A 144,179-nucleotide genomic window follows, 5' to 3' on the forward strand; every position below is an offset into this window, starting at 1 on the left:
GTGGGAAAACCTGATCACCATGTATCCCCCCCAGTGCTTAGAATAGTGCTTCACACATACCATCGTCATCAACAACGGGCTCACAGTCTAGAAGGGGGGGAAATAAATAGAATGAAAATAGATGCATTTATACACAAGTGCTGTGGGGAGGGGGGTAGAGCTGAGGGAGGGAGTCAGGGCTTTATGATGATGATGGTATTAAGCGCTTACTATGTGCCAAGCCCTGTTCTAAGCACTGGGGTAGATACAAGGTCATCAGGTTGTCCCACGTGGGCCTCACAGTCTTCATCCCCATTTTACAGATGACGGAACTGAGGGATAGAGAAGTGAAGTGACTTGCCCAAAGTCACACAGCTGACATGTTGGAGTCAGGAGTAGAACCCATAATAATAATAATAATAATGATGGCATTTATTAAGCGCTTACTATGTGCAGAGCACTGTTCTAAGCACTGGGGAGGTTACAAGCTGATCAAGTTGTCCCACGGGGGGCTCACAGTCTTAATCCCCATTTTGCAGATGAGGTAACTGAGGCACAGAGAAGTGAAATGACTTGCCCAAAGTCACACAGCTGACAATTGGTGGAGCCGGGATTTGAACCCATGACCTCTGACTCCCAAGCCCGGGCTCTTGCCAGTAAGCCACGCTGCTTATTAAGCACTTACTGTGTGCAGAAAACCATACTAAGCATGAGAGTACAATGCAATAAACAGTCACATTCCCTGCCCACAATGAGCTTGCAGTCTACTGTACCAAGTGCTGGGGCAGATACAAAACAATGAGGTTGGACACGTCCCACGGGAGGATCACAGTCTTCATCCCCATTTTTCAGATAAGGTAACAGCCCCAGAGAAGTGAAGTGACCTGCCCGAGGTCACCCAGTGGACAAGTGGCGGAGCAGGAATTAGAACCCAGGTCTGTGCTCTGTTCACTAGGCCACGCTGTAGCGTAGGGCCCATGTAGTGCCATTCACCTGTTCTTGTCTCATCTGGTCGTGCTTCCCCTGGGGCGCCCAGAGCAAGGGGTGAAGAGATGGGCAGGGGCGCGGCACATTCCTAAGCGCATATGCGCTCTTTGCGAATGCTGAGGTCTAGTTTTCCCGACTCTCACTCCACCCACATTGGGTTGGGCTCTGATGACCACATATTAGAAAGCATCCTGATCTGATTGTAGTGGCTTAATGGATACAGCGCAGGCCTGGGAATCGGAAGGACCTGGGTTCTAATTCCGTCTCCACTACTTGTCTGCTGTGTGACCTTGGGCAAGTCATTTCATTTCTCTGTGACTCAGTTACCTCAACTGGAGAAAGGGGATCGAGTCTGTGAGCCCCACATGGGACAGGGACTGTGTCCAACCTGATTTGTTGTATCACCCCAGAGCTTAGTACAGTGCTTGACACATAAAATAATGATAGCATTTATTAAGCGCTTACTATGTGCAAAGCACTGTTCTAAGCACTGGGGAGGTTAACAAGGTGATCAGGTTGTCCCATGGGGGGCTCACAGTCTTCATCCCCATTTTACAGAGGAGGTAACTGAGGCCCAGAGAAGTTAAGTGGCTTGCCCAAAGTCACACAGCTGATAAGTGGTGGAGCCGGGATTTGAACCCGTGACCTCTGACTCTCAAGCCTGGGCTCTTTCCAGTGAGCCACGCTGCTTCTCCACACTGCTTACATGGTAAGCACTTAACAAATATCACAATGATTATCCACCTCAGTGCTTAGCACAGTGTTTGGTACACATAAAGCAGGGTCATTTAGACAAAACACTCTTTCCCCGCCTTCTCCCCAAGCAGAGCTTTCAGATATGGTCAAAACACACCATAACTGAATTCTGTCAGCACTTAGATCAGTACTAGGGATATAGTAAGTGCTTAACAAATATCATCATCATTATTGTTCTTTTGATCAAATCCTCAGCTTGGATATGACTGTCTTGGACCAGAGTGGCTTTTAATATTACCTTGTAAACTTTGACTTTATTGTTTCCAGTTGTGTTTTTTTTCCAATTTGAGATACTAATTAAATCCCAACTTTGTCTCATTTAGGAATCTGATTCAGCCAGGATCACTGAGGCCGACGGAACTCTTCAACTACATCCTGGTGGAGGTTTTTAATCCCATATCTGGTGATGACTTCGGGCGGCCAGTAATTTGAGCCCTAGTCCCGGATTATGTTACTAAGCCACCCCAACTTGGATCTCCTGAATCAATCAATCCTATTTATTGAGCCCTTTCTGTGTGCAGAGCATTGTACTCAGTGCTTGGGAGAGTACAATGTAACAGAAGAAAAAGCTCTGTTGGAGTGTGGTTCCACACCATTACAGCTGAGCTCTGATTCATTCAATGATCATCCTCACCTCCAGTGACTTTAATTCCCGCAACATTGCAGGTGTTGGGGAAAGATCTGGCCATTTTATATCAGCGACCCACTTCAAACAGTGCAAATGGAGCTATTTGAATTGGTTTGCGTGTTATTACTCGGCTGTCCATGACTCGCAGCCATGTAACTATGTTGGTTGACAACAGCACAGTAGATGTTGATCTGGATGTTTAGAGTGGCTCCGTGGCTCCCTTTGCTTCCCAGAGCTGCTGTTCCAGCCTTCCAAATGCTACCCTGGCCGTGCCATTACATTTTATAATAGTGTTATAAATGACATCTCTCTGTGAGAGCTCGGTGCCTAAGGGGCAGAATTTTTGCCATCAGAGCTCAGCTGCGATGGCTTGGTCAGCTGACCTGAATAAATGATGCATGGATTCTTTCGTGGAGAGCACAACTCTGGAGCATGACCCAAAGGTGGTCCAAGGAGAAGGTACAAAACATACTGTAGAGTCTCAAAATGGGCTCTATTGACACCAATAATAACAATCATTTTGGTGTTAGTGAAGTGCTTATTATGTGCCAAGCATTGCACTAAGCACTCAATCATTCAATCAATCAATTGTATTTATTGAGTGCTTACTTTGCGTAGAGCACTAGACTAAGCACTAGGGAGAGTACAATATAACAGAGTTGGTAGACATGTTCCCTGTCCACAAGGAGCTTACAGTCTAGAGAGGGAGGCAGACATTAATATAAATGGATAAATTAAAGATATGTACATAAGTGCTGCGGGATTGAGGATGGGGTGAATAAAGGGTACAAATCCAAGTGCAAGGATGACACAGAAGGGAGTGGGGGAAGAGAGCATAAGGGCTTAGTCAGGGAAGGCCTCTTTGAGGAGATGTGCTTTTAATAAGGCTTTGAAGCTGGGGAGAGTAATGATCTGTCAGCTATGAATGGGGAAGGCATTTCAGGACAGGCAGGACGTTGGCAAGGGGTCAGCGGTGAGATGGATCAGACCGAGGTACATTAAGTAGGCTGACATTAGAGCAGCAAAGTGTGCGGCCTGAGTTGTAGTAAAAAATCCGGTGGGGAACTTTGGAGGGGCCAAGGTGATTGACTGCTTCAAAGACAGTGGTAAGGCGTTTCTGTCTGATGCAGAGATGGAGCCATTGGAAGTTCTCGAAGAGTGGGGAAACAGGGACCGAACAGGTCTGTAGAAAAATGATCTGGGCAGCAGAGTGAAATATGGACCGAAGTGGGGAGAGAACAGGATGCTGGGAGGCGGAGTAGGATAAGTGCTTAGATTAATATGGTAGCAGTTTGGTTGGAGAGGAACAGGTGATTTTTGATGTTGTGAAGGTTGAACTGACAGGATTTGGCAACAGGTTGAATATGTGGATTGAAAGAGAGAGATGAATCGAGTTTAATGCCAAATTGGACTTGATTGACACCAATAATAATAATAATAATAAAATAGTGATTGTAGTATTTGTTAAGTAAGTACTATATGCAATATACTGTACTGTATATGGGGATAAATGCAAGATCTTCAGGTCGGAAACTGTCCCCATACCTTATGGGGCTCTCAGTCTGAGAGAAAAGGTGTTGAATCCTCATTTTACGGATTAGAAAACTGAAGCACAGAGAAGTTGTGACATGCCCAAGGTCACACAGGAGACAAGTGGCAGGGTCTGGATTAGAACTCAGGTCATCCTAACTCCCTGACCTCCTACTTCTCAAAGTACTTCTCAAGTGCTTGAAAGAGTATAATAATTATGGTATTTGTTAAGCGCTTACTATGTGCCAAGCACTGTTCTAAGCACTGGGACATTCATTCATTCAATCGTATTTATTGAGCGCTTACTTTGTGCAGAGCACTGTACTAAGCACTTGGAAAGTACAATTCGGTAACAGATAGAGACAGTCCGTACCCAATAATGGGTTTACAGTCCAGAAGGGGGAGGTAGGTACAAGGTAATCAGGTTGCCCCACATGGGGCTCACAGAAGCAGCATGGCTCAATGGAAAGAGTATGGGATTTGGAGTCAGAGGTCAAGTGTTCAAATCCCAGCTCTGCCACTTGTCATCTGTGTGACTGTGTGTCACTTAACTTCTCTGTGCCTCAGTTACCTCATCTGTAAAATGGGGATGAAGACTGGAGGCCCTCGTGGGACAACCTGATCACCTTGTAACCTCCCCAGTGCTTAGAACAGTGCTTTGCACATAGTAAGCACTTAATAAATGCCATTATTATTATTATAGAAAGTGCTTAATAAACACCATTATTATTATTATTATTATTATTATTAATCCCCATTTCATAGATGAGGTAAACTGAGGCACAGAGAAGTTACATGCTGCTATAACAAAGTTGGTAGACATGTTCCCTGCCCAAAAGGAGCTTAGAATACTTAAGTGTCTTTCTCCTTGAGGGCAGGGAACATGTCTACTCCGTTATAATAATGATAATAATAGCATTTATTAAGTGCTTACTATGTGCAAAGCACTGTTCTAAGCACTGGGGAGGTTACATGGTGAACAGGTTGTCCCACGGGGGGCTCCCAGTCTTAATCCCCATTTTACAGAGGAGGTAACTGAGGCCCAGAGAAGTTAAGTGACTTGCCCAAAGTCACACAGCTGACAAGTGGCAGAGCTGGGACTTGTACCCATGACCTCTGACTCCAGAGCCTGGGCTCTTTCCACTGAGCCACGCTGCTTCTCTAATATATGACACACTCTCAACTGCTTGGTACATTACTCTGCACGCAATAAGCGCTCAATATATATCATTGACTGATTGATTGATTGATGGGTTTCCCTTAGAGCTTGTTGGCCTGGGGTTGGGGATGCGGGAAGGTGGGGGGAACCAAGGCAGTGCAGCACTTAGCGCTTCCAACCAACAGTTCCAGCTATCTCTGCTGCTTGTCAGTCAAAACCCGCACTTTCCGACTTGAAACAAAAGTGTGGAAATCTTTCACTGTGGAATTTGTTAGAGGCTGTCAAATATTCCCACTGAACGTTAACTGTTCAGTGACCTCCTGTTCCCGGCTTCTACTGAGAGCCTCTCGCTCTGCCTGTGAAACAGACAAGCACATCAATTGGACAGTATTGCAACTGGAGACATGGCAGCAGATAGTCTCAAGCTGAAACAAAGGCATTGAGAAGAAAACCCTCCCCCCGACACCCCCAACCACCCTGAATTTTCAGGAAAATGTCCTCCTGTGGGTTAATACATTCAGTTAAATTTGTTTTATCATATGCCTATCCAGCAGGGCGAAAGGCATTATAATGCAGAAACCAAGAAAGAGAAGCAGCATAATCTAGTGGATAGAGCATGGACCTGGGAATCAGAAGGACCTGGGTTCTAATTCCAGCTCCACTACTTGTCTGCTGTGTGATCTTGGGCAAGCCGTTTAACTTCTCAGTGCCTCAGAAACCTCATCTGTAAAAGGGGGATTAAGATTTTGAGCTCCATGTGGAACATGGACTGTGTCCAACCAGCAGCACATAGTACAGTTCCTGCAACATAGAAAAACACTTAACACCATAATTATTATCTTGTATCTATCCCAGCACTTAGTGCAGAGCCTGACATATAGTAACCATTTAACAAATACGATTAAAAAAAGGAAATAAATAAAAGTTGTGCTGTCTGAGCCAGTTTCAGGGGTACATGAATTGGTTAGCCACCCAGGGCCACCAATGGAAAGGGAAGAACCCTAAAAAGAATAGCCACTGAGTGCAGCATTTTTTACATTGTAAGCGCTCAATAAATGCAATTGAATGAGAGGAGTTTCCTTGCCCCCTCCCCAGCCTGATTGCAAAAGCAGTTTGGTGGCCCTGGATGAGCTGCAAGAAAGGTTAAAAATAGTCACTACCAGTTACCGCAATAGGTTTTGCTCCTTTCGCCTGCTCTCTCCCCAGAGCTAGCCTAGGGCAATAGAGTTCCCCAGAACCAAAGTCCAGGCATTAGCTCCCCACTCTGTATACCCCACTTCTCTCCCACAATGTCTCAGCTTTACGCCTTGCAAGCTACCCTACTCACACTGCCCTAGTTACCATCACTGGCCTCCAAAGCCTGGACAATAATAACAATGACAACGATATTAATAACAATGGAAATAAAAGTAAGCAAAACGATTTAGAAAAATGGGTTGGAAATGGCTTATTTCAAGGAGTTAGGAAGAACTGATTTATCTCAACATGAAACAAGTGTTGCCTAGTGGATAGACCATGGGCCTGGGAGTCAGGAGGACCTGGGTTCTAATTCCTGCTCCGCCACATCTGCTGTGTGACCTTGGGCAAGTCACTTAGCTTCTTTAGGCCTCAGTTATCTGTAAAATGGGGATGAAGACTGTGAGGCCCATGTGGGACATGGACTGTGTCCAACCTGATTATCTTGTTTCTACCCCAGTTTCCACCACATAGAAAGTGCTTAACAAGTACCATAAAATGATCAGACAATAATGTTTGATCTATCTAACCTCCCCATTTCAGGTGAAACAAGCCTCAGGTCCTTGTTTCCCTAGGAATGATTAGTAGGTCTTTCATCCTTTGAATCACTGTATCCAAAAGGCTGGTTGTGGCAAAGTTGCGAAAAGCCTGAAGCTTTGCCTGGCACTGAGCATTTAAACACCAGGGCCCACAGCATCTAGAAAGAAATAACAACTGGAGATTGCTGTTTGTATCAATCATGCCACTTGGAGGACATAATGCAGAATTTCCTTTTCTCTGCCAAATGAAGGTGAAAGGATAGTAATTTCAGGAAAATCTCTTCGCTATTGCGAAAACTCAGGTCTGCCGGGGGTGTCAAATGTTTTTGCGAGATTGATGTAAGCAGTAGAGTGGTCTTGGTGTTTCTCCCTTGATGTCTCCTGTACCTGTTGTGTTGCTGTGATGATGACTGCTGTGTTGTATTGTATTTTGATCTGAAGCCACATTGAGATTCAGGTGTTTTATGGTCAAAGGGCCTCTTCAACAGACTCATATCTTGCCAGCCATGGAGAATAGAGAGTTAAGCCCTCTAGAATGTAAGCTTGTTGTGGGCAGGGAACATGTTCCAGACTAAGCCCCCCTTTTCCTCTGCTCTCCTCCCCTCCCCATCGCCCCAACTCCCTCCCTCTGCTCTACACCCTCCCTCTGCCCCAGAGCACTTGTGTGTATATATAATTATTGTATTTATTTTATTAATGATGTGTTTATATCTATAATTGTATTTATTTATATTGATGCTATTGATGTCTGTTTACTTGTTTTGATCTAGAAGTCTCCCCACTTCTAGATGGTGAGCCCGTTGTGGGCAGGGATTCTCTCTCTTTGTTGCTGAGTTGTACTTTCCAAGTGCTTAGTACAGTGCTGTGCACACAGTAAGCTCTCAATAAATGCAATTGAATGAATTAATGAATGTCTAGCAAGAAGCAGTGTTGCCTAGTGGAAAGAGCAGGGGTCTGGGAGTTAGATGACCTGCATTCTAATCCCAGCTCTGCCATTTGCCTGCTGTGTGATCTTGAGCAAGTCAGTTAACTTCTCAGTACCTCAGTTGCCTTATGTAAAATGGGAATTGGGTTCCTGTTCTCCCTCCTACTTGGCCTGTGAACACCACACAGGGCGGGGACTGTTTTCCACTTGATTGGCTTGTAACTACTCCAGTGCTTAGAGCAGTGCTTGACACATAGTAAGGGCTTAACAAATGCCATTAAAAAACAATAACAAAAAGCTCTGTTGTATTGTACTCTCTCAAGCACTTAGTGCAGTGCTCTGCTCACAGTAAGAGCTCAATAAATACCACTGATTGATAGTCTGGTACCCAATATTCACAATCTATCTCACTTTCTCTTTCTGAAGATACTGGAATACTTTAATAGGGGTATTTCTTCAGTGTTCCTGAAAGCCTACAAATGGTAGAAGCTTGAAGAGACCTTGTAGTGGAAATAAGAACATGTGGCAGAATGGAATCCATCACTTACTGAAAGATTCCTACAGGATCATCATCTCTTCACTTCTGCCATGGCTCAGACTCATGCATGGACAGTTTCCCAGCTGTGAAGACAGGCTGGAATTGTAATATTGAACCTGGGCCCTCCCCTTTACCCCTTCTAGACTGGGAGCCCATTGTGGGCAGGGATTGTCTCTCTTTGTTGCTGAATTGTACTTTCCAAGCACTTAGTAAAGTGCTCTGCACACAGTAAGCGCTCAATAAGTATGACTGAAGGAATGAATGCAATAAATGGGTCCCCAGAGAGGTGGAGTGGCACATAGAAATGTTTTAATGAGATGCACCTAATTTTTCTCCATTTTTTGCCAAAGTATGCGGGAAGGTATTGGATAGGATTTAGAAACTACTGTTCAAGTCCCCTTGGCTAGTTAATAATAATAATAATAATAACAATAATAATAATAATGTTGGTATTTGTTAAATGCTTACTATGTGCCAAGCACTGTTCTAAGTGCTGGGGTAGATACAAAGATAATTAGACAGTCCCAAGTGGGGCTCACAGTCTTAATCCCCATTTTACAGATGAGGGAACTGAGGCACAGAGAAGTTAAGTGGCTTGCCCAAGGTCACAAAGCTGATAAGTAGCTGAGCTGGAATTAGAACCCACAACCTCTAACTCCTAAGCCCGGGCTCTTTCCACTAAGCCACGTAGTTCTCTCTAACTGCCTTTCCCACTTCTCCTATTATGGCTGTCACTACCCATACCACAGCTCCCATCGCTATGACAACTTCCCCATCCCACTGGCCAAATAAATGCCAATGGAAACCCTCTCAATTCTACTCCTTTACTCTTACCCCTACACTCAGGTATCTCTCCTCTTGGACCTACTGTTCCAGGTAACTGGTTCTTTCCCTCTACTGTGAGCCGAAGATTGGGAAAGATGAGTTTCCCTGGCACTTTCAGCACTTCAGAGATTTCCCCGCCTCTGGTTTTGGGTAAGAAATCTCCCAAAAGAGCCTATGGTCAAATTTGGCATTACTTACTATTCATTCATTCAATCATATTTATTGAGCGCTTACTGTGTGCAGAGCACTGTACTAAGCGCTTGGGAAGTTCAAGTTGGCAACATATAGAGATGGTTCCTACCCAACAGTTGGCTCACAGTCTAGAAGGGGGAGACAGAGAACAAAACAAAACATATTAACAAAATAAAATAAATAGAATAAATATGTACAAATAAAATAAACACATAAATAGAATAATAAATACATACAAACATATATACATATATACAGGTGTTGTGGGGAGGGGAAGGAGGTAAGGTGGGGGGGATGGGGGAGAGGAAGGAGGGGGCTTAGTCTGGGAAGGCCTCCTGGAGGAGGTGAGCTCTCAATAGGGCATTGAAGGGAGGAAGAGAGCTACTACCTCACTGCTGGACAAAGAATGAAAAAAAGAGTCTCCAAGTTTGTAACTGAATTGATTGATTGATAAATTGATTGATAAAAGTTTTATCATCTCTTCATTCATTCATTCATTCATTCAATCGTATTTATTGAGCACTTACTGTGTGCAGAGCACTGTACTAAGGGCTTGGGAAGTACAAGTTGGCAACATATAGAGACGGTCCCTACCCAAGTACAGCGGGCTCACAGTCTAATGCATCTATTTATTGGATTTATTAAACTGAACCTTTGTCAGACTAAGAGAATTTTCTCAGGAGACATCAGTGAGGCCTAGTGGAGAGATCTCAGGCCTGGGAGTCCCAGGACCTGGGTTCTAATTCCAGCTCTGCCATTTGCCTGCTGCATGATCTTGGGGAAGTAACAACTTCTCTGGGGCTCAGCTCCCTCATCTGTAAAATGGGTCTTCAATTCCTGTACTCCTGCCTGCTTAGGTTGTGAGCCTCATGTGAGGCAGGAACTGGATCTGGCTCTGTTATCTTGCTTCTACCCCAGTGCTTAGTGCAATCTTTAGCATAGTAAATGCTTAACAAATTCTTCAGTTATCATGATGAATGGCATTTGAAACACCCTGATCCCTCTTGATGATAAAGTTTCCTCAAGCTTTTAGGATATGAGAAGCACGGGCCTGGCAATCCTAAGGAGAGAGGTCAGAAGAACGTCAAGCTGGGAGGTGAATTCCCCGAGAGTCAGGGGAATACCTTTCTCCTGACCAGACATCTGCTTTTCCTGATCTGATGTCTGCTTTTCCTCATCTGTGGTAAAATTTTGCAGAAACGATGATTTCCACTTGGTGGCATCAGTCGTATAGAAAACGGGTGAGCTGTGACACCTGCCTCAACAACAGCTTCCGATTCCAAAGGTTCACTGACAATGTTGCGAGCGGTGGCCTGTTGCTAATGCTTTATCAATTAATAACAAACTCGGAAATGTACTCCCAGGCAGGTTCACACTGACAATTACAAGACAATCTAATGAAGGTGCCGTGGGCAAGCTCAAGTCCCTGACTTTCCTCTCCAAAGAACGGAGAGAAGTTTGAAAGACCATTGCACTTGCCTACCAACCCAGGCTATCTCGCTTCCATCTCTGCAAAGGAAGCACAGAAGGCTGAGCCATGAGGATAGTTTACATCCATGGCCGTAATATGTTCTGGAGATAGGTGTACTAACTTGTTTTTAAAAAGTAATAATCCATATTGTCAGCAAACTGCATCTGCTGGATTTTGATAAGGGCGGAAAATGCAGCATGTCTTGCAGCAATAGATTGTGATTGATATCAGTAACTGGAGCTCATTGCAGTCTATGAAAGAATTGTATTTGAAAAGGTCTCTCAAAGGGCTTGTCGGGGATAAGTGAAGCTAGACTTTTAGGAGGTGAATGGGGGTGGGAGAGATGGCTGAGAGAAGGAAAATCAAGGGGCATATGCCTGGAAGTGCTACATTAGTTAAGGGACTGTCAGCAGTTACAGGATTATCCAAAGCTAATAACTCAGCTCTTGGGCTTTGCTACTGGCTGAATCTTGGCACTGAATTTCTCTGACTACAATTTGCCCTTTCCCTTCTTTCCCTCCTGCTTAATCTGGCCTGGATATGTCTGAAGGTTTTTAATTTTAATTTGCTTGGAACAACATGGAGTCCCAGGTAATTCTGATTTTGCTCTTTCACAATCGAGTCCAATGGAATTTCTCCAGACTAAAGAGCTGTCAGGGCTCTTTAGTCTATGGAGATGTCTAAAAAATATGAGGAAGGAAATAGATCTAGCCATCAGAGGTGAATTCACAGGTTTTGGACTCGCCACTGCCAAACAAGGTGACATTTAACAGCTCATTCGACAAACTAAATTCCAGCTCTAAAAAACTAAAAAGGACCTGGGAAAGACAAAAAGAATGATTTCATCTGCTCTTTTTTTGTGTGTGGTGGGGAGAAATGGATATTGTACTCTTCCAAGCACTTAATATGGTGCTTTTCACACAGTTAGCACTAAATAAATACAATTGAATGAAAGGAGTAGCAAAAATGTCACAACATCACAATAAGAATGGAAAATAAGGAAGGAAAATGCAGTTTTTCATGCTTCTGACTAATTCAGTTCCCGGAGTCTTATCCATATAAGGAGCCTGGAAAGATTCAAGTTATCCCTCTCTGGGAGTGTGTGACAAACTAGAGCCAATCCTCAAAATACTTTGACAGTCACCTACTTAATAAAAATAACTGTGGTATTTGTTAAGAGCTTACGATGCATGAAGTACTAAGTACAGGATAATCAGGTCGAACCCAGTCCCTGTCCCAAATGGGACTCACAGTCTATGTAGGTGGGAGAACAGGTATCTCATCTCTATTTTACAGATGAGGAAACTGAAGAACAAAGAAGTTGTGATTTTTCCAAAGTCACACAGCAGGCAAATGGCAGAAGTGGGACTAGAATTTAGTTCCTCTGTCTCCCAGGTCCCTGCTCTTTCCACAAGGCCAGATTTCTTCCCTAGAGCATCTAGAACTGTAAATTCTTAATGATGCACTAGGGGTGAACTAGGTAGTTTTCCTGCTTGCTCTCTGAGCATTCAAGTGTCAGGGGAAGGGAAGGTTTTGGGAGGTCAAATGGGAGAAGGCAAATGGATGGAAGGTCTTTCATCTTTTACTTTATTTTGTGTCTATCAATCAATCAATCATTCAATTGTATTGAGTGCTTACTGAGTGTAGAGCCCTGTAACAATAATAATTATGGTATTTGTTAAGGACTTACTATGTGCTGACCACTTTTCTAAGTGCTGGGGTAGGTACAAGATAATCAGGTTGTCCCATGGTGGCCGGGGGAGGGGGCGCATCGTTTTAATCCCCATTTTGCAGATGAGATAACTGAGGCACAAATAAGTTAAGTGGCTTGCCCCAGTTGACACAGCAGATGTGGTGGAATCGGAATTAGAACCCATGTCCTCTGACTCCCAAGCTTCTTCCCAGGTTGTACAAAGCACCTGGGAGAGTACAACATAACAGAGTTGGCAGACATATTCTCTTCCCACATGGAGCTTACAGTTTAGAGGGGAAGACAGACGTTAACATTAATAATGGATATATGTATGTGTTGTGGGATTGAGGTAGGGGTGAATAAAAGTTCAATTCCGTGGCAAACTTCACAGAAGTGCTACCACATTATCTTCTCTTCACAAACTCACGTTCTTCTTCAGCCACCAACTGTCTACCCTTCCTCCTTTACCAAATCTTTCTTCTTTCAGAGCTCACCTCAAAATTCAGTGCTTCAGAGGGCCCCCTTTTAACCTCAAAAGCGTTCTTATAGATTATGGTTTGAGTTGATATCAGGTTCGCAAGTTCTCCCCAAGCCACACCCCACAGCCCATACTGTGGGGAGATTTGCAAGATCCATTTGCCTCTCCCTCTGGACACATGCTTCTTTCTCAGTATGAACTTTCCTGACCCTGACATTTCCAGAGCAGTCCTGGTGCGGCTGTGGCAGGCTCAGAGCGGGCAGACTGGAGGGGTGGTGAATGTGGATGTTGGTGAAGTCTCCGGATTCCCAACCTTTACAGCATTCCAGTGGGAATAGACGGTTGCTTGAGGGCCTGGGTTTGAAATTTGCACTCCTGTTTGGGGTCTGCAGCAGATGATTAAAGAAGATGCCAGTTCTTCCGTAGATAGGCTGTCCACTTGCTCTTTCCATTTTTCTGCAATAATAGTGTGAATTCCATGTCTTAGCCTGAGCTCCTTGGCAAAAATTGGATTTTTCTGAGTGCTCTCAGGATAGAACTGACTCAAAGACTGAGTTCCAAAGTGCAGTTGAATTTAGCTGTTCACAGACTGCAATTTTGGCTAGTGTTCCAACCTGACTATAGCTAGACTGTAGTTCAGAAGCTTGATATCCATCTGGACTTCATCTAAAACCAGAGATTACCTAGAGGGTTTCATGTCTAACACACTAAAGTGCATCAGCAGATGTACATGAATAATAATGATGGGTCTAGGTTTCATGCTGAGATGAGAGGAATGCACTCTAAGTTAGGACTCAAGGAATCAAGGTTCTAGTTCATGCATCAGTGCATCACTGTAGCCAGAGCTGGAAAACTCTTTGGAAATAAAATACAATAATTTAGCATCTTGCAACCCTTTAAAAATCTGTTTCATCAAATTCAGAGCAGGAAGCCTTCAGAAGAGGCAAAGGTCTCAAAAATGTAACCCTTCTTGGGTATCCACGAGACACTCCCTTTGGCCAAGCTCCTTGTCAGCCAGGTGCCAGCTGGAGTTGGGTCTTCTGCACTGTGATTGGCTTAGAGCAATTAGTGGTTAGCATTGTTGTGGTGTGTGGATGCTGGGAAGGGCCCAAGGGGCTAGATAAATAATTCAGCAGTTCACTTTGTAGAGCACATGAGAGAAGGAGAAGGAGAAGGGACCTCGCTTTTGATCTTGAGAGGTGCCAACTGAACTTAGACACTGCCACGCAGCCTTGAGAGCCAGGTAAAATTCTATGATTTTTAAGCTCTGTACAATGTGCCTCTTTAGGAAGAGTGTCTGGGGTTTGCTTGGAGCTTTTGAGAAGGGGTTGAAAAGAAATCTGATTTTTCTTTTCAATGCTCTAAGTACTTCAAAGGTAAAACATATATATTAAAGGTTTAAGGAGAAAATATGAAATGCAAAAATTTCCAGGAGTGGAGAAATTACAAGCCTTTATGGGAAGGAAGAGATTTAGGGGGCATGGTGAAGGGATGGGGGTGTCACAGAAAAACACAGACTCTAGTTGATGTTTCCATGAGGTTGTAGGGTATAAAAGTATAGCAACTGTGGTATTTGTTAAGTACTTACTATGTGCCAAGCACTGTACTAAGTACTGGGGTAGAGAGGTAGAGACAAGGTAATCCTGAGCCTTGTTTCCTGGGTGATTCTAAACCAGACAGAACAGCAGAGAATATGCTATGGTGGCTGTGTTGATTTTATAGGTTAAAAAAAGAGAAGAAATTTATTTGGAATGTTTTCCCATCCAAAGGGGAAGAAACGTTTTAAAGATTTCCTCCCAGGAATGCTAAGTTTTGTCCAAACTGAAGAATTCTCTGAAGTTTCTGTGCAAGACTAAGATGCATTAGTAAGCAATTGCTCTGCAAGTACAGAGAATCTTCTATCTTCACCCATCATCTGTGCTTCGGGGCTGCAGGGATTGGGGGTCCTGAGTGAATAAATAATAACTCTAAAAACAACACCCTCACACATCTTCTCATAGGATTCCAAGCCGTTCGTCAAAATGAATTAAGCAGGGAGAGTTGAATTGAGCATCCTTGCAGCTGGTCTCCCAGCTGGGGTAGAGGTGCTGAGGCTGCAGTCATGTGGCAGAAAGATAACGGTTGCCCGGATCAAATCCCCTTGCCTCTCTTTCTGCTTTGGATTGGGGATTTAGCTGGGTATTGTTTCAGGCATTAGAGGTAACTCCAGGACAGCGCTCATCAGAGGCTGTCTGAGTATTAGACCAGATAATGCACACAGATAAAAAAGGCTCTGGAATGAATTTTGGCTTATCAAGAATAAGAACCATACAAAATCGGGGCAAGTCACTTAACTTCTCTGAGCCTCAGTTACCTCATCTGTAAAATGTGGATTAAGACTGTGAGCCCCTGTGGGACAACCTGATCACCTTGTATTCCCCCAGTGCCTAGAACAGTGCTTTGCACATAGTAAGCGCTTAACAAATGCCATCATTACTATTATTAATTGGGGTTCCATTGGCAGACGATACTCAACAATCTTTCCTTATTCTAGCATGCCAACTGAAGGCACATGCCTCAGTTCCCTCTCCCCACCCCCTTACGTTTTCTAAACGAGATGTTATCTAAACAGTAGGTTTTGAATCTGAAATATGTGGTATTCAACCTTAAGTCTTTGGAGGATTGCAAGAATGGAAAGGCATCTAAGATATTGTTGCAAACTTTTAAAATAATAATAATAATAATAATGATGGCATTTATTAAGCGCTGACTCTGTGCAAAGCACTGTTCTAAGAGCTGGGGAGGTTACAAGGTGATCAAGTTGTCCCACGGGGGGCTCACAGTCTTAATCCCCATTTTACAGATGAGGTAACTGAGGCACAGAGAAGTTAAGTGACTTGCCCAAAGTCACACAGCTGACAATTGGCAGAGCGGGATTTGGACCCATTACCTCTGACTCCAAAGCCCATGCTCTTTCCACTGAGCCATGCTGCTTCTCAGTACACAGTAAGCACTCAATAAATATGTTTGGGTATTTAGGAACAATTGAGTACATAGGAATCAATCACTTCTATGAGTGGGCACCCTGAAAGTCAGCAGTAAAAATCATGAAATGAGATCAGGAGGGGTTAATTATTTCACTCAATCACTCAGTCGTATTTATTGAGTGCTAACTGGGCACAGAGCACAGTATTAAGCGCTTGGAGAGTACAATACAACAATAAAAAGACATATTCCCTGCCCACAACGAACTTACAGTTTAGAGTAGAACCCCAATAGCCTTTGATCCCGTACATTTTTTTAAATGGTATTTATTAAGCACCTACTATGTGCCAGGCACTGAGCTAAGGGCTGTGGCAGATGCAAACTAATCAGGTCTGTGTCTCATGTGGCGCTCACAGTTTTAAACCCCGTTTTACCGATGAGGTAACTGAGGCATAGAGAAGTTAGTTGATGTGCTCAAGGTCACACAAGTGTTGGACCTGGGTTTAGAATTCAGGTCCTCTGACTCCCGGGCCTGTGTTCTTTCCACTAGACCACACTGCTTCCCTGTACATCAATTTTGAAGGGAGAGGGTGATGTAGCTGTCCTCAGCTCTGGCATAAACTGTGGGACCCAAGGGAATGGGAACTAAAAGCAGATCGTCAGTCTACATTGGTGGCAGACAGACAGGCCAGGAGGCAGGAAGGATTTCTTTTGCTCGAAGTGTTGGGCAGTTTAAGAGATTGCTCTCTCTGTTTTTCATCAATCAATCAATCATTCAATCAGTGATATTTATTGAGTGCTTACTCTGTGCAGAATAATATATTCCAGGCACTGTACTAAGCACTGGGGTGGATAAAAGCAAATCTAGTTAGACACAGTCCCTGTCCCTCGCTGGGCTCACAGTGCTGTTCTAAGACAGTATTGTTCTAAGCCCTTGGAGAGTACAATGCAACAGTGTTGGTAGACACATTCCCTGCTCAATAGGAATATACAGCCTAGAGGTAGCGTCCCAAAATTATATTTAAGTGGGGGCTGAGAATGCCTGATAACAGAGGCAGAACGACCAACTTGGAAGGGCAAGTAAAATACATTGAACAGTGGACAATCCAGCCAATGGAACACTTTCTAGCAGAACTGAAGAAGTGGCCTGCTTGAGAAGGTCCAAATTAATTAAGGTGTGAATAGATATATGCTTGAATCATTTTGATGTTTAATAAAGCTTTCAAAAATAGTTTGGAACGACAAGAACATCATGCTCTGCATATGGAGCAATCAAATTGGGTGTCCTTTTAACCAACTTTTAGAAAGTTGCTTTTAATTTTTTAATGCATAAAAGCATTAAAAGCATAATGCATGAAAGTTAGATCAAGCTTCAGTAGTTTAAAGGAAAGGCTTGAAAAGAAGAACCTGCTGGAAGGCCTCTGTAATACTGTGTGTCTTTCCAAAGAGGTGGATTTGTCTGAATTGTAGGAATGTGACTGATAGTTTATTTCAAATGCTCAGGAAAAGCATCTGTACAGTTCAGTTGCTTGGGGAGAAAGGGCATGGATTGGCAAAGCTTGTCTAAGTCAGGGTTTCCCAGCTGGTGTGTCAGAACATGTGGTGTCACTTGGAGAGCTCCCAGGTGTGCCCAGCAATTAATCTGATTTTATGGCACGTACACAGGTGTGCTCCTAAATGTGTTCATCCCATGACCTTGTTTGTTCTAATTCATTGTAAAGTCATGAGCAGTCTGGGAGTCCCCCTTTGTTTCTCTGTTGCTTGGCCTTATAACAACCCTAATAATAATTTTTAAAATTATATGTATTTAATGCTTGTACTTCGTGCCAAGAACTGTGCAATGTGCTAGGGTAGATAAAAGAGAATGAGATCAGATGGAGGAGTGTACTCGCAGATTGGTTCTAATCTCTATAAAGTGCCTCAAAACATAGACGGTCCTGCAGGAGACATTAAAACATAGCAATGATGCTACTTATAAATCAATGGTACATATTGAGCACTGTACTGAGCACTTGGGAGAGTATGGTATAAGAATTTAGAACACTCTCCCTGCCCACTTCCTGGGTGTTTCCTACATAAGTGCTGATCATGATAACGATTAATGATCGATTAAAACCTAATAATGAGTCTTTTTGTTCAGGTCACCAGATCAGCGCCATACCAGTTGGACAAAATAATTTAGGAATCTAATAAACAAAGGTTTGGTGGTAGGATCAAGAACCGTCCTCAGTGATCTGGGGAGCATTGTCACACGAAATGGTTCTTCTAGCTTAGACCCGGGAAAACAACAAGCAACTTCCCACTATTCAATTTAGTCGTCCAACAAGGTATACCATTGTGTTTGAAATCATTTTAACCTTTCCCATCAAAATATTTTACAACAGTGGTGCAAATCATACTGCGTTATTTCATAAATTTGAGGAAATGAGGTGGTTCGTCCCGTGTAGGCATGACCTTATAATATAATTAGTTTGCAGTTTTAATTACTGAGGCTCACATCAAAATAATAAGTATAAGTTTGCATTCATAATCATAAAGCACTGTCACTTAAGTTAATTACAATCTTTCAAGTGTTGAATAACGGTTTCTCTAGTCCACTTAATCACTCCTTTATGGCCAGATTGGAAGAAAATAAACAATCAAACTCCTGGTAGTCTTTAAAAAAGGGGGGAGAATCTAAGTTGACTGTTGCCAGTTTAATAACCAGTATTCCCAACATTGCACATAACTTGGGTAGCTCATTTTAATAAATGTATAAACTGTAGACCATAAGCTCCTCCTGAAGACCGTAAGGTCCTTATGGGCAGGAGTTTCATTTGCCAACTTTGTTGTGCTTTCCCAAACACTCTACACACAGTAAGTGCTCAATAATAATAATGGCATTTATTAAGCGTTTACTATGTGCAAAGCACTGTTCTAAGTGCTGGATGAATATTCATTCATTCATTCAATCGTATTTATTGAGCGCTTATTGTGTGCAGGGCACTGTACTAAGCACTTGGGAAGTACAAGTTGGCAACATATAGAGACGGACCCTACCCAACAACGGGCTCACAGTCTAGCACTGATTGATGGATTATATGGGAGCCACCACCAAGGGTTATTCATCATTCACTTGGATCTTCATTAGAAGAATGTTTCCCATTCATTTAGTACAATTTTACTTAAATCATCTTCCTCTTTTCACCATCAGATACAGCATCCTTACTGGCATGGAAGTGCCCATTCCCACCAGCTTGGGCCTCACTCCGGTGACTGGGGACATCCCGTACATCAAATTTTCTGAATGGAAATTCAAGCTATTCAAAGTGAGATCTATTGCAAAACCCTCCTCGGGAGAAGCCCAGCCAAGAAATAAGGAGGACCCACCCCCCGAGAAGTCCATGCTGGGGAACACTTCAGCTGTCTTGGAAGATGCGAGCAGCGCAATAATGGACAAGCCAGCCAAGGCTCAGGCAGAACTCTGTTCTCTTCTGAAGGCCTCAGGAAAACCCACTGAGGATGAGAAGGCAAGAGAAATTGTAAGGCACCAGGCGAAGCTGCAGCAGCTCTGCCGTATCTGCGGAGTTTCCTTTAAAACTGACCTCCACAATAGGAAGCACCCAGTGCATGGACCAGTGGATGGGAAAACGCAAGCCCTCCTGAGAAAGAAGGAAAAGAAAGCTACTTCTTGGCCAGAACTGATCTCCAAGGTCTTCAAGATTGATGTGAGAGGGGACCTGGACACAGTCCATCCCACGCAGTTTTGCCACAACTGCTGGAGCATCATCCACAGGAAGTTTAGTAATGCCCCATGTGAGGTGTATTTCCCAAGGAATGCCACTATGGCATGGCACCCTCACACATCAGCTTGTGACCTCTGCCACCCCACGCACCAGAGACTCAAGAGAAAATGCTGCCAGGTGAACCAGCAGCTCAGCAAAAAACTCAAGACTGGGCCAACTCAGCCTAAGAAATCCAGATGGACAAAAGGCCAAGCTCGGAATCCAAGTGGGCACCAGAGTCTGATGAAGAAGATTACCAACTGTAGTAACATCCACCTGAGCACCAAGTGTCTGGCGGTGGACTATCCAGCAGACTTTGTGAAGTCCATTTCTTGCCAGATTTGCAAGCACATTCTGGCGGACCCGGTGGAAACCACTTGCAAGCATTTATTTTGCAGAACTTGCATTTTTAAGTGCCTCAAAATTATAGGCAGCCACTGCCCCTCTTGCCAGTATCCTTGCTTTCCTACTGACCTGGAAAGCCCAGTGAAATCCTTTCTGAATATTTTGAACTCCCTGGTGGTGAGATGTCCAGCTGAAGAATGTGACGAGGAGGTGAGCCTGGAAAAATACAACCATCACGTTTCCAGCCATAAAGAAACCAAAGAGACTTATGTGCACATCAACAAAGGTGGCCGGCCCCGCCAGCATCTCCTGTCATTGACCCGACGAGCTCAGAAGCACCGCCTGAGAGAGCTCAAGCTTCAGGTCAAAGCTTTTGCGGACAAAGAAGAGGGAGGAGACGTGAAGGCTGTGTGCCTGACCTTGTTCCTGTTGGCGCTGAGAGCTAGGAATGAGCACAGGCAAGCCGATGAATTGGAAGCAATTATGCAAGGAAGGGGGTCAGGGCTTCAGCCAGCTGTTTGCCTCGCCATACGTGTTAACACCTTCCTCAGCTGCAGCCAATACCACAAGATGTACAGGACTGTGAAAGCTATTACTGGCAGGCAGATCTTTCAGCCCTTACACTCCCTCCGCAGTGCCGAGAAGGTCCTCTTGCCAGGCTACCATCCATTCGAGTGGGATCCACCCTTAAAAAATGTCTCGGCTAACACCGAGGTGGGGATCATGGATGGGCTCTCTGGACTGCCAGTCTCAGTGGACGACTATCCCGTAGACACCATTGCCAAAAGGTTCCGCTACGACACGGCCCTAGTCTCTGCCTTGATGGATATGGAGGAAGATATCCTGGAGGGCATGAAATCCCAAGACCTCGATGACTACCTAAGCGGCCCCTTCACCGTGGTGATCAAAGAGTCTTGTGACGGGATGGGAGATGTGAGTGAGAAGCACGGGAGTGGGCCGGCAGTCCCTGAAAAAGCGGTTCGCTTTTCTTTCACCATCATGAATATCACTCTGGCTTACGAGCAAGAGAATGTAAAGATCTTTGAAGAGGCCAAGCCCAACTCAGAGCTGTGCTGTAAACCACTCTGTCTGATGTTGGCTGACGAATCGGATCATGAGACCCTGACAGCCATCTTGAGCCCACTCATAGCGGAGAGAGAGGCCATGAAGGACAGCGAATTGAAGCTGGAGATGGGAGGCATCCTGAGGACCTTCAGATTCATCTTTAGGGGCACCGGCTATGATGAGAAACTTGTCCGGGAAGTGGAAGGTCTTGAGGCTTCTGGCTCAGTCTACATTTGCACTCTCTGTGATGCCACCCGCCTGGAAGCATCTCAGAATCTCGTCCTTCACTCCATAACCCGGAGCCACGCTGAGAACCTGGAGCGCTATGAAGTCTGGCGGTCCAATCCCTTCCACGAGTCTGTGGAAGAACTGCGGGACAGGGTGAAAGGGGTTTCGGCAAAGCCGTTCATTGAGACCGTTCCTTCCATAGATGCGCTCCACTGTGATATCGGCAATGCGGCCGAGTTCTATAAGATTTTCCAGCTGGAGATTGGGGAGGCATATAAGAACCCCAATGCGTCCAAAGAGGAAAGGAAAAGATGGCAGGCCACCCTAGACAAACACCTCCGGAAGAAGATGAAGCTGAAGCCGATCATGAGGATGAACGGCAATTTTGCTAGGAAGCTTATGTCCAAAGAGACGGTTGAAGCAGTCTGTGAATTGGTTCACTGTGAAGAGAGGCATGAAGCCCTGAGGGAGCTGATGGACCTTTATCTGAAGATGAAACCAGTGTGGCGCTCATCCTGCCCCGCCAAGGAGTGCCCAGAGTCTCTGTGCCAGTACAGTTTCAACTCACAGCGCTTTGCCGAGCTCCTGTCTACCAAGTTTAAGTACAGATATGAGGGCAAAATCACTAATTACTTTCACAAAACTCTGGCTCACGTTCCTGAGATCATAGAGCGGGATGGTTCCATTGGGGCCTGGGCTAGTGAGGGGAATGAGTCAGGGAACAAACTGTTCAGGCGTTTCCGAAAAATGAATGCCAGGCAGTCTAAGTGCTACGAGATGGAGGATGTTTTGAAGCATCACTGGTTATATACTTCTAAATACCTGCAAAAGTTCATGAATGCCCATAATGCCTTGAAAAGCCAAGGCTTCACTATCAACCCAGAATCAGGTTTCGAGGGCTCCCTTGTCTTGGAGGATTCTCTGGAACCCCTAGATTCAATGGAACTCTAAATGGAGAAACCTGCTGAGAGGTGATTTTGCAAATCAATCTCCCTGTGGGTTGCAGTGAGGTTTAGCACAGTCTGGGGAGCTTTGACCTTTGGGTGTCAGAGGTAATCCCCACCCAGGAGAAGGGCTTGGTAGGTACTGGAAGCATGGATGGTGGAGGCCAAGGAACCATTAAGTATTGTTGGTTCTAATTGGCAGACCACTAGAGAGCTCAGAAAAGGAAAGGAGGGAATTGCTTTTTGAGGACTCGGTAGTTCAAGATTCAAACTACAGGGAGTCAAGGTAATAGACAAGACGTATGTATGCATGGCATGAGGGTGAAACCTAGAGGTTGTGAGAAAGCTTCCTAAGCAGATTATCTTGATTTGCATCATTATGATTTATTAACCATTCTAAAAATGATATTATATGCTGTTTTTAACCATCTATTTTTCTTACATTTCCTTTTTTGATTTCACCATTTTAGTTTTATTTTGTTTTCCTTTTTATTCCAAATCCTTCCAAATTATTTTCAAGTATCCTGGATGCAGAAGTGCTGAGGCCACCAGCTCTGGGTTTATAAGGCAGCAGACCATTTTCAATGCTCATTGTCATAAATCCTGAATTTTAGAAAAACCATTTGAAGATGGAAATTATAAATAGAAGAATTCCACATATTAGACCCAGATATTCATTCTATTCCTTTGGCTACAGATGTTTAGTAAAACTGACTATAAAAGAAAGTACCGATCAAAAAAAAACAAGCTAATTGAGCAATGCTATTCTGACTGGAGCCAGAGTGATCAACTTTTGAAATGCACAATTTTGCTCGCGTAGATATAAAATAAATGCTTTACTGCAAGCTTGCTACTAAATTTCATTTACAGGAAACTTGGATCATTTCACTAAATTCGGTTTTAAATATAGAGCTTCCTCTTCCGCAGTGAATTGCTGTTTCTATTATCTTTTCCCACTTTCCCTGTGGTTAAATTGGATAGAAAACTGTAACCTTGTACTTTTTCCTCCCTGGCTTATAGGCGGAGCTCATCAAAACCCGTTTGACCTCTGTATTTCTTCCGTGAGGCATTTCAGACTCATGAGTCCAGTTAAGAGATAGGTATGAATGCACAAATAACTACTACAGCTCATAACCTCTGGATTAATTTTTATTGTTTTATTTACAGGTTTTGTGTACATTTTTCCTTTTGGTAGAAAGTGGAAATAAAGCTCCAAAGAGCCTGAAAAGCTTTTAGTATCCCCATGCTCATTTTAGACTGTGGGATTTGCTGCTTGCCACCAGTTTATGGCAAGGATGAAATTTTATGTGGTAGTGCTTCATAATGATATGTTAGTGTTAATTAGACTTTTTTCTTTCGATTTTATTGGCTATAATTACCACTTTTTATATACAATATATCTAAGGGCTTTGTAATTTAGTTGTCAAAAATGTATCATTGACATTTTCTCCCTGATTGGTGGGTGAATTTAACACTGATGCAGGAATAAACCCTGTATTTTTAACATTATCTTTTGGGAAGCCAGCTGTTTGCATTGCTCTTTTGTATTCACTCCATCAAATGGCTTTATAATTTAGTTGTCAAAAATATATATTTTTAACATTATCTTCTTGATTCAAGCTGTTAATATTATTTTTTGGAAACTATTGGGCTTCTTAAACATTTGTCACCATAAAAAAAAATCCTTACAGTGTGCCCTGAAACTGAAGAGCAATCAAAATACATGGGCTAAATGCATACAGTGGAATATACTGTATGTCTGTAGACCCTTTCTTTTTATAGCACACTGCTGATTTTGTTGTACGTTTTCCCAGCATTAAATTCTCCTTTTTTGAACTATTGTAGGAACTATGCTGAATTCATGTGACTAAGAGCATGATTTATAGCTTTGCTCATCCCACAATTCCCTAATCACATCACATTCTGAAAAAAACTATTTGGCTGCAGGTATATTTCAATATGCACAAATACAGTGGATTTTTCCTTGCTGTTGAGATTGCAATGTCCCATGCACTTGTTTTATACTTGAATTTTATTTTTAACAATGACTACTGTAAATGCAATAACATACTCCAGGGAAATTCACCACACAGAACGAAGCTGCTTTCTGAAGCATGGACTGGGACTATGAAAGTGCAATGCATTATTCTCCTGTGAAACCTTATTCTAGACATTACACCTCCAACCCACCAAGGTACACTGGAAAGTCTAGGAGAGTCTAGTGATAATGCTTGATGAAAATTGATGAATGGTGAGTTTGAGGTCAAGCAGGCTTTTGGGATTAATAGACATGTACATAGAAGCTAAAGCAGGAGGGAAATACAGCATTTTCTTCCAGGTGAACTGGAATTTAGTCTTGCCTCAATTTGCTTTTGCAAGATTTAGTTTGTGATAGAAATTTCAGGTTGAAAGTTCTGAACTCTCATTATGTCAAAGAGAATTCAAACTCCAAATATTGGCCAAGAAAGATTTTGTCAGTTGCAGCTGCACAGCACTCAAAGTGACATTTGATAGGATACACATATTGTGTATTCACTTACTGCCTGAAAGATCTATTCCGTTGATAGCATACTTTAAATAAGGGAGGATGCTTGAATTCATCATACCTATCAAAAATTCAATTTTCTCTCAGCTACATTAATCAGTTTAACTATTTCAGCTGATCATTTTATAAGGAGTGAAATGGCAGCAAATTCTCCTTTGTGAAATCATTTCAGTGTGTATTTGCTAATAGCTTCCTTAAGCATTTTAAAATTAAGCTTGTGTTTGGTCAGTTACTGAGTGTTGAAAACTAGATATGCTCTGAAAACTATATTTACAACTTAATATTTCTGACTTCAACAAAATGTTTTGCAGCATTACTTCTCTTGATTCTTGCGATTATCAGTGTTGTTACTTATTGTTTTCCATTTAAAGTATTTACAATAAAAGTTTAAAGTTTGAAAAAAAGTGTCTCTTCAATATGGTCATTAATCTTAATAATAATTGTAGTATTTGTTGGGAGAGGGAGAATCCTTCTTTTACAGATGAGGAAACTGAGGCATGGAGAAGTGAAGTGAATTGCCCATGGTCACAAAGAAGGCAATTAAAAGAGCAGTGCTTAGAGCTTCCGTCACCTGACTCCCAGTTCTGTGTCTTTCCTCTAAAACACAAAGCCTGATATATTTTCTTCAGCACTATGTTTTAGAGAACAGGGCCCTGGGGAAAGCAGGGGTGAAAGCCTTAGAGATGAACACTGTTGTTTTAAATTCAGCAAGCGGCATCAATTTTAACTCTCATTTTAAAAAATATGGAAGGTTACTATGGATTACAGTATCGCTTGAAAACTTGGTCATATTTTCAACTTCATGCCTAGGTGTTTGCAATGCAGAGGGGTCAATTCCAGAAGAATAAGAATCTCTTTTAGATGGAAGAAGCCTGGTTGGTGGAATAGGAGATAAGCCCCCTTGTTCCATGGGATTTTATGTGAGCTTCTGAGCTGTCTGTTATTTACTCTATTACATTTAGCTTATTGGAGTTTGAGAAGTATCAGTCAGAAAATACTTGATACAGCCCAGGGGGTGGTGGTTAAAGTTATAGATAGTAAGCTCCTTGTGGGCAGGAGCTCACTTTCCCAAGCACTTGGTACAATGCTCTGCACACAGTGAGCTCTTGGTAAATACGATTGATTGATTGACTCTGGGAGCAGCATAAGAACTCTGAGCAAGCAATAGAGAAGAGTGCTCCTGGGGGTGATGACTAGTCCTTGCCCTCTCCTACTCAGCTGCCCCTGAAAAAAATCAAAATTGATTTCATTTCCATCAATCCACCCTAAATGATTGGTAAGAGGAGGAGAGGGAGGGGGACGTGTGAAATTCGATTGTATCATCAGGTAGAGATTCAGTGTGGCTCAGTGCCAAGAGCCCAGGCTTGGGAGTAATAGGTCATGGGTTCTAATCCTGGCTCCACCACTTATCAGCTGTGTGACTTTGGGCAAGGCACTTAACTTCTCTGTGCCTCAGTTCCCTCATCTGTAAAATGGGGGTGAAGACTGTGAGCCCCATGTGGGACAACCTAATCAACTTATATCCCCCCAGCGCTTAGAACAGTGCTTTGCACATAGTAAGCGCTTAACAATTTCCATTAATAATAATAGTAATAATAATAATAAATAATAGGAAGCTGGAAACCTCTCTAAGAACCCCACTTTGACTTCAGAAGTACCTTATAATCCTCCAAAGTCATAATATAATGTCCTAGCCCTGGCCACTAACCACTGTGTATAGGTGGAGGGAAAAGTCTTCTGTTCATGAGCCAATTTATCTTGATTAGATTAACTGGCTAATTAATTATCTGGTCCAGAAACATCATCACAACATGACAGGCTGCATGAATTTGAAATAAATATTTTGATGAAAGGATTGATTGGTGAGTTCAGTTTAGTTGTTAAAAACATCACACCTTATGACATTAGCACTTATTTATGCCTTCCCCAGGTTATAAATTGCCACTATGGGCTTTCCTCTTACCTGTTTGGCTAATTTCTCACTGGAGTCAGAGTGGTCCTCCTTAAGCACCCTAAGCAGTCCTGAAAATCATGGACCTTATTTGAATGCTATTAATGACTTGGAATTCTCTATGCTTTGAGCTGAATTGGCTGACTACTTCAAACCCATTCACCCAGCAATTGTTCAGCCATCTACTTTCCTTTGGTTGCATCAATATGACCTTGAAATAATTTTCATCAGGAAGGCGGTAGCAGTCAACCCTCTCCTTCAAAATCGTTTCCATTTCATCCTCAGTTTTGAAGGTCTGGGGAATATTCAAATTAGTCCATATTTGAAACATGGGATGTTTGATTCTCCCGTTTCTGGAGAGGCTTCTAGCACTGTGCTTCCCCATGAGTAATAATAATAATGGTATTTGTTAAGCACTTACTACGTGGTAAGCATGCAGTCTATACAGGATAATTAGGTCCCACATGGGGCTCACAGTCTAAGGTAGAGGGAGAACAGGCAATGAATTCCCATTTTGCAGATGAGGAAACTGAGGCCAAGAGAAGTGAAGTGACTTGACCAGGTGATACAACAGGTGAGTGACTAAGTGCTTAGTACTAAGCACTTGGTACAGTGCTCTGCACACAGTAAGCACTCTATAAATATGATTGAATGAATGAATGAGTGACAGAGCCAAAATTAGAACTCAGGTCTTTAGACTCCCGAGCCTGTGCTCTTGCAACTAGGCCATGCTGCTTCTCTAGAAAGTAGACTTGAGAGGATGCTCTGTTCAGCTTTTTTTGGATATGCTAATATAACCGGATCTGATTGCATGGGGGAGTCTCATGGATGCTTTTGCAGCTCCTTTCCCTGTATTCCTGCAAGTATGTAAATATGAGTATATGACAGAGTAAGTGCTCACTAAATATTCATTGATTTAGTACCCTAAACCATTCAATAAGTTCACCTTCTCCTATCTTACATTGATGAGTTCCTACTATAACACAGCCCACATGCTTCACTCCTTGAATGCCAACCTACTCACTGTACCTTGATCTCATCTCTCTTGCCCCCGAGCCCTTGTCTTCATCCTCCCTCTGGCCTTGTAACTCCTTCTCCCTTAATATATGACAGATCACCACTCTCCTCACCTTCAAAGCCTTATAAAAGTCACATCTCTTCCAAGAAGCCTCCTCCAACTAAGCCCTCATTTCCCTACTCCTTAATAGTAGTGGTACTTGTTAAGCACTTACTATGTGCCAAACACTGTACTGAGTGCTGGGGTAGATACAAGATAATCAGGTCACACATAGGGTTCACAGTCTAAGTGGAAGGGAGAACAGGTGTTGAATCCCCAATTTGCAGATGAGGGAACTGAGATGTAGAGAAGTTAAGTGACTTGCACTGCAGCTAAGTAGCGGAGTCAGGATTAGAACCCAGGTCATCTGACTCCCAGACTTGTGCTCCTTCCACTGGGCCATGCTTCTTCATTCTGTGTCACCTAGGCACTAGGATCTGTATCCTTCAACCACTTGATGGTCACCCCTCCCTCAGCTGTATGCATACTCATAATTTATTTTAATGTCCGCCTCCCCTTCTAGTCTGAGGAGAGGGAATACGCCTACCAACTCTGTTGTACTGTACTCTTCCAAGGGCTTAGTACAGTGCTCTGGATACAGTAAGTGCTCCATTGATTGATTGACTGACAAGAAGGTGAGCAACATGATATACTGAATAGATCACGGGCCTGGGAATCAGAAGGTCATGGGTTCCATTTCCGGCTTCACTGTTGTCTGATGTGTGGCCTTGGGCAAGTCACTTTACTTCTCTGTGCCTCAGCTAACTCTACTGCAAAGTGGGGATTAAGACTGTGAACCCTGTGAGAGATGGGGACTGATTCCAACCCAATCCTCTTTTATCCAACCAGGCCTAGTACAGCACCTGGCACATAGTAAGTGCTTTAACAAATACCATATTAATAACGTCTCTCATCACTGTGGAATATGCCCGTGGAATCTTAGCACAGTCCCCAATAATCAGAGTTGGAAAACAACCCTCATCCTTCGTGTGATTTTACCACATCAGCATCTTGGCACAACAAGGGAAGTGCAGATGGCACGTGTGCATGCCCCTGAGTACTGATTATTTAGATCAGATGTAAGAAGAGAAAGAGGAAATCTCTGATTTATAAACTGAACTTGCTCTGCCTTTTTATACTCCTAAACTACTTCCTTCAAGAAGGAGTGGTTTCTGACTGAGTATTCCTCAGAGCAAATCAAGGATTTCTTGTGTCACAGGACTGTTTCCCAGTCAGATCCAGCTTCTACAGAATCCTTTATATTTTATAAACCTGACTGTTTTACTGCAAATCCTAACGATAATGGTTCATCACCATTATCATCCCTTTGGAAATTTTATATTTTATTTTGTCCAATTTTTTTCTTTTTGCCTTTGGTGTAAACAGTCTGTCACCCCATACTCAGGTCTGTACTGGGTTACATATGTTCAAACTCTTGATTGGAGAGCTCTAGGTGCTGGAGACTTGCACTTCAGGAAACCCTCTTCTACTCAGTGAAATTTTTCATTTGAGACTCTTGGAGAGTAAGACTAACACTTCCCATAATATCCCAAAGTAGTATCCCTAAATCCTTGTTAGCTAAACCCTTGCAAGAGATTCAAGAAGTGTTTGGATACATTCATGGATGACTGCTCTGTCATTGCCAGAAACAAAATACTGGGAGAACTGGACCATTGTTCTAATCCAGTAATGGCATTTCTTATGTTCTTAGCCTCCCCTTCCCCAGAGCACACTAAGGTGCTCTAATAACAATGCATAACCTAGTGGATAGAGAGTCTGGGAGTCAGAAGGACCTGGGTTCTAATCATGAGTCTGCCACTTGTCTGCTGTGTGATCTTGGCTAAGTCACTTCACTTCTCTGTGCTTCAGTTACCTCATCTGTAAAAAGTGGATTAAGACAGTGAGCCCTGTGTCCAACCCAATTACCTTGTATTTACTCCAGTGCTTAGTATAGTGCCTGGCACATAATAAGTGCTTAACAAATACCTCAATTATTATTAAACCCCTCTCAAATCATAATGGCCCAACTTTGGCCAAATAATGAAGAGGTACAAAAATACGCTTCTTATTTTAATGTATCTGGTATTTTGTTTGTTTGATGGGAAACAATTCAATTGGAAATTTCCTTTAGCCTCTTCTAGATATGAACTAAATCTAAAGTGGATCAAAATATTGATTTGGGAAAGTTTCTCCTCTTGTGTTTTCACGGAAAACATCAAAATAGTTTTGCTCTGCCACTATTAGTCAATGAATCAATTATATTTATTGAGTACTTACTGCAGGAAGAGCACTGTACTAAGTGCCTGGGAGAGTACAATGTAACACAGTTGGTAGACAAGTTTTCTGCCCACAGTACAGTCTAGAGGATACTTTCAAACTGTGGGAATAGACAGGAATGAAAAAAAAAACAAGCACTGAGAGCATCTGAGAGTCATGGCAGACATTCTAATCATCCAGACAACTTTGGACACAAACAGACGGAACATCTTTTCACACTTTTATTAGATCCTCATTAATTTACAATTCCAAATAGAGATCTCAAAAGTGAGCATGACAATATAGAGTACCTCACAAAAGCATTCTTCAAGCAACACTATGGTTATAAAAAGCATTTAGGAATGAATAATTATATTCCATTAATCAATATGGCCCGTCCCTTATAATGCAGGTACTACCTTCTTAGAAAACCCCACATTAAGGCAAACTCATGTTATGTTTGGATATCTTGACACCGTGACATTAGATCACATCACATTCTGTCCAGAGAAATATCAATCAATCAGTGGTATTTATTGAGCACTTACACTGTGCAGAGCTCTGTACTAAGTGCTTGGAAAAGTATGGTATTCTTAGGTTGGTAGATGTAATCTCTGCCCTCAAGGAGCTTATAGTTACAGGGTAGCCAGTAGTCTACTAGTAGCTACAGTAGCCAGTTATTGGGGACAGGAAAGATAGTGAATCATTCAAAGAAATTTGCTGTTTAAGTTAGCCTTCTGGGAAAAATCTAAGCAGAGGGTTTAAAAATCTTTCTCTTCCAGCTTGCATTGTCAGAAGAGTGTTCCCTAATTCTCCGGCAGTGTCCTATCCAAAATGTATAGTGAAAGCATATTATATGAGAACTGTAAGTATGGGACCTGAGCAGGCTAAATAGAGAACTTTTCAAGAACCCTGGGAAGCTGAACTTCTGGGTTGGGGCCTTCTAGAGGTGAGGCTCTAAAAAAGCCCATGCCACCAAAAATACGAAGTTGAAGAGCCGTGAGGTTCCCTCAAACCCACTGTAAAATCCAAAATGATAACTAGAAGTAGAGCAGTGTGGCCCAGTGGAAAGAGCATGGGCTTGGAAGTTAGAGGACCTGGGTTCTGATCCCAGCTCTGCCACTTGCCTGCCGTGTGACCTTGGTTAGGCCACTTAATGCCTCAGTTATCTCCTTTGTAAAATGGGGTTAAGACTGTGAGCCCCAAGGGGGACATTGACCATGTCCAACCTGATTATCTTGTATTTATCCCAGACCTTAGTACAGTGCTTGGGACATAGGAAGCACTTAACAAATACCATTTTTTTTTAAAGTAGACTTTTGGCTTCTTGGTGGCCACAAACAGAAAGTGAGAGGCAGATGTGTTGAGGGGAAAGACAGTTCATCATGCTACTGGAGACCAAACAAATCTGCATAGCAGGTGGTATGCTGCCCAAGGAGTTGGATAAGATTGATACCAAACATATTAACCAGCTAAGTAATTAATTCTGGAATATTTGTAGACATTTTCTAAAACTGGCTTAGCTTCAAGCAAGCTTATAAAGTTAGGACTGTCCAAGCTAACAGAAGACAGGCCCGTGGGCGGTCTAAGCATAAAAGATGCAGCAGCAGAAGAACCCAGTGCTTTATTTTTCTGTTGTCCAAGGGGCTGTCATCCCTATGTTCAGAAAGAGTGTCTTGTATATTGCCTTCCCCGCTAAGGGCACTTAATGAAGATTAGCTGATGTTGCTGCTGCTGCTAGTCGATGCTGCAGTTTATAGGGGAAGTATAATGCAAAGCTCTCCTAGCGGGGACATTTTTCTGATCCCATCTAGTGATCAATTAATGCTCCAAAGCCTCAAAATTAATAGGCCTTGTAGCCTTCTATCTAGCTAGTGTAACTGTTATTCCAATTCATGTAAGTATCTAATTGAACTTTACTAAGCTCACTGATTTTACAATATCCTTTGGCAGCAAATCCCATGGGTTAAGTAGTCGCTATAAAAAGGATTCTCTTTTATCGTTTTTAAATCTCATGCCTTTTAATTTGATCGAGTGCTTTCTGATTCTTTTGTTATGGGATGGGATCAATAAGAGCACCTGACTGACCTCTTCATTATTTATTTTGTAACCCTCTAGTCTCTATTTTCCATATTACTAAATAGTTCTAGAAGCCTTTCTTTTTCCTGGAAACCTTCAAATATATTGAGGCAGAAGAGCTTTGTTCTCACCATGAATGTATCTGTATGGGTGGATTTGATGAGAAACAGCCTGGCCTTGTAGATAGAACAGCATGGCTCAGTGGAAAGAGCACGGGCTTTGGAGTCAGAGGTCAGGGGTTCTAATCCCGGCTCTGCCACTTGTCAGCTGTGTGACTTTGGGCAAGTCACTTAACTTTTCTGTGCCTCAGTTACCTCATCTGTAAAATGGGGATTAAGACTGTGAGCTCCACGTGGGACAACCTGATCACCTTGTATCCCCCTAGCGCTTAGAACAGTGCTTTGCACATAGTAAGCACTTAGCAAATACCATCATTGTTATTATTATAGAATGCGGGCCTGGCAGTCAAAAGGAACCGAGTTCTACTCCTGGCTCTGCTACTTGTCTGCTGTGTGACCTTGGGCAAGTCACTTAACCTCTCTGTGCTTCATTGGCATCATTTGTAAAATGGGGATTGAGAGTGTGAGCCCCATGTAGGACAGGGACTGTGTCCAGCCTGCTTAGTTTGTACCAGGACTTAGTACAGTGCCTGGTGCATAGTAAGCCATAATAAATATCATAAAATGAAGTGCGTGGGAGAGTCACCCTCCCCTGCCCCTTTTGCTATTAGCCTGCCCGGCTTCTGAGGATTTCTCTTAGAAGTCTCTTAGGGGCTTGGGGGTGGGAGTCGGGGGTGGTGCAAAAACCTTAAAATGTTTAACTTTGCCAATCAGGAAGATGTACTGGCCTCAGGGCATCCAGGACCAGAGGAAGATTAGAAGTCTGGGGTTCCATAATGTTTGTTTTGTCTACAGTGGATAAATAACCACAAAGGTGTCTAGGTTACTTGCCCAGCCTAATAAATTCTTGTCACATCATTCCCAAGATAACTGTTTACCAGGTGGTTTACTATTTTTACTGGCATTATTGTCCCAGTCTTTGGCATATATTTTGCAACCCCTGAACAGCGGAGGGGCTATTATGTGGGGAATTAAATTTAGAAATAAGGACAGCAGGAGAGAAAAGAAAAATGAAAGGAAGGAGAAGGAAGGGAGAGGTAAGGGGCTATTTGAAACTGTGCTTCTATTACACTCTCCCCAAGTCCTGCCTACAATTGGTAATCAATGAATTAACTCACACTCACTTTTCCTTTCCCAACCTAGAATTCATACATTTCAGTGAAGAAGCTCCTGTTTAGCCAGTCTGTATATTAGTGTTCTCTGACCCTACTCCTCTTCCTTCCCCTGTGTGTGCTTGCTTTTTCTGAAGAAAGAAATCCTGTAGCAGAGTAAGTCTACACAGCATTTTCACACTCTGACTCTTCTTCCTCTATTTTCTAGTGTGCATTGCTGTCACTGCTTGCAAAAATAATCTTTTATTCCCTCCTCAAAATTTGTATGTGGGAGATAATTATGAAATAGAGACAATAATGAAGGTAAATATGGTCTTCAAATACAATGAAAATTTCCTTGAAAAACTGATCAATTCAATATTCCTTCTTTCATTTACAATTAAACTGTAACCTCTCCTTTCTAGCACTAAGTCCTTACTATCAAAAAGAATTAGAAGACATTTCAATAACAGAATTCAGTGCGCTAATTTTGAAGACTCAAAAACTCCTTTCAAATTAGTCAAATAACCGTCTAAGGAAGGATTTCTTCATTGGTGTCATAATCTTCACTGGAGCTTTTTTACGGAGGGATTTCATTGTTAGCTTTTTAACAGGCAGCATCTTCTTGGGAGTTTGCAGACCCCTAGCTATCTCTATGTGCTCATTGCAAAAATACTTGGTGCTTCCTTCTGAAAGTTGAATGAGCATTCTCTCTGACAGGTCCATACACTGGGCATGGACCCAGTGACCCTCGCCATTGGAACAATAAATCATAGCGGGTTTGTTGAGTTCAGTTGAATAGAATGGCTCCCAAGTGTTAATGTCAAGATCACAAGTGGGACAGCATGTGATCCAGTACCCTGTTTCGGATTCATCCTCTTCGTCATCTTCATTATAGGTGTCAATATCATCAACATCAAAAGAGTTAGCTTCTGTACTGAAGCAAAATTCTTCCGAGTCTTCGAAGGGAGTGGAGTCCCCTGGATCTTCTGTCGATGCTTGGCTACAGGTGTATGTTACCTGATCATCTTCTTCTTTCGTGTCTTGACCACATTTCAAAATATAGAAATAGTTTGCATCTGAAATAGCCTGCTTGTTGTCCCCTGGAATACCCAGAAAAATCGCTCCGTTTCCCATACTGCTTCCAAACCAAACCTTGCTATGCTTAATGTCTGGGGTCCAATCTGGGGTCTCCATTTCTTGAATCTCGAACTTGTTATCTTCTAATGTGATGACATGGCAGGCCATCCTTTTCAGATTGTCAGATTGATAGCCACCAACGATGACAAACTCACTGCTGCTCGTCTGAGTCACGATGGCACTAGAAACCGAGAGTCCTCCAGACAAGACAGTGCAACTCACAGCGGGGCTGCCTAACGGGAGATCAACTTTCAACCTGAACAGGTTTGGAGGCCTGCTGTTGTTGGTGAGTGTATGACCCCCTAAAATATAGACAGTATCATTTCTGGCAATGGAAACATGGAAAGACAGCCCATCCTGTAGCTCTGGAAAGACATACGATGTAGAGCAACCAAATTCAAAGTCCAGCAAGTAAACATGGGGCATGCAGTCAATCACACTATTCCATTTTTCTGTGGTTCTCTGAGCAGGAGGCATGTATGACCGTCCTCCAAAGATTACAGTCATGCTTTTCCCTCTGCTGTACACCACATCAATGGTGTGGCCATATCTTGCTTCAGGAATGTCTCCTACTAACTCTTTCTCTGTGCAGCAAAAAGTAATTTTTTTATTACTTTTGCAAGCAGCAGCCATCACATAAATCTTATTGGAAAGTTCATTGTTAGGAGTTTTCCCACCATGAATGATGTACTGGATCTTTTCAGGCTCGAGGCTATTTTTCAAAGTGCAGGTAGCTGGATATCGAAGAGGAGGAAGGTAGCAGGACTCTTTTGAGAAGGTTGCAGGCTTCAGTTTGAGCTGGTTGCGTTTTATGTCAAGGAGGAAAACTCCTGTAGGGCAGGATCTTTTGGGCCATCCCTTCTGGCCAAAGAAAAAAACCTGGCCATCAAAATTCATTAGAGAGAAGCCAGGCTGAATAAGAGATGAGTTGTTACTCACTGATAACATCTGCAACACCATTGTTTCTGTCGACTCCAGCTTGATGTTTTATCTGAAAAGAATCCCAACAAACAACATAAAATAAATGTTTGTCTGCTTAACCCCCATCCATCTGCTCCATGCTCTCACCTTCAAACACTGTCACTCTTGATCAATCAATTAATCACTTATGTTTATTTAGAACTTACTGTGTGCAGAGCATTGCACTAAGTGCTTGGGAGAGAACAATAGACTATTCCTGATCCCTACCTTCAAGGAGTTTACAATCTAGTTAGGGAGACAGACATTAAAATAAATTACAGATAGTAGAATCAATCAATAGTAATCCAGAACAAAGATCTGAACATAAATGCTGTGGGGTTTGAGGGTGAAGTGAGCACTTAAGAACACTTAAATGAACATTCAGAGAAGCAGCATGGCATAGTAGCAAGAGCCCAGGCTTGGGAGTCAGAGGAGGTGGGTTATTTGGATGTCTCTAAGTACAAGTGATTGTCACATGGAGGCAGAGGTGAGAGGAATCCTGGGTATATCATTCCCATACTGGTCATTACCTTTTTATTTAAAATACAGGTACATGAAGGCCAGGTTATCTTGTTACTGAGAATGTTTTTTACAAACTTAATTTTTCATGATTTCAACAGAATGCTTCCATCTGAACAGCTTTCACCCCCATCTGACTCTAAGGAACACTTACTCTTGGTTGCTTTTGACGTCAACTACTAATTTTGAACATGAGTAATGTTTAATTGAAAACCTTTGTAAAAATCCAACTAGTTGGAAACTCTGGTTCCTGGGCTAATTACTGTCCTTCTATTGGCCAACTACAAAATCAGACTTTTTCTGCAAAGAAATAGGGAGAGACATCTCATAACTGATGACTTCCACACACGGACTTTGCGATTAATCAGATAAGATTCCATAGTATTTTGGTCTTAGAAACAAAAGCTGCATGGAGAAGGGGAGAAGAGGAAAGGAGAGTGGAAAACAGAGAGAGAAGCAGATGATGATGTTGATGATGATGGTATCTGTTAACTGCTTACTATGTGTGCCAAGCATTGTTCCAAGTGCTGGGATTGATACAAGGTAATGAGGTTGTCCCAAGTGGGGCTCACAGTCTTAATCCCCATTTTACAGATGAGGTAACAGGCACAGGGAAGTCAAGTGACTTGCCCAAAGTCACACAGCTGACAAGTGGTGGAGCTGGGATTAGAACCCATGACCTCTGACTCCCAAGTCCCTGCTCTTTCTGCTAAGCTATGCTGCTTCTCAGTTGAGGGAAGTAGGTACCTAAACAGCTTTGTAATGACTAGGGCAGGGCAGATAGTTTAAAAGAGAGCAATTAGGCACCTATTCAGTGTTTTTCTCCTTCTTCATTCATGGGATGGCCCCGTGTTCCTTCTGGGAATGAAGTTCATGACAAGATGGTCATTAAATAATTTACCCTGAATGAGTTTGTATTTCTCATATGCAAAACATTATACTTGTGGTAAAATCTCTCATTTCCCCACCTTATTTTCCTTCACTTTTGCATCACCTATGACACTTACATGCATATTTCCTCGGCACTTTTCTATGTAACCTTATACTGGATTGCTTCCCCTACGGTCAGTCAGTCAGTCAGTCATATTTATTGAGTGCATTCTGTGTGCAGAGCACTGCAGCATCGCATAGTGGATAGAGTACGAGCCTGGGAGTCAGAAGGTCATGGGTTCTAATCCCGGATCCACCACTTGTCTGCTGTGTGACCTTGGGCAAGTCACTTCTCTTCTCTGTGTCTCAGTTACCTTATCTGGAAAATGGGGATGAAGACTGTGAGCCCTATGAGGGACAGAGACTATGTCCAACCCAATTTGTTTGTGTTCACCCCCATGCTTAGTACACTACTTGGCACATAATAAGTGCTTAAAAATATCATTATTATTATTATTTATTAATATAAATACATAAAATTACAGATATGTACATAAGTGCTCTGGGGCTGGGAGGGGGGATGAACAAAGGGAGCAAGTCAAGGAGACGCAGAAGGGGGTGGGAGAAGAGGAAAGGAGGGTTTAAGTCAGGGAAGGCCTCTTGGAGGAGATGTGCCTTCAATAAGGCTTTGAAGGAGGGGGCAGTAATTGTTGTAGGTGAAGAGGGAGGGAGTTACAGGCCAAAGGCAGGACATGGGTGAGAAGTCAGCGGTGAGATAGACGAGATCATGGTACAGTGAGAAGGTTGGCATGAGAGGAGCGAAGTATGTGCTCTAGGTTGTAGTAGGAGAGTAGCTAAGCGAGGTAGCAGTAGGCAAGGTGATTGAGTGCATTAAAGGTGATGGTAAGGAGTTTCTGTTTAATGCAAAGGTGAATGTGCAACCATTGGAGGTTTTGGAGGAGTGGGGAAATGTGAGCTCAGCAATTTTGTGGAAAAATGATCTGGGGAACAGAGTGAAGTATATACTGGAGTGGGGAAAGACAGGAGGCAGGAGGTCAACAAGGAGGCTGATCAAGACAGAATAGGATAGTATTAGGATTAACATGGTAGCAGTTTGGATGGAGAGGAAAGGGCGGACTTTAGCGATGTTGTGAAGGTCCAACCTACAGAATTTAGTGATGGTTTAAATATGTGGGATGATTGACAGAGAGTAATCAAGGTTAACTGCAAAGTTAGGGCCTGTGAGACAGGAAGGATGGTGGTGCTGTCTACAGTGATCGGAGAGTCAGGAAGGACAGGGTTAGGTAGGAAGATGAGTTCTGTTTTAGACATGTGATGTATTTTGTGATGTATTTTGTTTGTCTCTCCCTCTATCAATTTGTCAATCAATGGTATTTTTTGACCGCGAACTGTGTGCGGAGCACTATACTAAACGGTTGGGGAAGTACACTACAATTGAATTGGTAGACACAATCCCTGCCTAAAAAGTGTTTACCGAGGATTTAAAAATCATTGCGGATAGACTGTAAGCTCGATGTGGGCATTTAATGTGACTGATTATTGTTGTGTTTTACTTTCCCAAGCGCTTAGTACAGTGCTGTGCACACAGTAAGCGCTCAATAAATGCAATTGAATGAATGACAGGGTTTATGTCTGCTTGCTTAGTAGAGTGCTCTGCATACAGTACTAGCTCAATAAATACCGTCGTCAATTGACTGGTTTAACTAAATAATAGATGTTAAAAAGCGCCTAACATGCGCAGTTACTCAGAGAAGGGACATAATTGCCCCCGTCTCAGCTATTCATGATAGTTGGGACAGAATTTTAGGGACGGACAGGGTCTTTCTGGGATTCTGGGACTTGTAGTTTTTTCACTCTTTCAGGCCTAGTCCCAGGCCTAGGAAAGAACTACACTTCCCAGGAAACTGAGGTCTGACGAAGGCTGGGAAGGGGGCGGGGGAGGAGAGCCATTGCCGTTGGTTACGAGATTCAGGCTTTATTTTAGGTAAGGAGGGTTTACGGTAGAAGGGCTTGGCTGTGAGCAGAGAGCATTAAGCAGGGTAAGGGGTGAGAGTGGTTGGCAATGCTGGAGGGTGTGTGTGTATAGGGGAAGGGCTCGTGGCACATTTAGGATAAAAATAATAATGGTATTAAGTGCTTACTATGTGCTAGGCACCGTACTGAGCAATCAATCAATCAATCAATCAATCAATCAGTCGTATTTATTGAGCGCTTACTATGTGCAGAGCACTGTACTAAGCGCTTGGGAAGTACAAATTGGCATCACATAGAGACAGTCCCTACCCAACAGTGGGCTCACAGTCTAAAAGGGGGAGACAGAGAACAGAACCAAACATACCAACAAAATAAAATAAGTAGGATAGAAATGTACAAGTAAAATAAATAAATAAATAAATAGAGTAATAAATATGTACAACCATATATACATATATACAGGTGCTGTGGGGAAGGGAAGGAGGTAAGACGGGGGGATGGAGAGGGGGACGAGGGGGAGAGGAAAGAAGGGGCTCAGTCTGGGAAGGCCTCCTGGAGGAGGTGAGCTCTCAGCAGGGCCTTGAAGGGAGGAAGAGAGCTAGCTTGGCGGATGGGCAGAGGGAGGGCATTCCAGGCCCGGGGGATGACGTGGGCCGGGGGTCGATGGCGGGGCAGGCGAGAGCGAGGTACAGTGAGGAGATTAGTGGTGGAGGAGCGGAGGGTGCGGGCTGGGCAGTAGAAGGAGAGAAGGGAGGTGAGGTAGGAGGGGGCGAGGTGATGGAGAGCCTTGAAGCCCAGGGCGAGGAGTTTCTGCCTGATGCGCAGATTGATCGGTAGCCATTGGAGGTTTTTGAGGAGGGGAGTAATATGTCCAGAGCGTTTCTGGACAAAGACAATCCTGGCAGCAGCATGAAGTATGGATTGAAGTGGAGAGAGACACGAGGATGGGAGATCAGAGAGAAGGCTAGTGCAGTAGTCCAGACGGGATAGGATGAGAGCTTGAATTAGCAGGGTAGCGGTTTGGATGGAGAGGAAAGGGCGGATCTTGGCAATGTTGCAGAGCTGAGACCGGCAGGTTTTGGTGACGGCTTGGATGTGAGGGGTGAATGAGAGAGCGGAGTCGAGGATGACACCAAGGTTGAGCACTGGGGTGGATACAAGTAAACTGGTTGCACACAGTCCCCGTCCCACATGGGGCTCACAGTCTCAATCCCCATTTTCCAGTGAGGTAACTGAGGCCCAGAGAAGTGAAACGACTTGCCCAAGGTCACACAGCAGACAAGTGGCAGAGCCGGGATTAGAACCCCTGAGCTGACCCCCAGGCCCAGGCTCTACCCACGAGACCATGCTGCTTCTCCATGCTCTTTTAGGAGCCGGTGATGCCAGGCAGGTTGGCCAGTATCCTGGCAACACCATAGCGAACCCTTAGCAACTCCCGATCCCTCCTGACAGGGCTTCAATCGGTGGAATTAGGAACCGCAGCTACATCACAAGAGCCACACCAGCTTTCCCAGTATCATTTTTTAATTTTTAGATAGCTGAATAATTGTGGTACTTGTAAAGTGCTTACTATGCCTATACTTAACTCTGCTGCCCAGATTATCTTTCTACAAAAACGCTCGGGGCATGTCACTCCCCTCCTCAAAAATTTCCAGTGGTTGCCTATCAACCTTTGTATCAAATAAAAACTCCACACTGTGGGCTTCAAAGCTCTCCATCCCCTTGCCCCCTCCTACTTCACCTCCCTTCTCTCCTTCTCCAGCCCAGCTCTCTCATTCTGCTCCTGTGCTGTTATCCTTCTCACTGGGCCTCGTTCTTGCCTGTCGTTATCCCCCCATCCCCACCCCGTCGACCCCTGGCCCAAGTCCTATCTCTGACCTCCCTCCTCACATCTGCCAAACTAGCACACTTCCCCCCTTCAAAGCCCTACTGAAAGCTCACCTCCTCCTGGAGGCCTTCCCAGACTGAACCCCCGTTTTCCTCCCCTCCCCATCGCTCTGACTCCCTCCCTCTGCTCTAGCGCCCTCCCTGCCCCACAGCACTTGTGTATGTATGTACATATTTATTATTCAATTTATTTTGTTATTGATGTGTATATATCTATACTTCTATTTAATTATATTGATGCTATTGATGCCTGTTTACTTGCTTTGTTTTGTTGTCTATCTCCCCCCTTCTAGACTTTGAGCCCTTTGTTGGGTAGGGATTGTCTCTGTTGCTGAATTGTACATTCCAAGAGCTTAGTACAGTGCTCTGCAGACAATAAGCTCTCAATAAATATGATTGAATGAATGAATATGTGCCAGGCACTGTACTAAGCACTGGGGTCAATACAAGCAAATCAGGTCGGACACAGTCCATGTCCCAAATGAGATGCACAGTCTTTATTCCCATTTTACAGATGAGGTAACCGAGGCACAGAGATAATAATAATGATGTTTGTTAAGTGCTTACTACGTGCCAGGCACTGTTCTAAGCAGTGGGGTGGATACAAGCAAATCAGGTTGGACACAGTCCCTGTCCCACATAGGGCTCACAGTCTCGATCCCCATTCCACAGATGAGGTCACTGAGGCCCAGAGAAGTTAAGTGACTTGCCCAGGGCCACACAGCAGACAAGTGGCAGAGCTGGAATTAGAACCCAGGCCCATGCCTTAGCCACTAGGCCAGGCTTGGGGCTCATCCGTGCCTGATGGCATTGCCTAGACACAATAGCCTCTCATATGGCTACATAACGCCTTTTTCCTCCACCCACTTGATATTCCAAATTGCCGACAGCCGAATTGCACAGAAATGACTTACCGTGTGAATTCTGGGCCTTTCATTTAATTTCGGTTAGCTCCTAACCATCGGTAAGGTAACTAAGGCTAAAGTTTCATACCCCTTTTAGAATTAAAACTTGAAGGTAATTTTACTTACAGTAATTTAATTTCAGATTAATCATTTTTCATTTCAACTCACCTTCTGAAAATGCCTTTAAATGTAAGCTTTTGGCCGGCTTGAGTCTTGGGATTCTTTTACAAGCTCTTCTCTCAAGTTTTTTAAAAAATTTTCATCTGTCCTAGAACTCCCTCCCCCTTCATATAACTAGGCATTACTAAGGTCACATCTCCTCCAAGAGGCCTTCCCTGATGAAGCCCTCTTCCCTGACTCTCTCTCCTTTTTGTATTCTCTATGCATTTCAATCTGTGACCTTTGGACACTTGATATTGCTGTATTGTACTTTCCGAGAGCTTAGTATAGCTCTGCACACAGTAAGTGCTCAATAAATATGATTAAATGATATTCTCCCCACCCCAAATAATAACAATAATAATAATGGCATTTGTTAAGCGCTTATTATGTGCAAGGCATTGTTCTAAGCGCTGGGGAGGATACAAGGTGATCAGGTTGTCCCATGTGGGGCTCACAGTCTTTATCCCCATTTTACAGATGAGGTAACTGAGGCACAGAGAAGTTAAGTGACATGCCCAAAGTCACACAGCTGACAAGCGGTGGATCTGGGATTAGAACGCACGACCTCTGACTCCCAAGCCTGGGCTCTTTCCACTGAGCCATGCTGCTTCTCTGCCCAAATGCATGGCTCAGTGGAAAGAGTACTGGTTTTGGAGTCAGAGGTCATGGGTTCAAATCCCGGCTCCATCAAATGTCAACTGTGTGACTTTGGGCAAGTCACTTCACTTCTCTGTGCCTCAGTTCCCTCATCTGTAATATGGGGATTAAGACTGTGAGCCCCACATGGGACAATCTGATCACCTTTATCCCCCCAGCGCTTAGAACAGTGCTTTGCACATAGTAAGCGCTTAACAAATACCATTATTATTATATATAAATGTCCTTAATATTTCAAATTATTTATTCATATTAATATCTGTCTCAGGCAGGGATTGTGTATGCTAATTCTGTTGTACTGTACTCTCCCTAATGTAAACATTGCTCTGCACATAAGTTCTCAATAAATATGATTGATTAATTGATTGATTTGACAGACCAGTCATCCCATCTTCAAAACCCTACAAAAATCCTATCTCCTCCTAGACCTTTCCTGACAAACCCATTTCCATTCTCTTTGCCCACCTTTTCTTACACCTGAAGCACTTTGATTCTCACCCCAATCCCCGCCCCATAGCACTTATATATGCAGCAATCAATCATTTGTATTTATTGCACACTTACTGTGTGCATAGCACTATGCTAAGCACCTGCAAGAGTACATTATAACAATCCCTGCCCACAGTGAGCTTACAGACTAGAGGGAGTTTACATGATTATACTCTCTCTCTTTCCCTAGCTATATTTCAGTGTCTGTCTCATGTTTTTTTTAATGCAGTCACCACTGTTTTGTAACGAGGGTGGGGATTGTGTCTCCCAACTCTATTGTATTTTACTCTCCTAAGTGCTCAGTAGAGTGCTTTGCATGCAGTAAGTGCTCAGGTAATTCCAGTGATCCACCAAAAGGGTGGAAAAAGAGAGGGGTCCGCTAAAATTCCTCTCCCTTCAGCATGTCCAGTCTTTCTGCTTTCTATGCTAGATTTCCCTTGCTTTTGTCATTTCAGATTCTTCTCATAAAATTTGGCAGCTTTATCTACCCTTTCTTCATGTAGTGATAAACCCTGCCAACAAAGAGGTAGTGAGGTCTTTTTCTTTTCATGTTTCTTTAATTCAGCCATCACATATAGTGCTTAACCTCACTTCATTTCTCTGTGCCTCAGTGGGCTCAGATGGGGATTGAGACTGTGAGGCCCATGTGAGACAGGGACTGTGTCCATCCTGATTTGCTTGTAACACCTCTGTGCTTAGTACAGTGCCTGGCACATAGTAAGCACTTAACAAATACCAGTTTTGTATTATAAATAATAATAACCTAGTGGTGTTTTGGAGAATATTGAGTTTCCAGGGGTGATGGACAAATGTTAAGAAACAATGTGGCTTAGTGGAAAGGGTATGGGACTGGGAGTTAGAGGACTTGTAATCCAATCCTGCTCCACAATGTCTCTGGGCCTCAGTTTCCTCATCTCTCAAAAGGGGATTCAGTGCGTACTCTCCCTTCCCCTTAGACAGTGAACTTCTGTGGAACAGGGACTGAGTCTGATCTGATTATCTTGTATCTACTCCAGGGCTTAGTACAGTGTTTAGCACGTAGTAAGCACTTAGCAGATTCTTCAATTACAATCAACCCTGTTTTAAAGACAGAGAAGTCGAGGCTCAGCGATATAAATATAAAGATACTTTTCCCAGATGTAGAATATTTCAGTAGTTGAGAAGCCAGGGGTGAATTTCTTGCCAAAATAAGATATTTCTTATTAATTTGCTGCTAAGGCTTTACATTTGAACTTGCCATAAGTGACATTGTTATACATAAAAACCTGTCATTCGTGGGAAAGAATGGAGAAATGTGGTTATGATGAGGATCAGAATGGACTAATCAATACAGATTTCAACTTGTTGGATGAAAAGAAATTGGATAGAGTACTTGTTTTGATGGAGGTGGGATTGTTTGGGCAGAAAACTTAAAGCAGCTCCTTTCCATTTCAATTATTTCATTAATTTCCTGTCCATAGCCAATAATGAGATGATCAGTTGTTTGAAAATCACCTTGAGCCTTAAGATCCTGCTGAAAAACAGGAAACATTTACAAAAACCCGTTTCCCTGCTTAATAAATCACAGTTTATTAATCCTCTGTTTCACTGGTCTTTGCCTTTTGAAAGACCTTCAGTCACCCACAGTGGCGGATTCCGGGATTATGGGAACAAGCCATAGGGAAGCAAGTGAGGGCTGACTATAAAGATTATTACCAAAATGAAAAAAAAAGTTAAAAAAAATCCAGGTTTGTAAACTCAACATGCCTTTTTGTAGTTGTTAGTTTCTCCAGACATAAGAAGGAGTTGCTAGTCACATAATGTATTAGCTAAGAATTTATTACAAAATTAATTACTGGTGGCTCTTAATTTAATGGACTAGAATATCTAATTGTTTTCACTCAGTATTCTTTAAAAGACTTGTTCAGAGACAAAAAAACCCACCCGAAAACTCATCTCTAATACTTGGAAACACTGCTATTAACATTTAAAATTAGCCTTGTAGTTTATCATCACTCCAAGATGCCTAAAACACCATTACTTTAATGCAGTAGGTCCTTTATGCTTTTATTTTTACAGTGTCACAGTGATCTTGGACTTTTATTGGAAAGACAATCATTTTGAAGTAAATAGTGTGTGTGTGTGTTGTTGACAAGACACAAGAAAGGCTTTGCCCAGTATTCCTAACTGAGCTTAAGTTACTCAATACTCCCTTAGCAGTTTTGGAAATTAATGCTTGATACTATTGCATTTGTGACCTGCCTCCCCTCTATTTCTCTGCTGTTTACACCTCTGCATTGCTTTTTCAGGGGCCTCAGAATAGTGGTTGATCTTACAAATCCCAAGTGCCAGTGTATCTAGGTACTTTCTAGGTGAATTTATCTCACAATTTATAGCAGTAATGATGGATTTCAGTATTAAATTTCACCTCTAGACCATAAGCTCCTCGTGGGCAGTGAATATGACTGCCAGCTCTGTTGTACTCTCCCAAGCATCTATGATAGTGCTCTCTGTGCACAGTAAGCACTTAATCAATACTCATCCCCCACTCCCTTCTGTGTCCCTGACTTGCTCCCTTTGCTTTTCCCCCCCTTTCTGCCTCACAGCACTTATGTATATATCTGTAATTTTATTTATTTTTATTGATGTCTGTTTACTTGTATTGATAGCTGTCTCCCCCCCTCTAGACTGTGAGCTCGTTGTGGGCAGGTATTGTCTCTATTGCTCTCTGGTACTTTCCCAAGCACTTATTGCAATGCTCTGCACACAGTAAGCGCACAATAAATACAATTGAATGAATGAATGAATACCACTGATCCACTGATTGTCTATGTGCAGTCGGACAGAAAAGCGTTTTGTCTAATATGCTTAGTTAAGAGAGGGCAAGATCTTATAGTGCATAATGTATTTTCACTGAACCTGGCAGATGTCTATTTTCTTAGGTTTATTTTAGTTCTTTTGTAATCATGGCAATGCAGTGCATTGCTTTAGAAGAACAGATCGAGTGCATCTCACAAAGAAAGATGTTTAAAAGAAAAAAGAACAAAACATTATACCATGAGACTTCTAAGCTGTTTCTAAACCAAAGGACCTCTTCCTCAGCAGGAGGGTCATAGTTCCTCATTTTGAAGCCACGTTGTGATTTAGAATCAAGGATTGAAAGATCTTATTGTTTGGGTTTGCCATTTCCTACATCAGACTTCTATCTTTTTTCTTTGGGTAGAGCCTCTGGAGTAAGATTGCACTTTACTAATCAATACTACTGTGTTTTCTAATTGCTCCATAGTAATAGGTAACTTTGCTTAACTGCAGATGATTAGCACATGAATTAACAGCACCTTGCAAGGTTAATTAGTTTAGAGGCATGTATGATTTGATTCCCACTAGCAGTAAAACTGGGATTAGGTTTTCTTTATGACAGTTCTGCCAGGGTAGCATTTGTGCACAAAGATTAATACACAGTCCACTGAGGGCACCAGGATTGACTTCCTGCAGTGTGTAGAGACAAAATAATAATAATAATAATAATAATAATGATGATGGCATTTATTAAGCACTTACTATGTGCAAAGCACTGTTCTAAGTGCTGGGTAGGTTACAAGATGATCAGGTGTTCATCCCCATTTTACAGATGAGGTAACTGAGGCCCAGAGAAGTGAAGTGACTTGCCCAAAGTCACACAGCTGACAAGTGGCGGAACCAAGATTTGAACCCATGACCTCTGACTCCAAAGCCCGTTCCCTTTCCACTGAGCCATGCTGCTTCTCTACAAAAGTACCACAGCTTCCAAATTCTCCATTATCCCTTCTTTATCTGGACACCCAACCCACTAGAAATGGTTAAGCCCCTGTGAAGAACCGCAAAAACATTTTTTCAAAGTTTCTGAATTTGGCGCCAAACGCTAGTTTTGGTAGAAATGAAGGCATTGGACCTACCTGAATAATGGAGGGACAGCTCACCCCTCCCTGAACTCTTTGCGCCTAAACCAGGATTAAATGTCAGCAATGTGGGGAAGAGTCTCTCTGACTGCAGTGTGGAACCGTGGCAAGCAGAAAGCCGACAGCAAAGAGTGTGTGTGTGTACATCTGTATGCACATGCACAGATGTCCTAATGAACACTGATCGCATGTGGGTAACTGGCTGTGACCGTTTTTTCTTTAGATGGTGCAGGAAGAAACCAGCAGTGTGTACTCTTCAGATTTAACCCTTCCCGGACTAGACTAATCCAGGAGGTGGGGGAGAAAATTAACTACTCTTTAAAAAAAAAAAGGTTTAGCATTTGAAACTTTCCAGAAGAAATGGCATGCTCCGATTGTGTGAATGATCCAGCCAACCTCATGTTCATCCTCTGACAGTGCACCCGAAGGACACTTGGAGGAAGAGTGCAGTTATTGTTCTTGAATTCCAATTGCATAGGTGGAAAGGTACTTTCTGATCCTCTTCACTTTTCCATCTGATAACTCATTAAGAAAACATCATCAGTCATGGTTTTAGAAGCCCAGATTGGAACCATCTCCCAGAGCATGCTGAAAAGCAGCATGGCCTAGTGAAAAGAGCATAGTTCTGGGAATCAGGACCTGGGTTTTAATCCAGGCTCTGCCAATTGCTTACTGGGTGACCTTGGGTAAGTCACTTACCTTCTGTGCTCAGTTGCCTCATCTTTAAAATGGGGATTAAATCCTCCCTCCAATTTAGACTGAGTACCCCATGTGGGTACCATAAAAAAAATCAACCGTTATCCTGTACATTTCCAGAATGCTCTTACGAAATCAAATATAAGATCATTAGAGCTGAGGCCATTTCCTCCAGTTCCACCCACCCCAATTATGTTCTAACTAGTCAAAATATTTTGTGAATCAGTCTCAGTACTGAATCTTGGAACATAACCCAGAGCACTTGCATATATTTGTAAAGCTTAATTAGTCTATTTATTTTACTTGTACATATTTACTATTCTATTTATTTTGTTAATGATGTGCATATAGCTATAATTCTATTTGTTCTGACAATTTTAACACCTGTCTATATGTTTTGTTTTGTTGTCAGTCTCCCCCTTCTAGACTGTGAGCCCGTTGTTGGGTAGGGACCGTCTCTATATATTGCCGACTTGTACTTCCCAAGCGCTTAGTACAGTGCTCTGCACACAGTAAGTGCTCAATAAATATGATTGAATGAATGAATGAACCAAAGGCAGCTCCAGCGAGTCAGTTCCCACTGCTGGGAACATGTTACTGCTTGAGAAATCAATTGGAATTCTTCAGGCCCTTCTTGCCAAATTCATTTGCCCTCCCCATGGTTGCTTGTGGGCATATTTAACAATTTGGGGATATTTATAACAGAGAAAAAAGGTGACTATGTGTGACTAATTTTGGAATATGTACTTTGATATTCTTTTGGTTTGATGCAGTCACCTGTTAAGTGAGATGAGAAATAGAGTGTTAGAGGTTGGTACAGTGTCACTCACACTCTTTTACCCCTGACAGTCCTGTTTTTGTAGGCTGTAAGCTCATTATGGGTAGTGAACTCCGTTGTAGTGCACACTTCCAAGCGCTTAGTACACACACATAGTAAGGGCCCAATAAATACCATTGATGATGATGTTGATGATGTTCCATCCTGGGGCGTGGATGACAAAGTAGGCAGACAGGAGTCCAGCACAATGTGAAATGAATAAAAAGATTATTTTTTTCATGAGCTGGACCCATTTACGGTTGAAAACTATCATGACATCGGCTGTCATGGTGCACTATTGCATCTTGACCCGAGAGGTGGTTGTCTTGGTTTCTGATGTATTCTTCACTGCCCATGTTAGCCGATTATTTTTTGGGATTTTTGCTGAGCCTGTTCACGTTATGGGATGCCCTAGGTGGTTCTCCTGTCAGAAAGCTTCACCCCTGATAGTCAGAGTCAGTAGACAAAGTCACAACAAGAGTCCAAGCCTTCCTGATTGATTCTCAGAGTGGTGAGCTTTCCGCTGGACCAGCGTCATGGCTGTTTGATTTGGGGCATCGCTGGCAAGCCTGGAAAAATTGTTTTTGAGAAAAACCCATCTTCATTCATTATAACCAAAATGATGTTCACTACACTACCCATTTAATAGAGCTTGTTTGCTTTTCAGTACTTACAATGTTCAGGGAATTGTACCCACTAAGCTCTGGGCAAAAATGAAAGGCTAAATGATTCACATGCAGTCTCTAGCCTGTCTGGCACATAGTAAGTGCTTAAAAAATACCATAATTATTTTTATTATTAATCCAGAGGGCGTAGGAGGAAGACAGACCTCCAGAGTGGAATAATGGATTAAAGTCAATAAGTAAAATAATAATTTAACAAAAAGAAAATCAACAGATAGAGAAGCAGTACATCTCTGCTTGGCAGGAATTGCCCTGAGGCTCCTTACTGCTCCAACCAATTAATGATATTCATTGAGCACTTACTTTATTACTTTGTACACTTAATTAATTTATATTGATGTCTGCCTCCCCTTCTAGACTTTAAACTCACTGTGAGTAGGGAATGTGTCTGTATATTGTTATATTGTTATACTCCCAAGTGCTTAGTACAGTGCTCTGCACAAAGTAAGCACTCAGTATGTCAGTGCTTAGAACAGTGCTTGGCACCTTGGGCGAGTCACTTAACTTTCATAGGCCTCAGTTACCTTATCTATGAAATGGGGATTAAGACTGTGAGCCCCACATGGGACAACCTGATTACTTTGCATGTACTCCAGCGCTTAGAACAGTGCTTGGCATATAGTAAATGCTTAACAAACACCATCATCACATAGTAAACACTTAACAAATACCATTATTATTATTATTATTGTTATTATTAAATATGATCAATTGATTTACTGACTATGTGCAGAGCACTGTACTCCAAGCTCATAGTTCCAAACTGCCACAGCCTTCCCGGTGTTCTCAGATTGGGAAGGTAAACTTATTTTCTTCACCTGCTCCGCATTCCAGCACCAGGCAAGATTCTGAGCCATGAGAGCCATAAGTGAGGAGGTAGTGGTCAAAGCCTAAGAGCTCAGCACACTTGGGCCTGAACAGACTGGTCTCTGTGGAGTTAAGAACAGTATCCTATTTGACGTCACCCAGTGAGTTAGGAGCACTGGTAATCTTCTAATCCCTGTTCTGCCACTTGTCTGCTGTGTGACCTTTGGCAAGTCACTTAATTTCTCTGTGCCTCAGTTACCTCATCTGTAAAGTGGGGATTCAGACTGTGAGCCCCATGTGGAACAAGGACTGTGTCCAACCTGATTTGCTTGTATCCACCCCAGTTCTTAGTACAGTTTCTGGCACATAGTAAGTGCTTAACAAATAGCATATTATTATTGTTATTCCATAATATTTTAGGAGGAGCATCAAAAACAGAATGCTTATTCTATTTTGACAACTGTTGTCAGGAAATAAAGTTATTGCTGTTAGGAATGAAATAGATTGGGTTTTGAATGAATTATTAGTATTTGAATACCTACTGAACTGGTCTGGAAGAAGGAGGAAATGAAGGAACCTGACAGGGGAAAGAAATATTATTTGGTAAGCATGATTGATTGGTTACGAGGAGAAAGTATGACAGTTGCCAATTTTATTTAACATGATTAATAAAATACAGAAGCCTGCAGAATGACCAATATGATTTCTCTCTGAAAATGCAAATTTCAATGCTTGGACAAAAAATAGAGAAAAGTATTCTTGAACAAGGAAGTGCATCATATAATGAGCTATATTTTACAAAATGAAGTCAACAGAAAAAAATATGCAACTCTCCTTTTGATTCTGAGTATTTCAGAAATTTCCATAGAAATTTGCTCAGAATTCATTCACACTCAAAAGTACCTGTTTTTTCTGTTCTTTGAACATTGAGAAAATGATGAGGGAAATTACATTAAAAAAATCAAAGGGCACATTTAGTTCTGTCTTTATAAACCACCTAATCCTAAAGTAGTTTTTAAACCATGGACACTAGATTAGTACCAATCTTCTTTAAAATTTTTGAAAATTTCTCAACAAATATGGGGTCCTCATGGTTTTTCTTGTCCCATTTTATTTGTTAGTTTTAGAGGCACACGCTCATGAATGATGTAAATTGCCCTGCAGATTCAGCACAGCTACAAGCTGACAGTAAATCCGAGAAAGAAATGTGGAAGTATGTACCATTCTGCAACCAGTCTACACCAAGGAAACCCCCACTATACTAGAGCTTTGGATGAATCAATCAATCTATCAATCTACTGAGTGCTTACTATGTACAGAGCACTATACTAAGTGCTTGGGAGAGTACAGTATAACAGAGTTGATAGACAAGTTCACTTCCCACAGCGAGTTTATAGTCTAGAAGGGGAGACAGACAATATTAATCAACTGATTATGGGTACGTACATAAGTTAGAGAAGCAGCGTTGCTCAGTGGAAATAGCCCTGGCTTTGGAGTCAGAGGTCATGGGTTCAAATTCCGGCTCCGCCACTTGTCAGCTGTGTGACTTTGGGCAAGTCACTTAACTTCTCTGTGCCTCAGTTACCTCATCTGGAAAATGGGGATTAAGTCTGTGAGCCCCGGGGACAACTTGATTACCTTGTATTACCCCAGTGCTTAGAACAGTGTACATAGTAAGCACATAGTAAGCGCTTAATAAATACCATTATTATTATTATTATTATTATTGTTAAGTGCTGCAGGACTTAGGGAGGGATGAATAAAGCATGCAAATCCAAGTTCAAAGGTGATGCAGAAGGGAGTGAAAGAAGAGGAAATGAGGGCTTAAACAGGGAAAGCCTCTTGGAGGAGATGCCCTTTTAATAAATTTTTGAAGATGGGGAGAATCTGTTGGATATGTGTTATTGGATCAACAACACAGAATTTAGAACTGTCACCAAATTTTGTTACCTAGTCAATGTACTGTTCAGCAATGCACAGCCAGGCAAAGCGATCCAATCCAATCAAAGAGGCCAGACTGAATTCAGCAAACTGCTAAACAATGTGGCAGCAACAGGAATTCAACTTCAAAGCAAGCTGAAGGTATACAAGGTTGTTTTGGTGTCAGTGCTCCTAAGGGCTGTGAGGTCTTGATTTACTAGAGAAGACACGTTCATCTCCTGTAGAAGTTCACCACTGCTACTTATGAACCATATTCTCACCAAATAGTGGGACAAGAATGCAAACAAGAGGGCTATAATGTTGTCAGTTCACCAGCATTGAAACAATGCTCACAGCAGCATGTTCTCTGAGCAAGACATTTGAGAAGAAAGGACAACAGCAGCATGTATTAGCAACTGCTGTCTAATGAATGGAGTGGTAGAACACAGAACCCAGGAAGGGCAGATTGCAGTTTGTTAAAGACATAGTGAAGGACAGTCTCAGGTGGTGCAGAATAGCAGTGTATTGCTGGGAGACCATAGCCTTAACTGCCACTTTCTCATTTGCAGTCATCACAGTGTGCAGGGGCCTTGTGCTGATTAAGCCCTGGTGAAAAATGAAAAGGCTAGATGATTCACATGCCATCTCTAGTCCACTGGGGCTTATAATCCAGCAGGCATGGGAGGAAGACAGACCTTCAGGGAAAAGTAATGGGGTAAAAATAAAGTAATAATAATAAGAGTAAAATCAAGAAATAGGGAAGCAGTACATCTCTGCTTGGTAGGAATTGCCTTGAGGCTCCTTACTGCTGCAACTGATTGATGATTGATGGGCCAAAATTGGAAGAGAGATCATTCTCCTTGAGCAAAGCCTCCCAAAGATCAGGGAACCAAAAGGCAAGGTGAGATGCAGAAACAGATCTTACACGGGACCAAAACCATTAGGGAGGCAAGGATCTTTTAGACTGTGAGCCCACTGTTGGGTAGGGACTGTCTCTATATGTTGCCAATTTGTACTTCCCAAGTGCTTAGTACAGTGCTCTGCACATAGTAAGCGCTCAATAAATACGATTGATGATGATGATGATGATGATGATCTACACCTGCACACTGGCTAGGGTCATAACATCCGTAAATTCATCTATGAATGACAGCTATAGCTATAAGTACAGCAATAATTTACCTTTCAAAATATTGGTGAACTTCACTGTACAGTCTTTTAGATAGCATATATTTAGTTCATGATAAAATGTTTAAAATGCATCTTTTTTTCTTTTCCCAGACCTTTAAATTTTCTCTCCTGGAAAGTAAGGAAAGTGAACACAGTTCTCTTTCTGGGATGAAGCAGCGTGATCTAGTCGAAAGAACAAGAACCTGGGAGTCAGACTATGTGGGTTCTACTTCTGGCATTGCCACATATTTGCCCTGTCCTGTTGGGCAAGTCACATAACTTTTCTATGACTCAGCTGCCTCACCTGTAAAATAGGACTTGTGAATCCCACAGGGACAGGGACTGTGCCCAACCTGATTACCTTGTATCTACCCCAGTGCTTAGAACAGTGATTGGCACAAACTAAGCACTTTGATACCACAATTACCACAATTATGGTTGGGGTGGAATTTAAGTTTGTGTCAGAGAATGGACAAAAGTACCCATCAAGATTGCTTCTAAAGCAATGCATCTATGTATATTTGGAAGTCTTAAAAATTGACTAGCCATGAATATTGGTTGTTGGCCAGCATTCCCTGTGAATGTGGGATAATGAGATTATATTTTTCCTGTGGTTAAACATCTCAGTCCAAGAAATGCACATCTTAACATCTTAAAAAACTTCTCAGTCTTGTTATTAATGAAATGGCTAGTTTGATTTGAAGGACCCTGTGTCGTAGCATGCTCTACGAGTTGCTTTCTAAGCTGAGTTGATTTAGTTCAGTTGATCTGCACCTGTTCCCAGCCTGTTTTGCTGTTTTTACTTTAACATGTACTTTTACTAAGTTCTGCCTGCTTGCAGGTGGCTGATGCTAGGGGACAAAAGATAATGGGGGTAGAATCTGAATTAACAGGGCAGTTTCCTTGTACAGCGGGTTTTCTGCAGAGATACACTAAGCATGGACTGAGTTGACTCTGTAGCTTATTGTTTTCAACCTGAACATGAAATTTAATTTGATCCAATAAAGCTCTTTTTATAACTGACTCATCAGCAAATGCATGACAGTAGTGAAGACGAATCTTGGGGATATTTTGTAAAGTCCCTGTTTGGCAGGAGCACTGGCGGAGGTGACAGCTGTTAAATGCTCAGCACTGTAGTTCATGCTATCACTGAAGACATAAAAATCTGATTTTCTTGGCTGGAGTTTGAATATTCTAAAATTGAAACCATTCTGGGAGGATCAGAGTTCACCTACAAATTGATGTTACAAGACAAAATGCTTATTTTTGAACCCGTGAAAGGTGCTTTTTTGTGGTTTTGTGAAGACTAGTGTATGCATTATTATTATTGTTATTGTACTTGTTAAGTGCTTACTATGTGCCAAACGCTGGTTTAAGTCCTGGGGTATATACAAGTTAATAAAATTGGACACATGGGGCTCACACTCTTAATCCACCTGTAAAAACAGGTGCAGTAACTGAAGCCCAAAGAAGTTAAGTGACTTGTGCAAAGTCAGACAGCTAAGACATGGCAGATCCCGAAGTAGAACCCTGGTCCTTCTGACTCCTAGGCCTGTGCTCTATCCACTAAGCCACGGTACTTCTCTACTTCTGCATGATTTTGCCCAAATGTGGTGATTTCAAAAAGTAGTGACTTTCCAAGATGTTATTTAAAAAAAAATCCAAATCTATGTGCTCAGGAAAGTCTATGAGACCCTGGAAGCCCAAGTGCCTAGTGTTTTGCATTTTTCATTGTTTAATGGAATTAATAACTGTGTAATTGAAATCATGGTAATACTCAGCTGACCTGCCTCAGTGATTCAGTGCAGGCACTTCTGGTTTGTCTTAAACAACTGGGTGGAAGACTATTTTGGGAAATAAAATTGACTTCAAGCAATCTGATGATCAGCAAACCTTAATGAATGATAGCCTCAAGAAACCTCATTATGAGAACTTGGATGGCTGAACAGGAAAGGAATGCACATTTTTCAACAGGAAAGAAAGTTTCTTCTTAAACTTATAATTTTATAGCAGCATGGCACAGTGGATAGAGCATGGGTAGGGGAGTCAGAAGGTTATGGGTTCTAATCCTGTCTTCACCACTTGTCTGCTGTGTGACCTTGGGCAAGTCACTTCACTTCTCGGTGCCTCAGTTATATCATCTGTAAAATGGGGATTGAGATTGTGAGCCCCATGTCGGACAGGGACTGTGTCCAACCAATTTGCTTGTATCCACCCCAGTGCTTAGTACAGTGCCTGGCATATAGTAAGCTATGTAACAAATACCAAAATTGTTATTATTATTAGAATTCCCCATACTCAAAACCTTATCCAAAGTGGAAAAAAATGATAGTACTGGATTCTGCCACTGCAGATGAAGATTTTTGTAGTATGATGCCATCCTTGATCTTAAGCTTAACTCACCTAAATAACTTATTAATCTTCTGTCTTGCCTCTGTGCTTCCTGTTCATCTGCCTTATTTAATAATGCTTATTTTATTTTTCTCCTCCATGCCCATATTGATTTTTTCCCCCCAATATCTGATTCAATATTGTTTTGATTTGGAAGAAATTGCCAAGGTGAGAACCAAGAAATCTTGCTTCATTCTTTTCCCTTAGGACTGGTAGAGTGTAAGCCAACTGAGTGCAGGGACTATATCTTCCATGTTCTTGATATCCGTAATAGTCCTATGGAGGCAGTAGGCACTCAATTTAAAAAAATATTTTGTGTTATAATCGTGTTCTTAGTTCCTCCCATCTCTGCATTAAATTGAAATCATTTCCAGAGTAATCATTTGCATTATTGCACGCAGATTGTGTGCAGAGCACTTTTCTAAAACCTTGGGACAGTATATGTTGGTTGACATGTTCCCTGCTCACAAGGGACTTCTAGTTTAGCAGGAGAGACAGACATTAGAATAAATAAATTACGGACATGAAATAAATGCTGTGGGGCTGAGGGTGGGTGAATATTAAGTGTGGATGAATATCAAGTGCTTAAGGGGCAAGAGGTACTAGGCTTCGTTTCCATCTTTAAAATTCTTATAGAATACTTGTGTGATTTTAATGATGAGACCATGTGCAGTGAGCCTGAGACTCAGATCATCATTCATTGTACAGGGGTGTCCATTTTCAAGACCCGCTTCTGAAAATCCTTCTAATAGGTTTTAGCAGAGTATTTTCTCCAACCCAGCTAGGCCTATGAGGAGTACAGCAGAGCAGGCAGGGAACGTGGTGAGGCAGCCTGGGACAAATTGACTAATTTGGGGGACATTTTGTAAACCACCTCTTCTCCACCTTATTCCGGATCGAGCCTGTGAAACATTGTTTTTGGAAGTTCTGTACTAGCTAGTTTCTGGTAAATTAATACCTGTGTAATTGAAATCATGATAATACAGCTTACTCAGCGATTCAGCGCAAACACTTCTGGTTTGTCTTAATCAGCTGGGGTATCTACTCTGATTCTCACTATCTTAGTGTTGGCTCTGGTGGATGGAATGGAGCTAGGAATAGAGACACTAATCCTATCATTGGTAAGGGCTGAGGTACGAAGAGACTGGAGGTGGTGGGAGAAGCTGGCGAAAGGGAAGTAGAGTAAGACCAAGACCCGATTAGACAAGGTTATCTGGAATTGAGGGGGTCAGGTGCTGGCTAGGACCATCAGTGTGTGGCATCAGAAAATTTACCATGTCTCATCCTGCATTTCATTTCCCAGACCCATGTGCCAAAGTGTTTTCTGGTCTAGAGGAATGTGGAAAGGCTAGGGCCATCGGTGGAAGCTCAGTGCACACCTAATTTAAATCCCACAACATGGAAATCTCTTGCGTGGCTCAGTGGAAAGAGCCTGGGCTTTGGAGTCAGAGGTCATGGGTTCAAATCCTGGCTCTGCCAGTTGTCAGCCGTGTGACCTTGGGCAGGTCATTTAACTTCTCTGTGCCTCAGTTACCTCATCTGTAAAATGGGGATTAAGACTGTGAGCGCGCTGTGGGGCAACCTGATCTCCTTGTAACCTCCCCAGCGCTTAGAACAGTGCTTTGCACATAGTAAGAACTTAATAAATGTCATTATTATTATTATTATAAAGACCCTGCTGCTGATCTTTTCCCGTAAAATATTACTTTTGCTCCCCATTTTCTTCCTTCCTGCCCCACCAAACCCTCTACCAATATTAAAAAAAACCCTAACCCCTTCTGCAAAATAGCAAAAGATGCAATCGTTTCAACTCTAAATCAAGAAGGAAGTCATTTTTTCATGGGGACCATTGTTACCTTTTTAATCAATCAATTAGTATTCAGTTGTTTACTGGGATTTTGTGTTGTGTAAAAGTATCATGGGAAATCTACTCTATTGATAAAATTGCCCATTTCATTTCCTTGGACAAAATGAATTGTTTTTGTAGAATGCTATTTCACCATTAATGCAGATATAGGTTTTCATGTTGTGTTTAGCTTTTACAATTTGAGAAGATTATTTTTCATCACCCCCTTTTAGGGCCTCTGGAAAATTTCTTTGTTTTTAAAAGAAGCAGAGAATCCTGGTTTTCCCTTTTTCTACAGACACATGTTGAGAGAATACCTGCCCTCAAGTTGTTTAGAATCATAAGGTCCTTGCTTTTGAAAATATGGCCATGTGGTAAGTTGTGTTTTTGAAGGTGTGAATATTGAGTAGAAAGTGATGGATAGGCAGATATGACATATCGAGTGATATTATTCATAGCATTCGATTTTCTCTCACAGTTTTCACTATTAAGAAGAATATGGTTCTTAGCATCTTATCCAACTGGTCAAGATCTTTGCGAAATAGGTCATTATTAATTTTTGGCTCCACTCTGGCCCAGAATGACCACTCTGCTGTAAGTAGGGTGTCCTCATATTAATAATAATAATTAATAATTATGGTATTCATTCAGCATTTACTGTTGTGCCAGGTACTGTTCTAAGCGCTGGTGTAGATACAGAATAATTGGTTTGGACACAGTCCCTGTCCCATGTGGGGCTTGCTTTCTTAATCCCCATTTTACAGATGAGGGAACTGAAGCCCAGAGAAGTTAAGTGATTTGCCCAAGGTCACACAGCGGACAAGTGGCAGAGCCGGGATTAGAACCTATGACCTTCTGACTTCCAGGCTCATGCTGTATCCACTAGGCCATGCTGCTTCTTGAGAGGGCACTCTGTGGCAGCTTGTAATGTGCTGCAAACTGCCTTCCTACTTGCTTGTTGCATTTTGTGTTCCAGTGAGAACATGACTATCAGGGACGAGAGGGTGTGAATGTGAGTGACTCAGGACAAACACCATCAATATAATCAATTCCTTTGTTACTGGTTCTTGTACCTGAAGTCTCAGGCCGAGGCTTGTCCATCATTTGCAACAGGAGATTCCATCACCATCCTTATTGATTGAGAAAAAAATAGAGTCACTTCTGGCCACTCACTGAGTTAGTATAGCCGTCTCTGGTCCAGAACCATCTACTTAATCCTCTTGTCTCAAACAGTGAATTAATCCAAATCCATAGATTCTTTCTGTCAGGGAGGAAAGTAGGGGGATGCAACCAATAAGTTAGTGCTGCTGAAGTGGAATTTTTCATTGTTGTCATTTTAGAGTATTTTAATCATCCAGAGTGTGATAGAGACTAAGCAGTTAATATGAGGCATAGTCTTCTCTCATGGAGTCTTCCTACAGTTGGTTTTGGGGGATCAGATAGATTCAAACAAATCAAATAATCAAATCAAATAATTCATATAAGTCATCCTAGAGTAAGTACTTTTCTCAGAAACAATAACTTAAAGAAATAACCCTAATAAATGAATGGTAGCTGAAAGCATTGCTTCCTCTAGAAACCACCACAATTTGCATAAACCACTTTGTCTGGTAAGAGATTATCTGCTCCGTCAGTCCCTAGAGAGTTTAATATTGGGTTGTTTTTGTAGAGTAAAAAAAAATCAGAATGTCAAGACACATGTGTTTGATTCATATTTGAAATGATGATGACTTGTGAAATTAAATATTTCAGAGCCCTTAGAAGTTAATGAAAATATAGTACTGATTTAAATCCATGAGTCTTCTACTGCTATAGAGTTGAAGTAATTTTAGATATGGCACAAAAGACCACTCTTAATACTTCAATGGAATTAAAAATTTTGAAATACTTGTGTGTATTTATGCTTATTAGTTTCAGGAGTTAGATGAGGTGTTTGCATTTAGAATTCACCAGCGGGATATTGGGGAGATGTTACTTTTAAATAAATTCCCAGGGAATATTTGCTCGTGATTAAAGTTATCCTGTGATTTCTATAAAGTGATCATATATCCCTACATTAGGCTGGGATATCACACATTTCAGGGGCAACTTCTGGCAACCAAAAAGTCTCTAGTGAGACTCCAATAAGGCCCTATTTTTGGCCAGGATGACAGGAGGAAATTATCAGCTTCAGTGGCCACATGACAGCAGGAAAGTGGAGGAGAGACTGGCCATTCCTAGACATTTTCTAGTGGCATCTGTGTTAACTCTGATATGTTTCTGTGACTACCAGAAACCTCCAGAACACAGCTTGTAGTGTAGGTGAAAAAGAAAAAATAAAGTTGAAAGAAGCTGTAGCACCAGGATTCAGTGCTGTTTCTCTCAATTCCCTCTGTTGGTCCCCCAATTCCTTAATTGATCAGATTTCTAGTGTAATCAAAAAACCTACCCAAGGATGTAATATCAAGCTAAACTCATCCTGCTTGGTGTTTTTTTTTCTAATGGCACCTATGAAGCAATTATTAGCCAGGCACTTTACTAAGCACTGGGGTAGGTACAAGCTAATCAGGTCAGACACAGACCATGTCCCATGTGGGGCTCACAGTCTTAATCCCCATTTTACAGATGAGGTAACTGAGGCACAGATAAGTTAAGTGACTTGCCTAGGGTCACATAGCAGACAAGTGGCAGAGTCTGGATTAGAACCCAGTTCCTTCTGACTCTCAAGTCAGTGCTCTATACACTAGGTCATGCTGCTTCTCCAGCTGCTTGGTCCAGCCTAGCTATCATTTTTTAACCTTTTAGGGCTGAATTGTAACAAAGTACTAGTTGCCAATCCCTCTTTAATGACCTGTTTTATTTAATCAAGTGATTTTAGAATTAGGTGGGTTCTTTGGGGTTTCTTTACCTGGGGCCAGGTTTATCTTGTGCAAAAACTTATATTTCTGTACTTTACCTCAGGAAGCATAGCTTCAGAACAAATCCTTAAGCACGGGAAGAGTGTTAAGTGACAGAATTCCAGGCCTAATTCAATGAAATAGAAGTTACCTCTGAATTCATAATGATTTAAAGGCAAAAATGAGGGAAGGCAGCAGATGAATTGTCTATATTTAGGCTCAGAATGACAAACCAAAGAGATTGAAAAGAGTAGAAGAAGCTAAGTCCCAACAATTGCCAAAATGTGGAAGGCAAGGTTATAGAGAAAATAATCTGGCCCACACATAAGAAACATTCTGTCTCTTCAGTTTTTTTCCTTCTACTTTCCAAATACTCTTCAAACACAGAGTTAGGATGATGACAGGTGGAGAGAATGGAGTAGGTTAAGTGACTTGCCCAGTGCTGCCAGAAAATCAGCATTGAGGAAGGGAGAATAAAGGCAGTTTCCTGTTTTATCAATTATTTCTGTGTTCTTCCCAAAGTTGAAGGAATCTTAGAATTTTCCTTGTACAGTGACTCGAGAATTGACAGAGGGACTTTACACAATTCACTCTTAAAATGAATTCCTTTCTTTATATTGCAGGTGAAAAGGCTGCTCAAATAGACCTACCTCCTCTAAGGTCAGGGTCAGGAATCATGACTGAAGACCATTTGATCGAGGCTGTCCTTGGTCAGTTTATCAATTGCCATGAGCAGACATATGAAGAATTTCTGAGCACTTTCTCTCATCTTTCAAAAGGTAACATTGAAGGGAAAACCTGCAGTCACACAACATGGCATAGAGACATGGAAAGATAGAATTTTCAAATAATTCTGTACATTCCATATAGGCTTTGAATAGTGGATCGATCTCAGAGGACTTTTTACTCTGACATCTAGCTTCCTCCCCAGTTATGATGATCTCTCAAACACCACAGCCAGTAGTAACAAACACGTAAATGGCACATTTTCTCATAAACCAGGAGAGAGCTGGTCATCATACCTCACAAGCAATAAGTTCCCCCTCAAGCATTATGCAGCATTGAGTTGTGTCAGCTGTAGTCAAAGATAAATTCATGGAATCACAGCAGGATGCTTGAAATAATGTATTTGAATAAAGCAATCACAAAACTATATGTTGGTCCAAGTGTCCGGGAATAAAAGAAATCAGAGGTGTTAAAAATTAGGCAGAGGGCTTAAAAATATTTTATAGTGTATCTTTGTCCACTGGGTTATGTTTAGGCATGCATACATACACTTTAAACATGTGTTGCATCTATGTTGGCTTGATTCTTACTTTAAAATTTGGCCTCAAATTGCTGTTATAATTTACCTGATAAATGATTATTTGTCACATCAGCTGCATTTTGAAACAGGCTTTAGGAGGGTTTCTCCCCTACCCTTTTCAAAATACCCCAAGGTACTGGTTCATGTTATAAAGTAATGACCTGGGAAAACGCCATTTACAAGCACAAAGGATTTCTGATTTGTGAGTACAAAATCTGTTTTTAAACAAGCAGATTCCCATTTTCTTATCTTAAACACATAAGTAACTTCATTATAGCTAAACTGGTCTTCTGATAAAACAACTTAAGTGGGTGGCTTGGAGCTGGAGCAGTAGATAGCCCTAAGCATATTCCCCTGAGAAGGTGGCTAGCTTAAATTACAAGTAGGTCAGTAGAGCACGAAATCCGTAGCCACAATGACCTTATTTATTTTATTTTATTTTTATTTTAAGAATCTAGTTCCCTCAAGCGTTTAACTTGCTTTTACTATGTTCAGTTGCTTCACTAATGTGAGATATATTTTATCCTTACTGATAGTGAGATTTGTATATGGGAGTGTAGCTCATGTAAGCACTTCGTGACAAATATGCTTTGTGTGTGTGTGTGTGTTTTAAAGAGAGCAAGCAAGAGAGTGAGAGAGTTATTTGTATTTTGATAATGATACTGCTAACAGTTGAGATTTTTGTCATTGTGAATTAGTGTGCTAAGATTGTTTGACTAACAATCCCTTCCATATCACATGCATGTTTGGTATCATTTTCATTTTTGCCTCAGTGTCCTGATCTGAAATTGTCTGCTCATCAACGAGTTTGCTTCTGCTTTCTTCCAGGTTTCCACATATGTGTTATATTTGGATTTTACTCTAGGGTGTCTTAAACATTTCTTTTGCCCTCTTGGTTTGCCTTCTCTCTCTTCTCCTTCCCATCCCCCTTCTTCAGCTTATCACAGAGTAGCTGTTTGGTTCCCTGCTGACCTCTAATTTCCCCCCAAGTCATTCCCAGAAAAGGTCTTATCTGTGGAAATTTTTGGTTATTTTTAGGGCTTGTCAGGTATAATCAGGTAATAATAATAATAATGACATTTATTAAGCACTTACTATGTGCAAAGCGCTGTTCTAAGCACTGGGGGGATACAAGGTGATCAGGTTGTCCCACGGGGGGCTCACAGTCAATCCCCATTTTGCAGATGAGGTAAGGTAACTGAGGCTCAGAGAAGTTAAGTGACTTGCCCAAAGTCATACAACTGACAATTGGCGGAGTCAGGATTTGAACCCACTGACTCCAAAGCCCATGCTCTTTCCACTGAGCCATACTGCTTCTCTACAGTCTTTTTCTGGTTAATTATTGGTTTGTAGTGCTTTGTTGATTCTGAAAAGTGATTTATAATTATCTGCCTCTGCATATTTTCTTGTGTATGTTCCTTGAGATCATAGTCATTAACAAAAGGGAGCTCCTGTGTACTGAATTCAAGTACTATTGATAATGCTCTTAGCACATGGAGTGGGACGAGTTTTGTAGAGTATCCAAGTCCTGTTGGGTCTTCCAGCTTCCAGACAGGACCCTTGGTATCCTGTACTGGCCAAGACTGAGCTTAATTTACAACTTGTGTTTTAACTGATTAGAGTTGAGGAAAAGGATCAATGAAAGCCCCACCAGTTCTAATGTTGCCAATAAGTGTCATCATGGAGTCATCTTAGGATCTTGGAGGATATATCAGTGCAGTCAAACTTCCTTAGTAATTTACAGAGTTTCAATCTCCTGAGATGACTATGTATCCATCTGAATGCCGTTCCCTGGTTTCTCTTAAATCGTTTAAGTAACAGAGCACTTGTCATGCATATCCTGCTGTGGAGTAAATCCGCACTGAGAGTCTGGAAGCACATGATGTACTCCAATTAAGTTCAAGAGAATTTCAGGTAGAATCTATGAACATTTTTCCATATTTCTTTAGTAGACTTAGGTTACCAAGTCCTTTACCATTTCAATTTTCATTTGATTCATTTGTCCCCTTCATTAACTTCTCCCTCAGCCTAACAGTACTTATGTACATTCCTGTAACGTTTATTTATAGTCATGTCTGTATCCCCTTCTAGACTGTGAGCTTGTTGTGGGCAGGGAACGTTTCTGCTAACTCTGTTATATTGTACTCTGCCAAGCACTTAATACAGAGCTCTGAACACAGTAAGCACTCAATAAATACAATTGATTTATATATTGATGGATTTATTATTGTACCATGTACAAACCAGCATGCTCATGAAATTCATTTTCTTTACAGTACTGTTAAAGGGTCAGCTTTTCTATTTAAAATAAATTTCCAGGGGAAACAAAAATTAATCGTAGTCTTATGCAAGAAATTCAGTTTTGAGTCAGGATGTGGAAAGTCATTCTGATTTATTACTGTGCTGTAATTCTCACTTGAGATAGGTTTATGTAAATTGGGTTTCACAGCTTTTAATAGCTATCAACCAATCAGTGGTATTTACTGAGTGCTGACTGTGCAGAACACCGTACTAGGTGCTTGGGAGAATGTGGTACAACAGAATTGATAGGCACATTCTCATTCCACAAGGAGATCACAGTTTGTAGAGGGAGACAGACGAAATATAAATAAATTATGTAAGTAGTGTGAAGCTGGGGAGAAGCTATTGGACAGCTGAATGGTTGAATATGGTAGTCAGGGAGCAAAGAAGGAAAGGGGGGAGTGTTTTGATAAGGAATAGAAGCACAGTAGGAGAGAAGGACTGGAAAGGAGCAGGAGAGTTTAGATAGATCATGCCTGATGCTTTCAATTTTATCAATAAAGTATGTGCCCAGGTCATTAAAGAAAAGAGATGATGAGGAAGCAGGGACAGGAGGTTGATGGAGAAGTTAAATGTCTGGGACAGCTGATGTGGGCATTGGATGTTTTGTTTTGTTGTATGTCCCCCCCTTCTAGACTGTGAGCCTGTTGTTGGGTAAGGACCGTCTCTATATGTTGCCAACTTGTACTTCCCAAGTGCTTAGTACAGTGCTCTGCACACAGTAAGTGCTCAATAAATACGATTGAATGAATGAATGAATGAATGGTGGAGAATTATTGTTGTTGGAGAAAGGACCTGCTGTCACCCCTTGTACGCTATATTATGCCATGTATGTGACAGTAAAAACCATTTACCAGACAGTTGATTAGACATTTTAAAATTTGGAAACATTGAGTGAAGCGCTGAAAATATGTTATGGCATCATTGTGCCCAGATCTATTTTTGGTCTTTAATACTTTAAAATACTTTAAAACTTTAATAATGTTATTCTCATTATCTTGGCTAGAGAGTCTGTGACTAAGCACCAGTCCTTTCTTGTAATCTTTCTTGTAAACTTGATTAATTAAATTGATCTTTCTAGCATGCCCATCTATGGGAAGAAAAAGACTCTCACATTTCTCTTCATATCACCTTTCACATATCCAACTTGTTTTTTTAAGGCTTGTCCTTAAATACATAGTCTCAACTTCTAAAGCCAGACATGTGGAACACCTCTAGACATCAGATGGAATAGTTGACCTCTGTGTAGATTTGACAGATACATGGCTAAGGTGGCTAAAGCTCAAAAAGGCCTTCATTGGTAATGAACACCCTTATCCCCCAGTGCTGCTTCACAACTCTTTGCTGAAGAAAGAGACTTAATCTTGTTTTCCTTTGGCCAAAAATGTGTTCTTCACCAAAGACAGACTTAGAGAATCTCTTCAAACTTCAATCCATACAAATATATCACACAGACCAATTTGTAAAGCCCTCTTTTCAGCTCCCAAAGAGCCATAATTATTGGTTATATATCTCACACAGAAATTGTATATTGCAAGGAAAACTGACTTTAAACTTCTTCAACTCATCCAGGAAGGGTTATATAAATGATTATGTCTGAGGTATCCCTTAATTCATTTCTCACAGAGAAAACTAGTTGCTCTGATTTGATTTTATGCTTCAGGCTAGTATTAGCTTCTGGGAAGGTTGTTTATTTTTATCAAATAATTATCAGTGCTAAGGGACTTTAGATGAATCTTCACTTCCCATCTTTTTAGCTCTTATAATCTCTGCCCTTTCTTGTCTTTGTTATAGCATTACATTACCTCTTCAATCCCTAATTTTAAGCATTCCCCTTTCCAATTAATTTTGTGAGTTCTATTTGACTAAAATATGCAGTTCATTCATTTATTTTGTAATGAACACCACTGTCCTCATGTTCAGTTACTATCCTTTAGGTCAAATCATTTTATTTCCATTTCAAAATCCTTTTTTGTGGTTTCATTTATTTTATATATGTCCTCAATTTGATTGTAAAGCACTTTCATTCAGAATTACACATTTCCTTCAGATATGCTTTAAAAAACATAATCTGTCCTTCCATAACCTTCCCATTGCCTATTTTTAATGATAGAAGGCAATTTATTTGGGTCTAAATATTCCATTTGGAGCACATGCTTGTCTGGATTATTGACTTTGGAGAAATCACATCTCTAAACTTTCCCAAGGAGCAGAGAGAGGCTTTTCTCAACCTGAATGATGAATCTGAAAAGCACAGAAGAAAAATACCACAGAGAATAGTACAAAGGCAACTGGGCCTCTTACCAGCTTCAAGGAATTTCAACAGAGCGGAAAAACAGCTTTCCCTTATAAAAACAAACAGAAAAATAATGCTTTCTGTGTACCCAGTTTGTTTTTTATAGATGGCTAGAAATACAGTATCAACTTTGACATTGTTTTGATGCTTTTGCAACTGGCAGATTGCCAGTGAGAGGAAGTTGGAAACTAACTGACCAGCTTGGTGCTTCCAGGTGGCACTCAAGCCACATTTTTGTGCTGTTGTTATCAGAATTATTTAATTCCCTACTGAATATTGAGTGGTGTTTTTAGTTCACAGTCCATTTGGCAATATCTGTCTGCTTCCTTTTTTTTGTTGTTAGCCACGTTAAAAAAAAGACAGCTTTGGAAGGACTTTTACAAATATGAGCTGAGCAGTAAAAAGCACAGCTGAAAATATCACAGAGAATCCTAGTAAATTCACTCCAACTTAAAAAAAAAATAGGCCCATGGGATGGGGGTTAACCTCAAGAGAAATTTCTAGAAGGTATCATATGAGTGACCTTGCCAATAAAATCGTCTAGGCCGTTCAATAAAACTAATTATATTAATATGCCATTTTGAGGGAATTTGAGCAAAACTTCAAATAGGGAACAATGTCATTTCAAAGCTTTCTATTGATGCATTTTGCAGTATTGCTAAAAATAATCAAATGGTAGAAAAGAGATTTGCATTTTTCTATTGAACGCAAATCCATTGGCTATCTGAATGTAACCTCTTTATCATAATAAAGTCAAATATGAGGAACATTAAAGGGAAAGAGGCAGAGTAATTGACAAATATGTAACAAGAGTCTTAAAATACAACTTCAGCAACTTTAAACTATCCATTCATTTTAGGGAAACATCTGCAAGTTGTAATAAAACAATTTTCTTTTGCTTTATTTCTTATTTCATCACTCAACCACTGTGGTTAGGGAACAAATCAAGTACATTATGAAAGAGAAAACTGCTGGTTCAGTAAGAGAAGAACATTTTTTCCATTTCAATTATCATAGGTTTTTGGGCTGACAAAGGTGCTCAATTCAGGATATTTTGGCATAAATCTTCAACCAAAAGTTGTTGTTTGAGATTCCCTGTATATACACATCTGTGGTTTTTCTGTTAGTGCTCACCTGTTCCCTAGGTCTGCTCTAGGTTAACTGAAATAGGGTATAGGGCAATGAAAATATATTTTCAGTTTTTCCAGATTTTCCATTATTGCATTTTTTTGTTGGCAGTAAATTTTTGATACATAGTACCTTATTAGACTGTAGACTTTTTGAATACCCTAGTTGCCAAAGTAAAATGCTGTATCGTAAAACTTTTAAATTAAAGCTGCCACATTAGCAGTGCATTGGCTTCTAAGCCTGTCTTAAAACATTGGCGTTACTTCTCATCATAGTGAGCTATTTCCACTGCACTTTTCAACCAGAACATCTCTGTAATATCGTTTTGAACCTTTTCAGGCCAATTGAATTCTAAAAATTTGACAATTCACTCCCAAGAATTGATTTCTGGTGTTTTTAAATAACCCCATCTATTGTTTTCTCAACAACGCACGTAAGAAGACACATGCACTGTTTCTGTCCCTCAATTTACTCGTTCATGTGAGCATTATTTTTAATCTTGGCTCTAAAGCACTTTTTTTTTGCCTCGTGGAAAAATAGAGGATTGCTCATACAGGCAGACACCTGAGGTAGGCAGAAGCGCATGTTTTGTTATGCAGCCAAATGGGCATGTATTCAAATCTGGCTTGTTTTAGCAAAATTCTTCAACCATAGAAGAATAATATTTCCTATGAAATGGTCAGCTGAGCAAAAGGGGTCGCAAACAGGAAACTTTATTTTGGCAAAGGCCATATGCTTACATGAGAAGCAAACTGCAGGATATCTAGTATTTGGGTTTTAAGGCATTTGCCAATGAAATGTGTTATTGTCTAGTTGACATAGATTCTGGTTAAATGACATGACTCAAAAGAGATTCAAATCTTTCCAATTACAATACTCTGTTATTATTATCATTATTATTATTATTATTAGTTGTGGCATTATCAATCCTCCTGTAGACTGTAAACTCATTATAGGCAGGGAACAAGTCCACTAATTCTGTTGTATTGCAATCTCTCAAGCGCTTAGTAACGTACTGTGCACATAGTAAGTGCTCAGTAAATACCATTAATTGATTATTATTATATTTATCAAGTGCTTACTATGTGTCATGGACTGTTCCAAGTTCTGGGGTAGATACAGGTTAATCAGTTTGGACACAGTCCCTGTCCCTCATGGGGCTCACAGTGTAAGGTTTGGGAGAACAGGCATGGAAACACCATTTTACTGAGGAGGAATCTGAGGCACAGAGAAGTTAAGTGATTTGCCCAAGTTCACACAGTAGGCAATTGGCAGAACTGGGATTAGAATCATGGTCCTCTGGCTCATGCTCTTTCCACTAGGCAACACCGCTCCTCTACTCTTGTGGCATTTTGTTCCTTTCATGGAATCCATAGTATGTGGAGTCATACACATAACATGTTTATTGATCTCTTTATAGTATTTTTTAGCTTGGATTATATATGGTTAAAAAAATGGGGATTTGGATTGGAGGCGGGGGGACTGTTATTTTCTGTTTCCTAGACTACCAGAGATGTTCTGTGTACCCAGAGTAGAGTCTTGAGTGACTCTCTGGGGCTTCTCCATTTCACAGATCAGGACAGCAAAGAGCTGAAACCAGTTGCCTTTGAGTGAAGTTGGACTATCTCCTTCTCCTCAGTTGTGCGTCGCTGAAAGCGCATGCTGCAAGAGGGAGGGACAAGAAAATAAGTAAATCCAAAACAAGGAGACATTTCATTCCTCATTGTTCTTCCCATGCCGACTGATGCTGAGGTTGCCCGGCATGCTGCACAGGCCAACTGAGCCACATGGGGATAAATAGCTCAACCACACTCCCAAAATTTAAAACAGATGGAGATTTGGATAGGCAGATCTCTTATTTTGTCCTGCTGGTCAGGCTTGGTCTGGGAAAGGTCTGAGTTGAGTTTGGCCCACAAAATTCACCCAAAGAAGGTCTCCAAGGCAACTCTCTCTGGTGGGTTTAATTTGTTTTCCATTTATAGACTGAGGCAGGTTCTACTTTGGTGCCCCTCAGGGTGAATTGACATTGTCCGAAATGCCATCATTCTAGATGAAGTAAAATAACAGTTTTAATCTTGACTCTAAAATTGTTTTAGAGACCAGATTTGATAAGCAGCCGTGGCTTAGTGGAAAGAGCATGGGCCTGCGAGTCAGAGGATCTCAGTTCTAATTCTGACTCTGCCACTTATCTGCTGCATGGCTTTGGACAAGTCACTTACATTCTCTGTGCCTTAGTTACCTCATCTATAAAATGGGGATTAAGACTGTGAATCACTCTGATTATTTTATATCTACCTCAGCGCTTAACACAGTGCCTGAAACAAAGTAAGCACTTAACAAATACCATCAAAAACATATAAAAAAAGCTATTTTTCAATGATATTTGTTAAGCATATGCTGTGTGTCAGGTACTGTGCTAAATGCTGGAATAGATTCAAGATAATCAGGTTGGACACAGTCCATGTCCCACATCATCATCATCATCATCATCAATCGTATTTATTGAGCGCTTACTACGTGCAGAGCACTGTACTAAGCGCTTGGGAAGTACAAATTGGCAACATATAGAGACAGTCCCTACCCAACAGTGAGCTCACAGTCTAAAAGGGGGAGACAGAGAACAAAACCAAACATACTAACAAAATAAAATAAATAGAATAGATAGAATAAACATGGGGCTCAGAGCTTCAATCCCCATTTTACAGATGAGGTAACTATGGCATCAGGTCATACAGAAGCAAGTGGTGGTGCCAGGATTAGAACCCAGGTCCTTTGACTCCCTGGTCTATGCTCTTTCCACTAGGCCACACTGCTTCTCCAATTTATTACTTAAAGAGTTGCACAAGTAGCAAATTTGGATTATTAGGTAGTATATAATAAGACTATATATCCATTTTAAGCATTTTAGTCTTAAAGTTTTAGACTCAGCTAAGAGCAATTAGAATGATTAACAGATGAGAGGAATTGATTCATAACAGAAAGAAATAATTCATCCCCATCCCCTTTCCAACCCTCAGTATTCAAAGAAATAGGCAGTTGTAAGGTCCTCTGAGAATGCCCAAGAAAGGATACAGACAAGCTACATTGAGGACCGAGATATTTTTCCTTCAATCATAAGTCTGTCTGAAGGGGAGAAAATACTAGAAAGAATTGGGAATAATCATAGTAATCAAATTTATTAAGTACCCAATGTTGGTAAAGCAATGTAGGAAGCACTGAGAAAAAAATACAGTTTAAGAATGAAACACAGTCTCCTGGCCTCATAATCTAAGACTTAAGGGAAGGGTGTGGGAAGAGGGGACTGGTGCAGGTAAGTAAGTAAAATTAAAGCAATGGAACACAAAACCAACATAAAGGCAGTGATATATTAAAAAAATAAGAAATCAATCAATCAATCGTATTTATTGAGCGCTTACTGTGTGCAGAGCACTATACTAAGCTCTTGGGAAGTACAAGTTGGCAACATATAGAGACGGTCCCTACCCAACAGCGGGCTCACAGTCTAGAAGGGGGAGACAGAGAACAAAACAAAACATATTAACAAAATAAAATAAGTAGAATAGCTATGTACAAGTAAAATAAATAGAGTAATAAATATGTACAAACATATATACATATATATAGGTGCTGTGGGGAAGGGAAGGAGGTAAGGCGGGGGGGATGGAGAGGGGGAGGAGGGGGAGAGGAAGGAAGGGGCTCAGTCTGGGAAGGCCTCCTGGAGGAGGTGAGCTCTCAGTAGGGCCTTGAAGGGAGGAAGAGAGCTAGCTTGGCGGATGTGGGGAGGGAGGGCATTCCAGGCCAGGGGGATGACATGGGCCGGGGGTCGATGGCGGGACAGGCAAGAACGAGGCACGGTGAGGAGAATAGCGGCAGAAGAGCGGAGGGTGTGAGCTGGGCTGTAGAAGGAGAGAAGGGAGGTGAGGTAGGAGGGGGCAAGGTGAAGGAGAGCCTTGAAGCCGAGGGTGAGGAGTTTCTGCCTGATGTGTAGGTTGATTGGTAGCCACTGGAGATTTTTGAGGAGGGGAGTAACATGCCCAGATGAAATGAACATAATGGATGTATTCTGGCAAAATATTGAGCGTCTTCAGGACTGTAAACTCTTAAGTGTAGAGTTATTTTGAGAAGAAACTATTAGAAATAGTTAAAACTCATAATTATGGTATTTGTTAAGGACTTACTATGTGTCAGGCACTGTACTAAGCACTGGGTAGATACAAGCAAATTAGGTTGGATACAGACCTTGTCCCAAGTGGGTCCCACAGTCTCAATCCCTATTTGACAGATGAGAGAACAGAGGAACAGAGAAGTGAAGTGACTTGGCCGAGGTCACACAACAGAGAAGTGGCAGAGCCAGAATTAGAACCCATGACCATCTGACTCCCAGGTCTGTGCCCTGTCCACTAAGCCATGCAACTCCTAGGTTGGACAGAACCCAGGGATTTAAGGGAACTTTCCTACACTGTTTTTTTTCTAGTTCCATCTTCCCATGATTGTAGCAGCCAGGGAGGGAGAAGGGTGTAGGGCTTCGGTCTCAGCTCCGCAACATTGCCAAGATCTGCCCTTTCCTCTCCATCCAAACCGCTACCCTGCTTGTTCAAGCTCTCATCTTATCCCGTCTGGACTACTGCATCAGCCTTCTCTCTGATCTCCCATCCTCGTGTCTCTCCCCACTTCAATCCATACTTCATGCTGCTGCCTGGATTGTCTTTGTCCAGAAACGCTCTGGGCATGTTACTCCCCTCCTCAAAAATCTCCAGTGGCTACTAATCAATCTGCACATCAGGCAGAAACTCCTCACCCTTGGCTTCAAGGCTCTCCATCACCTCACCCCCTCCTACCTCACCTCCCTTCTCTCCTTCTACAGCCCACCCTGCACCCTCCGCTCCTCTGCTGCTAATCTCCTCGCCGTCCCTCGTTCTCACCTGTCCCGCCGTCGACCCCCGGCCCACGTCATCCCCCTGGCCTCCCTATACCCATCCGCCAAGCTAGTTCTCTTCCTCCCTTCAAGGCCCTACTGAGAGCTCACCTCTTCCAGGAGGCCTTCCCAAACTGAGCCCCCTCCTTCCTCTCCCCCTTGCCCCCCTCTCCATCCCCCGTCTTACCTCCTTCCCTTCCCCACAGCACCTGTATATATGTATATATGTTTGTACATATTTATTACTCTATTTATTTATTCATTTATTTTACTTGTACATATCTATTCTATTTATTTTATTTTGTTAATATGTTTGATTTTGTTCTCTGTCTCCCCCTTCTAGACTGTGAGCCCACTGTTGGGTAGGGACTGTCTCTATATGTTGCCAACTTGTACTTCCCAAGCACTTAGTACAGTGCTCTGCACACAGTAAGTGCTCAATAAATGATTGATTGATTGATTGATTTGGCTATGACCAAATATCTGTAGGTCCAATCAGACATCAGGGTTTCCATTCCCAGGATACAGAAAAGCAGCATGGCTTAGTGGATAGAGGCTAGGCCTGGAAGTCAGAAGGGCATGGGTTATAATCCCGGCTCCACTACTTGTCCGCTGTGTGACCTTGGGCAAGTCACTTAAGTTCTCTGTCCTTCAGTTACCTCATCTGTAAAATGGGGATTGAGACTATGAGCCCCATGTGGGACAAGGGACTATATCCAACCCAAATTACCTTTATCCACCCCAGCGCTTTGTACAATATCTGAAATATAGTAACTGCTTAACAAATACCCTACTTCTTACTATTATTACTGTGAGATGTGATCAGTGTTTGGTGACTCTTTGTGATTACTGATGGAGATGCAAACTTCCCTAGGACCGTCCTCATGGAAAAAACCCATAGTGGAGGAAGGATAAAATAAGAATTCTCAACTGTCCAGAGAATAGAGGAGAAAAAATGGTTGGAAAATAGAACAGTTTCGTTTAGAATCAATCAATCAATCGTATTTATTGAGCGCTTACTATGTGCAGAGCACTGTACTAAGCGCTTGGGAAGTACAAATTGACAACACATAGAGACAGTCCCTACCCAACAGTGGGCTCACAGTCTAAAAGGGGGAGACAGAGAACAAAACCAAACATACCAACAAAATAAAATAAATAGGATAGAAATGTACAAGTAAAATAAATAAATAAATAAATAAATAAATAGAGTAATAAATATGTACAACCATATATACATACATACAGGTGCTGTGGGGAAGGGAAGGAGGTAAGATGGGGGGATGGAGAGGGGGACGAGGGGGAGAGGAAGGAAGAGGCTCAGTCTGGGAAGGCCTCCTGGAGGAGGTGAGCTCTCAGCAGGGCCTTGAAGGGAGGAAGAGAGCTAGCTTGGCGGAGGGGCAGAGGGAGGGCATTCCAGGCCCGGGGGATGACGTGGGCCGGGGGTCGATGGCGGGACAGGCGAGAACGAGGTACAGTGAGGAGATTAGCGGTGGAGGAGCGGAGGGTGCGGGCTCTGGGCATATTACTCCCCTCCTCAAAAACCTCCAATGGCTACCAATCAATCTGCGCATCAGGCAGAAACTCCTCACCCTGGGCTTCAAGGCTGTCCATCACCTCGCCCCCTCCTACCTCACCTCCCTTCTCTCCTTCTACTGCCCAGCCCGCACCCTCCGCTCCTCCACCGCTAATCTCCTCACTGTACCTCGTTCTCGCCATGTTCTACTGTTGGGACTCCCAAAACTGACCTCTTTATATGTCATCTGGTTATGAAGCCCTTCAGTTCCGTCATGCTCAAATTAGTTTCCAACCTTCCAAAACTTTATGTGCTTCCACGCTCCTCAATGCAAATGACTAACAGTAGAAATTTCAGATTTCATCCTCCTCTCAACTTGCTGCTATTGTGTCCCATATTTAGGGCCTTTGACACACTTTTCGTCAGGGCTGTGCATTTGGGCCTTGGCAAGTTGAGAACTATGGCTGTGAATAATGAGTCAATTATCACCTAGCCAGGGGGAGAGCACAATTATTCCAGGCTGGCCAGAGGGAGATAATCCTTTCCTCCCCATGCCCTTTTCAAGCACAGATCATAAAACAGTTGGAATTCAAAACACTGAAAAGAGAATTTAGACCAAACATTTGTCTCCCCAGTTTAGCTTCTTTGGGCTTATTCTGATTTATGATTGATTGTTTTTTAAATTGCTTATTTAATCTCAGCCACAGTGTCTGTGGGAGAGGCCAGCTAACTGGGGTGCTTGTGATCAAGAAGCAGTGGAATAAACTGTTTTGGCGGGACAAATCAAGGGTGAATATCAGAGTCCAGAAGGACTTAGCTCTAGGGTAGGTATGTGATGCTGAAATCAACCCCTGACTTTCAGAGTATCTAACCTTGTTATAGACACAAATGCTTTATCTCTTGCTCCCTTTGAAGCAAAATTTATGCAGTTCTCTTGGATTACACAGAATCACCTCCTCGTAATATTTTTTTTTCCTTCCAGACATAAAATCCACTGTATTTTACTTCTGAGAACAGGTTTTTGAAATACTGAATACTGTTTCGGAAGGGGCACCATTCTTGTGTATTCAAATTAAGGTGGCCAGTCATCCAATTTTATATGAACAGTTTGAATTTTCCAGAGCTCAGCTGTCCCCTGTCTAGCTAGCCCTACACTGCCATGGTTCTTGCTACCGACAAGACTTCACACTGACCTGGACAAGAATGCAAGAGTCTGGAGCATGAGGGGGAATTCAAGAGCCCCCTCTATTCCCCCGAGAAGTACCCTGAGATTATACAACATCAGCATGCTTCTGCAAAATGACACCCATGCTGTCACCATGTTACGCTGTCTTCCTGTTATAAAATGTGGAAGCATTCCTTCCACTTGTTCAGTAAACAGGAGGGCGATCAATGGCCTCTAAAATTAGCCTGACTTTCTCATTCATTCACAGTATTGGTGTTCAAAAAGAATGAAGAAAAGAACAAAAATATCACAACTCTTTGGAAAATAATAGATATATGTTCATTACCTAATTCAGCAAGGAATCAATAATTTCAAGGACTCCAACCTTTTCCTAGCTTTCATTTTGACTTTCGGTTGCACTGGTGGTCTGGTCCTTACCCTTGTGTTCTGTTGGAAGGCTGCCTGCTCGGTATCAAACAGAAATTGAAATTCCATCGCTGCACAATCATGGAACCTTTTAAAACCTTTAGAAAAACTTTTGTTTCATGTGTATTGAAGTTTTGACTCAGAATTGCCCAAAGAAAAGCTCTTTCAGGTCTCAATAACCTACTTGCTCTCTGAAATGTTGCTGTTGGATTTAAAAAGTGTATTATGTCTGACACATTTCAAAGCAAGATACATTAGGGATCAGATGAAACGGTTGGAGAAGATTTTGATTAAAAATAGAAACAGAAAGGAGAGGAACACTTATGTAGCAAACTCAGGTAGTCAGATGCTTCCCATATCTTTGCACAAGGCAATCTTCATCACTGCTTGAAGCCACCTAGAAGTTCAAAGTAAACCAACACCTGCTATTTACTACCTGGCCACAGTTTCTCCCACAGTTTCCCCTTGTTTGAGGGAAAAGCAGAATACAAATTCTATACAAGTACTCCATCCTGTCAGGCTGAAGTTTAAGAAAGAGTATTGAAGTGCTAAGAGTAGTTTTCTTCAGGCAAAGAAAGAGTAGGTTCCACTCCATGATATTGTCTTCTGTAAAGTGGGGAGTAAATAAAATTAACTTTTGTCTTAGGTACCTTTTAATATTTGCTTGTAAGCCGCTTTAAGATGGTTGGAAGAATGTTATTCTTCAGTGTTACAAACGTGTGGGTATATGTGTGTGATACGTGAATTATGCTGGGCAATGGACTAAATAGTATTTATCTTATGTAGAGGATGCAGAGGCCAAAAGCAGAGGATCTCAACCACACTCTTCAGAAAATGAGCTTTCCTCAATTAAGTTTGTAAATAAACAGGATATAAATGACCAGAGTATCAGAAGCAAAGATTCTTCACCCCATTCTGACTCACATTGTTCAGAAGAAGAACAGGTACTGTGCTTTCGTAGAATAGAGGCAACCCCTGAAAAGGTCCTACTTACCAATAATAAAACAAACAAATCCATATTACAAAACCCCATGTAATATGTTTATGTAAGAAATGCCATGCTGGATCAGAACAGTAGTCCAATCTGTCCCATACTGTTTTTAGTATTGGCCTCAAAGAATACTCAGTGAAAAACTATGCAGTTGACAGCTCCAGTAATGGCTAGTGATGCACCTCCTAACATCTCTAAATTTTCTCTCAACTAAATTTTGGGGAATATATTGATATTTTCTGTTGTACACTTTTTGTGGCCGCAGATTTAATTACCTACCTGCTAGGTGTGCAATTTAAAATTAGAATTTATATAAGATGGAACTTGATGAGAGGCAGCATGACTTAGTGGAAAGAACAGGGGCTTGGGAGTCAGAAGACATGGGTTCTAATCATGGCTCTGCCACTTCTTTGCTGTCTGACCTTGGGCAAGACACTTCACTTCTCTGTGCCTCAGTTCCCTTATCTGTGCAATGGGGATGGAGACTGTGAGCCCTAAGTGGGGCAACCTGGTTACCTTGTATCTACCTCAGTGCTTAGAACAGTGTTTGGCACATAATAAGTGCTTAAAAATGCCATCGTTATTATTATTATATCATGCACTCTTTTTCTCGAGGGTGCAGGGTCATTGCAGATCCTTTGTTTGGTTGTGTCCTGAGTGGAAGGGGAACAGTGTCTTTTTATTAGCATTAAAGCCATAAATTGCATCCCCTTTAAGACCATAAAGTGCTTGACAAGTATTGCCTTTCATCTCTTTCTGAAGCCCTTGGAAGACAAGTATTATTTCCATTTACATCTAGTGTCACCAGTCCCACAGCAAGATAGCAGTTGAGATTGCAGTGGGATCCTAATAATAATAATAATGTTGGTATTAAGTGCTTACAATGTGCCAAGTACTGTTCTAAGTGCTGGGGTAAATACAAGGTCATCAGGTGGTCCCACTTAGGGCTCACAGTCTTAATTCTCATTTTACAGATGAGGTAACTGAGGCCCAGAGAAGTGAAGTGACTTGCCCAAAGTCACACAGCTGACAAGAGTTGGAGCTGGGATTAGAACCCATGAACTCTGACTCCCAAGCCCGGGCTCTTTCCACGGAGCTGTGCTGCTTCTGACCTTTTGAAACTTAGTAGAGCATGCAGCTTCTTTGTGGTGCTGACACAACCTTATATGTACAGTTCCCCAGAACATGAAGAAGAGTTTGACCTGTAGCATAACTGCACGCCCAAGTGCTATGATTTGTTTTCTTCATTTCTCATCAATCAACCCTGCTGTATTTTCAGATAGTGATGGATGAAGGCCAGAGAGTTGGCGTCTCTGTCCAAGGTATTCCAGATGTGGATAGAGGGGTGAAGGTGAGACTTGATTTATTTTTTTCCAAGGTCTCCTCCCTTTCCCTTCCCTACTTCTTCTTTTCCTCTCCTTCCTCCCCTTCCTCTCTTACAGCCCTCCCAACCCCATGGTAAGTGCTGGGTGAGCACTACACTGAATCTGTGGCCCTCAATAGGCTCACAGCCCTAGAATAAGCGAGAAGAAAGGTGTTGACAGTGGAAACATAAGAGAAGCCTGAGGAATTCACACCATAAGATGACAAAGACTACTATAAAAGCAGTGAAGAAGTGAAAGAATACTGTTGCTAAAATAGTTTCATTCATTCATTAAATCATATTTATTGAGTGCTTACTGTGTGCAGATCACTGAACTAAGCTCTCGTAAAGTACAATACAGCAAATAAAGAGAGACAATCCCTGCCCACAGTGGGCTCACAGTCTAGAGGGTAGGAGACAGAAGACATCAATACAAGTAAACAGGAATCAATATTAATAAACAGAAGTATAGATATATACATATATACTTAAGTGCTTTGGGGCCGGGAGAGGGGAAAAGAGCAAAGGGAGCAAGTCAGTGTAATGCGGAAGGGAATGGGAGATGAGGCTCCTCACTACTTGGGTAAGATTATCCAAAGTCCAATGGTCACAGCAGCCACAAATACAGCCTTCCAGCATTCTAAAAGTTTAGAAGTCAGTGGTACTGCTTTAATCTCTTCCAGCTGTGTTGGTGCAAGACAGGATGGAGAGCCTTGGATGGCATGAGGAGTGGGTGACTTCTGTTCAGGGAAGTGGGCCTCAGTGTCAGAGGAGCAGCTGGGAGTCCAAGAGGAGCTTGGACCTGGGAGTTAGAGGACCTGGGTTCTAATCCTGGCTCCACCATGTACCTGCTGTGTGACCTTGGTCAAGTCTCCTGTTCTCCCTTCTACTTAGACTGTGAGCCCCACGTGGGACCTGATTATCTTGTATCTACCTTAGCACTTAGTACAGTGCATTACTGCATCAGCCTCCTCTCTGATCTCCCATCCTCCTGTCTCTCCCCGCTTCAGTCTATACTTCACTCTGCTGCCCGGGTTATCTTTGTACAGAAACGCTCTGGGCACGTCACTCCCCTCCTCAAAAATCTCCAGTGGTTGCCTGTCAACCTACGAATCAAGCAAAAGCTCTTCACTTTTGGCTTCAAGGCTCTCCATCACCTTTCCCCCTCCTACCTCACCTCCTTTCTCTCCTTTTACAGCCCACCCCACACCTTCCACCCCTCTGCCACTAACCTCCTCACTGTGCCTCGTTTCTCACCTGTCCCGCCATCGACCCCGGCCCACATCCTTCCCCTAGCCTGGAATGCCCTCCCTCCACACAACTGCCAACCTAGCTCTCTTCCTCCCTTCTAAGCCCTATTGAGAGCTCACCTCCTCCAGGAGACCTTCCCAGACTGAGCCCCCTTTTTCCTCTCCTCCTCCCCATCGCCCCCCTCCCTCTGCCCTACCTCCTTCCCCTCCCCACAGCACTTATATACATTTGTACATATTTATTACTCTATTTATTTTACTTGTACATATTTACTACTCTATTTTATTAATGATGTGCATATAGCTATAATTCTATTTATTCTGACGGTTTTGACACCTGTCTACATGTTTTGTTTTGTTGTCTGTGTCCCCCTTCTAGACTGTGAGCCCGTTGTTGGTTAGGGACCGTCTCTATATGTTGCCGACTTGTAGTTCCCAAGCACTTAGTGCAGTGCTCTTCACACAGTAAGCACTCAATAAATATGATTGAATGAATGAATACAGTGCTTGCCACATGGTAGGCACTTAACAAATACCACAATTAATAACCGTTCATTGCCACTTTAGGCTCTTCCTGCCATGCCTGAGCAAGGGATGATGGGAGTTCTAAACAACAGGGCTGTCTTGCTTTCTATCTCATAAAGTTGCAGAATTCTTTCCTTAGGTTAAAAGCTTTGCTTAGAATTCAAGGCTTTTGAAATGTATCTCTGATTGACTTAGTTTTTCACATTTCCTCTATACTTGTCCAGATTTCAAGAGGGAGTGTATGACCCCATATTTCCTGAGAGGAAGAGGGGAGCAATGTAGTCAATTTTCAGACCTGTTTTCCTAAATATGTGTATTAAAATAAGTAAATATCTGTTTTGATTGCTCACTAATGAGTTAATCAAAAGTAAAAACATATCAAAAACAAATCAACTGGGAGATCCCTCTAGTCTGTAAGCTCCTCGTGAACAGGGATCATGTTTGCAGACTCTATTTTATTGTACTCTCCCCAGTGCTTAGTACAGCACTCTGCACACAGAAAGTGCTCAATAAATTCTATTGATTGATTGGCAAATTCAGCATGTTTCAGGCCACTAGGGAAAACTGCATCATTTGGAAAAAAGGTAAAGAAAATCATGACCAATTTCATATTTAAGTCTTGATAGTTTTTTAAAGGCATTTTTTATCTTCGGTAGGAGGACTTTTGCCCTTTTTTATGGTATTTGTTAGGTATTTACTATGTTCCAGACATTGTACTAAGCACTGGGGGAGACACAGGTTAATCAGATTGGACACAGTTCCATATCCCAAATGGGTTTCACAGCTTTAATCCCCATTTTACAGATGAGGTAACTGAGGCACAAAGAAGTTAAGTGACGCATCCAAGGTCACAGAGCAAAGTGGTGAAGTTGGGATTAGAACCCAGGTCCTCTGACTCCCAGACCCATGATATTTCCACTAGACCATGTCGCTTCTTATGCCACCTTTATTGCAGTATGTTTTAACCATGCAAATATTGAAACTGTTTTATCATTCACACTCTGTATTATTTACTTGAAAAGAATTAAAGTGGGTCTGAAATGTCTCCTGTTTTGTGTCCTAGAATGCCTTGCATTTTGTTGGTGTGCAAAGAGAAGGAATATTCAGTCTGGAATTGTATTTTCCCCATGAAATGCCATTATTATGCCTCTAAAGTTCATTAATTCTGGGTTTCAACTTAATACATTTTTGAGGTTTTCTATCAAAGAGGCTATACTTAGTTTTTGCTGGTCTCTCCTCTCCATGATGTCCTTAGTCCAGATGATTTTTATTTGAATGCATTTATCTCAACTGCCTATTTTACATTCCAGGCAGTGGCTCCTCCAAGTGATTGTAAGAAAGCACTGTGGTGTAATAAACACCAGCTGGAGCTGCTAATGGGCCTATCAGCCCTCAGAATTACAGGACAAATAACTGAAAGCTGTTATACTGAGAATAGCAAATTCAATATGGTGACACCAAACTTGAAGTAGAAAATGGAAATGTTTCCCTTACATAGAAGTAACAGTTTTTAAATTCAGAGATGCCTGGACTTTTATTTGAATAAGATGGTTGACAAAATTCACACCATTCCCAAATAACAAAGTTTATTCCTGTCATTCATTTATGCCTCTATTTCCTTAATTGTAAAATGGGGATTACACCTGTTCTCTCTCTATACTTAGACTGTGAGTCACAGGTAGGACAGGGACTGTGCCCAACCTCATTGACTTATATCTACCCTGTAGCTTAGAACAATATGTGACACATAATAATTTTTTAAATATTTCAATAATATAAATATTAATTTGGAGAAGTTGCTACCACAGGTGAGGTACTATCATGGAGAACCCCAGGGAAAGGCACCAAGAAGAATACACGTCCATTCACTGGTTTTCTTTACTCCAGCAGATAGTGAAGAAAGTAATTTAACTAATGATTTGGGTATTGTTAGCTGAATTGGTTGAAGTTGAAGTGCTTCCCCCCCCCATCTTCATTTACAAAAGACCACGACTGACCCCACCCTCTAAGCCTCACTAAAATCATATTTCTTCCAAGAGGCCTTCCCTGACTATGCCGTTATTTTCCCTACCCCCTCTCTGTTCTGCATCACCTATGCACTTGATCTAAGCACTTGATATTAACCCCAATGGCACTTAAGAACATATCTGTGAATTATTTAAATATCTGTCGTAAGTCCTTTTGGATGGGGAACATGTCTACCACCTCTGCTGTATCATGTTCTCCCAAATGCTTAGTACAATGCTCTGTACCCAGTAAACACTCAATAAATACAATTGGTTGACCAATTGATTTTTGGCTCAATTTATCCCTAAAAATATTTTAACCCCTCTTCCAGGTGGACAATTACCTTGATTTAGAAGATTTTGACAGTGATGAAGAAAGTGGCTCCGAAATGAGCACAGGTTTGCTTTTCTTCTTGTGCTTTCTATTTTTGAACTCTTCTAAATATCTTTTAACAGTCTTTGGTCCCAAGAACCATCTATCTCAACCACCACCATGTATTCAGTGGGTCTGGAAATACTGTAAAAAGGGCCCTCTGAAAGACCTTATATTTTTTAGGTTTTTCTGAGACTAGACTCTAAGAAAGAGAAAGGGGTTTGGGAAGGAAGAGAGACCATTGTCCACAGAACCTGTTTTTTAAATGAAGCATATTGCACATCAAATAACTAGGATGTCAGTTACATTGTTATTTGCATTTCTTCCACTAAGTTCAGGTCAGGGCAAAGAAGAGTAGCACTCCTGCTTTAAGCCAAAGCTATTCCAGGGGATATGCTCCAGAACTAACCATGTTCTTCCAGACCAGGGAGCCACATTGGCATTAAATTGGCCAGTCATATCATTATGCTACAGGTAGTTGGTTTCAACCTAGTCTGTCCCCTGTCTGGTATTTATAGGGCCCAGGATGCTTTTATTATTTTAAAAAGTCTTAAGTGCTTACAGTGTGCCAAGAAATGTAAAAAGCACTAGGGTAGATACAGGATTGCCAGGTTGGACACAGTCCCTGTTTCAATCATATTTATTTAGCACTTACTGTGTGCAGAGCACTCTACTGAATGTTTGGGAAAGTACAGTACAACAATAAACAGTGACATTCCCTGCCCACCACGAGACGTGGGCTCACAGTCTTAATCCCTGTTTCACAGAAGGGGTAACTGAGGCACTGAGAAGTGATGTGACTTGCCCAAGGTCACACAGTAGACAAGTGGCAGAGGCAGGATTAAAACCCATATTCTTTTGACTCCCAGGCCTGTGCTCTATCCACTAAAGCACACTGCTTCTCCACATGTGATTGGAGGTATTTCAGGTGAAACCAGGGATTCAGTTTCTAACACTCATTGAAGGCCCATCACCATCACATCTTATGTAATGACTTTGCCTTAAAGAGAACAATCTGAGATCATCATAGACTGGTAACAATTACCATCCTTGATATTACCCAAACAATAGGTCACCTATCACAAAGGTAAAGAACTTCCAACTTGGGCTTCTGTGTCAGAAGTGACTCAGTGAAGTACATCACAATTTTTTACAGGTGCTTATCTGGTCAAGCCAACTCAGTTTGTGATAAAATGAGATACTATCCTCTGGGGTTAGGTTCTATAGTCAGTATATTTATTTTATGAAATGAATCTTTTGAAGGACATGAGAATGCATATATCAGCAAAGGGGCACTTGAATTTCTCATTTCCTGCTCATAATGAGAACATCAGTATTAGAATGGGCTCGGCCTGAGAAAGGTGTGACTGCATTATCTGCTTTTAGATTATATCACGTAATATCCAAATATATTTTCATTATTCCCTCCCTGTTCCTTTAAAACTGCTAAAAGAGTTGTGTTTTTTCTCACTACCAGATCTATTTCTTTACTCAACTTTTGATCTCTCTTAAAGGAATCTCAATAGTATGGCTCTTCTTGGAATCAGATAACAGCCACTGCTGCAATTGTGTCCAAAACCCATTGAGAATGAATTAAGCCTCAGCTGACTTGAATGAATTAGTTGAGACTATCCCTCATGAAAAAACTTATAAAACCCCTATTGAAAAGCAAACCAGACTTTGAAGAACTCCATGTTTCTCTTTTTTCATGGTTATTGAAAATATCACCAAGGCTTCACGTTTTTCCCATTGCAAAATCTAGGTCACTTGGAAAGAAAAAAAAAAGTAGTAAGGTGAATTGAGTTTTAGCCTAATTTGTAATACATTTCAGGAGATTGAGCAGAAGGCAAATATTTATATTAGATGGGAGATGTGACATTTTAAATAGGCAGTGTGCTTGTATAATTTTGGCATCTGTAAGGTTTACTGATTAGATTCTGTTGTTTAAGCTGCAGCTTTGCCTGGGGGAACAGAGAAGAGAAATGGCATGTTGTTTTTCTACTATTTGCATACCTTTCCCACGTTCATGACTACTTTCTGAAAATCAGAAGCATGGTTACCGCTTAGTGTATGTTTCACCATTCCTAATTGCTCAGATGGAGGAAGAGCAAAGACAATATCAAAAGCATCATGCTCAGGGCAGGCATATTGGGCAGTCAGTCTATGGATCCATTTCTGAATACAGAATCCCCTAATGAGAGGGTTCAGCATTCTACGTTTATTTTGTTCTGGGTGTAACTAACTCCATTTCCCCCTTTGGCTGGGAGACAGGTAATTAACCTTATTGTCAAGAAAGAATGTCCATCCCCAGGATGAGCCAGCTCCCATGATCTCGGGCCAGGAACAGGTGTTCGTGCTGAACTGATGCTACGTGGAGGAGGAATATCTTGTAATCCCATCTTTGTTTTTGTTTTCCCTGGGTTGGTCCAGTCTGTCCTCTGGCCAGGAAGAATTGGATGATCCTCGTCCATTTGAGGCTCTGTTCTCAAAATTAAACCAGCTTGCATAAATCAGTTGGCCATCGGGTACAGCAAGTTGTGGATGCTTCTGCTTGATTGGGGTGGGCAGACGGCCTGGATTCAGAGTTTCACATGGTGCGGATTTGGCACAGGACACCGCAGCTAGCTAGATAGTCATTCTCTTTTAATGTTGCCAGCTGTCCCAACTGCCGCTTGGCTGCCCACTTTCTTGTCTTCAGAGTAGATCCGAGGCAGTACCAGCAAAGGGAGGGCCATTTCATCTATATCGCTCATTAATTTTCATCTTTAACTGTAAATGCCTTAAGGCAGTGGCACCAATAATCTGGAAATCTCTTGGGCCAGGGGTTGGCATCCCAATCCAGGCATTTGTGTGTTTAATGCATTTATATGTCACCCTTTTAGGACTGCTGAAAAATCAATGAACTTACTACTCAATGTCTCTCTGTTTCAAAGTGCACGATAAAAAATCCTTTCCTCCTAATCGACTTTGTGAAGGCCTTGGAGAGTGAAAACTGATATTCTTTGTATCTGTTGAAGAAACAAACAAGTAAACACAATGTTGAGTTATTCTTAGACTATGTAAACATCTCACGCTTCAAATTTTCAATTACAGAAGTTCTAAGCTGCCATTATTTGTTACTTCTGACAATAGAGGAATGCTCTGAGCCATATTTTGGAGATGAAGAAATGGGTTCAGAGAGATCTGGGGTCATTTTGGCAGAGAATCAACATTTTGAAGCAAATTCTTCAACTAAAAAATCAGTTTAAGCAACTTTAAGCAAGTTCCTAGAGTCCCTTTTGCAGTCTTCTGTGATTGTAGGCATAAGCAGGAAATGTGTCTAATAACCCTACTAAAGTGTACTCTTCCAAGCGCTTAATACAGTGCTCTGCAATAAATATGATTGATTGATTAATTGATGAGGGAGAAATAGCCAGAAGTGGGTGAATACCTGCTGGACCAATAAAGATCAGTGGTGAAGACTGCCATCAGATCATCTAGAGAGGCTTGTGGGAAGCCCAGACTCAGTAGGAATCCTGAAAATACTTGGCTGATTTGGACAGTGAAGACCCAAAGGGCTATTTATTTGGCTACCTTGACAGGCTTCTGCTGGTCTATAATAGTAATTATGGCATTTATTAAGTGCTTGGCACTATTCTATAGCATCTATAGTAGTATATCGTGGTGGCTTTAGTGGTAAAATTCCTGCCTGTTCTTTGCAGTATGAGACACCCCTGCCTGCCTATTGGTTGTTGAACCCTTTGTCCCAGTGAAACAGAACTGAAAGGGACAGTCAATCAATCAGTGGAATTTACTGAGTGCTTACTCTGCACAGAGCACTGTACTAAGTGCTTGTACCCTAGAACAGAATTGGCAGACATGTTCCCTGCCCACAATGAGCTTCCAGTCTGGAGAGAGACAAGGGATTGTGAGTGGTGGTCCACAAACAACTAGAACTAAAATAAAATGGTCTGTGGAGGTTCCTGATCCCAGAATCCTTGTGCCTGGACAGAGTCTCATCCACCATTTACGATAGGGGGGCTCCTACCTCTTTAGCCAGAGGGAACAACTGGTTATCATTCCACTCAGAAAAATCCTTCCCCTCTGCTTGCAGAATACCATTAAGCCAGTGTTCCAAGATATATGATTGAGAACTTAAGTTAACTCCCAATCAAAACCTTATCCTACATGGTTATGTATAAACTATCTCTATATGTTCCGTGTTGTGCTTATTTTCTTAGTTTACATCTTATTTCTTTATTTATTTCACACTGCAAGAGTGTATGTAGACAAACATGCACTATGGTGTGAAAGTTCTCAAAGTACCACATACAATATGTGCTGAAAAGTTATATAAGTTTCATTTAAGGAAAATCCACAGAAGGAAAGAAAGTTCACTGAAGAGAGACCCAAAGAAGGAAAGGGGTTCACTGAAGAGACCCTCATAAGTATTTTCATCCTTTTTCCAAGCAGCCTAGCACCAACGCACTGTTGAACATACATTCTGTTTCCAACAGTGGTCAGAGTGAAGGGTGGGAAGAAGAGAATAAAGTGGCATTGCTGATCCCTGAACCCCTTATTTCTCTCTCTACTTTGGGTAAGCTGCCATCTAGCTTGTGTAAGAAACAAAACACATCCAAAGGTCATTTATGTTTGTTGGGGAAAAGAGAAAAAATGCCAATGAGCTTCTTTGGGCTTGCTTGGGAGCCCAGGTTTTACACAATGAAATAATTATGGTATTATTAAAGTGCTTACTACAAGTCAAGCAATGTTCTAAGCTCTGGGGTTGATACGTGATAATCAGGTGGGACACAGTCCCTATCCCATACAGGGCCCATAGTTGGGTAGGGATTGTCTCTATCTGTTGCTGAATTGTACTTTCCAAGAGTGTAGTACGGTACTCTGCACACAGTAAGCACTCAATAAATATGATTGAATGAATGAAAGTATTGAATCCCCATTTTACAGATGAGGTAACTGAGACACAGAGAAGTTAAGTGAAGACATAGCAGGCATTAGAACCCAGATTAGAACCCAGGTCCTCTAACTCCCTGGCCCGTGCACTTTCCACTAGGTCATGCTGCTACATAATAATAATAATAATAATAATAATAATAATAATAATAATAATAATGGTATTTTTAAGTGCTTACTATGTGCAAAGCACTGTTCTAAGTGCTGGGGGGATACAAGGTGATCAGGTTGTCCCACGGGGGGCTCACAGTCTTAATCCCCATTTTACAGATGAGGGAACTGAGGCCGAGAGAAGTGAAGTGACTTACCCAAGGTCTCACAGCAGATGTGGTGGAGTCGGGATTCGAACCCATGACCTCTGATTCCAAAGCCCGGGCTCTTTCCACTGAGCCACACTGCTTCTCCATGTAAATGAAACCACTGTAAGGTTACATATGGCAAATTTAAAACTGTAGAGATGCATATAGACTATCCATAAAGGTCTTTGCTTTTAAAAAAAGAAATGGTAATACCCAAAGGCAAAGTCAGCAGGCTTTTAAAACTCCCTGTGAGTGTGTATTTTTCCCTCAGGAGCAAATTCCCCACAAAACTGACCTAGTTCATGGGTAATTTCCATTTTTGTGGAAAATCCTCTTGTCACTGAAAACAAATAGAAGGGGTGAATTGATATAATAGAGGGATTATTGTACAAGGTCTCTTTTCAACATTCATCAGTTGTCACTGCAAATGGTCACTTGGAATAGTCTGGGAGGAAGAATTGATTATGGTTTTCCATTTAAGGCATTGTTATCAATTGTATTAATTGAGCACTTACTCTGGGCAGAGCACTACTAAGTGCTTGGTAGAGAATAATATAGCAAAGTTAGTAGACATGTCCTCTAGACTGTAAGCTCACCATGGGCAGGGAACATGTCTACCAACTCTGTTATTATTGTACTATCCCAAGCACTTAGTATAGTACTCTGCACACAGTAAGTGCTCAATAAATACTATTGATGCCCTGCCTACAAGGAACATGTTGTCAGAGAGAGCTAAGGGAGCTATTAGATTTTTTTCAAACTCTAAGGTAGCCTTTTGTCAGAGAGAGCTAAGGGTGCTAGTAGATTTTTTAAAAAGTCTAATATAGCCTGAACATTTATATTCCTACTTTCTCAACTTGCAGGCCTTTTGCTAGATTTGCAGTTCCACACCGGCAGCTCCTCCTATCTTTTGGTCTGCCGCAGGGGAATTGGTTCTCCACTACCACTAATTTGAAATAAAACTAGCACCCTTGGCCCCTGCGATCTCTAAATGTTTGAGAGATTGACTTGGCCTGATTAGTTCTACCGGGCTGTTGAAACTAGGCCCTTAGTCCTGAGTTGCTGTGATGGTTGAAATCAGCTGCCTGTTTCTTTCTTGATGCCTTGCTTGCTAATAAACAAGTTGAGTAAAAACTGTTCATGTTACGAGAAGCTGCTTTGTTGGTTGGTGTTTAAAAAATGTCTAAAGATAAAAGTACCTGGGTCCCTAATCTGCCTTGCTGTGCTATGCTTGCAGTATACTTGCCAGTCTTGTAATGACATCATTTGAAAAAGCAAACTCCATAGTGTTGAGTGAGGTGCATTCCAAAGAACTTTGTTTTCTGATATCAGTACCCACTCAATTAACTTCCTCTCTATGCTGCCATTGGCAACAGCCAAGGCACTCCTGTTGTTAATTAATCACCTCCACTGAGAACTTAATTAGAAGCTTAATTAGGATCATCATCTACTAGCATGGCAGCCTCTTCCTGAGCCAGCTGCAAGTACTGGATAGGTCAGGCAAGCCCTGTTGCTTCCATGGAAGCAAAGAACATCACGCTTTTCATTTTTCACAATGTGACTTGTGAACCATGTAGCGAAGTAGGACTTACCTGTCTTTTGGACAATATGTAATGTTAGTAATATCAAACAAGAGTGCAGTGTTGGAAGACATTAATCTTAAAGTCCTCAAAGAAAAGCTAAATGATTCATGAATCAGCCCACAGACATTCCTTCCCATTGAAAGCTATTCCTACTCAAGGGCCTCAGATCTCAATATATTTTATGCTTTACTGATGGGGAAACTGAGGCTTAGGAAGCTAAAAAAATAAGCAAAACCATTGAGGAGTACTAAACAAACCTATGACCTGACAGAACTCCTGTCTTCTCTACTCACCTCTCCCAAGCACTAAAATAGTCCTCCTCTCATTGAGAAATTCCATCTTCCTATCTCTGCCTTCCCACGTGAAAGTAGCCTTTAAAGATATAAATGAACCTTTTATGTTCTTACTGTTCTCATTTTACAAATGTTTTCTTGAATGCATTTATGAACCAAAAGGTCTTCTGAACCAAATGCAACTATACAACCTAAAAGTAAACACACCATGCCCCCTATCCTGTGCAAATGAAGGTCTTTTGAGGTAACTTAAACTTTCTTCAATGCCACCAAAAAGAGAGTATGTTAAGTGAAATGTTGAGGTAGTTCACCTAAACAGATTTGCTTCTTTGATGTGAATTCCTGATATGAAACTATGGAGAAGATAACATAAAGAGGAATCTTTTATATTTAACAGAGCCGCAGCTGCTTCCAGGAGAAGTAGAGCAGGAAATAATCTCTGTTCCAGGCTATGTACCTTCCTCTCACCGGCATCCTCTCCTTGATGTGAGGACCAGGCCAACTGTAAGGCAGTCAAGCAAGCAAACAGAAGAGGTACTCCATAGGAAATTGAATTATGCTTCTTTTTTTTTTCTTAATGGTATTTGTTAAGTGCTTACTATGTGTCAAGCATTGCTCTAAGCACTGGGGTAGATACAAATTAATCAGATTGGACACAGCCCACATGGGGCACATAGTCTTTGTCCTCATTTTACAGATAAGGTAACTGAGGCATAGAGAAGTAAAGTGATTTGTCCCAGGTAACCCAGCATTCATTCATTCAATTGTATTTATTGAGTGCTTACCGTGTGCAGAGCACTGTAGTAAGCACTTGGAAAGTACAATCTGGCAACAGATGGAGACAATCCATACCCAACAATGGGCTAACAGTCTAGAAGGGGAAGACAGACAACAAAACAAAACAAGTAGGCAGCCATCAATAGCATCAAAATAGATAAAAAGAATGTTATATATATTTAGATCATTAATAAAATAAATAGAATAATAAATATGTACAAATATACACAAGTGCTGTGGAGCGGGGAAAGGGGTAGAGCAGAGGGAGGGAGTAGAATAAAATAAATAGAATAATATGAACAAATATACACAAGTGCTGTGGAGCAGGGAAAGGGGTAGAGCAGAGGGAAGGAGTAGGGACGATGGGGAGGGGAGGAGGGGCAGAGGAAAAGAGGGACTCAGTCTGGGAAGGCCTCCTGGAGGAGGTGAGCTCTCAGTAGGGCCTTGAAGGGAGGAAGAGAGCTAGTTTGGCAAATGTGAGGAGGGAGGGCATTCTAGGTCAGAGGTAGGACTTGGGTCAGGGGTCGATGGCAGGACAGGCGAGAACGAGGCACAGTGAGGAGGTTAGTGGCAGAGGAGCGGAATCTGTGGGCTGGGCTGTAGAAGGAGAGAAGAGAGGTTAGGTAGGAGGGGGTGAGGTGATGGAGAGCCTTGAAGCCAACAAGGTCACACAGTGGCAGAGCCAGGACTAGAACTTAGGTCCTTTTGACTCTCGGGCCCAGGGTCTATCCAGTAGGCCACGCTCCTTTCCTGTACAGAAACAATCAGTGGAAGAATTTTGGAAGTTGTCTTGGTTTCTTAGTTTGATTTTTTTTATCTAAGGGAGGCTAATGGTGTCACACTTTATTGTTTCAGTTTTACAAGGATTTAGCATTTTTAAGTTACTTGAGCAGTCCTTCTGACTGCCATTTGTTAAGTACTTGTCATATCCCTCCATCAGCCTCCTCACTGACCCTCCTGTCTCTTCCAACTCCAGTCCATACTTCATTCTGCGGTCAGATCATTTTTCTAAAAAAACATTCAACCCACACTTCCCCACTCATCAGGAAGCGTCTGTGGTTCCTAAACTACCTCTGCACTGAAAAGAAACTCCTTACCATTGGCTTAGGTGACTCAGGCACCTTGCCCCCCTCCCATCTTACTTTACTAATTTCCTACTCCAGCCCATTTCACGCACTTCATTCCTCTAATGCCAATATACTTACTATCTGTCTCACTGCCTATCTCACCTCTGGCCCCTTGCCCAAATCCTCCCTATGGTTGGAATTCCCTCCCCCTTCATAAATAACAGACCACAACTTTCCCCACCTTCAGAGCCTTATTAAAATTGCATCTCCTTCAAGAGGCCTTGTCCAATTCAGGCCTCATTTCCCCTACTCACTCTCCATTCTGCATCACCTATGCACTTGGACTGTACCCTTTAAGCTCTTTTAAATAATGGTATTAAGCACTTACTATTTGCTAATCAATCAATTGTATTATTGAGTGCTTTATTTGCTAATCAATCAATTGTATTTATTGAGTGCTTACTCTGTGCAGAGCACAGTACTAAGTACTTGGGAAAGTAACTCATTGTGAGCAGGTATTGTGTCTGTCTGTTGTTTTATTGTACTCTCCCAAGGTCTTAATACAGTGCTCAGCACACTGTAAGCACTCAATAAATATGATTGAATGAATGAATGAATATAATATAATATAATAGAGTTAGTTGATATATATGTTCCCTGACCACAAGGAGTTTACAGCGTAGAGGGGAAGTTCACAGACTTGTTTGAATTGTCTCAGCCATATGCTTTTCTCCCATGGGGCTAAATTTCATCCCAGTGGTATTTATTATTTGTGTGTTAGGTACTGTACTAAACACTTGGGAAGATACAATTAATTATGTTGGACACAGTCCATGTCTCACATGGTGCTTAGTCTTAATCCCTGTTTTGTCTGTCTCCCCCTTCTAGACTGTGAGCCCGTTTTTGGGTAGGGGCCGTCTCTACAAGTTGCCAACTTGTACTTCCCAAGCGCTTAGTACAGTGTTCTGCACACAGTAACTGCTCAGTAAATACGATTGAATGAATAAATGAATGAATTAAGATAAGATAACTAAGACACAGAGAATTTAAAAGACTTGCCCAAAGTCACATGATAGACAAGTGGCAAAGCTGAGATTTGAACCCAGGTTCTTTGACTCCCAGCCCTCTGCTCTTTCTAGTAGGCCATGCTGGTTCCACTTGATATTCACCTCATCCTCAGCTCCACAGCACTTAATGTACATATCTATAATTTACTCATTTCTTTCTCCCCATATAGACTATAAGCTTCTGATGGGCAGGGAACATGTCTGTCAACTTTGTTATATTGTACTCTCCTGAGCATTTAGTACAGTGGTCTGCACACTGAATGTGCTTAATAAATACCATGGATTGATTGATTTTTTTTAAGCACTTGGAGCATTGTTATAATCTCATAGAAATTACTTTTCAATTCATCTACATGCACTTTGCTGAAATTCTGTCTTGTCTGGGGATTGGTTAATAGGACAAACAATTTTCTCATCTCCCTTTAATTTTAGCTAAATACATGTTGCTTCTTTTTGTATTTTGCAGTTGCAACTAACCTTTACTTTTGCAGACTTGTAGATTATTTGTCTGATGACATTTTCCAAGACTGCCCAAATATCCTGAGTACAGAATTGGGCCCTGTGATGAGCTATTTAATTTCCTGTTGTTGGGACAGCATGTAGACCTTTTCTGCTCTTCTTATTTTGGTAGGAGGAGGAAAAGAGACCCATTTCCAATGATCAGTAGGTGAATTATTCCTTAATTTGTTTTTTCCTTTACAACAACCCCCCAAAAAACAAATTCCCCAAAGTGAATCTTTATCACCATGGGCACTTTATCATTTAGAAGTTAATTGGTCCAGGTGCAATTGGGTTTTAGCATATTTTTAAGCATCCTTCTTCCCTCTCTGTCTCCCAGTCCTTCTCTACCTCCTCCAGCTTTCCAAGTAATAAAGTCTACAAGTGAGTGTGAAGAGCCTGCATTATGAAAGCACAGTCTTTCAATCAGAAGCAATCAATAAATGCTTTAATTTAAAATGGACCCTTTCTCTCAGACCTTTTGCCATTCTTAAATCACAAAGGCAAACTAGAATGCTTGGAGGCTTATTTTTAAGTCCTAAAGCTACTTAACAAATCAAAGAATAGGGATGACAGCTTTAAGAATGGACTTTTTATTACAAAATTCCACCCATTCCCTTAATTGGAGAAAGTTGTCACTTTAAAGTTACTATTAGTACAGACTCCCTTTCATAGTTAGCTTTCAATTTGTCTTCAACTACGATTATAAAGAATATAGCTAGTCATCCCCTTGTGGTCTGGGCATAAAAGAAAATGATTTTTGTAAACATTTAAATCTGTAAAATGCCAGTTACCTTCTGTTTATTTGTAGTTTGGTGTTATGAAAGAAATATATGTTCTAGAAAACGTGGAGGGATTGTACCATAGGATTAAATTTACTTGGGCAGCACTTGAGTCAACAAATAACATATAGGCTATTGCTTAGCCTGATTCTCCGTAGAACAGTTTCAGAAGAGCAGTATTCATGGAAAGGACTTGGATTAGATTTTTAATACTGAACACTGGACAGACATTTCCTTGATATTTAGGGCACACTTGTGAAAATCATTAGACTGCAAAACAGTATTCACCCTCCACCCTTCCTCAAAGTTGACATGATCTCTGCCCTCATTTCCTAGTGCTGCCTTCGTCAGTCATGTAGGAATCTGACCCTCCTTCCAGTGCTCCAAAGAATTCCAGAGTCTTCATACCTACAAACATGCTCAGAAACCCCTTGCCATTAAAAGCAAATAAAGGATAGGAGAGTCAACTAAAATTGCTTATCTGATTCTTCTTCTAGGCCCGTTCTGAGTTCTTTTAGGCCTCGGGCAGATGGTGCAAAGTTTATTTTCATTACTGGAAGAACAGAGCAGTGAGAAATATTTAAGACTTAAAGGTGGAAATATAATCCCCCATCTTCCATGCCTCCCATTAGAGTAGGTTGTGTTTTCTCATTTTTAAGTATATTCAGTTCTCAATTAGTCATATTTATTGAGTGTTTACTATTCATTCATTCATTCAATCGTATTTATTGAGCACTTACTGTGTGTAAAGCACTATACTAAGCACTTGGAAAGTACAAGTTGGCAACATATAGTGAAGGTCCCTACCCAACAACGGGCTCACAGTCTAGAACGGGGAGACAGACAACAAAACAAAACATGTGGACAAGTGTCAAGTCATCAGAATAAATAGAATTAAAGCTAAATGCACATCATTAACAAAATAAATAGAATAGTAAATATGTACAAGTAAAGTAGAGTAATAAATGTGTACAAACATATATACAGGTGCTGTGGGGAGGGGGAAGGAGGTAGGGCTGGGGGGATGGGGAGGAGGAGAGGAAAAAAGTGGGCTCAGTCTGGGAAGGCCTCTTGGAGGAGGTGAGCTCTCAGTAGGGCTTTGAAGGGAGGAAGAGAGCTAGCTTGGTGGATGTGTGGAGGGAGGACATTCCAGGCCAGGGGGAGGATGTGGGCCAGGGGTTGATGGCGGGACAGGCGAGAACGAGGTACAGTGAGGAGGTTAGTGGCAGAGGAGCGGAGATTGCGGGCTGGGCTGTAGAAGGAGAGAAGGGAGGTAAGTTAGGAGGGGGAGAGGTGATGGAGAGCCTTGAAGCCGAGAGTGAGGAATTTTTGCTTGATGCGTTGGTTGACAGGCAGCCACTGGAGATTTTTGAGGATGGGAGTAACAAGCCCAGAGCGTTTCTGCACAAAGATGATCCGGGCAGCAGCGTGAAGTATAGACTGAAGTGGGGAGAGACAGGAGGATGGGAGATCAGAGAGGAGGCTGATGCAGTAATCCAGTAAGGATAAGATGAGAGATTGAACCAGCAAGGTAGTGGTTTGGATGGAGAGGAAAGGGTGGATCTTGGCAATGTGCAGAGCATGCTAGGGAGAGAACAATACAACAGGATTAGCAGACACATTGCCTGCCAACGGGGTTATGTTTTTTGTTGAATCCCGCATTATAGAAAATTCATGCTATACTATGACCTCTGCCACCACATGCATGTATGTGGCTTTGACTTCTACCACCGCATGCGTGTATGTAGCTCTTTCTTCTCACATGTAATAGTATTAGTAAATATTGAGCATCTACGTGCTCAAGTGCTTGGTACTAGGGGCTGGAGAAATATGGAATAAACAGTTGACCTACTCCCTGTCCCCAAGGAGCGCTCTCTCTCTCTCTCTCTCTCTCTCTCTCTCTCTCTCTCTCTCTCTCTAATGGAAGAGACAGACATAAATATTTTTACAACTACAATAGTCAAAATAACAACTGCACATACAAATATACAACTGAATACAAATATACACTAAAGTGCTGAGGATAAGAATATATACATTCATAAGTGCCAGAGCTGAGTGATGAGTTTTCATTTGGCTTAGGGTAGGGTGAAATTAATCTGGTAAGGCTTGGAGGAGGTGAGATTTTAGAAGGGCTTTGAATGTGGGGAGAGCTGTGGTCTGTCTGTTTTGGGGAGGGAGGGAGTTTAAGGCCAGGGGAATAGTGTGAGCAAGAGGACAGAGGTGAGAGAATCAAGAGTAAATACAACTAGGTTAAATGAAGAGAGTATTTTAGGGAGTAGCAGGTGAAGAAAGGAGGTAATGGGAAATGAGTTAGTGGAAAGCACTGAAACTGATTGTGAGGAGTTTTGATTCAGGAAGCCATTGGAGGGATTTAAGGAGTGGAAAGACTTGGCAAAGCAATGCTTCAGGGAAATGATCTGTGAAGCACTATGTAGTGTAAAGTGTAATAAGGAGTGGCTGGAGGCAGGGAGACCATGAAAGAGCCTGATGAAATTGTCCCACAGCAGTATGACCAGAGGTTGTACCAGGCAGGTAGTAGTTTGTGTGGAGAGAAAGGAGTGGATCCGGGAGATGCTGCATAGGAAGAACTGGTGAGGTAGGACAGAAGATTGTAGGAGCTGAAAGACAGTAAGCATTAGAGGATGACATCTAGCTTGTAGGCTTCTGAATCAGAGAGGATACTGGTTCTACTCACTGAGATGGGAAAGGTAGGAGGAAAAATGAGTTTGGAGGAAAGATGAGGTGTTTTGGACATACTGAGTTTGAGGCGTTGGTGGGACATTCAAGAAGAGATGTGGAATTGGAGGTCAGATTCATTCATTCATTCATTCAATCATATTTATTGAGCGCTTACTATGTGCAGAGCACTGTACTAAGCGCTTGGGAAGTACAAGTTGGCAACATATAGAGACGGTCCCTACCCAACAACGGGCTGAAAGTCTAGAAGGGGGAGACAGACAACAAAACAAAACAAGTAGACAGGTGTCAAAATCGTCAGAACAAATAGAATTATAGCTATATGCACATCATTAACAAAATTAATAGAATAGTAAATATGTACAAGTAAAATGAATAGAGTAATAGATCTTTACAAATATATACAAGTGCTGTGGGGAGGGGAAGGAGGTAGGGTGTGGGGGAAATGGTGAGGAGGAGAGGAAAAAGGGGGCTCAGTCTGGGAAGGTCTCCTGAAGGAGGTAAGCTCTCAGTAGGGCTTTGAAGGGAGGAAGAGAGCTAGCTTGGCGGATGTGTGGAGGGAGGGCATTCCAGGCCAAGGGAAGGACGTGGACCAGGGGTCGATGGCAGGACAGGTGAGAATAGGGCACAGTTGAGGAGGTTACCGGCAGGGGAGCGGAGGGTGTGGGCTGGGCTGTAGAAGGAGAGAAGGGAGGTTAGATAGGAGGGGGCGAGGTGATGGAGAGCCTTGAAGCCGAGAGTGAGGAGTTTTTGTTTGATTCGTAGGTTGACAGGCAACCATTGGAGATTTTTGAGGAGGGGAGTCACATGACCAGAGTGTTCCTATACAGAGATAATCCGGGCAGCAGAGTGAAGTATAGATTGAAGCAGGGAGAGACAGGAGGATGGGAGATCAGAGAGGAGCCTGATGCAGAAGTCGGGGATGATGCAGAGGAGAAGTCGGGGCTAAAGAAATAGATTTGGGAGAGATGGTAGTTGAAGCCATGTGAGAGTTGGTGACCTGGAAGAGAGCCTCGGGGGAAGCCTACATTAAGAGGAGGAGAATGTGAAGGAAACTGAGGTGGAGAGCGTATCACATTCTATACAGATAGATGCACACTTCTGGAGGAATTTTCCTGTCTCACAGTGTTCTAGGTCAGAATGTGGAGTGGAAACACATATTATGGAAGAACTGAGTATATTTAGAAGGTGTAACTCCAGTAATATAACAGGGACAGGCCAGAATGTAATTTTCATTTGGATTCAAGAATAAATTTCAACAAAATGGGTGAGAAACATTATCATCAGAAATTCCACAATTGGCTGGATTTCTGCCACTCTGGCCAAAATCCCTTTGAAGTATTTAGGGAGTGGATATTTTAAATCCCTTTTTATTGGTGCCAAGGGGACAGAGGAAGCCCAAGTGCTGTATTCATTGTCACTCAGCAGGTCATGACAGAATTAAATATAAACAGTGCCCTCTATACTGCAATATAGTGCATTGGATCAGGAAAGTAAGCTTGCATTACCGTTATTGCTTTGAAACCAGTGTCTCTTAAACCAGAGGGTCTCTTAAATTCTGATACATCAAAAGAAACAAACACAATTTATCCTTCCATTGGTTTTTACGTCCACTCTGTGTGCCTATAACTTTTTTTCTTGCCTCTATAAGTCACCCCTCTCTCTACATTTCCTGTCCCCTTTTTTTCTTTAACTGACATCCTACATTCCTATTTTTTGATGCACACTTGTTTACAGCAGTCAGGGCCGGAAGCAGCTGGAGGTTTGGCTTGAGGAAGTCTCAGAAAGTAAGACACAGAGACAGGATGAGAGAGAGAGAGAGAGAGAGAGAGAGAGAGAGAGAGAGAGAGAGAGAGAGAGAGAGAGAGAGAGAGAAAGCAGGGATACCCAAAGAGAAAAGGCGAAGGCATAAAGCAGATCACCCACCTGGTTTTTGCTCTATCTCCAGCAAGTTATGTTCTAGGTTCCACCTCCTTCTTCTAACATCTGTTTTTGAAGTTAAGAGAAAGGGAGAAGTGCCTAAGCCGCTGTAGATTTTAAGTACAACTCCTCAGATAGCAATTTGAAGGCAAACCTTTGGTATTTTATTCTTAAAAGAGTCCCCAAAGCCTCACTTTGGTTGCAGTAGTCACCATTTTTATAGTCTTTGTTAAGTGCTCATTATGGCCAGGCACAATACTAAGCATTAGGGTTGAAAAAACCTAATCAGATTGGACACAGTTCATGTCTCCATTTTACAGGTGAGGTAACTGAGGCAGAAAGAAGTGAAATGACTTGCCCTAGGTCACATAGCAGACAACTGACCCTCCTGATTCTCCTTCACTCCCCTCCACCCCCAAATTGAAGTCCCATGGCCGCTCGGTTTGAAATATAGAAGGAAAGTCTTCCTCCCTAAATCCAGGAAACAGGAGATCTATGTCAAAATTGAAATATAAAATGTCATAATCTCTTGAGCTGTGGTATCTCTTTCATTGGGAATTCAATTTTAATCAGCAGTATTGACTTTTTTCTCTAGTTTAAGGTTATATTTTTACCCTCCAAGTCAGAACTTCTCTAGGAGCACTTTTGTTGTAAGCTCCCACTTTTCTCCTGGTCAGATATTCTCAAAATATGTGACTATTTTCAAATGAAAAATAATTTACATGAAAGAGAAGGAAATTATTTACTTTGTAAAAGCCAGGAAGAATTTGATCCATGAAGGCTATTGAGTCCTATATTTTGTTTTGGTTAAGTAACTATCTCCATGCCTTGACCATTATTAATACATTTCCAAAATTTTCAACTCACTTCTATTTATTTTTCAAGATTTTTTGAGAAGCACTGTGGCCTAGTGGATAGAGCATGGGCCTGGGAGTCCAAAGGATCTACCTGGGTTCAAAATCCAGCTCCTCAACGTGTCTGCTTTGTGACCTTGGGCAAGTCACTTAACTTCTCTGTGCTTCAGTGATCTCATCTGCAAAATGGGGATTAAGACTGTGAGCCCCATGTGGGGACATGGACTGTGTCCAACATGACTAAACTTGTATCTACCCCAGTGCTTAGTGCAGTGCCTGGCACATAGTAAGCACTTAACCAGTGTCATTTTTTTAAAAAGGGTCAATCAATCAATCAATCGTATTTATTGAGTGCTTACTGTGTGCAGAGCACTGTACTAAGCACTTGGGAAGTACAAGTTGGCAACATATAGAGACAGTCCCTACCCAACAGTGGGCTCACAGTCTAGAAGGGGGAGACAGAGAACAAAACCAAACATATTGACAAAATAAAATAAATAGAATAGATATGTACAAGTAAAATAAATAAATAGAGTAATAAATATGTACAAACATATATACATATATACAGGTGCTGTGGGGAAGGGAAGGAGGTAAGATGGGGGATGGAGAGGGGGGTGAGGGGGAGAGGAAGGAAGGGGCTCAGTCTGGGAAGGCCTCCTGGAGGAGGTGAGCTCTCAGTAGGGCCTTGAAGGGAGGAAGAGAGCTAGCTTGGCGGATGGGCAGAGGGAGGGCATTCCAGGCCAGGGGGATGACATGGGCCGGGGGTCGACGGTGGGTCATAACTAAATGCTGTAGCTATTGATGTAATAAGCAATAAATTATTTTTCTTTAATAATTACATGGTATGCATAAATGTGCTACCTTTCTTAGTGTTGTCTCTGTTAAAATAAACCACTTGGACACTTAAAAAAATGACCATTTTCAAATAGAGCCCAAATTATATTCCCAAAGAAGCACCAAAAAAAAATTCAATTAGATCTGAAATTAGATACCTGAATCCCATATCTTTCTCTTAGTTCCTTAGGCAAAAATAACAGAATAATAAACTCAATTCAGAAAGGGGTTTTTTTTGTTTATCACAAGGGATTCAGTGTTCCACAGCAAAAAAATTTCCCTTTGAATAAATCAGAATTTCAGGTCTAAAGGTTCATAGTCTCCCTTCTATGTTGAAGCTTGAAATAAACCTACAGTTTCAAAAGAGAAAACTCCCTAAGCTTTATCCAGTAGACTCACAGCTGAAAAAAACAAATAGAATGATATTTAGAAGCTTTCACTGGGGAGACCAGAGTAATGTCTGGCACATATTACTTTGCATCCAGTTTCATTTAGCATTACATATGTGCCCTTTTGTGGCAAAAATATGTTATTCATTCATATGCATGTTCATAAAAATACTCAAAATGCAAATTATCACAAAAATTTTTGAGCAGCACTTTTGCCGGGTGTGTTTTCCAATGGCTTAGTATTGGAAGGAAGAGAAAGGGGAATGCAGGGTTTTTTTTTAATAATGTACTTCAGAATATTCCACCCTCTCTTCAGGTATAGACTATGCACATTCGTTTTGAGGACAATGTTAAAGTTGCCTGAAATGCCTGGCTACTTGTCTTAGGGATACAGTACTATATGATCAGTTTTGGCTTTTTGGCTTTTAAGTTCAGCCTTTAATTGATTGCCTAGAAAATTAATCTAACAACTGTTTGCTGTTAATGAGTCTCTTAGTTATTTAGGGGAAGAAATATTTAGAGTGATACCAGTTTTTAGGGTGTGGGAATTATATATGTTGTAGAGTATGAATTATTTTTAATGGTATTTGTTAAGCAGTTACTATGTGCCAGTCACCATGCTAAGCGATGGGGTCGATACCAGTTTGGACACAGTCCATGCTCCACATGACGCTCACGGTCTTAGTCCCCATTTTACAGGAGAGGTAACTCAGGCACAGAAAAGTTAAGTGACATGCCCAAGGTCATGCAGCAGACAAGTAGTAGAGCGTTAGAAACCATGTTCTCCGACTCCCGCATCCAGATTCTTTCCACTAGGCCACACTACTTACCTCTTACAAACTTTCTTGCTATTTGAATGATCAAAGCCAGGTAGTTCATAGAGATTAAACGTACAAATTAAAAATATCAATGACGAAAAAGAAATCATATTTCCTTTAAAGGGTCATGAAGTGAAGCTTAGAGTTGACTTGTTTTTTTGTCCATTTAGGGGAATTCTTCCATAAAGGAACACATGATAAAAAAGATGCTCTCCCATTAGAGTGTGAGTGGTTTTCCAAATAGATTTTCATCCTCATTACTTTTAAATGTAAATAGCAGCTCATAAAGTACACATTTGGGAGGCATCTGTGGTCGAGAAGTATGTCATCATTATAAGCAAGAGCAAGCCCAGCACCTCTACAGAACTCTGAAAGTCACCCCGTTGATGGTTTCTTGGGGGAAAGATGGCTTGTGGTGACCTTTTTCACAGTCTCACTGCAAACCACAGGGAAGAACACAGCAGCTGCCAACTCAATGTGGATGACTGCGGTTCCATGACAAATAGTTACTGCCTGATCGGCACCAGCTGGAGCATCATTCGGTGGCAGCAGTCTGGGTAGGGGCCCAGTGTTCCCAGAGTTAGCATGGATTGGGGAAGGGCCAGCAGCGGGGAGGTGGTCGTGGAGACTGGGAAGCCCGGAGGAGTGGAGGTACGATAGAAGAAAACTCACACATCTGCCTGGCATATGCATGGACATTGCAAACCAAGAATTTGGTCTGATTGCCCCTCCAATGGCAACAATTAGTTGTTAGCTCGATTGCTTCCGGCGGATGATTCTTGCTCAGCAGAAAAGACACCTTCGGTTTTATCATTCTTTTTCATCACTCTTTGTTCCAGACCGTTGTTTTTGATCTTCCCTTTCTTGAAACTTAAAGGTACCCGTGAATACTTTATCAATGCGAGAACACTCAAGGACAGTCACAGTATCAATTCTTTCTCCCTTATTCAATGAAGATCTCAGTGTTCAATTATTTCAGGGTAACCATGTGTAATGAATCTTTTTTAGAGATTTTTAATCATTTCATTTAATCACACACAAGTTGCCTTAGTGATCTTTCAGCAGAAGACATAGAAGGAGATGTAAGGCCATTCCTGGTTATTAAAAAAATCATAAAATTGCTCATAGATAACACTTCTTTTGTAGTGTCCATCTATTGTTGAGGATTAGCTTTTTAGCATTTATTAAGTCATTACACTCTACAGAACTGTACTAATTATCCTGCAGACTGTAAACTCCTTGTGTCTACCAATTCTGTTATTCAGTACCGTGCTCTGCCTATAGCAAACAATCAATAAATTTGACTGATTAATTACAAGTTCAAGTAAGACTTAGTCTCTGGCATGAAAGGAGCTCACAACCTAACTGGGGGAGGACAGATAAATAGGGCAACAAGAATGTAGTCCAACCATCAAGAAAAACAGGGTAAAAATCAAGTTACAAATGTCAATGGTGAGAAGCAGCATTGTCTCATGGATAGAGCACAAACCTGGGAGTCAGAAGAACCTGGATTCTAATCCCAGCTCTTCCATGTGTGTGCTATGTGACCTTGGGCAAGTCACCTAACTTCACTGTGCTGCAGTTACCTCAACTGTAAAATGGGGATTAAGACTGTGAGCCTTATGTGGGACATGGACTTTGTCCAACCTGATTGGCTTGTTTCTAGCCAAGCACTTAGTACAGTACCTGACACATAGTAAGCACTTAACAACTACTATTTAAAAAATACATATATGAACATATATGAGTTAAGCAATCCATATTCTGAAGATCCTTAAATCTTGGAGCCTTGTAAGATGAGGAAATCCAGAGTTTTTCCATTGGCCAATTCTGGATCATCCTAACGGCCCCTTTCCTGACCAACACAAGACCTAAGATGGAGACTTTTGGAAACAATGACTGCCTCTGCCTTGTGGAGCCTGAGGACTCCAAGATCGGTGTTTACTACTTTCTTGAACATTGTTATATTGAAGTGCTTGATACTGTTCTTTATAGTCCCTTTGCAACCTGTTGCTGTTGCTCTATGTGTCTGTTTCCTGCCATTTCAATTTGAGTCCTGTTCAGGATGGGGACTGCACAGAGCAAGCACTTAAAGGATACCAAAATGAATACTTGGAGAATGACCGTTAGCATGTTTCAGGCAAACGGTCCTCAGTGGGAAATCATCACAGGCTTCCCAGGGTCCTGAAATTGGAAGGCTGTCTGACTTCTCTTTTAGGGCAGCACTTGCTCCTCGGTATCGGGTGGGAGGAAGGGTTAGCTTTAGTCTCACTCCACCCCAATATGGATCCCAACTTTAATTGCAGGGGTGTTCTGGGGCACTTGACTGTGAGCTTCTGCCTGCTTTCTACTCCTTCAGAAGGCTGTGCTGTCAGATGGGTGATTAGGGTGGGCCCAGTTCTTGAGGCCCCTTAAAACCTGAATCTTCAGTGGTGTGGAGAAGCACAGGGCCACATAACCGTGGGCTTTTCCCTCCCTTTGCTCCTGTGTGTGTGTATTCTCTTCTTAGGTGCATATTTGTACGTATTTGTCCATGCACATAAACATAAAACTGACAGCTCCTTCCATGTTAGGGGTAGAAAAAAAGAAAGGTAAATTTTTAGATGAAATTTTTGCTCCTGATCTTATCTGGGTGACTATTTAATATCAAATATCTTTGAAAATTTTTTTGAAAATGAAAATGCACTAAAGTAGTCCAAATCATGTAAACATTTTCAGCACTTGAATCCGATGGAAACTTTAAGATATGCCCTTCCGATTTTACACAGTTCTTAATTTGTTCATATTGCTGCAGCCCTGCCACAACAAGTAGTATGAATGTGTTGGATATATACAAGAGAGACTTCTGATTTCTTGCCTTGAGCTAAACTTGTTAATGATATTCATTCAGATACAGTACAGTACAAATGGGGCATATTAAAAGACTTAAATTAGGTCAAATTGAATAATTGAATTTGTTCTTTTACTTAAAAACAGCTTAATCAGCTGAGTGCGGTGCCTAAAAGAAGTTTAATTAAATATTAATATAGAGTGTATGTTTTCAACTTCTTTTATTCTTCACTTACAGTCATTTGGGCCTGTAAAACATATTTCTTTTCCTATTATAGCTCCCAGGGGATGAAGTTCAACCATTTTCACTTGATGAACAATTTGACTATGATAATGTGATGTTAACCCCCAAGATCACTACTGCTGAGATGGAGGCCATTACTGCACTGTCCAGACAGAAGAAAGTGGTTACAGATGTTGTCAGAAAACCCTAATGACTAATTTATAAATATTTTGTTATGCCTTTTTTTTAAATTCCCAATAAACATTGGCTGAAGTCAAACTTACTGAAAGTCATTTCCCTTCACTTCTTCTAGGACTTTGTCATTACAGTGCAATGACTAATCATGACTAGCTCACTCAAAGGCTCACATTTGCCATAACCCAGGGGTATTTTCAAATGAAGGATCTACCGAATTCTCATTATGGTGCCGTTTCATTTCATAGGTTGGAATGAGATTATTACTCCCACTTGAAAAAGGGCACATTTTTGTTATTGTTCTCTGCATCCTTTAGGTGAAAGGATCCAAATCCAAATCCCCAGGGCTCCATCTACGAAGCTTAGTTTGTCTGCAGCATGTCTCCCTAAGAGAAAAATGGCTAGCTCCCGGATTTCCTCCTCTTAGCATATTTGACTTGTGCAGTATTAGTGATGGCTGTGCTTGATAACAAGAGCGGTATTGAAAAATTTGCTACTGAAACACTTGGAATGAAATTCCGATTTGTCATGTCGGGGTGGTGTGTTTATTGCCATGACTTGCAACTGGGCCTGGATGACTGTTTCTCAGCTTGGGAGTTTCCATGAATCAAAGGCAGCCTTGCAGTTACAAAGGAAATGATTTGTGGCAAGTCAGCTTGCAAACCCTCTCAAGCACCTGTGAAAATAGAATGATCTTGTTTTGATTGATAGGGTTTAGGGTTTACCTTGATTAGGTGGTGTCAGTTCAGATAAGATTAATAAAGTGTAGAAGGTTAGGAGAAGCAGCTGGGTGGAACAGAACTGATGGGAGGGAAAGACATCAAAATTTTGAAAGTACCTTGAAATGATGTAAAAGTTGCAGCACAAACCAACCAGAGAAGAAAGATCCAGATTCAAGGCCTAAATATCATCCTAGATGTATCATAAATCTTAACTAATTGTAATGGTAATTAGCAATTAAATAATCTCAGGTTTCCAATTTACATGCTGTGGTCCTGAGGGAGGAATATTTAGCATTTTTTCCCTGGTTTTGAGGTTCCCTTCTCTTTAGACAGTGATGCAACCCTAGCCAAATTTAAAATATAGGACATGCCCTTATTCCACTGATGTTTTAAAAATGAATAAAGGCAACAAAAAATAACAGATCTAGAATGGAGCTTTTCTATCTCTGGAAATATTGGTGGTAGTAGTAGTAGTAGTATTAGTAGTAGTAACAGAATGTAGTAAGCATTTACCACGTGCAGAACACTGGGAAAACTATACAAGTGGGAATGAGACACGGAACCTGTGCCTTGACAGACTCCCAATCTATGAATTCATTCATTCAGTCGTATTTATTGAGCATTTAACTGTGTTCAGGGCACTGAACTAAGCGCTTGGGAAGTACAATTCAGCAACAAATAGAGACAATCTCTGTTGGGGAGACGATGGGCGACAAACACATCAGGAGCAATGAAAAAACAGAACAGCCTAAGGAACAAGGACAAATACACAATACGCAAAATAAAAACAAAAGGTTAGTAGGGAGCTGTGTCTAGAGGAGCAGGATTTCAAGCTCATTGTGATTCAGAAATCACAATATATCTATAGCCACAGCAATGGCTACCACAACCGCCAGCCGTCCTTGTGCTGCCAGTAGTGGAAAGCAAGACCGGATGGGTATTCCTCAGTGGTGAGGAGTGGGGTGCTTTTGGTTCCTGGGGAGGCAATATGGTTGGTGCACAGCATATTGAGAATTTATACACGGACACATTCTTTCCCCATGAGAGTCCCCGTCCTACCCAACGTTACCCTGAACCAGGGAACAATTTTCTGTTATTGTAGGGCCATCCTGGAAGTCACAAGGCATGTGGGAATGCTCTCCTTCAGTTGAGATGCTATGTCTCTCTCCCCATTAGATTGTAAAATCTTGTGAGCAGGGATTGTGTCCAACAACTCTATTATATTCTACTTTCCCAAGTGCTTAGTACAGTGGTCTGCACAGGGTAAGCACCCAATAAATAGAATTGTTTCATCCAGGGATACCTAGAGTGGTTTTTAGGAGGCTAGTTGAAGCTGACACAGATGCCAGAGGCCCAAGTATATAGTGATATGGACTGGCCCTGCTGCAGCTCTATGTGGTTTGTTGTGTGTCTCACCAAGAAGAGAGAGAAAAAAGATACTCTGTGGCTTTATCAGGAATGAATATAAACCTGAATGGGCTGGAAATACATTCTGGTAAAATAAATGACTGGAATGGCTCTTCTGAAATGAAATTTATTTTGCTGTTAATAATAATAATAGTAGTATTTGTTAAATGCTTATGATGTTCCAAGTACTGTGCTAAGCATGGGAATACAGCTCCTGCCCAACATAGGAGTCAGAGACTAAGAGGGAGGGAGAACAGGTATTGAATCCCCATTTTACAAATGAGGAAACTGAGGCACAAAGTGGTTAAGTGACTTGCACAAGGTTATACAGCAGGCAAGTGGCAGAGCTGGGATTTGAACTAGGTCCTCTGATTACCTGGTCCCTGTTCTTTTTACTAGGCCACTCTACCTGCAGTGTACTGCTGCTTTAGCTCTTTCAGCAGCTATCGCCCATGTTGGCCTGGGCTGAGATGGGGGTGTTGTTTCTCACAGTGCCCACCAAGACTCTGTCGCTGACCAAAGCTCCAACTTAGTTCCCAAGTGCTTAGTATAGTGCTGTGCACACAGTAAGCACTCAATAAATACGATTGAATGAATGAATGAATCCTTCCCTGGCTATGTGTTCTAATAGCCACCGCTCCTATCCTCTCAGGAATAACAGCTCACTACCAATCAATCAATCAATCAATTAATCATATTTATTGAGCGCTTACTGTGTGCAGAGCACTGTACTAAGCTCTTGGGAAGTACCACTTGCTGATATCCCCACCCTATGCTTGCTGCACCAAGCTTCCTGTATATATGTATATATGTTTGTACATATTTATTACTCTATTTATTTATTTATTTTACTTGTACATATCTATTCTATTTATTTTATGTTGTTAGTATGTTTGGTTTTGTTGTCTGTCTCCCCCTTTTAGATTGTGAGCCCACTGTTGGGTAGGGACTGTCTCTATATGTTGCCAACTTGTACTTCCCAAGTGCTTAGTACAGTGCTCTGCACATAGTAAGTGCTCAATAAATACGATTGATTGATTGTACCAGTTAAGGGCATTTTTTTACTTTTACTAGATGGGGTTGATATAACAGGAAGTAGAGAAGAATGAATATAGGAAATAAATACTTTTCCAGCAAAGATGCTTTTTTTTTAATTGGAGACCCTTGGCTCTATTTTGTTTTTCATCTGTAATTCTTCAGCTCAGGAGGTTTGGCCACTTCCGTAATACTGTAATATTGAAAGTCATCATCCATATTCTTATGTTACAAATCTGAAAACTCACATAAGATGTTAACTTAAGTTTTGACAGGACAATCCATTTTCCCTTAAAAAGTTTGGAATCATTACAGACATCCATATAATCTCTGGTTTTTGTGAAAGATTTAAAAGTCAAGTATTGGTAGGTATTCGCCTTGGTTCGCAGTGCATTAAATGGTATTTTCCCTAGAGATTTAAGGAGGAATGAATGATCTGTTGGAAAGTCTACTTCTCACAGCATCTTTATAACTCCCTTTTGGACTAATCTACAAAATAGACAAATTCCAATTTTGTTGTTGGATAAGACAAATACATATGTATCTACATTCCCCTTCTATCTCCTCCACCCAACCCCTGACTGTGAGCATGTTGTGGGCAGTGACTGCCTCTGTTTATTGGTGTATTGTACTTTCCAAGCACTTAGCATAGTGCACTGCACACAGTGAGCGCTTAATAAATATGATTGAATGAATGAATGAAGTTCCCCAATGGGGCAGAATATACTCCATAGATGGAGGGTATAAGACAAAATCTTAATGTAGTGAGTAATCCTCATTTTTAAATTGGATCTCTAAATGCGAGTAAGAATCCCCCTTTTTTTAAAGTTGCATTTTGTCATGGAATAATGGCATTCAAATGCTATAATACATTTTTTGTTATTTGCATAATGCAGTTTGGTTTGTGGGAGAAAAAGTTGATAAAAACACTGGGTATAACTGGTGTCTTGTGATAAAGAATGGTCTTAAACTTTTTGATTTCTTGAGAAAGGAATGGGAACCAGTAATTCACCAAAATTTGTCAAAGGTCCAATGCAACTGATTTTATCTTTGCACAAAGTCACACATGAGAAACAATATTATATGCAATAATGAAAATACTTGGAAGGTTACACAATAAATTATTACAAATAACTATAATATTTATCTCTCCAAAGCAAACTGCAATATCTCTTAGGAGATTCTTATTTCCAAATCAGAGCCAATTGAATTGTTATCCCATTGTTAATATTTAGAATTTGACATCATTGCTAAGATTAAAAAATAAATTCAATAACACTTCAAATTGTGTTAATATTGGTTATGTTATCAAGAAGAAATTAGCATCAATTTTACTTCAGATTGGAAAGTATTTTCAAAGGATAGTTTGTGTGCAAGTGGTGTTAATGGTGCTTGAAGTAATTAGGGTGTTTAACAACCAGTACAGAAAAAACACACTAATTACTCCCAGCTTCAATTTTCCTGCAAGGATGGAAAAACCTGGAAAGGATTTGAATCTCTCTTTGGGATTTTGTTTAGCATAGCCCCAGATGCTTCTGAAGACATTTCCTGACCATGTTTTTGATTTCTGAAGGTCAGTAACTCGAACTGTAGAAGCCTCAGCACTCGAACACAATCAGTGTAAACAAAGACGGCTCTCTGTCCCTTGAGAACTGGTGCAGCTCAATATTTTTACTCCTTTATTTCTATCATCCTGGAAATGCCAGAGGACAGTTTCATGATGGCATTACCTCATCGCCAGTATAACTTTTGCTGACTCACACTCAAGGTTTATGAACCCATTCACAGCCAGTAAGTGAACAAAGCAAAATCCCCGAGGAAGATGTGAAATTAAAAAAAAATTGAAATTATTTGCTAATATCTTGCAAACTTGGCTTCTCAACTCCATTCTTTATTCTTGATAGTAGCTCATCACACCCCTCCTACCTTCCCTCGCTGATCTCCTACTACAGCCCAGAACCACACAGTTTGCCCCATTAACAGTAGCTTGCTCACTTGGCCCCAGTCTCTTCTATTTTATTGCTGACTACTTGCCCTCCCTCTGACCTGGAACTCAATCCCCCTTTATATCCAGCAGACCACCACTCTTCCCACCTTCAAAGCCATATTAAAATCACACCTCTTCCAAGCGGCTTTCACAGATTAAGCCCTCATTTCCCCTTTTCCCTCTCTCTATGCACCTGGATCTGTATCCTTTAAGAACTTGATATTCATCCCACCCTCCGCCCCATAATATAAGATCTGTAATTTATTTATTTTTATTAATGTCTGTCTCCCCCTATAGACTGCAAGCTCCTTGTGGGCAGGGAACATTTTTGATGGTATTTATTAAGCACTTACTCTTTAGCAGGAACTGTTACTGGAATAGACATAAGACAATCAGGTTGGACACAGGCCATGACCCACATAGGGCTCTTAGTCTTAGTCCCTGTTTTACAGATGAGGTAAGTGGTGAAGCAAGGATTAGAACCCAGGCCTGTGCTTTATCCACTAGGCCACACTGCTTCCCTTTTCTGAATCAGGCTAGTGAAAAGCACGTGAAAAAGAGAAATGGTTTACCCCTACTTCCTCTACTTAGTGGAAAGAGTATGGGCTTGGGAGCCAGAGGATGTGGGTTCTAATTTTGTCTCTGCCACATGTCAGCTGTGTGACTTTGGGCAAGCCACTTAACTTCTCTGTGCCCCAGTTACCTCATCTGTAAAATGGGGATTAAGTCAGTGAGCCCCACGTGGGATAACTTGATTACCTTGTATCTACTCCTGTTCTTAGAACAGTGCTTGGCATATAATAAGCCCTTAACAAATACCAATGTTATTGTTATTATTATTGTTACTTCTACTGCCTGGTCCTGAGTCTCAAAATGTTTGTGTTTGAAAGAAACAGGTGGATTTGGAGGTCCCCCCCTCCCCACCCACAAAAACAATGCAGAAACAACCATTAGGTCTTGTTTGGTAGCAAATTCTTTTGAGCAGTAAACAACGTTTCAATTATATGATATGTTTGTAAAGGTCGCAAAGTGCTTTACAGATTCTTCTTGAAGTTGTCATTCCTCTTTGTGTTGCAATGCAGACACTTTGAAGAGGGAATCTCCGCATCCGATGCCCACCCAATTATCACTTCTGTGCCACCTGAGCATAGGGGAACTTGCACCACCCCTTAGGATTTATGTACATATCATTATGCTCTATTATTTCCTCCTACCTGTAATTCCTTTTAATCTCTCTCTTGTCCATTAAATCGTAAAATACATGAGTACAGGGATCATGTCTACTAATCCTGTGGCACTGTTCCAAGCATTAGCACAGTGCTGTCACACAGTATACTCTAAATAAAAACTGTTGATTGATTGAGCAATTGAATTATAATGGACTCATCTTGCCATGGTTAAGGATGAGAAATTGATATAAATACAAAATTGTAACCAATCAATAAATCAATGGTATATATTGAGAGTTTCTATGTGAAAAGCACTGCGTAATCCTTTATATTATGAAAGAAAGCACTAATATCCAGGAATAACAGCCGCCATTACCACTTACACATTTTACTCCTATCCTCAACATATATATATATACCCCACCCCCCCCTCCCAATTTTACTGTGAACTCTTTGAGGACAGGGAATCTGTGTCTTGCTTCTGCTGTATTCTTCCTAGTGCATAGTGTAGTCCTTCATATACAACGTATATGTTCAGTAAATACCACCAGTTGATTGAAGTCCTAGTGAGAGCGTATGGCATTCCCACAGAATGCACTCTCCTAAAGGAGTTATTTATTTTCAAAATCATAAAATATTAGTGCTGCTTCCTTCTAAGCATTTCAAACATTTTAGTTCATCATCCACAGTTATCAATCAATCGTATTTATTGAGCACTTATTCTGTGCAGAGCACTGTATTAAGTGCTTGGGAAAGTATGATATATACAACAAACACATTCCCTGCTGTTTTTGCCCAAGGAAACAGTTATCTTTGTTGTTACCCACTTCGTATAGAACACTGTTCTAAATGGCATGGGGTTACAAGGAAGAACCAGAATTTCCCCATCCAAGAGGGATAAAAAGAGAAATCCAATTACAACTAAGTTTTGCCATAATGAGTGTTTTGTCTAGAATGCTGTCAGGGAACTGGCGGGGTGTGGGGAGGGGGGATGACTTTTATCTGACAGTGAAAGTCATTTGCCTGTTTGCATATAGTACGGCTAAGGCATACTATTCTAGACTGTCAGCCCGTTGTTGGGTAGGGACCGTCTCTATATGTTGCCAACTTGTACTTCCCAAGTGCTTAGTACAGTGCTCTGCACACAGTAAGTGCTCAATAAATACGATTGAATGAATGAATAAAGCATGTGTACTAATAGAAGCAGTGTGGCACAGTGGAAAGAGCCTGGGCTTGGGAGTCAGAGGTCATGGGTTCTAATCCCGGCTCTACCACTGATCAGCTGTGTGACTTTGGACAAGTCACTTGACTTCTCTGTGCCTCAGTTACCTCATCTGGAAAATGGGGATTAAGACTGTGATCTCCACGTGGGACAACCTGATCACCTTGTATCTTCCCCAGTGCTTAGAACAGTGCTCGGCACATACTAAGCACTTAACAAATATCATCATCAGTATTATTATTATTATTACTAAAACATGAGGTTTTCTCAACGTGGAATTTTACTAGGATTCACTCTCTGCATTATAGGAGAACGAGAAGCAGCAGGGCCTAATGGATAGAGTATGGACCTGAGAGTCTAAGGACCTAGGTTCTAGTCCTGGCTCTGTCACTTGTCTGCTGCGTGACCTTGGGCAAGTCACTTAACTTCTCTGTGCCTCAGTTACCCCATCTGTAAAAGGGTAGTAAAATTGTGAGCTCCATGTGGGACCATCAACCTGATTAACTTGTATCTACCTCAGCACTTAGAACAGTGCCTGGCGCACAGTCAGCGCATAAAAAAAGACTGGAGGTTTACAAGTACCTTTCAAAAACTACAAACCACACAAGATGCAAAGAATATACAAGAAACAATGATAAATTAGACAAGTAAATGCTAAAGGGCTACTGATGACATTGGGTGTTTGGAACTGGATTGGGCTATATGGAGGAGGTGGGTGTTTAATGAGTTTGGAGAAGAAGGAAAAGTGTATTACAGGCAGAAGAACTCAAGGTTACACATAATTAACCAATGAGAAAGACATTTATTAATTCACACTCTAAGGTGGTAGTAGTAATGGTATTTACTGAACACTCACTAGATGCAATGCACCATACTAAGTACTTGGGAAAAGTACAATTAAATAGGCATGTTACTGGTCCACAAGGAACTTGCAATCTAATGGGATAGAGAGACATAAAATTATTTACAAATACTGCAATCAGCATAGAATACTCTTCCAGATATGTATCTGCATGCATGTACATATACACACACATGCTGAGAATGTGCATAAAACATATTCAAGTTCTAGAGGCTTCTGTTGGGTTGATATGATTCAGGTAAGGCTGGTTGGAAGAGGTGGGCCTTTATAGGGCTTTGAAGATGGGAAGGGCTGGTGCCTGGATGACTTGGTGGGGAAAGAGAATACTGGGTTGAGGGTGAACTGCAAGCAAGGGAGTGGAGGTAGGTGAGATGAGCAGAATACAGTGAAGGATACAGGTCCCAAGCCCATAGTAAGGCCATTTTTGCTTTTGAAAAGGAAAAATAGAGGAGGATTTTTTTCTTCCAGTTTTCTAGAAGCCTTGCTATAATCTTGGATTGTTGTAATATATTTAAGAGCTAAAATCATGTGGACAGCCACCTGCTTGCTGGCAGGAAACAAATAAGTCAGCAGTCTTAAGCAGACCTGGTTTGCCTCTGTCAGATGCTGTCCCACTGGCGGTTCAAATTCGCCTTGTGGTAGCACAGGTTTGGGCTCATGGTGATCCAGGTTTGACATCAGAGTTGAGGAAACACTTGGCAGCAGGCCCCTTCAACCACACCAGATCAGTTAACTGGACCACAGAGATGCACTCCCATGATAATCAGGGCATTCCCATTGCTGCTGTCTTTCTTGTGGGAAACTGACAGTTGACACAGGTGGGTGGAAGGTGCTGCCCAGGTTTTGAAGAGGGTGTTGAAGGGGAATACCACCTTTCAGGGATTGGTGAGATTTTTCAGCCAATAGGCTTTGAAACGCCAACTGCGGGGCCAAGGTCTGTCTTTTTCAAAAATCAAGTGTTGCCGTCAAAACCTTCCAATCGTTGCCTGCATGGTGCCTCAGGTTCACCTGATGCAGTGTGACTGTTTTAAGAGAACACCTTTGGCCTTTGATTTTCAAGCACCCCTGCAGGCCCCCTACCTCAAGTACCCTGTTTGTCTCAATCTGCAGGTGGTTCAGGAAGGAGACCCACTCTGTTTACACACTCTGACTCTGTTTAGTTGCTACCGAAGTTTCCCAAGGAAAAAGCCAATGTTAAGTGATATTTCCATCTCCAAAGCAAACATCATTTATTTTAAATTGCTCTGATCTATTTTATTTTGAACTGCAACTGAAAGGAGGCCATTGTAATAGATTATGACACACAAGATGGGTGGCTCATTAATAAAACCTCAGGAAGAAAACAATGGTAAACAATGAAATCTCCCAGGAGGCTGGACTGTAATATACTATTTGTTTTTTTTTCTTTTCTTTTCATCAAAGTTCTACATGTAAATATATCCTAAGCTAGACAGCACATAAATCCTCTGATTCCTGCTTCGGTTTTGATTTAGTATTTTTGAACACAATTTCTGTATTATTTTTCAAACCCTTGAATAACTAATGTGCACAACTCCTAGAAAGAAGTTGGTATTACACATTACATAATCTGGGTTTCTCAGAAAATCTCAAAGGAAACAGTAAAGGTAAGAAAAATAGCACAAGCTAATTTGGGGTTTTGATTAATTGATTTGGAAGTGCTCAGTACAGTGTTTTGCACATATTAAGCACACAACAAATAAAATTGAATGAATTTGGAATGGCAGTCATTTTCTGGCACTTTGAGAAAACCAGAGTGATATTCCATGGTGTTATTTTCTTTATTAATGACTTGGATTCAACAGTAAATGAACTTCCTCCTTCCTGCTGGACCCAGATTTTACAGCACAGTTACTCTGTGGATCAATCATGATTGTGAGCCCCTTGAAGGCAGGCACCTTGTCTTTTCCCTCTTTTGTACTCTCCCAAGAATTCAGTCCAGAGATTTTCATGGAGTAGGCATTCAATAAATACTGTTGATTGATTGCCTGACTGATCAATCCTATAATGTCCCAACCAAGGAGCAGTATGGCCTATTGGAAAGAGCACAGGCCTAGGAGTCAGAGGACTTGTGTTCCAGTGTACGCTCTGTCCCTTGTTGGCTGTGTCATTTAACTTCTATATGCCTCAGGTTCCTCATCTGTGAAATGGGGATTAAGACTGTGAGCCCTAACTGCGAGCCCTATTTGGGACAGGGACTGTGTCCAACCCAATTATCTTGTAACTACCCCAGTGCTTAGTACAGTGCCTTGAAAAGAGTAAATGCTATACAAATACCACAATTACTATTATTATTAACACCCTTCACTTAAGAACATTCAACTCATTCCTCTTGACAGTATCATAGTAGTGGAAGTACATCTGTGAGAAGAATCACTATCCCTACTGTACAGATAATAGAAGTGGAGAGATTCATTCAATCATATTTATTGAGGGCTTACTGTGTGCAGAGCACTATACAAAGTGCTTGGAAAGTACAATTCAGTAATAAAGAGAGAAAATCCCTGCCCACACCCGGTTTACAGTCTAGAAGGTGACCATCTAGAAGGTGTATATGACATACACGTGACATATACTCAGAAGTCAAAAGTATGTGAGTTACGCACATGCTTGGGAAATTTCTTTCTGTCCCTTCTCTAAACTGAGAAGCAGCATGGCTCAGTGGAAAGAGCCCTGGCTTGGGAGTCAGAGGTCGTGGGTTCTAATCCCAGCTCCACCACTTGTCAGCTGTGTGACTTTGGGTAAATCACTTAAATTCTCTGTGCCTCAGTTACCTCATCTGTAAAATGGGGATTAAGACTGTGAGCCCCACATAGGACAACCTGATCACCTTGCATCCCCCAGCACTTAGAACAGTGCTTTGCACATAGTAAGCACTTAACAAATACCATCATTAATTAAACTGGATAAACTGGAAACCAAACAGTTCCAGAGCCACAGAGACCAAACAAATATTATTGAGGCCGGTAGCATCAGCTGTGCTTCTATGACTCTGGTGGTAACTGGGACATCAGCGTGTTCACATGACTGGAAGGGAGCATTTTGAGCTTTTCAGTTCAACAGTTCTCACTATCCAGAATGCTGCCAGCTGGTGGGTGGGAGTGAAGCAGGGGGAGTCCTTGCAGGCTGATGCAGAGTTAAGGACAGGAACTGGAGCTTCTACCATTCCTGGACAGCATCCACCAATCTGGCACAGTCATTTGTCCTTTATGTTCTTTTAGTATTTCATTATTTCATTATTCCTTATATATCTGTCACCAGTTCTCTCTCTCTGCCTATATTCTTAGATTGTGAATTACTGAGGGCAAGAACTGTACCAGATTTCACCCTAGTATTCTTTCCCAACACTTGGTACAGTGTTCCGCACAGAGTAAGCATTTAATAAGTACGATTACTACTACTATTAGTACTATGAAGATGAATCATGACAAAAATATCCTTCCTCTATATGTTTAATTTAACACTTTCCAGGACTAGATTTCCAAATGGTATCAAAATGGTATCTTTAGTTCAATCCTTCAATCAGTGCTATTCTTACGGTATGCAGAGAACTGAACTAAGCAGTTGAGAGAGCAGAATACAATAGAGTTGGTAGACACATTTCCTCCCCACAATGATCATACAGTCTAGAAGAGCTTTGGCTCTCTACCCAAGAACCTGGAGGGACAACTGACAGCTTCATAGGGAGCAAAATGCATCCATGGCCTCCCCTTCAGTACACATCTAGTATAGTCCACCCTTCCCATGCTCCACACACTGACTGTTGCCTTCAGGTGGATGATGCTCTGGGACAGTTGGCCACAACTGGAAGGGTCAGACTGTTACTATAGGCACTGAGTGGGGAGCAGTGGTAGCCCCATGCCGGACATGAGGTCAATCAATCATACATGCATGAGCACCCAGTAAGGAATTGCTAGGACAGGGAGTAATGGCGGTCCCTATGCTTGGCAGTATACTCGCTCACTACAGCACCAGTGGGTGTCAATGAAGTGGCTAGCTAGCCCTGTGCACCCTATGTCCTGGATTCTGAGCAGTCTCCACTCCCTGGCCCTGCAGCTCAGGAATAAACAATAATACAATAATAGTGGTATTTGTTAAGCGCTTTCCATGTGCCAGGCATTGTACTAAGCACTGGGGTAGATACAAGCTAATCAGGTTGCACACAGTTCATGTCCCAAATGGGGCTAACAGTCTTAATCCCCATTTTACAAATGAGGTAACTGAGGCACAGAGAAGTTAAGTAAATTGCCCAAGGTCACACAGCAGACACATGGAAGAACCAGCATTAGAATCCAGGTCCTCTGACTCCCAAGCACTTGCTCTTTCCACTAGGATATGCTACTTCTCAGCCCTAAGCAGAAGCAGTTGTGGAAGTGAAGGTAGAGGTGAGGGTGAAGGTAACAGCAAGCAGCAACAATGTTGCAGTCTAGGTAAATCTTAACTTCCTCTGTGGCTATGCTTACTGTGTACAGAGAAGAGCACTGAACTAGGAAGACACTTAACAGAATGATCATGATGATAATAATGATGGCATTTATTAAGCCTAAACTATGTGCAAAGCACCGTTCTAACACTGGGGAGGTTACAAGATGGTCAGGTTGTCCCACGGGGGGCTCACAGTCTTAATCCCCATTTTACAGATGAGGTAACTGAGGCACAGAGAAGTTAAGTGACTTGTCCAAAGTCACACAGCTGACAATTGGCAGAGCCGGAATTTGAACCCATGACCTCTGACTACAAAGCCTGTGCTCTTTACACTAAGCCAATCTGCTTTTCTAGACTGCAAGCTCATTGTGGGCAGGGAATGTGTCTGTTGTATTGTTTTATCGTACTTCCCAAGCACTTAGTACAGTGCTCTGCACACGGTAAGGGCTCAATAAATACAGTTGATTGATTTCTATTTCCCTTCATCAAACCCTGCCTCCTTAAGCCTTGCCTTTTCAGTGCTCTGCCTCCTCAATGCTCTACCTCAATTAGCCTCAGCCATGAAAATGAAAAATGGGCAACTCTGATTGCACATTCCTTGAGGCTGAGCTTTGTAATACCTTTAAAGCATTTGTTTTGCCCTTTGTGCTTGAATGTACCCCATTGATTTCACTGTTCAGTAGGAACATGGGTAGGCAGGATAGCATTGTTGTTGATCTATCTTACTATTTGATGTTTAGTGTGACTCACTACTCATGAGTGATGCTAATGAAATTGCTCAAGAAGTTGGATGCACTTTCCACGGTATCCCAGCCATTTAGAAGATTGGACATTACCACAGACTTAGACTCTTTCAATTTGGTATGAAGCTGGATGATTGGATAGGGTGCTGCATTACTGGATAGGGTGCTATCTGCAGATTCCCCCTTTCATATATTAAAGTCAATTATCCTGGGCCCTTTGAACATGCAGTTCAAAATGATCTGCATGTCTTATATCAATGCTTCCCATGCCAGATATTAGCATTAAGCAGCTGCTGGATGCCTGCCCCAAAGGCTTTTGATTGTTTTGGAAATCCACTGAGATGGAACAATTTCCTAGTGGATTGAAACCTATACCATGCAATCCATTTATTAATGCTTCTCTAATTCATCAAAGAAATGAAGCATGTTTATGAAAAAAATCACTTGGAGAATACATGATAAATCTTTATCTTCATTGCTTTAATTTTCCATTTTGCAAAGTTGCCCTGCCTAGCCTTATGAACATACCTATGGAATTATGTATTCAATTAATCCATGGTATTAAGTGCTTACTATGTGCCGAACACTCTTCTAAGCACTTGGGCAAATACAATACAGTAGATTTGGCGGATACAATTCCTGTCCTCCAGGAGCTTACAGCTTAGTGGAGGAGTTACAGTACTTTACCTTGCATTTTTATTTTTCTATATCAATCAATCAATCAATCAATCGTATTTATTGAGCGCTTACTATGTGCAGAGCACTGTACTAAGCGCTTGGGAAGTACAAATTGGCATCACATAGAGACAGTCCCTACCCGATAGTGGGCTCACAGTCTAAAAGGGGGAGACAGAGAACAGAACCAAACATACCAACAAAATAAAATAAGTAGGATAGAAATGTACAAGTAAAATAAATAAATGAATAAATAAACAGAGTAATAAATATGTACAACCATATATACATATATACAGGTGCTGTGGGGAGGGGAAGGCGGTAAGGCGGGGGGATGGAGAGGGGGACGAGGGGGAGAGGAAAGAAGGGGCTCAATCTGGGAAGGCCTCCTGGAGGAGGTGAGCTCTCAGCAGGGCCTTGAAGGGAGGAAGAGAGCTAGCTTGGCGGATGGGCAGAGGGAGGGCATTCCAGGCCCGGGGGATGACGTGGGCCGGGGGTCGATGGCGGGACAGGCGAGAGCGAGGTACGGTGAGGAGATTAGTGGTGGAGGAGCGGAGGGTGCGGGCTGGGCAGTAGAAGGAGAGAAGGGAGGTGAGGTAGGAGGGGGCGAGGTGATGGAGAGCCTTGAAGCCCAGGGTGAGGAGTTTCTGCCTGATGCGCAGATTGATCGGTAGCCATTGGAGGTTTTTGAGGAGGGGAGTGATATGTCCAGAGCGTTTCTGGACAAAGATAATCCGGGCAGCAGCATGAAGTATGGATTGAAGTGGAGAGAGACACGAGGATGGGAGATCAGAGAGAAGGCTAGTGCAGTAGTCCAGACGGGATAGGATGAGAGCTTGAATTAGCAGGGTAGCGGTTTGGATGGAGAGGAAAGGGCGGATCTTGGCAATGTTGCGGAGCTGAGACCGGCAGGTTTTGGTGACGGCTTGGATGTGAGGGGTGAATGAGAGAGCGGAGTCGAGGATGACACCAAGGTTGCGGGCTTGTGAGACGGGAAGGATGGTAGTGCCGTCAACAGAGATGGGAAAGTCAGGGAGAGGACAAGGTTTGGGAGGGAAGACAAGGATATTGCAAGTGTCTCAAGAGCAAGACCTTTCTTTTTTAAAATTCCCTTCAACAATTTGTTCTCAGCATAGGTATTAAATAAATACTGCTACAGTATTGTTTTCTTTTGCTGGAGGAATTAATTCAATTAAACCAGTGGTATTTTTTGAGCATCTACTATGATCAGAGCAATGCACTGAGCTCTTAGGAGAGTGCAACAGAGTGAGAAGGAGCAATCTTGGCTATCAAAGAGGATAAAAATCTAGTGTGGTAGACACAAAATAATTAATTGTTAGGTTCTCTATATTGTGACCCACTTATGCTTCTGGCCTTTTACAGAGATATTTTTGTGAAATCATCTAGCTGGCTTTCCTGAAGGAGCCCACTGATGATGAAAATGGGGAGCATGCAATCTTGTCTTGTCCTATAGCACTTTTAATTGCATTGTTTCAACATTTTTAAATATTTGGAGTAGAGGTATTCATTCATTCAATCATATTCATTGAGCACTTACTGTGTGCAGAGCACTGTACTAAGTGCTTCTTTCAACATTGTTTCTGCATTTTAAAGTACTTGGGGTAGAAGTATTGCTAATGTTCTGATTCCACCAGGGTTCTTTGCTTCATCATTCCATGAGATAAGTTTTTTTTTGCATTTGCTATGTGGAAATACAGGGAAGCAGCATTGTTTCAGCATTTTAAAGTATTTGGGGTAGAAGTATTGCTAATGTTCTGATTCCACTAGGGTTCTTTGCCTCATCATTCCATGAGATAGTTTTTTTGCATTTGCTATGTGGAAATACAAGGAAGCTTGAAAGGCTTAATGAGTGTTCAACACCCACACCAAAAACTTACAGGAGCAATAAATTTTAGTGCTACTGACAGTTATGTTCTTCCATTGATAATGATTATATTTATATTCACTTAAGACCTAGCAGAAAATTTACATTTCCCAATTCTAAGCCGGTGTGTCACTGTAGCAGGTCCAACTGAGATCGGGACTGCTTGCTTCTTTTCCAGACCTTTGGACATCCTGAGCTTGGCAGAGCTCTGCATTGAGTTTTTTCACCTCTTTGGTGGTCCCTCCCAGTAGGTGGCAACACTACTCTTTCCAAAACTGCATCTAACCATCAGCTTCTAGCTAATTTTGTTCCTTAAATGGCAGCATTCCCCTCACTTTGCTCTCTGCTCCAAGAAATGCTAATAACCTTGTTCCCGCCTGGCCTTGTTGTGCTTGTGAAACAAAGAACCAGTGCTCTTCCGTCCATCACCATTATCGCTATTTGGAAAGAAATTGGTTGACGCATTCAGGAAAAAAGAGCTAAGCTGATTGCTGGCTCACAGTACATTTCCCACAACTTACACTGGGTTACTCGCCTGGGGATTCCCCGAGGCCTCGGCATCCCATTTTGTGGAGAGCGGGTGGTCTAGTTTCAGGCTGCAGAGAACTCAACGTAGCCGTGAATTCTTTAGAACACTCTGTCAGAATCCGAATCCTCATTTAGAATGTACAAAAATTGATAAAAAAAAAAATAACTTCACACATGAAAAAGTCCTTCATATGGTTCATCTGCCTTTACATGATTTTTTTTATTATGTTTGTTAGTAAATTGCCTTGATTATACCTCGGATGGAAAAGAAAGCCTTTTAATTAACTTGATCCATGCTGTAGGTGTGCTGATTTGTTCCATGCAAGATAAACGGGGCCCAAACTAGTAAGCCTCTGTAGAAATGAATACTATTTTAACACCGGATGTGCAACCTTGTTGTATTGAAGAGCCAATAGAAAGAAATCTTGGAGCAATTGATATGCAAAGAGACAATCACACAGGTTAAGAAGAGAAAAGGGGAGGAAACAAAGAGGAGTATGGAAGTGAGAGAAAGAGAGGGAAAAAAGGTAGAAGAAAGAGAGAAGAAGCTTATTTCTTGTTCATTGGGGGAGTGGAAAACACATGTTTTATATATTTGTTAAGTGCTTACTGCATGCCAAGCATTGTACAAAGCATTGGAGTAGAAACAAGATAAACAGGTATGACGCACCTTCTGTCCCCTGTGGAGCTCACAATCTAAGTAAGAGAGAGTAGGAAACTTAAGCACAGAGAAGTTAAGGGTCATATCTAAGGTCACACAGTAGGCAAGTGACAAAGTTGGTATTAGAATTCAGGTCCTTGGAGCCCGGGCACATGCTCTTTCCTCTAGGCCATGCTGCTGCTTTGCTCTGTTCCAATCAATCAATAATAATAACAATAATAAGATAATAATAATTGTGGTATTCTTTCAGCCCTTACTGTGTTCCAACCACTGGACAAAGCACTGGGATAGATAATCAGGTCCCACATGGGGCTCAGAGTCTAAGACCGCTTACTGTTTTCAGAGTACTATAGTAAGTACCTGTAAGAGAACAATATAACAGAGTTGGTTGAGATGTTATGTTTCCTGCCCACAAAGAGCTCTCAACCTAGAGTGGGAGAGAGACATTAAAATAAATTATGGATACACATATAAGTACTATGGTTCTGAGGGTAGGGTGAATAAATAATAATAATAATTAATAGTAACTGTGGCATTTGTTAAGTGCTTACTATGTGACAGGCACTGTACTAAGCACTGGGGTGGATACAACCAAATTAGGTTTGACACAGTCCCTGTCCTGCATGGGAATCATAGTCTAAATCCCCATTTTCTAGATGAGGTAACTGAGGCACAGAGAAGTTAAGTGACTTTCCCAAGGCCACACAGCAGACAAGTGGTGGAGTCAGAATTTGAACACATGACCTTCTGACTCCCAGACCATGCTGTATCCACTACACCATGCTGCTTCTCAAAAGAAACAAATCCCAGGGGAAGGGTGATGCGGAGGGAGACGGAATAGGAAAGTTTAAGTCAGGGATGGTGTCTTAGAGGAGATGTGATTTTATTAAGGTTTTGAAGGTGGGAAGCAGATATGGAGGGTGTGGGAGCTCCAGTTCAGAGGTATGGGTGAGATGGGAGGGGGCTTGGAAGTGAGATAGGCAAGATCAGGGTACAGTGAGCAGGTTGGCATTGGAAGAACGAAGCGAGTGTGCTGGGTTGTGTTGTGGGTGCCAGGGGAAGGGGTTGGGAGGGAAGTGGAAGAGCACCTCTAGCCTGTCTGTCATCTGGTAAGGAGAGTGGGGATGTCTCCATTACCCAGGCTGGGATTGTCACTCTATTGGCAGAGGCCAAGGAGCGCAGTTGCCATCTTGGCTCCCCATCATTCTCTTTCTGGTTCAAAGGAGTGGGGTGAACAAGCTACCTCCCACTAGAAAGCTGAGAGGAAGAATGCAATGGCACTGCCTTCATGATGTGATGCCATTACCACGGATTGGGAGCCTGGGCTTGGGAGCCACATTGGGACCGTAATGAGCCACATCTGTCTGGAAAAGCATAGGTTTCCATCCCCTGTTCTACCGGTTTTCTTTCTTTTGATTTGATTAAAAAATCTCTGGTTCTTCTTTCTTAGATGGAGTAAACAAGGCTTCTTTGATGATTTGAGTTAAATCTGGGACTGAAGTTGAACTGGTTCAATTGAATTTGCAGGAAAGCTATGGCATTATTATATGCTCACAGGTTTTTCTTGTGCAGTATATTATACTTATAAGAGCTCAGAGATCCTTTGATGATATGCAAATAAGGACAGAACATTTTTTAGCATTGTTACATTTGTTTTGAAGTGATTATTTATAACACTAGGATTCTTTTAAATAGGAGAAAATGTAAAATCATCAAGTGATTTGTACCTTGATTTCAAATAATGCTAAAAAGATTTCTAAATGTTTGGGCAATGTGACTTATCAAACTTTATCTGGAGAAAAGATGGTGTTAGTATTAGTATTAGTATTAGTGTCCTTTGCACATAGTAAGCGCTTAACAAATACCATCATTATTAGTGTTAGAGAAGCAGCGTGGCTCAGTGGAAAGAACACGGGCTTGGGAGTCAGAGGTCATGGGTTAAAATCCCGGCACCGCCAATTGTCAGCTTTGTGACTTTAGGTAAGTCACTTAACTTCTCTGGGCCTCAGTTACCTCATCTGTAAAATGGGGATTAAGACTGTGAGCCCCACGTGGGACAACCTGATCACCTTGTATCCCCCCTGTGCTTAGAACAGTGCTTTGCACATAGTAAGCACTTAACAAGTGCCATAATTATTATTATTAACTACATCTCTGCCCTATACCATTTGAACAGGTGGATAGATAGTAGCACAGATTATTAGAATAACTAATCAATCATATTTTGTCGAACGCTTACTGTGTGTAGAGCACTGTACTAAGCACTTGGGGGAGTATAATATAATCGAATTGGTAGACACATTCCCTGCCCACAACGAGCTTTCAGCCTAATGGATCTAAGGTAATCTAAAGTTTAGAATTATCTTCTCCTTTCTCTCTGCTTTGACTTCCTACTGGGTCTTTTCGGGCTGCTAGAAAGTTGATGTTCGGATGAGTTTTCTTTGATGCACCTTTACTGCCCTGCTATGGGGTTACTGAAGTCAAAGTATAATCAGTCATATTTATTGAGCACTTGCTAGATGCAGAACACTGTACTAAAGCATAGGAAAGGGTTTTTTTGTGGGGAGAAATCCTTTTTTGTGTAGAAGGATGCAGAACAACAGCAGATTTTGCTTAATATTTTAATTAGAGGACTTTTGCTTTGTAAAACTTTCTGTGATCCATGAAATGATCAAAATAATTATGAGCACAAATTGAACTTGCAGAAATGGAGGGCTAATAGGTGTCCTCTAATCCATGGTGTTTATCCCACAGGGATTTGTCAGTTAATAATAACTGTAATGCTGGTAATCATAAGTTTGCAGTGATTGCTTGCAGCTTATGCTCTGCTTTAACAAGTTTACCATACAGATGATATAAACTCTATATTTCTCAGCCTGTATTTGGAAACACAATACCAGAGGGGCTCTTAAGAGGTGACCTGATCCAACCTGCTGCCAAGCAAGTTAACCCTGAAGTTCAACTAGATAGATGGGTGCCTGCCTATTTTTAAACAGCTCTAGGAATGGTGATTCTACACCTCCCTTGGCAGAACATTTTTAGCTTTAGCCACCTTAAACTAGCCTTTCCTGCTGTAATTTAAGCTCCTTTTCTCTTGCTCTGTCCTCTGAAGAGATGAAGATCATCTAGGGAATGAATCCTGGGACTAACCCATTGTACATTTGAAGACAGTTATTATCTCAACCATAGCCTAATGTTTTTCAGTTAACCAATCCTGTTCGTTAAGGTCCATTTTATTTTGACTCTGTTTTCTGTTTATTTCTTTCTCCTCTCCCTCTAATTTTTCCTCTTCTCCTTGAAATTATGGAACCAAACAGCACAATGCTTAATGAAGATTTAGCTAATGCTGGGTAAAATGTGAAGGGTCAGGATTACTTTTTTGATCTTGTGTGTCATATTCATCATTTTAAAAAATGAGAACATTACTTTACCAACACTTCTGCAATGTGTTAGAATCCCAATCTTACTGGCAAAGGTGTTGGAATGAAGCAATGTTTCCTAGGACATATTAGCTGTAGAGTTTTTGAGTGGTTCTCAAATCCTATTCATTGCCAGAATATTGATCCTGTAAAAATTTAATGCTTTGGAAAACCAGAGTGAGACAATCACATAGACTGAATAGGGTGAACAGCTGTATTTGAAAAAAATGAAATTATTACTTCCATTGATAAGTGCTTACTTTGTATGGCCAATGTAAGTGTTTCTCTTACACTGGCATTCAAAATTTACAAAGCCATTTATCCAGTCACTTTGGAGAAATGAAACAGATTTTAACAGTCATGATATATTTAAAACATGAACAGGGGACAAAAATTTACCCCTAATTCTACTAATTGAGTGACCACTGAGCTCAACAGGAAATAATCTAGAGTATATGAAAAACTTCAAATTGCCTAAAATTGCTGCATGGTGAAGTCTCAATGCCCCTTTAAGAAGAAGACAGGATGATTAAGTATCCACCTGTCCCTACTTAGGGCAGGGAACTCTATGATAAATGAGGACAGTTGAGGGCAAGCAGGCATACTTGCTGATAGGTTGAATAGTTAGGAGTGCTGCAGGGCATTTCAAAAGAGTGTTAGAGAGAAAGAGAGATTTTCTGTTTCTTCTTATCCAGGAGTGCTTAGTGTTGAAGGATTCTTTGCTCTAGATTCATGGAACCTATGGGCCCCTTGAGGTCAAAGCTTGCCCTATTTTTAGACATCCCTCTTGATGGACAGGGGATGTGATCCTGAGGCAAGTGTTTTGTGATTTAGGGAGTCCTCTTGGAATGGAAGGAATTCTACAACTGTTTTTCTGTCTTATGCGGATGAAGAGCCTGGAAATGTGAGTCAGAGGTGTAACTTTTAAAGTAGGATTTCCGCTCTATTTGACTGAGTTTACCCAGTGATCTTGTGATGAATTACACCAAAACTCCTAATGATGGTTATCAATGTCCTAACTTATCTACACTTGATGACTGTTGTGGTTTTGAATGCACTGATACCTTGGTTAGTTGACCTCTCCTGAGGCAGTACATAACAACAACCACCTAGAAATATCACAGCTGCTATGGTGTATGGGTGAACTGGGGGAGAAGGTCATCAAACTTCTTGTCTCTGTCTTCTAGTGTTGACCCTATTTTTGATTAATAGCATTGGAATATCCACTGTATACAGAGCAGGGGTTTGGGAGAGTACAATGTGTAGGGACTGTCTCTATATATTACCTACTTGTACTTCCCAAGTGCTTAGTACAGTACTCTGCACACAGTAAGTGCTCAATAAATATGATTGAATGAATACCCAATCCCTAATGTGGTGTTTAATCTAGAGGAGATTAAAATCAAGCCCTTTATATATGTCATTCCCTCCACTTGGCATATTATTTACTGATTTTTCTGCTATATCATGTGACCCTCTTCCTTTAAAATTCTACTCAAACTCATCTTTTCCAGTAGCTCATCCAGTCAGATCTCATCTGGGTAAGTCACTCCAATTCTTTCTGAACATCTGAAATTCCTCAGGTATTTTTCTACTGGTGCTTTTATATATGGGTTATTAGCTGCTCAATAGCAGAATAGGTTGCCCCACTCATAGCAATCCTATCTATTCTGGAATATGTTTCAAAGTTTACCAGTATGGGCTACTTGGCTACCAAGTACATGGCCACAAAACCCATCAGTGAGAACAACACAACCTAGACCTGGTTTCTAGCCTTTGCTTTTTAAAAAATGTTATTTAAGTGCTTTCTATGTGCCAGGTACTAAGTTCTTGGGATAGATACAATGGCATGGTGTAGTGGAAAGAGAACGAGCCTGGGAGTAAGAAAATCATAGGATCTAATCTTGGCTCTGCCACTTGTCTGCTGTGTGACCTTTGGCAATAATTTCACTTATCTGTGCCTCAGTTACCTCATCTGTAAAATGGGGATTGAGTCTGTGAGCCCCACATGGGACAGGGACTGTGTCCAACTCAATTTGCTTGTATTTCCTACCCCCCTTCCCCCTGTATTCAGTGCCCGGCACATAATGAGTGCTTAACAAGTACCATTATTATAAACGCTAATCAAGTTGGACACAATCCAGGCCTCACATGGGGCTCACAGTATTAATCTCCATTTTACGGATGAAGTAACTGAATCACATACAACTTGCCCATGGTCACACAGTAGACAAATGACAGAGCTGGGGTTAATAATAATAATTGTGGTATTTGTTAAGCACTTACTATGTGCCAGGCACTGTACTAAGCACTGGGGTTAGATGCTGGTAATTGGGTTTGACACAGTCCCTCTCCCACATTGGGGTCACAGTCTTCATTCCCATTTTTACAGATGAGGTAACTGCGGCACAGAGAAATGGAGTGAATTGCCCAAGGTCACACAGGAGACAAATGTAGAGTCTGGATTAGAACCCAGGTCCTTATGACTCCCAGGCTTGTGCTCTCTCCACTAGGCCACACTACTTCTATGCTTGGCTTTGCTATCAACTGGATGGATTTTTTAATCAGCATGTGGATTGTGCTTTGTATTTTTCTAGTACTTTCTGATAAGCCTTGTACACTGTTCTGTAAACAGTACATGCATGGTAATACTTGAATGATGGTATGTTTTATGTTATCTAGTTGCTAGCTCAACACGGTGGCCAGCCACTGAGTTGATTGACTGGTGTTGGTCTCCAAAGGTGGTAGAAAGACTTTTTTGAGGTACTTAAGTACTGCACCTATGCTCCACCCAAGTGTGCCTCTGATAAGCAGTTCACCCTTCTGAAGCCTTCCTCTTCTGTCTTCTAGTTGTTTAAACTATTCCAAGTGAGGAGAAGGCACCAAGTTTTCCATTTCTAGTTGCATTATTGTACTGAGGGCTTGTTGCCAGTTAAAATGTAGGATGTTGCTTCCAAATGGGGAACCATTAACTTTTTCAGCTCATAAGAGTATCATCTTGTGCAATGTCTTTTCTAGTGCAATTGAGGAAAAAGTGATGGTTCTTGAGCAGAAGCTTTGAGAGGATCGTGAGTAAAAGCACACAAGTGCAAAGTGTTAACAACAAACATTAGTTCTATAAAGGACAATCTTTATGTAGGCATAATGTGATCAGGTTTGTGGATCTCACATAAACCTTTTTAGTCACACAACCTCATCAGAGATTAATCTTCTGCTGTTATAGAACTCAAGTTTGAGAATGCAAGACGTTGGTCTTTGTGAAGTGCCAAAGATAAAGATTATTTAGTGCCCTAAAATGGATTATATAAGCCTGTTACACTTAACTAAATGCTATATTGCTCTGAGAATTCCCCTCCTAAAATAACCACTTCCTTTTCCCCCCCAGACATGAATAGTCTCCATAGGGAAAGTGTTTCATAATATAGGACATCGTTTAAAAAGAAAATTGTAATAAATCCTGAACTTTTCCATGTTTTTAAATGGATAGCCATACAGTTATGAGGGCATATGTCTTTTGGCTATCATGAGTTATCTCTTCTTGATTTGTGAGGGTCCAATTCCGGTCAGAGATCACATTCCAAATTAATAGCTCAACTGAAGGAAAATATGAGAATTCCAAAGAGAATAGCTATAGAATTCTAAAGTGAATAGCTGTAGCAGCGGGAAAAAGCCTAGACTTTTCTAAGTTTTTCTTAAAAAATGTTTGGAATAAGATTTAATGTCTGAAGTTCTCTCTCAGTATGGAAATTATTAACTAAAATGATTGTGCTTTATGGAAAAGGGAGACACCCTCCTCCAGTCCCTGCTAAAAAAACAGAGTTCATATAATCTGGGATGACTAAACATATATAGAAGATTTCTAGTTAGTTGACTTCAAGGAACCCATTAAGCTAGATGAGCACATTGCTAATCAGTTAATGGTACTTGAGTGCTTACTATGTAAGCTTATAGTGCTTATATATTGAGCACTATACTAAGAACTTGGGAGGATATATACATATATAAAATTAAGCTGGTATATGTATATTCAAATAATATGGTATTTGCTAAGCACAGGGGTAGATACACGGTAAGCAGGTTGTTCCACATGGGGCTCACAGTCTTAATCCCCATTTTACAGATGAGGTAACTGAGGCTCTGAGAAGTTAAGTGACTTGCCCTAGGTCATGCAGCAGACAAGTGGTGGAGGTGGTATTAGAACCCACGACCTGACTCCCAAGCCCATGCTCTTTTCACTAACCCATGCTGCTTTCCTACCCACAAATAGTTTACAGTCTAGAGGTGAAACTGACAAAAATATCTGTAGCCAAAAGGTATGAGTTGACTGACTCATAGGAGAAAGTGAGGGGTAGAATGATTAGTGAGTGTCACATTACCAATTCAGTAATCTGGGACCCACATTTGACCACTCTTCACCAGGTGATTGCTGACTTCTGACTCAAAGCATTTGATGTGAAGAGGGAAATGAATCATCTCAACTACTTGATTTTTTTTTTAAAATCAAGATGTCATTAGAAGCCAAAAACAGTGTTGTTTCCAAATCAGACTATTTTCTGTTAACACAAGGTGGCAATGTTGTGCTGTACCTGAATAAGTATTGTCATGTGTAATCTAATGCAACAGAAATTCATTTGCTAAGCAATAAATTGGCAGTTGCGATCGTGTTGGTTTAACAGAGAGCTTTATACTTGTACTTGGTAGTATGACTGTGTTTTTCCATTGTAAAATATAGCATGGTTCTGGAAAAGCAATTCATTTTCACCTTGTCTTAACACTTGTATAATTCACAAAAATAATAAATGTAGATCCTGTTTGAATTTCAGAACTACAGACCCAGTTTTACCAAGATCAGACTAATTAGTTTTATCCCATCAAGCCAACACCTGCCTGAGAACATTTAATGTTATAAAACAAACCACCCACCAAGAACGAAAGGAAATGGAGAGGTACACACCAATATTACACTGCAGAGGCCTGCTCTAAAATAAAGCTTTACTAGTTGTTTGGAAAACTTCCATGTGTGAAACATCATTTTCTAGTGTGTTTCTCCACATAAATGTGTCCCATTAAGATTGCAGGAATATCTTTCAGCAAATGGATTAGAAAGTATTTTTCCATCTCAGAAGGGGAAAGACAATCTCAGAGGGAAGCGGTCAAGGTTGAGTTAGCTTCTAGGGAGAGCTAATTTTCAATTCTGGTTTTGTAAAGCAAATACAATGAGATTTGGTAGACCTATTCAAATTGTCTTAGGGTTTTTGAGCCCCTAAAATTTGGAAGGTCTTATCAAATTATCCTCATAATTTTTTTTCAAAAGAAATTATATACTGAAGAACAATATTGGCATAATTTTGTATGTTAGCCATTGGCAACTTCTGGTGAGTAATGGCAGCAGGAAAATGGTGATCAACTATTATCCTATAAGAGTTGGTGAGGAAATAGTTCCAACTTGTAGTTGAGAGATTTCACTTAGAAAAGATGTTTCTGACAATAAACCTTGTTTAAACATAAGTAGACATTGTTATTAGGTGCTTACTACCTGCAAGAGAAGTAGCATGGCTTAGTGGAAAGAGCATGGGCTTGGGAGTCAGAGGTTGTGGGTTCTAATCCCAGCTCTGCCACTTGTCAGCTGTGTGACTTTGGACAAGTTACTTAGCTTTTCTGTACCTCAGTTACCTCATCTGTAAAATGGGGATTAAGACTGTGAGCCCTGTGTGGGACAACCTGCTTACCTTGTATCTACCCCAGTACTGAGAACAGTAAGTGCTTAACAAATACCATTATTATTATTAAGAGCACTGTACTAAGTGTTGGGAGAGAATACACAGATGGGATGTAGATATGGTCCATGACATCCAGGGAAACCAGTGGAGGGAGGGGAAGAAAACTGAATTGCAGTACATTAGCAAAAGACTTGGAAGTAGAAACAGCAAACTCCATGTGAGGAGTTTGGAGAAAAATGGGAGTATGCCATCATGACTGGAAAATGCAGCGGGACCTAGAGTGGGTTTTTCTTTTTAAGTATAGAGGTGACTTGGACATCTTGGACATCTTGTTTAGTCATGCAGCTATCAAGGCAGTTTATCAATTTTTTCAAGACTATGCAGTAAACTTCATGAGAGCAGGAACAATGTCTTCGCTACATTCTGTCTCATGAACAAGACATTTAGGATTTGGGAATCAAGAGAGTAGAATTCTAGTCCTGGTTCAGCCATCAGCATTCCCCATGATCTTGGGCAAGCCATTTATTCATTATCACTCATCAGTAAAATAAAACTAGTGCCTCCTTCTCCCTATATTTCCATGATGTGAGCATAAAGAAGGGAATAGATATGCTTCTAAAGAGCTTTGCCTACAAAGAAAGCCCACGTGAATCCAAAGTATTAATAGCCTGCTAGAGAAGTTACAGTTCAAAGTACCCTGTGGGGCCTTCAGTAAATTTGAATTGAATGAATCATGGAGTCATTGAACTGTAAGGAATCTGCAGAGGCCAACTGGTCCAGGCTGCTGCCTCTAGGTCTTTTTTCTCTCCTCAACACTGGGAGGGAGAATACTCCTAATCTTACAGATGGAGAAACTGAGAGTGAAATATTCATCATTTTGCCTGAGCCTGCTGAGAAAGTTACTAACTTGTATCCAACCCAATGCTTAGAACAGTGCTTGACAAATACCATAATAGTAATAATGATAATTATACTTGAAGTTAGAACTGTTAACCTTTTCTCCCACTCAAACCATCTGACTCTTTTCCCCAGTCTCTTCTTTCTTACGTCAGAAGATATCCACATTCTACATGTTGCTGACTTCAAAATCAATATAAATAACCTAATAGTTGCTTATGCTCCTCTAAGATCAAGCAGGGATTTACCTGGAGGATTGTTTTAATAGTTAAAGAGTCATAATTTCTCTGGGTTTGGAATGTATCTAAAGCTCTTGTAGTTGATTAGCAGGAAAGTGAAACTAAAGTTTAATCAAATACAGAAGTTAAGTTCGGGTTGACGCTAGAATAGCAAATGGTGTTCTGTATTAGGAGAAAATAGTTTCATCTAGAGATGGATTGAATTTGTTCTCTTAATCCTTGGAATTTACAGTTAGGTGTGTTTCCATTTTCCATTTTTTACATTTTCTCTAAGTAGATCTGAGCAGTAAATTATTTGGTCATTTGGACCTACTGTACTTCCATTCAAATCTTACATGCTGGTGAAGAGGGTTTTTTGATTGGGAATATCTGAATATTTGTAGTCAGTCTGAAATTGTAGGCCTCTATTATTGTTATGCTGCTGTCAGTTTACTGGACATTGCCTTTCTATAGTATATGGTGCAAAGTAGATCTCGGGGAGGAGATAGGGAGTCATTCCTATTGATGTAAGGAAGAATTCTGTGATGACATTACAAATGACTTTATGCTTGAAGATTTCAAATATCCTAGTCTTCCCAAGCTATCATTCTAGCTAGCTATACCTGGAACTATTCTAAAAATGAGGAATCTACCATAACTTTTCCCAAAACATTTACTTTTGGGTATGCAGGTCTATTACAGGGTTATATATGTTCTAAGATGAAGACATTTTATACCATTTGGTTTTTATTCCCAATATTTTATTAAAATATTATATAGGTAGCTGCCTAAAGGCCCAGGTCTGAGTGTCTTATGACATAAACCCATATTAGTGGAAGAGAGGATAAAAGGGGCAATTATTTAGCATGGTTTAAACTTGCATCGTTTTAAACCAATTTAACATCTTGTTAGTAACAGTGACTGTGTCCCATGGGAATGAAACAAATAGAATAAGTGAAAACAAAACAAATTACAAACTTAACCAAAAGCAAAGTAAACACATATCTTTGAGGGTACAAAAAAATTGGGCAACAAGTTCCCCAAACCATGAGTTACTCCTAACATCTACACAGTATTTAATGTGCATGATACCAACATCAGAGTGAGCTAGTTTTTCAAATAGATCAAACTAAGAAAGTGTAAAGAGCTTCCTAGGCCAACTCAAAGTTATTGAATAAAAATGGATGGGTCTAGTTAGAAACCCCTGGGGTCTTTGAACACTGAGACACCTACTCTGTTGTTTAAATCCCTAGGGGGAAGGATGGATTGTATGGATAATCAATCAATTATACTTACTGAGTGCCAGCTGTGTGCAGAGCATTGTATTAAGCTCTTGGAAGAGGGCATAACAGAGTTGCTAATCACATTCCCTGACCACAACAAGCTTATAGTCTAAAGGTACAAGCTTGGGATGTGTTGTCATTCAGAGGAAAATCTAGAAGGCCTATGGCTTTAACTGTTTTAATTCTTGTTCTGCTAGATGATGAGTAGCTCTGATCATATGGAGAAGATTCTTCTTGTTCATAGCTTCTGGAGAAGAAGGGAGGTTCTTGTTTGAAATTGTATCTTCTGGAAGCACTTAAAAACATAGCATTTCTAAACAAAGGTACATATAGGTTGGACTTACATACTAAAACATTGATTGTTCCTTAGGGAGAAAAGCTATGCCAGTTATGTACTAGTTCCTCAACAAACATTTGGCAAAGTCTGAGGAACTTTTAAACCTTGGGCAATGTTTAAGAGCAGTTACCTACAAAACCAGTTGCTATAGTTACATATTGTCTATACATCACGATGAGAAATACCCAGCTATGCCAGTCAGCTGGAAACACAAAAGCAGAATTCTTGAAATACATTCTTTCTTGCATCCATAACAGATACCCTGAAGAAACTGCTTCTCCAAGTACTGAGACGATGATTTTTATTTACAAAATAAAATGTCAATAATTTAGCAATTAATAAATCTGTTTATAAATGATTCAGGTTACTAGATAAGTGCTTTTTGCTGTACCATTACATCAGCCTGGTCTTTCAGGATTTTGAATGAAAGAGGCAATTAAGAAATCATCCCAGTATTTTTCAGGCTAACACTTTCCTAGTGAAAAATGCACCAGAGAGTCTAATTTTACACAATGAATAAATTATTATTTTCCTACCAATTTGAATAATTGGATTCTTAATTTGCTATCTGTAGAGTCAAAGCAAACAAGTCAAATTCTGGGAGGTTTAGGTGAACCATGTTTCTTAAATTAAGGCGGACAGCGGGTAATAAAAGGCACATCCATCAGTCATTCTCGTTTGAGTATCCAAGAAGAAGGAAATATTAGTATACAGTTAAAGAAATAAGCAAGGTCAGCCAATAGGAAAATATACCAGACCTCCAAACAGTAACTTTGTGCTATCAAGGTGGATGCAGTTAGGATCTCAATCAAAGTTCAAAAGAGGTGGGAGATAGTGTAGAAGCGAAAATTTTCAGCTTACTATAAAAAGCATAAATGGATGTTTAATATCAGTACTGGAATAAGGGTGGTTGGGAATAGTTTTTAAAGTGAGCATGTATGTGTGTGTATATAGAGCAGAAATTCTCAACAGGGATATTGACAGACATACTCAGTCACAATAAGGGTGAGGTTTGTTCCAGATCTGCAGCAAAGACAAAGGAGAAACCTGCCTCTCTTTACCTGAAATGAGCATGCTTATTTTTGGTGCAATCTTTGCTATTTCCTTTTCCACTTCCTAAACTGGTATTATCAATTCCTAGGCAGCACCTTAATGTGGATCCATGGACAAAGGTACCCAAGGACCATAAAATGGCAATATGGTGTATGCCTGATATGAACCAGGAAGCAAGGAAAGCAGTAAAAGAGTTTAGCAGAATTTATATTTTAAGTAAAGGCATCAGCAACACAATTTCCAAAAAGACTGCTCCACATTGTTTATTTTTCTTGTTAGAAATGGACATTCCAACCTTCACCTTAATTGACTAGTTTACAAAGCTATGGCAAAGTGGTACTGAAAAGGGAGGAAACAAGAAACAAAGGAGGAATAAGAAGTTAAAAATAATCCTAATTTAAAGTAACGTGCAGATCTATTTTCTCCTTTTTTTAAAGAGAGGATGTTAAATCTCTTCTCCTTCCCTTGCATTAACTAACATTTTTAACACTGATTATAAGAAGTTTATCTTCACCCCAAAGATACGTAACTGCTTTTAATATGCAGTACCCAGTATTGTAATTATGTGATTTCTTCAGTGATAACAGGTCACTTTCCTTGACTATCTGATTTGCATTACCCATGTTGAGGATATCAGTGTTTAGTCATATTGTCACAATGGTCATTATTCTACTTGAATTTCAGTTTCTGCCTGAGTGTAAAGCTGTCCATTTAGGAGAAGAATTTACCTACTCATTCCAGTAATGCTCTTCAGGAAGCTTTTGTATGTATTCAAAGTGGCTTTTATTTGGGAGATGGTGCCTCTCTCTGTCTTCTAGGGGGGACTTGACGATGAATGAATAGATTAGTAGTACTGATGTTTATTGACTGTCCCTGTGTGCAGTAAGCTGCTCTAAGTCTTTGGAGAAGCACAAAACAAGCTCCCTGCCCACATGCAATTAGAATTAGGAAATAATTTATGACTAAGTGGATGTTATGTGAAATTTCTCATAACTTGAAGAGCCAAATGCATGGGACAAGTGCAAATACATTAATTTAAGCAGCTATCTGAAAAGAAAAGTTAATGGCAGGTGGAAATGAGCATAACATGGCATAGTAAAACCAATCATTTGAGTGCTTACTGTGTGAAGAGCACTGTATGAAGCACTAGGGTAAAATGCAATAGTCGGTAGACATGTTACCTGCCAACAAGGAGCTTATAGTTTAAAGGGGGAGACAGATATTAAAATAAATTATACATTTACCCATAGACTGTGTGGTTTAAGGCTGAGGATAGGGTAAATAGTGCTATAGGGGAACAGATTCAAGTGCAAAGGTGATGTGAAAGGGAGATGGAATAGGGGAAATGAGGGCTTAATTAGGGAAGGTCTCTTGGAGGAGATGTGATTTTAATAAGGCTTTGAAGGTGGGGAGAATGATCTACCATATCCCCAGATCCCAGGTAAGAACCAGGGCAATAGTGCTGGTGCAGGGGAAAATGGCTTCCTTTGAGCTAGACTGAGTTAACTCCTTGACCAGCCTACACGTTCAGCAAAGGCTGAAGATTGGATGGTGATTTCCCTATTTGATGACTTGAGAGAAAAAAAATAAAACATGTTCTTGACTGTCCAAGGCTGCCAATGAGGCTTGAACCTCAAGTCTGCTGGTTTCCGGTTATCTTCTGGTCTCCCAAGGGATTAAGTATGCCCCACCGTCTGTGGTGGAGCAACTGTGGTTGTGTCCCCTATAGAGACATTTGTCAATCACCAGGTAGGTTGTTCCAGAGCCATTGAGATTCGTTAGGACCAAGGCATGTGGGATTTACTGGGCCACCACAATGTTGTGCCTGTGAGACACTGTGAGCCCTCAGGGGACAGGGCCACGGCCACTGCAACATTGCACCTGTCTTACAAAGTGAGCCCCCTAAAAGCAGGGCTGCCAGGTCGTTAGACCTGTCTGGCACTGTCACTGTAAACTTATCTCTGGACTGTAAACTCATTGTGGGCAGGGACTGTGTCTGCTAATTGTTATATTGTACTCTCCCAAGTGCTTAGTACAGTGCTCTGCACACAGTAAGCACTCAATAAATACAATTGAATGAATTTACTTATTTGCATCTGTGGCAGTTAGTGGAGCACATCAGAGCTGCTGTAAAATTTTCTAAATTGTCTGCCAGTCCTTTCCTATTCCACGCCCACCTAAATTCCTTCTCTAGGTTCATTTGGCACATCATTCAATTCTCCACTGGACTGATTCTGGATAGTTTTGTAGTTATATTTTTCTTCTGGGAAATAGTTCTGCATGTGCAAGTAACACTTTCCCTGCTACTCATCCTCACTCCTCTCCCTCTACAACCCAGCTTAGACTTATCGTTCCTCTCAACTTTCTTACCGTGCCCCATTCCTGACTCTATCTCTTTCTTGCTCCCGCCTTCCTTTCTGCCTGGAATTCCTTTTCCTCTTGTATTGGGCAGACGAGTGATTGATCTCCATATCATCAAGACCCTTCTGAACTCACATCTCCTCCAGGAGACCTTCCTGTTTAACCTTTCTTTCTCCCCCTGCCCACCCTGCCCCCACCAAATAATAGTAATAATACTAATAATAATTATGGTATTTGTTAAGCACTTTCTATGTGCCAAGCACTGTTCTAAGCACTGGGTTGTCCCACATGGGGCTCAGAGGATTAATTCGTATTTTACAGATGAGGTAACTGAAGCACAGAGAAATGAACACAATTAAGTGGCTTTCCCAAGGTCTGCCCGCAGATTAGTGGCAGAGCTGAGATTAGAACCCACATTCTCTGACTCCCAAACCTGTTCTTTTCACTAACCCACATACGTTATTACTTCTGCATCATCTAAACACTTGGATATTCACTTCTCCCTTGAATTTATGTTCATATTTCCAATACTCTATTTTTCCACCTGCCTGTATTTTTAATTTAATTTCTGTTTCTCCCTACTGGACTGCAAATTCCTACAAACTACCTTTATTCTACCCTTACAGATGGAGTAGCAACATGGCCTATTTGATAGAACACAGGCTTGAGAGACAGAAGGTCCTGAATTCTAATTCCAGCTCCACCACATGTCTGCTGGGTGACCTTGGGTAAGTCACTGCACTTCTCTGCCTCAGTTACCTCATCTCTAAAACGGGGATTAAGACTCTGAGCCCTTTGTGGGACACGAACTGTGTCCAACCTATCTTGTTTCTGCCTCAGAGCCTGGCATATAGTAAGTGCTTAACAAGTACCATAAAAAAATATTAGTACAGTGCTCTACACTCAGTAAATATTGGGTAGGGACTGTCTCTATATGTTGCCAACTTGTACTTCCCAAGCGCTTAGTACAGTGCTCTGCACACAGTAAGCACTCAATAAATATGATTGATTGACTGACTATGATCACTATTGATCTATGGTGGTATTAGTGTAAGGATTGACACTCCCTTTATCCTCAGTGGATCTCAGTGATGCTAGATCCTTTTTTGGGTTAAACAGTCCCGACATTCCTTATTTTCAATATTAATCCCTTACATAGCTCATGAATAATTTGAAGGATTATGATCTGTAAAACTGCCTGCCAAGTGACTCTGGTTTCCTGGTCGGTAGAATTGCTTCTGGACTTGACAAGTCAGAAAGTGAAATATAGGTGAAACCTCAGTAAAGATAGAGATCCTAAAAGGTAAAAAATACATTTTAGAAGAATACTTCCCACAGGCAAATTCACTTGGGATGTGGCAGGGCCTGCTATGGTCCTATGTTTCTGCCAGTCCTAGCAGGGGGTAACCTTTAAAGCCATGCTTGCTGTATTTCTACACTGCTTTTTTAACTGGGGACAAATAATCTTCTCTAATCTTCCCTCTTATCGGGGTCATTTCACTTTTAAGCTTTTAGCCAATAGGCACGGGTCAACAGAAAAATCCTCAAAAGATTCCCCCTAAAAGTTGGTTGCTTGCTCTTTGCAGGGTATATGTCTATGACTGTTGTATTGTTCTTTCCCAAGTACAGTCCTCTGCCCACAGTAAACACTCAGTAAATACCACTCATTGATTACAGCAAGGTATAGACTTTATACCTTTTGTTACAATGACTCTTCCCTCATCAACTTGCTGGAGTTTTTGTTTTATCTCATTGTAGGTTGCACTTACTAAGTCTTCACCCTTATTTTAATTAGAGAAAGAACACCCAGTCAACTCTAATTCCATCAAAATCAGTAGGCATTTCCCATCTTTCTTCTATCAGTCTCTTGTCATAGTACATACTGTTCACCATTTTCAATTACAAACTCAATAGAACACAGTAGAAAGAAGCTTTATAACTGTATTTACTCTGAGCAGAAAAAGCCCCAGTTGCAGTTGGTCTTATTCTTTTGTGTGTGCATTTCCCCCATTAACTCCCAAATACCTTTCAGAAAGGGAGAGCCCAGTTGTCACAAGGAAGCATGAAAAGAATCGAGATAAAGCCAAAAAAAAAGTTAATGTAGAACTGTCTCCTCACTACAGTCCAGTGCTCAAATATCTTGTATTGTGTCTCAAGCCAGAATAACTACGTGCATTATAAAAACAGTTTACATCCTCCTACATTTACACAGTCCACAATGAGACTCTTCTCCATATACAGTGTCACAATTACAGCAACACCTGGGCTATGTAAACGTGTTCAATGACCTTCAAAATTTCTCATTTCACACTTGTGATGTGTGTTGGTCTAATTGGTGCACTGTGCTGCAGGATAAATCTTGCATGGGGAAAATTATTTACTGAAACTTTTTTCTTTTGAGTCTCTGGCCACATGCTTCTTTGCTTTTGGCTTTCTCTGAGGTTTTGTTATATTTAAAGAGCAGATTTAACAGACCCTCAGAATAGGTTTCAGGCATGTAAGTTTGTGAATAGGCTATAAGAGAGCTTAAGAGATGCAAGCACACTGGAGGGGGGGAACAAAATTCTCAGTGCACCTCTGGGAATGAAATGAAAGAATGGATCGGTAGCTGAGAGTGTCACAGGAGCATCAGCTATCAAAAATGCTTTGAGATACATTTTCCACATTCAGTGAAGTTGGTTTATGTGCAAGTATTTGTGGATGTGAGCTGAATTTATGAGCTAATACACTGGCAACAAATAATTAAGCTGATCATAGATGTTTAAGCAGCATGAGCTTGTGAGACCTTTGAGGGACAGGGCCCATGTCTAATTCCCACCTGTGCAGACTTACCCAGGTCTTAGTACAGTGCTTTGCACACTATAAACTCTTAATAAATACTATTACTACTAATACTATGAGCAGTATATTTCTGGGTCATGCATTGGTACACCTACTTAAACAGTGAGTCAGACTTCAGTGCTCTACACAACAAAAGTGAATAAATGACAAGATCAGCAGCAAAAACTTATGCCTGCATGTAGGGACATGCAGTCATGACTCTTTTCACTCTCCCTTCACTAAATAATCTACCTTTTGCTTGCACAAACAGAGCTCAAATCTTTCATCACTGGAGTAGAAATAGCATGCTGAGGCTTCTTGGTGTATCTTCATGGGAAGGGAATGTGTCCCTTCACCAACACAAAGTACAAGTGTTTTGCATATGAGCCCATATGTAAGCTCAGTTATGGTCAGGGAATATGTCTGCTAATTCTGTTGTGTTGTACACTCCCAAGCGCTTAGTATAGTGCTCTGAAATTAGTAAGTGCTCAATAACTATCATTGATAAGAGGAGGTTGGACTGGTTGAAGCATGAAAATGAGAATGCTGCTATCATTCATTCATTCAGTCATTTATTGAGCGCTTACTGTGTGCAGAGCACTGTACTAAGTGCTTGGGAAGTACAAGTCGGCAACATATAGAGATGGTCCCTACCCAACAATGGGCTCACAGTCTAGAAGGGGGAGACAGACAACAAAACAAAACATGCAGACAGGTGTCAATCGTCAGAACAAATAGAATTATAGCTATATGCACATTATTAACAAAATAGAGTAGTAAATATGTGCAAGTAAAATAGAGTAATAAATCTGTATAACTATATGAACGTGCTGTGGGGAGGGGAAGGAGGTAGGGTGGTGGGAATGGGTAGGAGGAGAGGAAAAAGGGGATTCAGTCTGGGAAGGCCTCCTGGAGGAGGTGAGCTCTCAGTAGGGTTACCAATGTGGCCTCCGTTATTCTGCTCCCCTGTGCCCTCTATTCCTTATAGGTCAATATCTGCTTCAAATGCAGAATCAGAAAAGGTTAGAGTAATCTTCTCCTTGAATGCAGCATGATGTTGTGGAAAGAACACGGGTCTGAAAATTGGAAGATCTGAGTTCTAATTCCTGCTCCATCACTTGCCTGCTGTGTGACCTTGGGCAAATTCTTTTTGCCTCAATTCCTCATCTGCAAAGTAGGGCTTAAATACTTGTTCTCCCTCTTACTGTGAGTAAAGATCCATGTGGCACGGGAACTGTGTCAACCTGATTATTTATTTTATATCTACTCCAGTGCTTAGTACAGTGCTTGACACCTAGTAAGTGCTTAAGTGCTTGGATTCTAATCCCAGCTCTGCTGATTGCTTGCTGTGTGACCTTGGCACAGTTGCTTCACTTTTCTGTGCCTCAGTTTTCTTAACTGTAAAATGGGGTTGACTGTTCTCCCTCCTAATTAAGCTGTGAGCCCCATGTGGACCAGGAACTGTATCTGACCTAATTAACTTGTATCTACCCCAGCGCTTGGGACTGTGTTTGGCACAGAGTTAGCACTTTACAAATGCCATAAAAAACAAACAGACAAAACTACCAAATCAATCATATTTATGGAGCATTGTACTAAGAGCTTGGGAGAGTACAATAAAACAGGTGGTAGATACGTTCCATGCCAACAGTGAGCTTACTGCAATTATTGTTCCTGAAGGTGCACTCTCATTTCCTAGGGAATCTTGGGCAGGAGAATCATGCTCAGAGGAAACACTCTGCCTGTTCTGTGATTTTGTGTCCAGTGTTTATTCAACAATTTGTAGGGCTTTAAAATGTTTATCTGGCCCAGAGTTGTCATCTTACTTTATAACCTCCTAATGCACGGTCCACTTTTTTCTACAGTTTTGCACAGTGCCAAGGGAAGTTAAATGCTATTGGAAATTGTTCTCAGAGGTCTTGGTCACTCTTTAGGTGGGCATGCCCTTGACTGGGTACATGTCATGGAGTGTTGGATGGTGGCTTATGGGGATTAAAAATCTTGAGTTGAATACATTCATTTTCTGGAATGGTCATACATATTTTCTCTAGAGAGTGAAGTAGTGTCCAAGGGACTTTAGGAAGATAACATCTGCATTGAGTGGGAGACTAGAGAGAGGAAATGTTCATCTGGAAACTCCTGCACAGGAGATCACCAAGTGGGGAGCATGAGAGCCATTTCAATCATATGTGAGTAATTAAAGAATTTGAAGTAGCAGATAATTTATTGTTCCCAAACCACTTTGTGAGATTAGGTAGATTCAATCAATCAATCAGTGGTATTTTTATTGAGTACTTACTAGGTATAGAGCACTTTTTAAGTGCTAGGGCGAGTACAATACAACAGAATTAGAAGAAACTTTCCCTGCCCTTAATGAGGTATTCTGCTTCCAGGAGAAGATGAGAGCATATGTCTTTGTCTTAGTTTCAAATCAGTGGAGCCTATGCTATTTTATGCTTGTCATATGTAGCCTGCACATCAGCTCTCCCTGCCTGCTTTCTTCTGGGGTGTGTGCAGAAACGTACCCATTGCCAGGGATGTATTTAGACTGTGCTCTTTGAAAAGGCTCTGAATTCACTTTTTCATGGAAAGTGGTTTCACAGAAAACTTTCAGAAGGCTTTAAGAGAAAGATATGTATGCACAAGGCTCCACCCTGCTAAAAAAAAAAAAAAACTTAGCCTAAACCTCCAATGTAGCTATTTAGTTTCCTTAGAAGCTCTGTTTTCTGCTTCAAGCATGGAAAACAACTCATTTTAGTTGGACTTATTGTTTACTTTTAGGATATGGAAAAAGATTTATTTCAAGCTCAGTAGGGATGAATTGAGTCTTTATTTTAAAATTTGTCATGGTTGCTGAGATTTGTGGAATTGAAGACACTTTTGCTGAATTTCACTGGCTTTGTGCACTGTATTGGAAGGTTAATGCTATAGAAGATTTTTTGGAGTGTTCTTTTGGTGTCTGTTTCAAATGACTATCTGGAAATGTATTTTGGGAAAATGGTTTTTGGAAGGTTTTTTTATTTTAAATAAGTGAAATAATTGGAAAACATTCTTGAAGACTTTGATTTAACTAAAAAGCTTTAGAATTCAGGGGGTGAGATGTTTCCTTGTCACTTGGGCTAATAATCATCATTGTGATATTTAAGTATTTACTAAGTGCTGGGTTAGATACATTGCAATTAGATTATACCCAGTCCCTGGTCCACATGGGATTCAGAATTTAGGGGTTCAAATTATAGGGGGAGGGAGAAGACTTTTAAATATCATTTGCAGATAAGAAAATGAGGAATAGAAGATATAAGTGACTTCACCAAGGTGGCCCAGCAGGCAAGTGGAAGATCCAGGATTAGAACCTAGGTCTCCTGACTTCTAATCCTATGTTCATTCCACTAGATCCTCTAGGCTATACTCTTGCCTATGGTCAGGGAACACATCTAACTGTTGCACTGTACTCTCCCAAGTGCTTAGTGCAGTGCTCTACACAGAGGAAGTTCTCTAATACCATTGATGGTATAGAGTATGACCAAAGCAGTCTTCTACATATTATTCCTTGAAATTTTTAAAAACCAGGTCAGATTTCAGTATTTTCCCAGAGCACTACATGAGAATCCTATATTTACATATTGGTCTTGTTTCTCCCTCTGTGAAATGGGGCTGTCATGATTTTCTTCCAGGAGCTCTGGAAAGAATTAACTTCATAAAATCAGGTGCTCAAGCAGAAAGGGTCCTTGTAATGCTGAAATACTATCAATGCAGGTTACATATGCTATATAACATTGGTTCAATGCATGGAATGGGAAGGGAGAAGGAGTATCGTCTACTGGAAAGAGTGCAGGCATGGGTTCTAATCTTGGGTCTGCCACATGTCTGCTGTGTGATCTTGGGCAAGTCACTTATCTTCTCTATTCCCCAGTTCCCTCATTTGTAAAATGAGGATTAAATCCTACTCCCTCCTAAGAACATGAGTCCTATGTGGGACAAGTACTGTGTCCAACCTGATTAACTTATATCTGCCCCAGTGCTTAGAACAAAGCTTGGCACATAGTAAGTGCTAAATAAGTACCATAATTATCATTACTAAGGATCACCAGAGTCATATTTAGGTGAGCTGTTTTATCTCTTTTTTTTCAGTCAGTATTTTAGGAATAGTTGAGGGGATTTGAAACCAGGGGACTTGAAACCAGGGGTTTAGGTCAGTTTGAACTTGACCCACAGAGGCCTACTGGCTGCTATACTCCTGGATTTTTCCACCCAAGGACAGTATATCCATAGATATGTTGAGTTAATGTTTCCGATTCATTCACAGCCTCTCAAGGTACATTCTGAAACATAAGAACCCAATAGACAGTGAAATAGTGAATTTGAAAAGATGAGATTCAGTGAGCATTAGTCAGTAAATGTGCTTCATTTCTAGTTTCCAAGATAATCACATCTTGGAACGGAGCCGTTGAGATATTTTAGAACGTTCTGTAGATTGAAAACGTGGCCCCCGAAGCATAGACAACCGTATGGAAAGAGGTTGCCCAAAAGCAGTCATTTTTATAGCAAATGAGAGGAAGACTTCTCCAACTGGAACATTCCTTTATCTTAAAGCAAAGTAATAAAGTAAAATCCAAAACATACATTTTGGACAGAAAACTGGTAGGGAAGCAGTGTGGCTCAGTGGAAAGAGCACGGGCTTTGGAGTCAAAGATCATGGGTTCAAACCCCGGCTCTGCCAGTTGTCAGCTGTCTGACTTTGGGCAAGTCACTTCACTTCTCTGGGCCTCAGTTACCTCATCTGTAAAATGGGGATTAAGACTGTAAGCCCCCCATGGGACAACCTGATCACCTTGTAATCTCCCCAGCACTTTGAACAATGCTTGGCACATAGTAAGCACTTAATAAACGCCATTATTATTATTATTATAATATGTCGCCAACTTGTACTTCCCAAGCGCTCAGTACAGTGCTCTGCACACAATAAGTGCTCAATAAATATAATTGAATGAATAAATTTCTGACAGGTTTGTAGAAAATATCATTGATAAAATAAT

The 144,179-nt window shown here is 41.2% G+C and overlaps 3 protein-coding genes across 3 annotated transcripts; 2 read left to right on the plus strand and 1 right to left on the minus strand.

Annotated features, from left to right (window-relative positions):
- The first annotated feature begins 9,044 nt into the window (after positions 1–9,044).
- Positions 9,045–22,702, plus strand: RAG1 (recombination activating 1). Its single transcript, XM_038764613.1, has 2 exons — positions 9,045–9,252; positions 19,094–22,702. Exon 2 carries the CDS (start codon positions 19,113–19,115, stop codon positions 22,251–22,253), a length of 3,141 nt encoding a protein of 1,046 aa, XP_038620541.1. The 5' UTR covers positions 9,045–9,252; positions 19,094–19,112; the 3' UTR covers positions 22,254–22,702.
- Positions 22,703–33,860: 11,158 nt separating this feature from the next.
- On the minus strand, positions 33,861–35,444 carry RAG2 (recombination activating 2). The gene has a single exon (XM_038765187.1). It carries the CDS (start codon positions 35,442–35,444, stop codon positions 33,861–33,863), a length of 1,584 nt encoding a protein of 527 aa, XP_038621115.1.
- A 3,345-nt stretch (positions 35,445–38,789) lies between these two features.
- LOC119943714 (intraflagellar transport associated protein) lies at positions 38,790–103,784 on the plus strand. The gene is made up of 7 exons (XM_038764850.1): positions 38,790–38,838; positions 60,675–60,830; positions 75,891–76,048; positions 77,375–77,446; positions 81,572–81,638; positions 89,138–89,274; positions 103,557–103,784. The coding sequence occupies exons 2-7, from the start codon at positions 60,728–60,730 to the stop codon at positions 103,710–103,712; spliced, it is 693 nt and encodes a 230-aa protein (XP_038620778.1). The 5' UTR covers positions 38,790–38,838; positions 60,675–60,727; the 3' UTR covers positions 103,713–103,784.
- The last annotated feature ends 40,395 nt before the right edge of the window (positions 103,785–144,179 follow it).

This window comes from Tachyglossus aculeatus, chromosome 22 (genome assembly GCF_015852505.1).
Source record: "Tachyglossus aculeatus isolate mTacAcu1 chromosome 22, mTacAcu1.pri, whole genome shotgun sequence".
In the NCBI taxonomy this organism is placed as follows: Eukaryota; Metazoa; Chordata; class Mammalia; order Monotremata; family Tachyglossidae; genus Tachyglossus; species Tachyglossus aculeatus.

Coding starts and splice junctions, on each gene's coding strand:
- RAG2 (XM_038765187.1), bottom strand. CDS start 35,444: ATGGTGTTGCAGATGTTATCAGTGAGTAACAACTCATCTCTTATTCAG.
- LOC119943714 (XM_038764850.1), top strand. CDS start 60,728: ATGACTGAAGACCATTTGATCGAGGCTGTCCTTGGTCAGTTTATCAAT. Junction 60,831..75,890: donor TTTCTCTCATCTTTCAAAAG/GTAACATTGAAG, acceptor TATCTTATGTAG/AGGATGCAGAGGCCAAAAGC. Junction 81,639..89,137: donor TGGCTCCGAAATGAGCACAG/GTTTGCTTTTCT, acceptor TATATTTAACAG/AGCCGCAGCTGCTTCCAGGA.
- RAG1 (XM_038764613.1), top strand. CDS start 19,113: ATGGAAGTGCCCATTCCCACCAGCTTGGGCCTCACTCCGGTGACTGGG.